The 139,935-nt window shown below is 49.3% G+C and overlaps 5 protein-coding genes across 18 annotated transcripts; 2 read left to right on the plus strand and 3 right to left on the minus strand.

The window, feature by feature from the left end:
* The first annotated feature begins 7,439 nt into the window (after positions 1 to 7,439).
* On the plus strand, positions 7,440 to 36,589 carry CFAP45 (cilia and flagella associated protein 45). 5 transcript variants are annotated; one of them, XM_060135425.1, is made up of 12 exons: positions 8,359 to 8,399; positions 14,423 to 14,548; positions 17,014 to 17,150; positions 19,213 to 19,357; positions 19,693 to 19,863; positions 21,596 to 21,774; positions 23,581 to 23,710; positions 27,417 to 27,563; positions 30,025 to 30,138; positions 30,732 to 30,925; positions 35,816 to 36,040; positions 36,388 to 36,589. In XM_060135425.1, the coding sequence occupies exons 1-12, from the start codon at positions 8,397 to 8,399 to the stop codon at positions 36,464 to 36,466; spliced, it is 1,650 nt and encodes a 549-aa protein (XP_059991408.1). In that variant the 5' UTR covers positions 8,359 to 8,396; the 3' UTR covers positions 36,467 to 36,589. The 5 variants fall into 5 exon arrangements, with proteins under 5 accessions (XP_059991447.1, XP_059991428.1, XP_059991418.1 ...); XM_060135464.1 differs by lacking the exons at positions 8,359 to 8,399; positions 17,014 to 17,150 and adding an exon at positions 7,440 to 7,542; XM_060135445.1 differs by lacking the exon at positions 14,423 to 14,548 and having other exon boundaries at positions 8,327 to 8,399.
* Positions 36,590 to 44,694: 8,105 nt separating this feature from the next.
* VSIG8 (V-set and immunoglobulin domain containing 8) lies at positions 44,695 to 74,424 on the plus strand. 5 transcript variants are annotated; one of them, XM_060135479.1, is made up of 9 exons: positions 44,695 to 44,861; positions 48,501 to 48,676; positions 49,233 to 49,434; positions 49,558 to 49,776; positions 50,523 to 50,648; positions 50,984 to 51,161; positions 56,361 to 56,460; positions 71,937 to 72,017; positions 74,284 to 74,424. In XM_060135479.1, exons 1-9 carry the CDS (start codon positions 44,813 to 44,815, stop codon positions 74,407 to 74,409), a joined length of 1,257 nt encoding a protein of 418 aa, XP_059991462.1. In that variant the 5' UTR covers positions 44,695 to 44,812; the 3' UTR covers positions 74,410 to 74,424. The 5 variants fall into 5 exon arrangements, with proteins under 5 accessions (XP_059991462.1, XP_059991478.1, XP_059991488.1 ...); XM_060135495.1 differs by lacking the exons at positions 71,937 to 72,017; positions 74,284 to 74,424 and adding an exon at positions 65,590 to 65,705; XM_060135505.1 differs by lacking the exons at positions 71,937 to 72,017; positions 74,284 to 74,424 and adding an exon at positions 56,809 to 56,988.
* On the minus strand, positions 65,838 to 78,790 carry SLAMF8 (SLAM family member 8). 5 transcript variants are annotated; one of them, XR_009537756.1, is made up of 8 exons: positions 78,668 to 78,790; positions 78,162 to 78,338; positions 75,022 to 75,348; positions 71,290 to 71,595; positions 71,104 to 71,208; positions 70,280 to 70,415; positions 68,329 to 69,362; positions 65,838 to 67,962 (listed from the first exon to the last, which is right to left on the minus strand). XR_009537756.1 is itself a non-coding variant. In XM_060135548.1 (7 exons), the coding sequence occupies exons 2-7, from the start codon at positions 78,199 to 78,201 to the stop codon at positions 69,332 to 69,334; spliced, it is 816 nt and encodes a 271-aa protein (XP_059991531.1). In that variant the 5' UTR covers positions 78,202 to 78,338; positions 78,668 to 78,790; the 3' UTR covers positions 65,838 to 69,331. The 5 variants fall into 5 exon arrangements, 4 of the variants coding, with proteins under 4 accessions (XP_059991531.1, XP_059991511.1, XP_059991525.1 ...); XM_060135548.1 differs by having other exon boundaries at positions 65,838 to 69,362; positions 75,022 to 75,219; XM_060135528.1 differs by having other exon boundaries at positions 65,838 to 69,362.
* Positions 78,791 to 86,378: 7,588 nt separating this feature from the next.
* Positions 86,379 to 101,928, minus strand: FCRL6 (Fc receptor like 6). The gene is made up of 10 exons (XM_060141856.1): positions 101,898 to 101,928; positions 96,825 to 96,845; positions 94,858 to 95,189; positions 94,082 to 94,311; positions 93,990 to 94,037; positions 93,756 to 93,949; positions 93,232 to 93,357; positions 89,422 to 89,487; positions 88,739 to 88,811; positions 86,379 to 86,728 (listed from the first exon to the last, which is right to left on the minus strand). Exons 1-10 carry the CDS (start codon positions 101,926 to 101,928, stop codon positions 86,701 to 86,703), a joined length of 1,149 nt encoding a protein of 382 aa, XP_059997839.1. The 3' UTR covers positions 86,379 to 86,700.
* An 18,399-nt stretch (positions 101,929 to 120,327) lies between these two features.
* Positions 120,328 to 121,877, minus strand: DUSP23 (dual specificity phosphatase 23). Of its 2 annotated transcripts, XM_060142263.1 has the most exons (3): positions 121,727 to 121,877; positions 121,372 to 121,640; positions 120,328 to 120,759 (listed from the first exon to the last, which is right to left on the minus strand). In XM_060142263.1, exons 2-3 carry the CDS (start codon positions 121,636 to 121,638, stop codon positions 120,574 to 120,576), a joined length of 453 nt encoding a protein of 150 aa, XP_059998246.1. In that variant the 5' UTR covers positions 121,639 to 121,640; positions 121,727 to 121,877; the 3' UTR covers positions 120,328 to 120,573. The 2 variants fall into 2 exon arrangements, with proteins under 2 accessions (XP_059998246.1, XP_059998247.1); XM_060142264.1 differs by lacking the exon at positions 121,727 to 121,877 and having other exon boundaries at positions 120,328 to 120,690; positions 121,372 to 121,720.
* Positions 121,878 to 139,935: the final 18,058 nt, after the last annotated feature.

Raw genomic sequence — 139,935 nt, forward strand, 5'->3', positions numbered from 1 at the left:
GGCCAGGTGGGGATGTTGAGGAAATGGGGATGTATGACCAGCAGGGGGCTGTCTCTGTCACGGCTTCCACTTCCACTCCCACCCTAACCATCTTCCTCCCCCAGCTCCGCTCCACCCCAACTCTTTCCCTCGTGCTCACTATCTTTCTCCTTGGCCCCAAATTTCTTCTTGTTCCTCAAACTCTCTTCTCCATCCCTGTCCCTTGCCCAGTCTCTCAGGTTGTAGCAGGAAGGCTCTACAGTTTTGAAGAATGGGAAAGAGAGAGAGAGTTTGGAAGAAAGCAGGAAGGCAGCAAATTCCTGGAGGAAAATAATTCATGCATTTAAGTATTTATTTATCTTTTAAGCCATACTGTGTTTTAGAGAGACTTGAGGCAATTTTGATAGTTCAAGTATTCCAGGAAGAAGGGGGCTGTGAAACGGTCTCTCAGGCATCCTTTGCAACTTAGAGGATTTACAGTCTGACTCCTGGTCGTTTATACGACACTGAGGACAAAAGACATTCTTCCCACCCGCCCCCAGTATCTCCCTGCTCTGTGGGAAGGAAAAGGGAAGAAGATCACCAGGCACTATGCAAACTGATTTTCCAGCCTGGTCTGCTCTTCCCAGAGCCTCTCTTTTGGGCTATTACCCACTGCGCAGATGAGGAAACAAGGCCCAGGTGGTTATGCAGTTCACCTAAGGTCTCTCAGCTATAAGTAATGGTGACAGGGGTCCAAGTCTGTTGGTCTGGCTCCAAAATCAGTCACTACTTTCCTTCTTCACTGCGCTGCCCCAGGAGCACAAGTCATGGGAGAGCACCTTCCAGGCTGCCTTAGATAGAATTGGGGGCACTGAACAGCTTAGGAAATGATGATTTACTGAGCCCTGACGGGCATCCTAGAGTTCCCATCATGGGCAGGTGTCACCACTAAGATGGGAGTAGAAGCTGCCCAAGGAGGTGGGTCCAGAGGAAGGAGCTGGGGCCTGTATCCTGGAGAACTGCCAGGATGTGTATATACGGCAAAGGAGTTCAGAGAAAACAGGAGAGCAGTAGACCACCACTAACCCACACCTCCATGCACTCAACACAAATTCTTCTATGGGAATGTGGAAGCCCCATCTTTTTGCCCTTTGTCCATGTGGGGCCCGGCTCCCTGCATGCCACATCCAGACTCCACAACTCTGATCCCTGTTCCTAAATGCATATCAGAGAGAGAGAGAGAGAGAGAGAGAGAGAGAGAGAGAGAGAGGGAGAGAAAGGGAATCAGTCTCCTTTCTCATGCTCTTAGGAGACATGCTCTAGTGAGAGGCCAGAGTTTTCATTTTAACCAAATGGCTCCTCTGGGTCCCGTCTCCCAGGCTCCTCCCATTTAAACGTGCTTGTTCATCACAGAGTCAAAATTCCTATCCCTCCTGCCTCAGCCAATGTGGGGAGCATCTCAGGAGAACGGCAGGGTGAGGCCTGCCTGACCCAGCGCCCCAAGGCCCGGTAGGGTGAGGAGAACCTGCGGGACCCAGCCCAGCCCCTGGGCTCTGCTCCCAGCTCCGAGGCACCCAGCAACTCTGCGGGATCTGGGCTCCTGGCTCCTGGCCAGCAATCCTGGGTTTACTCTGAGACTTCTCTGGGAGTGGCGATCTGGTAGGAAGCGTCAGGCAGCCAGAGGTGGAGTTAGGGTTAGGCGGATAATCTGGACCTGTCCTCTTCCTCAGGCGGCAGCAGCCAGCCTCTTAAACCTCCCTCCCCCGCCACCCGTTGTTCTCATCCCTCGGCTTGCTAGGCAATGAGAATGCTGAAAATGGGACAGAGCACAGGAGGAGAGTGAAATGAGAGCTTAAGGACTGGGCTAGAAGGAGGAAGCCCCCAAAGGTGCACAGCGAATAGAAGAGACAGGAAGAAGAGGAAGGGCAGAGGGGAGAAGGTGGAACAGGCTGGTGAGGGGAGGAGAGGGCTGAGCGTGGCTGAGGTCGGGAGGTGAGAGCGAGGGCAATCCGCCCACACCCACCGGACACGGCTGGGCAATTGAGCCAATCGCTGAGACGGGAAAGGTTGCCTCTTCACTTCTCAGAGGTGGAACTGGGTTTTGTGAGACCTGAAGCTTATACAATTTTGGAAGCTCCTTTTAAGAAAAACAAAACAAAATTAATGACAGGAGTAAACATTGAACTAGAATAATGTCACAACAAATTATACATTAAAAAAGAAAATCTGGTAGGGATTTCCCTAGCGGTCCAGTGGTTAAGACTCCGTGCTTCCACTGCAGGGGGCACGGGTTCCATCCCTGGTTGGGAAACTAAGATCCCACGTGCCGTGCGGTGTGGCAAAAAACTTTAAAAAATAAAAATCTGGCAAATACTATAAACATCATAACATCTGGAAGAGTGACATAAGATTCGTATGAATTCACTGCCTGAAACAAGTCTAAAATAGTTTTCGCCCTTACCTTTTTTTTGGGCAGCTTATTCTTTGTCTCTTCACACGATAAAGATTTTATAATATTACTTTATATGGAGAACAGAATAATAATTCAGTTTTTTTCCTCTGGCATGATTTTGATCAACACTTTTATTATTGATAGATTAGAATGTTTCATTTCACAGCTTCTTGTTGTATCAATTTTTTGATTGTTGTCAAATTTGGGAAAAATCTCTGAAATTTCTCTCTTACATGAGCTGTAGAATTTCAGGAGATTGTCCAGTAATTAATCTTTTTTTTTTTTTTTTAACTTAGACTGTGCCGGGTCTTAGTTGCGGCACACGGGAGCTTTGTTGTGCCGTGTGGACTCTTAGCTGCGGCTTGCACGTGGGATCTAGTTGCCTGACCAGGGATCGAAACTGGGCCCCTGCATTGGGAGTACAGAGTCTTACCCACTGGACCACCAGGGAAGTCCTTCAGTAATTAATCTTAAGTGTTCTTTGAGTTGATGACACTCATTTACCCGATTGTCATAAGTCCTCATTTTAGTGTACTAATGTGTTTTATGCAATCTCCATCAGTGTCAATCTTTTATATCAAATCAACAAGAAAGTTAATATTTCCCCAATATGTTCATACAATTTTCTTCCCCTTGTTAGTTGGATTATTAAACAATCCAAGTGCTTGTTTATTCTGTTCAGAATTTGTCTATTCCTCTTATTGAATTACCTTTTCTGGTAATCTGAAAATTTTTGTTTCAATTTGCTTCTCAATTTCAAAACGATTTCTACTGATTCATGGTTCATTTTTATTATTTGTGTTTCATAAACCCATTAATATCTTTTATTGAAATATAATTGACATATAACATTGTATTAGTTTCAGGTGTACAATACAATGATTCAATATTTGTATATATTGTGAAATGATCACCACAATAATTTATCACCACACATTTTTTTCTTATGATGAAAACTTTTAAGATCTACTCTCTTAGCAACTTTCAAATATACAATATTACTAACTACAGTTACCATGCTGTACATTATATCCCCAGGACTTTTAAATTTAATTTAATTAATTTATTTTTTTAATATTTTGGCCATGCTGCATGGCATATGGCATCTTAGTTCCCCATCGAGGGATTGAACCTGCACCCCCTGCAGTGGAAGCATGGAGTCTTAACCACCGGACTGCCCTGGAAGTCCCGGGACTTATTTATTTTATAACTAGAAGTTTGTACTTTTTGACCCCCTGCCCTGCCTCTGGCAATCACCAGTCTGTTCTCTGAACCTATGTGTCTTTTTTTAGATTTCACATATAAGTGATACCACACAGTATTTCTCTTTCTCTATTTGGCTTATTTTACTTAGCATAATGCCCTCAAGAGCCATCCATATTGTTGCAAATAGAAAGATTTCAGTCTTTTTCATGACTAAATAATATTCCACTGTATATATACGCCACATTTCCTTTATCCATTGATGGACATTTAGATTCCTTCCATGTCTTGGCTATTGCTGCAGTGAATATGGGGTGCATATATCTTTTTGAGTAGTGTTTTTGTTTCTTTTGAATAAATACCCAGAAGTGAAATTGCTGGATCATATGGTAGTTCTATTTTTAATTTTTTTGAGGAACCTTCATACTGTTTTCCACAAAGACTGCACCAGTTTACATTCCTACCAACAGTGCACAGGGATTCCCCTCTCTCCACATCCTCGCTAACACTTGCTATTTCCTGCCTTTTTGATAATAGCCATTCTAACAGTTATGAGGTGATAGCTCATTGTGGTTTTGATTTGCATTTTCCTGATGATTAGTGACATTGAGCATCTTTTCATGTACCTGTTGGCTGTATGTATGTCTTCTCTGGAAAAATCTCTATTCAGATCCTCTACCCATTTTTCAATTTTTTTTTGGCTGTTGAGTTGTATGAGTTCTTTACACACTTTGAATATTTACCCTTATCAGATATATGATTTGCAAATATTTTCTCCCATTTGGTAGGTTGCCTTTTCCTTTTGTTGATGGTTTCCTTTGCTGTGTGGAATAAACCCATTAATTTTTCAGTAAATTTTCCATCCTTTAATACATACTTGTAAAGTTGACAAAAGAAGAAAATGTACTCTTTCTTTCTTTCTGGCTGCGTTGGGTCTTTGTTGCTGCATGCAAGTTTTCTCTGGTTGTGGCGAGCGGGGTCTACTCTTCGTTGCAGAGCGCGGGCTTCTCATTGCGGTGTCTTCTCTTGTTGCAGAGCACGGGCTCTATGTGTGCGGGCTTCCGTAGTTGTGGCTTGTGGGCTCTAGGTGCTCAGGCTTCAGTAGTTGTGGCTCACGGGCTCAGTAGTTGTGGCGCACAGGCTTAGTTGCTCTGCAGCATGTGGGATCTTCCTGGACCAGGGCTCAAACCCGTGTCCCCTGCATTGGCAGGTGGATTCTTAACCACTGCGCCACCAGGGAAGTCTGTATTATTTAAATTTTTTTTTTTTTTTTTTTTCTGTATGCAGGCCTCTCACTGTTGTGGCCTCTCCCGTTGCGGAGCACAGGCTCCGGACGCACAGGCTCAGCGGCCATGATTCACAGGCCTAGCCGCTCCGCAGCATGTGGGATCTTCCCGGACCGGGGCACGAACCCGCGTCCCCTGCATCGGCAGGCGGACTCTCTACCATTGTGCCACCAGAGAAGCCCTGTATTATTTAATTTTTAAAGACACTTTCCAGAAAGCAGTTTAGAAAGGCATATGTAAGTTGTTTCAACTTTTTGAGAATATATTATAGATCATTAAAATATCACTGTTATGTAGCAAGGTGTGGGAGGCAGAACAGTGCACCACCTCCCCTCCTGCGAATGTCCACCTCTTAATTCCCAGAACTGTGAATATTTACCTACAGGCAAAAGGGACTCTGCAGATATGGTTAGATTAGGGACCCTGAGATGGGGGGATTACCTTGGATTATCCAGGTGGACCCAACCTAATCACAAGTCTAAAACTCAGGGAACCTTTCCCAGAACGAGATGCGACTAGGGTGGAGTGCTCAGAGAGATGCAGTGTTACTGGCTTTTTTTTTTTAATTTTTAAATTAATTTATTTATTTAGCTGCACCGGGTTTTAGTTGCGGCATGTGGGATCTTCGTTGCTGCGAGCGGGATCTTCGTTGCAGCATGGGAGATCTATATCCCTGATCAGGATGTAACTCAGGCCCCCTGCATTGGGAGAGTGGAGTCTTAACCACTGGACCACCAGGGAAATCCCACAATGTTACTGGCTTTAAAGATGGAGGAAGGGGGTCATAAACCAAGGAACATGAGTGGCCTCTAGAAACTCTAGATAAAGGATTCAGCCTAGAGCCTTAGCAAGGAATGCAACCCTGCCGACACCTGGTTTTTACCCAGTAAGACCCTTGTTGAACTCCAGAATTGTAAGATAATAACTTTATGTTGTTTTAAACCACTAAGTTTGTGGTAAGTTGCTGCAGCAGTGGTAGAAAACGAATACACAAGGCTTGAAGAGTTTTCAAATGGAAAGACCATCTCATTATACCTAGAAAAATCCAAGTAAGCATGTGTGTTTAAAATTATCTAGAAGTCGAAAAGAAAACCTATCACTGTTGGAAAAACAGAAGTAGTCAATGAGTTTAGGTCCTTTGAAGGCAGCTTTTTTTTCTCTGATGAGATGCATATTGTGTTTATAATTACATATGTTGCATCACTGGGTCTCTTCCAGGCCAGAGAGAACTTCAGTTTGACCAGGTCTTGATAAGAACAGAATACTCACTTACAGTTTTACATAACAGAGGCTTAGAATCTTTTCACAGAGGGACTTCTGGCTTTGTTCATTTCAAACCTTGTTTTTCCTCCACTTTGCAAATACTCTTGGCGTGAGCAGCGTAGCACATATTCCCATGGAGATTATGGCCAGTCCCTCCTGTCCTGACATCAGGTGAGGTGGCATAGTGGCTTGGTGGAAGGAGTGTTCCAGGCAGCCGTTCCTCCACCTGGACAGCTGGCAGTAACTTAACTATCTGTGTAAGTGGTGGAGAACCACACAAACCTGTTTCATTAAATGTATGTAAATGTAAAATGTATGCTTAATTCAGCTTACTTTTTTTTTGGCCGTGCCGCGCAGCATGCAGGATTTTAGTTCCCTGACCAGGAATCAAACCTGTGCCCTGTGTAATAGAAGCGCGGAGTCCTAACCACTGGACCACCAGGGAATTCCCTCAACTTACTTTCTCAAGGGGCTCAGGCAAATGGGAGACCTGAAGTTTAAGCACTGATAGCTTTGAGGTAAATTCGAACAAAAGCCTGGGAAGCAATTCCCTCACTCTGCATTTGGTCATCCCCCTCCTTTCTGCCTCAACCTCACACCTTTCCTTCAGAGAAGCAGCCTGAGTTGAGAAAAGAACACTAACTTTTGAGTTTGGACAGTTCTCTCTCTTGGTCTCAGTTTTTTCTTTGGTGATGGGGATAATAACTACCCCATAGAGATGTGGCTGTGAGAACTGGGTGGAAAACATAGGGGAAGCATCCAATCCACAGGGGACTGGTTACTTCATCTTCCCTCCTCTCTGGGTTGCTACGAAGAGGCTGGGGAAAGAACGGTGCCCGGAACAGAAAAGCCCTTCCCTCACTCTCAAGCCGGGAGGATCGTCCCAGCACCTGTATGGTAGCTACCCTGGCTTCTCCCTCCCTCCGATCCCACCTCCAACACTTTCTGCCCGCCCCACCCCCTAACTTGTCCTTCTGAGGATCCCAAAGGAGATAAGGCTGGAAAATCCAGGGAAGGAATGTGAAGCTTGCCGGAGTTAAGCCCTTTTAAAAACAACTGGAGGTGACCTGGTCTCCCTTCCCCCACTCCCCTGGAGCTTGTAAACAGCCCTCAACCACCCCAGCTCTGCAGCCCATCCTTCAGCCCTGAGTATGTCCGAGGAGGCAGTGACTGGCTTTACAACACAAAAGTCAGGTTGGAGTGAGCCCCAGAAAGGTGGGCTGTGGAGAGAGGTTTGGGCGTGGGAAAGTAGCTCAGAACCGAAGTCACCACTTCTTTTTGGTCTAAGAGTTCAGTTTATCAGCACTGGAGAAAAAAACAACAGGACTCGGTCTTGTGGGAAGGCTTTGTGAGGCCCGGAGCAGGCGCAGCTGTGGGGTAAGTCCAATTTTGTCCCTGCAGGTTGGGAGGTATAGGTGCCAAACCAAATTGGGAAAATCATAAAACTCCTAAAAGGCTTTCCAGAACAGTACATACAAACTGGGAAGCATTAAAAGGCAGGTTCCCTAAAGCCAGGTCCATAGATTTCGATTCAGATACTCTAGTAGGGTCTACATTTCATTTTTAATAAACTCTCCCAGGCGATTCAGAGCTGGAGGTCTGAGGCCCACAGTTTAAGGAAATGCTCCTGAAACTACATACACATCCTCACGGCTGGAAGTTCTTTCTTTGGTCTAACCAGACTCTCTGCTGCTGTGAAACTTGTTTCGTCTGATCCTGATTGCTTCTCTGCAGACTAAATTCTCATCAGCGTTTGGCTTGGCCCCTCACAAGCACTGGGGCAACGGTTACCATGGTAACCTAGATGGGGTGTAGGGGAAAAACCGTGACCCTGGGCCTGGCTCCTGGAGTGGCTGCCAGCAAGTCAGACCCCCTGGGCCAATGCTAGGACCTTGACGATTTGGGTCCTGACCCAAGAGTTCAGCCAAAGCTAAGTGAAGAGCGGGGCGCGCCAGGGCGGGACAGTCTTTCAGAGCCAAAGCTCCCGCTCGAGCGCCGGCGGGAACGGTCAGAGGGTGGGGTTCGTGTTTCTAAAGCCACAGCGCGCCGCGTCTACCAGCCGGAGCGGATCAGAGCGGAGGGGCGGGGCCGGGGCCGGGGCCGGGAGGGGGCGGGGCCCGGGCCGGAGAACGCGGGCTCTTGGTTACTACGGTAACGCGTCAACACCAAGCGTCGGTGGTGCAGTAGGTGGCGGAGGCGGTGGAGGAGCGGAGTTAGAGAGTGCGGCTGAGATGGTGAGGTCCCGGGTGTGGAGGAGAACCTCGGATGGGGGCCTCATGTGTCCTCAATTGGGTTGGGGTTCTAATCTGGGAAAGTGGGCATCTGGGAGACTGACAGAAGTTGGGTCTGGGGTCAGGAAGGCCCAGGAGCGGGGATGACACCCCTGGAAGAGGCAAGGGAAGTCCTGAGGGGGGTCCAAAAGAGAAATTAGGGGTGGGGTCGATAGCGATTGGAAATGTGATCTGGTGCTGAGCAGAGGAGGTGGGGAGAAGGGCTGTCCCAACCTTCTTCCCCCTCCCATCGGTCTGGGGCCTCCATGGGCTGGGGATTGTGGGATGTGATGTGGGAAAACCATTGGTGAGGAGGCCAGATAACAGGTTATGGTACGCGTTCTGCCTCTGACCAGCAGGGTGACAATGTGTAAGTCACCTAATGTCCTGAGCCTACAAGTCCTTGTCTTGTTACTGGGGCTCTGGGTCACTCATAGGTACTCAACAAACATTTGCAAATGAATGAATGAATGAATGAATGCAGAGGGTACCAGATTTGAAAGTCCCTGGAGAGGGATTGGGACTGTCTAGCAGGCCTGGGGTTCCCCAGGATGGAGAGAACAAGGGTCATGAGGGTTGAAAGGGCAGCAGGCCTGGGAGGAGGTATGAAGATGATGTCTGGGATCCCATGAGGAGGGTGTGGTCCCTGAGGAATAAGTGAGAGGGGCAGAGGATAGGTGTTGGAGCCTTGGGTTACTGGAAATAACCTTAGAATTTCTGGGTGAACACCTGGTGGCAAAGGAGTCTCTGATGTACCTGTGGACACACTTCATGTTCAGAGGTCACACTGCTTTTCTGGGACTCAGTGGTTCAAATTCAGGGTCCCCAAGTCAGGATTTCAAGAAGAGCCTTGTTAATTATAAAAGAAACAAATCTCCCACAAAGAGCATTTATGCATTTTACGATGCATGTTTATCTCCAGCTTTCCTGAGTGATTTACAGGCCCAGTGCTGTGTGTGTGTCTCTGAGGGCCTAGCGTCACACTTGGCATCTAAGGGCACACAGTAAATGTTAGTTCTCTTTTTCTCCTGTTTCAAAAATGTCATATTTCCAAGTCCAAATTCATCAGTGAGTTGCACCTGGGCTAGACTTGTGGGCTTTGGCTCATGCAAATCAGGGACTCCCCACCCAAGGGCCACTCAAGGAGGGGTTTTGGTCTGTTGACTGAGCCCTTCTGAAGTCCCTTGGACAGGACTGGGCATATGAGCACCTTTGAGAAGCAATGGGTCAAGTTAATGATCTCTGCCCTTCTGTGAGACCAAGAGTGTGTGTGTGTGTGTGTGTGTGTGTGTGTGTGTGTGTGTGTGTGTGTGTGTGTGTGTGTGTGTGTGTATGGTGCTACTTACTAGCTTTTGAGAGTGTTTGGAGGAGTGGGGAGAGGTGATAGTTGCGGGGAGGGTCACAATGAGGCAGACCTCCAGGATTCTTACAAAAACAATGAATAACATTCCCCAGAAGGAGGGACAGGGCCTCAGTACTGAGTAGCATGTCATCTTCAAATGGTACTCCACAGATGGCCAACCCAGTCTTATTTGAGGAAAGAGGTGACCTGAATGTATCACTCAGTGGAAGGTAAGGTACCTGGTTCATGGGCATCCCCACCTTCTTAGTAACCAAAGTCTACAGAAAGCAGGAAGAATCAGGCTAAGAGCTCAAAGCCTGAATTTGCCAGCCTGCGGTGAACCTATATGCAAAAGAGACACTAGGTCCCAGGTGGAGAGGACATCCAGGAAAGGACAAGCCTTTGTCTTTGTTCAGTTGACAGGTGTTACAGTTACGTCATGGAAATTCCACACTGCCCTGTTCCAGCCCTGTTCAAGATCTGTCTTGTTGGATTTGAGCTGAACATCCTGGATCTCGGGACATCTGGCACTGCAGCTTTTTTTTTTTTTTTTTTTTTGCTATACGCGGGCCTCTCACTGTTGCGGCCTCTCCCGTTGCGGAGCACAGGCTCCAGACGCGCAGGCCCAGCGGCCATGGCTCACGAGCCCAGCCACTCCGCGGCATGTGGGATCTTCTCGGACCGGGGCACGAACCCGTGTCCCCTGCATCGGCAGGCGGACTCTCAAACACTGCGCCACCAGGGAAGCCCGGCACTGCAGCTTTTTAAGGGCTGCACTCTCTGTGTTCAGAGTCAGGGCACCAGGTCCACTGCTTTGTTTTGTAGTCAAATAAAAATAGTTCCCCCCTCCCCCTGCCCCAGTCATAAAGAGAGTTACCTACTCAGTGCAGAACATTATTCAATACAAGAAACACCTTAAGATGCTAATACTCACATGAAATTACTGTTAAACATTCTTGTGAACTTTCTTTTAGTAACACATTCTGGATGAATACCCTTCACATGAACATTTTTACTGCTGTACTTCCATGTTTCTTATAATCTGCTTTCTTTAACACTTAATATGGGGACTTCCCTGGTGGTCCAGTGGTTAAGAATCGGTTTTGCAATGCAGGGGTTGCCGGTTCAATCCCTGGTTGGGGAACTAAGATCCCACATGCCGTGGGGCAACTAAGCTCGTGTGCCACAATAGTGAGCCCGCGTGCCACAAGGAAAGATCCCACATGTGGCAACTAAGACCCAACGCAACCAATAAATAAATATTAAATAAAAAAAAGAATTGAAAGCAGGGACTAGAACATATATATAAACTTAATGTGTTAGGGAGATCATCCTGTATCTATAACGGAGTGAAAATCATCTTCTGAATGACCAGTTAATCTTTCTGCATCAGTCTCTCCCAGAGCCCCCAGCAATGGCTGAATTCTTGTAAACCTGGGATGGAATGGTATTTGAAGAGACAGGGAGTCAGCTAGGTCACCAAAAGGAAAATATCAAGGCAGAGCTGGCATCTTTTTCTGTCCCAGTCCTCGTCTTTGCCGATCATCCTTGTCTCCTCAGCGGTCTTTCCTTACCTTCAAGAGCTGCCTTGGGAATTCCTTGGTGGTGCAGTGGTTGAGAATCCGCCTGCCAATGCAGGAGACACGGGTTTGAGCCCCGATCTGGGAAGATCCCACATGCCGTGGAGCAACTAAGCCCGTGTGCCGCAACTACTAAGCCTGTGCTCTAGAGCCGCGAGCCACAACTACTGAGCCCGTGTGCCACAACTACTGAAGCCCGCGTGCCTAGAGCCCGTGCTCTGCAGCAAGAGAAGCCATTGCAATGAGAAGCCCGCACACCGCAAGAAAGAGTAGCCCCTGCTCGCCACAACTAGAGAAAGCCTGCGTGCAGCAGTGAAGACCCAGTGCAGCCAAAAATAAATTTAAAAAAATAATAATAAAATAAAGCTGCCTTCCACCAGGGAAGACTAGCCGGCTTCTCTCTAGGTATGGCTCAGCTTCTTGGGGATATTTATTTGGTCATGCAAGAAATAAAACCAGCCCTTCACCTCCTGAAAGAACCTCTTGCCTATTGCCTCTAGCCCAGAGGGATCTAACTTTCCATTTCTGCTTGGTTCTTCATTTTTTTCTAGTACTTTTACACAGTGACCTCCTTAATCCTTCTTGTTGCTTTTGGCAAAACTGGTTATTCTAACCCTGGTGTAAGGCTTGTGGCTTCAAAGTCAGCATTTCCCCAATAAGGTTTTTCAGCCACCCAACCCCAGAGCTCCAGGCTTCCTTCTGCTCTGCCCAGTGGCCGCTTTACTGTGGTCATTATCTGTTTTCCTTCCTATGTTCTGACTTCGAGGCTCAGGCAGTCGAGTATCTCTTGTGCGACTTCCTTTTGATCTGGGTATCAAGAGCATAGGAGAGAAGCGATGCAGTCCCAGCCCTGGAGGAACCTATAGTCTGGTGGACACCCAAGGCCAAGGGAAAAGCTTGTAGGAGCCCTTGAAAAGAAGCAGGAAAAAAAATGCAAAACAACAATAATGCTTTCCATCTGTGCTCCGAAGCCCTTTCTCATACATTATTTTCCACAGTGCAGAGCACATCCGTGATATGGAAAATGTGGAGTGGTGGCATACTCGGGAAAGGCTTCCGTCTCAATCTGGCCTGCAGCCCCCAAGAGGTCGTCTTGTCTGGCTTCATTTATTCATTCTTCCTCAAATACATATCGAGCTCCTACTACATGCCAGGCACCTCTCCCCTTAGTTGTCTACAGAATTCACGCCATCTCTCATGTTCCATTGCCCTCCATCTTTTCTGCTTATTCCCAATGCTTTGCCTCAATCCCACCTATAGTGGTTTCTATTCATCTCCTCTTATTCTATTTTTGGTGGAAAGGGGAGCTGTTGCTCCCCAGTTACCATATAATAACCCTTCAGAGTCTGTTATTAGGCATCCTTGGGGCTGCCGTATTTACCTTTTAATAAAGCCGAGTTTCTCTGCTCTCCTATACGGGGGCTGACCAAGGCTGTAAAGGGAGGCGCCCTCTGTAAGCCTCCTGCTGGCTGTGCCAGGCTGGGAGGGAAAGGGTGCACACAGCAGTGCCCGTTGTGTGGAACAGAGCCAGCTGGAGAATAATCGCCCGATTTAGTGTGAAAACCTGATTCAGGTGGAACAGGTGCTGCCGGGGTGGGAGGGTGTCTGTGTGGTCATGGCAGATCAGAGAGAACTTTCAAAGCACACTGTCCAGTGTTTAGTGACCTGGAATGCGTCTCCCTGTCCACCGTGTCCTGTTGACAGCTGCTCATTCCCAGGCTTGGTAGACCTGACGTGCCCAGTCCATTCCCCCTAGGTGTCCCAGATCAGAGAACTGCGGGAGATGTGGGCTCCTCCAGAGCGAGATGTGAATCAGCTTTAGATGAAGCCTGGAGTTGTCCTGCGGTCCTCACAGAAACTGCCTCCTGGAGATAGACTTCTCCTCTTGGGTGTGAGCTGAAGCTGGACTGACTTTGGGGAAAGGAGGTTGTATCAGTCAGGTTCTTGGTTATAAGCAACAGAGCCAGAACTTGAATTTAAGGAGAAGGGAATGTATGGAGAGGATTTTGGAGCGCGCACAGACTTCACACCAACGCTGGGCAAGTAGGCTTGGAAAATGAGAACAAAGGAGGCACTGCGGCCGGAACCCAGGCCTAAATCACAATCCCGAAATGGTCTGGCAAAGACCCTCGATGCACTGTTGCACCTCCAGCACCGGCAGCTTTACTGTGGGCAGTTGCCACTGGTACCCTTATCAGCATTGCCCCAGACACGGGGTGTGGCTGCCTCTGTCAGAAGGGGTTTCCATGTTCTCCTTCTTGCATCACTAGTTCCCTATTTATTGTCAGGCTTGGGGCAAAGGGGTCCTTTGCCCAGGCTTGGAAGACAAACATCTGGTGTTTTCAGCTTCTACATTCACGGATGATCCTTGTCACTCTCACCTCATTAGATGGGGAACTCCCCCAATCTAGAAAGTACTGGACGCTTAAAAGCTGACTAATGCACATTAAAGGGGTCCTGGGAGTGAAAGAGCATCACGGTGGATGCTCTGAACCGGTCTGCCTAACTGTAGCTGGCAGCTGTTACAAAACTGAAGTGTATCAGGCACCAACCGCCCGCCAGCAGTGGGCGAAGTGCTTCTCCATCCTGCGTGCCCTCAGGTCCCCACCACAACCTTGTGAGATGGTGGGGACGTGAAGGAGGGCAAATAGTAGTGTCAGTTATGAAGGAGGTTTGGCACTCGGGCTGAGGAGTTTGGAGGTGAAGAGGACACTGCACATATCTGGGCAGGAAAGCCCACGTGGCCTCACAAGACTGTGCTTGTGGAAAACTAGAACCGAGCTGACACTGAGGTCATCCTCCTGCCGTCCTGTGTCCTTTCTCCTTCCTTCCCTGCCGCACGGCGTCTTGGCCGTCTTTAGCTGGGGAGCCTCAGGAGTCCTCACTGAGCTGGTGTGCCCGCCTCTGCTCCTGTGGGGTGTCCCCTACATTTCAGGGCTTACCCAGGGGCTTTCCCACATGCCCATCCAACATCCCCCCAGCACGGGCTGGCGAAGTGTCTACCTTGCCCGGGGTCCAGATGGCACTCAGTACTGATGACCCCAACTCTCTGCCTCTCCCTGCAGCCGTTAAGCACAGCCGGCATCCTGAGCTCCTCCTCTACCACTTCCAACAGGTTAAGGAATAGGCCTTGCTATCGGACCAAAGCCCTGAACTCCGAGGTGGATGAGAGCCTCTTCGGAGCTATCAAGGTAACCCTCACCCAGCCCCTCCAGGGAGCGGCCACTTGGAGGCAGTGACCCAAACTAGCATTGCTCAGGACAAAGCTAGCTCTGGGCAGGCCACCCCCTCCCAGGTAATTCTCAGACTGAAGACCGGGAGGGGTTCTGAGGCTCGAGTGCACGAGCTCGGAAGCCTAGTGGAGCCCAAGCAAACAGGGCACCTGGCTTCCTCCACCATGAAATCCTTAGGTCTTCACAGCATTTAAAAATCTGTTATAACGTTGAAGGGAGTCTCAGCTGCAGAGCACTCAATATTCGCTCTTTGCTCAGTGAGCGCCCTGTGATGGAAATGTTTGAGGGCCACTGGCCCAAGCTTGCAGATACAGACCAACATAATTACCCCTCCATCGGAGAACAGCATCAGAGTGAAAAAACACAGAATCAGCCTTCTTTCCCGGTTGCTCAGCTAAAACAGTTACTTTGGGCTTCCCTGGTGGCACAGCGGTTGGGGGTCCGCCTGCTGATGCAGGGGACAAGGGTTCGTGCCCCGGTCTGGGAGGATCCCACATGCCGTGGAGCAGCTGGGCCCGTGAGCCATGGCCGCTGAGCCTGCACGTCCGGAGCCTGTGCTCCACAACGGGAGAGGCCACAACAGTGAGAGGCCCGCGTACCGCAAAAAAAAAAAAAAAAAAGAAAATACAGTTATTTTGCTTTGGGAAACAGGCAGGTGTTTGTTTGCAAATGTCATCCCATCTAAGAGGCTGACGACTTGAGAAGGAGAGCCAGAGTGTAACTTGGAATAACCTTGGTACACGTGATGTTCAGACGGTAAGAAGGAAGAGAGGCAAGGAGAGAAAGAGGATGAGACATGGAGAGAAGGGTGGTGAGAGATTGAGAGAGGAGAGGGACGCTGCCTGTATGTTATCTAGTTGTTAGAGTAAATGCTAAGAGCTCTCAACACAAGGAAAACGGTTTTCTCTATTTCTTTAATTTTGCATGTATATGAGACGATGGGTGTTCCCTAAACTTATGGTGATAATCACTTCATGATGGATGTAAATCAGGTCAATATGCTGTACACTTATACAGGGCTGTATGTCAACTATGTCTCAAGAAAACTGGAAGAAAAATAGAAAAAGAGGCAGAGAAAAGCGAAAAAGAAGAAAGATACCAGTGGTGGTGTGAATACTAGTGTGAATAGCTCTGGCTGCAGGCACACTGGGGAGACGAGAGTTGACGTCTACCCCTGCCCCTCACTCCCCTCACTGCGGACAAGAAAGAACTTTCCAGAGTGTTCCAGATGGGCATCTTTATCCATTTAGAAGATGCCCACTCTGCAGCAGTTTCCTATTGACAAGGGAAAGAATCAAAGCAATGCAGTTTCACTCACAGACGTGTCGTTTATTTGTTTTGAGTCCATGGGGAGTCTTCTAGTTAAACTGAAGATAGATTTGGAAATGGCCGAGTTCTCCAAGCTTAGTCTTGCTGACTTGCAAGAGTGTGCAGGCAAAGAAATGCCTATTCCTGGCCTGTTCTTTGGCCTTTTTGCTGGGTGAGAGTCCAGGAAGTCTCCCAGCCCGGCAATTGGGGGCAGAAGTGGCCTGTGGCCTGACTGAGTTGTGCCACTTGGAAGCAGAGATGGGCACCAGATGGCAGCAGCACTCCAGGGACGGGTGTGCAAAGCGGGATTCTCCAGACAGGAAGGACCTCCACCGAAGCCATGCCCCTGCCTCTACTCAGGACCACAGATACTGCATTCATGACAAATGAAATTCTCTCCTGTGTTCAAAATTTCCTGAAAAGTGATTTCATTTTCTTACTATGTTACTCCTTCATGGTCAGAGCATTTTTTAAAAAACCTCATATATCTAATTTGTATTTGCCTTGCTGAAATCTGATTCACTGACTCCCTCATCCCATTAGATTTAAGGGCAGGTCTCCACCAGGGCCATTTAGCTATTTCTAAATTCCTCCATATGGCTTTTTTGGGGGATGATAGTAAATGAATCATTAGAAAGGATTAAAAATAACAAATATCATAGATTAGATGAGCCTGTAACAAATTGTATGCTTCAAACCCACAGTGTGGTCAGGAGAGCTAATTATTTTTTCTTTCGTAAACCACAGAGGGAGGAGAACCTAGAGACCCCAAATTTTCATTCCTGATGGTTTTAGGTTAGGAATGGACGTATGCTAGCAACCCTCCCCCCGCGCCCCCATCCCTCTGGGAGTATCTGTACAAGGTATAAAGAAGGCTTGCTCTCAGGAGAGTTGGTCGGTACAGAGCACATCTGGCCATGTTCAAGGGCAGAGTACCCTGCTGCTCTCAGTGCCCTGGCTACTCTTGGTGGTCCTGCAGTCTAGGCCCCAGCCGGCCTCCTCTGCCGCTGGATGGGGTAGAAGCCCCAGGAGAGGGGAAGGCTGCACTTGAAGTTAGGGCTGACCAGCAGGAAGTGTGGTGACCAGCTTTTAAGCTGTCCTTCCTGACACCACAGCCTCTGACCCAGAGCGACGGCCCCATCGTGCTGCTCCGAGATAAGCATGCCATTCGGAAAAATCTCACTGCCCTGGGCTTGGACCACAAGCCAGAGACCGTCCAGCTCATCACCCGGGACATGGTCCGGGAGCTCATGTGAGTACCTAGCGCACAGAGCCTTTCCGCTGAGGACCTCTGCGTAGAGATGGGGAAACCCACCTGGTCTCATTCTGTCATTGCGGACCCCACCACTTTCCTATTCATTTCCCCCCTTTCGTTTCTTGGTTCTCCTTTTTTCTCCATTTTGGTTTCTTTTGTTTCTCCCCACCTTGTATCTATTACTGCCATTGCCCTTGATTCCCAGCTTCTTTCTCTTCCCTTTCTTCTGGCTGCCTTGGGTCCTATGGGGCTGGTAGAGGGGAGGTGCTTAGGGGTCCTCTCTGAGCCCCCATTAGAGCACTTTCCCATTGGTAAAGGGAAATGTCCAGATGAGTCACTTCCTTTTGGCTGCATCAAGAATAGGAAGCAAAGGGAAACTGACCAGATGCCTAATTAGCCCCTTGGCTTCTTGCCAGGCTCTGAGGCCAGAAGAGGAAATTCCCAAGGGCTCTTGGGTTCCTTTGGGATTAGCTCAGCATGGCTTCCTGACTGGAGCAGCCCCCTTGCTTGGGCCCCTCCTGTAGGGTTTAGGCCCAGCTCAGCCATGTGAAATGAGCCAACACCGTCACTCAGTGGTTTAGCTCTTGTGCTAGTGCTTCATTCTCCAAACCATTCTTCCTACTCTGGCTCCACTCACTAAAAACTTGAATTCCCAGAAAATGCAGCCTGTGTCACAAGCTGGGGAGGCTCGCTGGGACACAGCTCCAGGAGCACTGTCTGGTCAGCTCTGGCATGAAATGCCAGATGTGGTAGCAACCCTACAGGTACTCCTGGGGCCCAAGAAATGTCTCCTTCTTGGACTGGTCCATTCCTAAAAAACACGTTGGAGGTGACTTGTCAGGGCTGCTGAGAGCAGCGTGAGATGCTGTCTGAGATTTAGATCATTTTTTGTTATTCCACATCCCAGATGTTTGGGGCCACGCCACCCAGTGAACCACAAGATCTTGGCTAAGCCTCAAGTCCACTCGCTCATTCGTCCACCTCCTGGACACCTCCCCTGCACCAGTTTTTTTTTTTTTTGCAGTACGTGGGCCTCCCACTCTTGTGGCCTCTCCCGTTGCGGAGCACAGGCTCCGGACACACAGGCTCAGCGGCCATGGCTCACGGGCCCAGCCGCTCCCGGCATGTGGGATCTTCCCGGACCGGGGCACGAACCCATGTCCCCTGCATCGGCAGGCGGACTCTCAACCACTGCGCCACCAGGGAAGCCCCCCCGCACCAGTTTTATTGGAGGAAGTTTAACTTCCTGCCTCCTAGCCATGTACCTGTTAAATCGCCTCACCCAGAAGCATCTTTATCCCCACCCCTCTGCTCCATCTTTAATGTGTGTCATTTGTTTGTAATCTTTATAATTATCTATTGGTTTGTTGAATGTGCTGGGCAGCTAGAAAGGTCTATAGACATGTCTCTGACTATTGTTGATCAGAGAGTTTAATTAATATTTAGGTTTCAAAGCTTCTCTCTGGGCTGGATGCACAGGGATGCTTTTGTTTCTCACTGGCATCCACTTCATCCTTGTCTGGCATCCCCTTGCTCTCTGTATGTCATCCTTGAGGAATCATCTATTTTAAAAGTTCAATTCAACAACTTTATTATGAGTCCTCAGTCTGTGCCCAGCACTGTGCCAGACGCTGGGCTGCCTGTGGGGTTAAGACAGAGTCCGTATCCTGGAGGAGCTTGTGAGCCAGCAAGGGAAACAGAAGTTGCCCACAACACTGGCAGGGAGAGCAGAGGGAAGGAGGTGGTCTATGTATGTATACATGGGGGAGGGTCATACACGGCGACGCAGAGAAGGTAGCATATGAACCGGACTTTTTAGCAAAAGTCCTTAAACTGTCCCTTCTTTAGCCCGTGACGCTACTCCACCCTTGCCTGGGACCGCTTTTCCCCAGTGGACCCGTTGCGCAGTTGGCTGTCTCTCCTGCCCTTGCCCGAGTCCCTGCAGGCGGGTGGGCAGTGATGAGGGGCAGGGAAGAGAGCCGAGCAGCCTGCAGTGTGGTGCTGAGAGCTTGCCCTTCCCTCCCCTCCCCTCCCTAATTTTGTTCAATCCTTGTGTCAGCATCCCCACCAAGGACCCCTCCGGGGAGTCCCTTATCATGAGCCCTGAGGAGTTTGAGCGGATCAAATGGGCATCCCACGTGCTGACTAGAGAAGAACTCAAGGCCAGGGAGCAGGCCTTCAAGGAGGAGAAGGAAGCCATTGTGGTAGCTACCCCCGTCCCCCATCTATGCAGAGGGGGGTTGAAGAGAAGGGCTGGGGAGAGGCCGGCTTCCCACAAGACTGGGAGCTCTAGTTATGGGACCCTGAAATGGGGCGTGAACGTGCTAAAGAGGACGTGTTGTAGAATTAAGAGTGGGTGTGGGGAGGAACCGCAGGGCGGCGGGAAAGGTGAGGAAGCCAGGCTGAGAAACCCCTGGGCTCCGACAGTGCGGTGGGGTGAGGCGAAACTCATCTGGGGTCAACCGTGGCAGCCGGGCTAGTGCCCAGGGCACACAGCACAGGCAGTAACCCCCCACTAATCCCGACGTGGCTCCCATAGGACGCAGTGACCACACGCAAGAAGATCATGAAACAGAAGGAAATGGTTTGGAGGACCAGCAAGAAGCTCAACAATCTGGAGGAGGTGGCCAAGGACAGGGCCCAGAACCTCCTTCAGAGAGCCAGGCAGCTGCGGATGGAGCAGGAGGAGGAGCTGAAGGACGTGAGCAAGGTGAGCTCTCCCTTCTCCCTCCCTCCTCCTATCTCTCTTTCTCTCTCTCTTTTTGTTTTTTTAATTTAATTTATTTTTGGCTGCATTGGGTCTTCATTGCTGTGTGCAGGCTTTTCTCTAGTTGTGGTGCGTGGGCTTCTCATTGCAGTGTCTCCTCTTGTTGCAGAGCACGGGCTCTAGCCGCCCAGGCTTCAGCAGTTGTGGCTCACGGGCTCTAGAGCGCAGGCTCAGTAGTTGTGGTGCATGGGCTTAGTTGCTCCACGGCATGTGGGATCTTCCCGGATCAGGGCTCGAACCCGTGTCCCCTGCATTGGCAGGTAGATTCTTAACCACCGCGCCCCACCAGGGAAGTTCTATCAAGCTTCCTTTTTTTTTTTTTTCCCCTTTGGCCGTGCCACACAGCTTGCGAGATCTTAGTTCCCTGACCAGGGATCAAATCCATGCCCCCTGCAGTGGAAGCACAGAGTCTTAACCACTGGACCGCCAGGGAAGTCCTCCCTCCTCTTATCTCTTATTCACACACCTGACAGCATGGGCTCCAGCTGGAGACAGGGTGCAGGGGTGAAAGGTCAGGGTCTGGCCTTGGCAGGGGAACGGGGTGGAGAGCTGCACTTGCCACGTGCCTGCTGTGTGACCTTCGGCAAGTCACTTGCCCTCCCTGAGCCTCACTTCAGTTGTAAAATGAGGGTGGTGAAACTACTTAGCAGAATTATTGGCAGGATTAAATATGTTAATATATGGGAGAGGCTTTGTGAACTGTGGGTCGATAAATGCATGTGAGGATGTTACTTGTATCTTTATCCGGCTAGTTCAATTCTGGCCACATATGGTGGTCCCAGGCAATTGGATTCTTTTTGTCGTGTTCAAAGTGCTTCCCTTAGCTGAGAGCATAAAGACCAGAGGCTCATTGGGAATTCTATTGTGTAACTCAATTGCGTGTGGTTCACTTCCTGGCCAAATGAAAAATGCTGACTCCCCAGCCCCTTCATCTACAGTTTCTGTCTCTCAGGTAAATCTTCTCTACTTCCTTTTATTTTCCAAAGCTTTTACTCCATAGTTCTTATTGATGGCTCATGGTTTTTCATTCCGTTATGTGTCATGTTGGGCTCTTCTAGTTTAAAAATCTAGTGGCTTGGCCTCTGCAAGAATGTTTGTTTCCCCGAAGTGCAGAGCAGCGGGTCTTCACTTGGGGTTCATGGGTCTCTAAGGGGGGACCATGAACTTCTAAAGTTTTATGGAAATTTTGTGTGTACAGATGCAAATGAATTTTATGGAGGAGAAAGCCCATAGCTTTCATTATATTCCCAAAGCGTGATCCATGACCCCCCAAACACTAAGATCCAATACCCTGAAAGACATTATTGTTTTTTTTGTTTGTTTGTTTGTTTGTTTTGCGGTACGCGGGCCTCTCACTGTCGTGGCCTTTCCCGTTGCGGAGCACAGGCTCCGGACGCTCAGGCTCAGCGGCCATGGCTCACGGGCCCAGCTGCTCCGCGGCATGTGGGATCCTCCCGGACCGGGGCACGAACCCGTGTCCCCCGCATCGGCAGGCAGACTCTCAACCACTGCGCCACCAGGGAAGCCCCGACACTATTGCTTTTCTGGGCTTGTGAGCACACTCAATAGGATTCTGCTCCCATTTCTCCCTGCTCCCACTTCCCTATCCCCGTGATGCATTCCCCCGCATCCTTACTCCCAGGCCTAGTACCACAGCTTTATTTCCCCTCCCCAGATCATCCTCAACGCTAAGTGCCACGCCATCCGGGATGCCCAGATTCTGGAGAAGCAGCTGATCCAAAAAGAGCTGGATGCAGAGGAGAAGCGGTTGGATCAGATGATGGAGGTGGAGCGGCAGAAATCCGTTCAGAGGCAGGAGGAGCTGCACAGAAAGAGGCGGGAAGAGAGCATCCGGTAAAGAGATGGCTTTGGCACCTTCCCCTCTTAGTCATTTCCATATGTCTTTAGGTCCATATAGCCTTGCAAAGGGGGAAGACATGAGAAATGGTCATTATCCTCCTCTGTTATTATCTCAAAACCTTTATGGAGTGATTCAGAGAACCACAGAACTTCTTAAAACTTATTTCCAAGATCACAACAGGTGCTTCATAATCTGGCCCCAATTCAGCCTCATTTTGCACCATTTCCTGCCATCCATTCTATGAGGCTTTCCTTCATTTCCCCCAACATGCCAGGTCTTGACAAAAGCTCATGACTTTTGTTGTTCCCTCTCCTTTGAATACCCTTCTCTTTCCTTTCCCCCCCGAAAAACGCGCTCTCTTCTTTTAGTATGTAGCTTTGCCGTCTCCTCCCCTGAGAAACCTCCCTCACTTCACCTGGCAGGCTTTAGGGCTCCCTTCTCTGGGTCCCGCCACACCCTCTTTATACTCTGGCGCACCCCTCCTTGCACTGTGGCCCCCTGACCCTCACCAGGCTGTATGCTCACTGAGGACAGGGTCCCTGTCTTATTCATTTCTGTAGCTTCTGGGCCTACCAGAGTGCTTGGACTGTAGTAGGTGCTTAATACATGTTAGAATGAATAAATTCAGTCCCCTTCATTCTGCAGGAAAGGACAAGTCCCAACGCAGGTAAATTATAGAATCATAGTATCCTGGATTTAGAACGCCAACTATATAATTGAAGAATTACCTCTATAAATAGTCCTTGTAAAAAAAATAGTCATTGCACCACACTGAGTGGCAGTTCTTTCTCCCCATCTGTATTCTGTTCTCATGTACCATTCATCTTTGTACTTCTAGTAGGTACCTGGCTCACTATAGCAGGCTCCCAATAAAAGTTTATTTCATGGCCAAGTGGCTCTTCATTTTTTGCATAAACAGTTCCAATGAAAGGAAAATCCCTGCCTTATCAGCAGCTCTAATGATTTGACCTGGTCCTTATGTTGAGTCTAAACCCGCTTCCACGTAACTCTTTTACTCATTGCTCTAGTGTATTTCATCTGGAGTCATTCAAGAGCTCTATCTTTATTTATTTATTTATTTATTTATTTATTTATTTATTTATTTATTTATTTATTTGCGGTACGCGGGCCTCTCACTGTTGTGGCCTCTCCCGTTGCGGAGCACAGGCTCCGGACGCGCAGGCTCAGCGGCCATGGCTCACGGGCCCAGCTGCTCTGCGGCATGTGGGATCTTCCCGGACTGGGGCAGAAAGAGGGCAGGAAGGCTGGGAGAGTGGGAGAAGACACACTCCTTCTACGGGAAGGAGTACGAGATTGACATTCAGATAGAGCTCTTGGAATTCCCTGGTGGCGCAGTGGTTAAGAATCCTCCTGCCAATGCAGGGGACACGGGTTCGAGCCCTGGTCCGGAAAGATCCCACATGCCGCAGAGCAACTAAGCCCGTGAGCCACAACTACTGAAGCCCGCGTGCCTAGAGCCCGTGTTCTGCAACAAGAGAAAAGTACAATCTATGAAAGAAAAAAATCAATAAAGTGGACTGCATGAAATTAAAAAAAAAAAAAAAAAAAAGCAGAACGGTGAGCCCCAGAGCCAGGAGTTCAGAAGGGAGAGGACCAACCTGCCAGGACCCTCTGGGGAAGGACTTTGGTCTGGGTTCGTGAAGCATAGCCATGTTTAGGGGGCACTTGTCACATTGTTCCTACGATGCCTCCCATCTTGGGGGTTATTTGGGTGGAGGTTAGAACAGAGAGACACAGACCCTTGGTTTCTAAGACACCGTGGCACTGTTTCTTCCCAGAGGAAGACGGCACATTGTGGAACAGATGGAAAAGAAGCAGGAGGAGCGATCGCTGCTTGCCGAGCAGCAGCAACAGGATAAGGAGCAGATACGGGCGTATATGGAGCAGCTCCAAGAGGAGGATCTAAGGGTAACAGGGCTGCACAGATAATGCCAAGTTCCACCGGCAACAGCAAAAAAGCCCTCCAACACTGGGGTTTGAGTGTGTGGGCTGACGTGCCGTCAGGCACACGCTCATTTCACATCATCGTCACCATCAACTTTTTATTGCCTTATGAAACATTTGTTTGGCTGTGGAGTCATGCTGGGGGAGGAGCAGTGATTTGGATACCGTCCCTGCCTTACTGGGACTTGGGGTCCAGGACTGACATATCCGTGTGAATGGACACATGAAGGAAAGATATGGCTACATGCTTTGCACAAATAAACATAGGGATGTTTTATTGTCTTCCCTCAATTACCTAGGGATATTATAGACTTTGTAGGTGAACAATAGCAGTGTCTTAGTTCTAGACTCGCTGCTGTTGCCTCATCCAAAGTACATTGCATCCCAGTGTCATTAATTGTGTTGAGGAGTCAAACCCTTTGTTCCTGTTAGCCTCAATAAAATTAGTAAGCATATCGTTGCAAAAGTAATGATGACACATCTGTTCAGACCAGGAAGATGTAAACAAATCTTCTTCTATTGGCTTCATCTGATCTGTTGCAGTATACAAAGGCCCCTGGCATAGTGAGGTACATGGCAAGCATTTGGGGCATTTATTCTTTTTTCCCCTCAATTTTTCACTTAAAAAAAATTTTATACACACAGACAAGTTGAAAGAACTGTACCACACCCATCAATGCTTCACCTAGATTTAGTGGTTGTTAATCTGCCTGAGTTGCTTGTCTCTTTTAGATGTATATACGTATTTTGATATTGTTAAACTGTTTGAAAGTAAGTTGCCAACGTCTTGACACTTTGCTGCTGAATGCTTCAGCCTGTATCTCTGAAGAAAGACATTTGCTTACAAGTCAACAACACCATTATCAACAAAATTAGAATCCAATGATTCTATAATATCATTTCATATTTACTCTACACTCAAATTTACTCAGTTGTTACAAAAATATATTTTCTTTCGTCCAAACCAGGATTCAATCAAGGTTCACACATTGCATTCACTAAGTCTTTTAAGTCTATTTTGATCTAGAAGAGTTCCCTCACTCATTCATTCATTCATTCATTTTCATAGCACTGATACCTTGAAGCATCCAGGACATTTGACTTGAAGAATGTCCCACATTCTGATTTGTCTGATTGTTTCCTCATGGTACCATTTAACTTGTGGAACACATATTCTTTTATTGTTCTCCTCCTTCCCCATGTTTATGGGTGATTGAATTGTCATCTCCCAGTGAATTTGATGGTGAGGAGCGACAGGGGGCCCTGAAGGATCTCATGGGGGACCTTATAATTATGAGGGCTTCTCAAGCACTTGCCGTATGAGGGTCTGTGTGAGGGCTGGGAGGCTGATAACCAGATGGTCAGGGAAGATGAGGGGCAGGCAGCCTTGTGAACTGCATGAGAAGGGGAGCAACAGGGCCATGAAGACAGACAAGACCTGGCCAAGCTCCTGGCTCAGGAGAGAGAGGGAAAGGGACAGGAAGGACAGGTCTGGGATAGATACGCAGGGAAGTGGAAAATCCAAATTGACTGTGGGGAATGGGCATTGGTGGGTTCATTGAGAAAGTTCCAGGTGTCACTGAGTCAACACAATTACTCCGGTGTTAGGTCATTGTCCTTTTCCCGTCCTTCTAGGCACTCCCTAAGTCTCCAGGAAGTATCATTGGGCAGAGGTAGAAACCTCTGCCTCCCCAGCCTAGAACTGCATCATCTCCCGGTGATGCAAGGGCAGCTTTCCCCACCTTGCTAGCAAGATGGAGAGAATGAAGGGAGTTTTCTGGGGTTGCTTCACGATGGCTTCAAAGATGAGAAACGGGGGAAGTCCTTTGGTTTCTTGGAAATGAAATGAACCCACAAAAACAACAAACCAAAAAGTAAATAAATAGGCAAAGAAGTAAGTAAATATATGATTATATGTATGTCATAGATCAGAAGTCAGCAGCTTTTCTAGCTTTGAGGGTCAGTGGGATTAAATACTGCCTGGGGTACCAATGGCACGTGTAAAACTGATGGGGAGAAGGTAGGAAGGAAAGGAAGAAAGGAAAAAGGGGAAAAAAGAGTGTGGGAGTTGGAGTGTCAGGAGGGGAACTGTGGCGTGAGCAAGGAGGCAGGTGCTTGGTGGGTGAGGGGATGCTGGCGGCCGTGACTCAGGCACCACGTGGACCTGGGGGGAGGCACACAGCACTGTGCTGGTCTGGTTCAGGAGGCTTCCTGGAGGAAAGAGCCCTGAACTGGGCAGTGAGCCAAGCTGGGGGAGGGTCAGCAGTGTTGCCTGGGATGCGTCAGGGCAGAAGCTGGGCTGAGGAGGAACTGGGAGGCCAGGTAGCGGTTAGTCTTTGAAGAAATGGAAGGAGCGGGAAGCAGTGTGGGAGGTGGGGTGAGTGGATGGGTAGGAGAGTTTGAAGCAAGGAGTCCAAGTTCGAGACGGTAGGGAGGCCACTGCCCAAGGTCCCAGTGCCCCTCCACATTGGGACCTGAGGGTGTGCTTAAAGTGGTCTGATCACTGGGTGCTTTCAAAGGCTCAGGCTCATTCCTTAGAAGGGATCTTGTCACTCAGGGCGACTGGGACTCTGATGTCCATCACTCATTGTTTTTCTCGCTGAGTTTTTTTCTCTATCTCACTTGCCACTCACCTTGGCCCCCTCTTCCCTGCCTCATTATTGAGTATTTGCTGTTTCCCTCTCAGTATTGGGAAAGAGAAGAAGTGTTACACATGGTCCCTGTCCTCTGGCTGGGACAGAAGGAACACACAGGAAGCGAATGGGATCCTCACGGCAACGTATGATTAAGTCCGAGGAGGTGTGGCACCATCTTAAGTGCAAAGGGAATTCAGAAATGCAGAGAGAATGAAAACTTGGGGCAATCAAGTAAGAGCTCCAGAGAAGATTGGAACTTTAGTTTGGACAGACCAGGTTCCAAAATTCTGGCTCTGGAGTTCATTAGCTGTACGGCCCTGGGCAAGTCACTTAAACTCTGAGCCTCAGTTTTTCCACCTGTACAAGAAAGATAACAAGGACTACCTTTCAGGGTTTTGGGGGTACATTTAGGTGCTAGAGGTAGGTTATATAAAGTGTCTTATGAATAAAAAGTACTCAATTAGTGCAATACTCTATTTTTTTTTTAACGTCTTTATTGGGGTATAATTGCTTTACAATGGTGTGTTAGTTTCTGCCCCATAACAAAGTGAATCAGTTATACATATACATATGTTCCCATATCTCTTCCCTCTTGCGTCTCCCTCCCTCCCAAATACTCTGTTTTATCTATTTTAATCATCACTATTGAACAGAGACCAAAAGTTTGGGTTTGAATAGGGGAAGGAAATTGAAGGCAGGAGGAAAGCATAATGAACAAAGGATAGGATTTTGCCTGACATGGGGGAGACACTGAGTAGAATTTTAAGAGCCTCCACTTCCTGAGAGTCCATAGAGATCCACAGTGTCAGGGGCTGCCGCAAAGTCAAGGTGAATGAAGACTGCAAAGGGCCATTTGGCTGGAAGAGGTCATTGATGACCCTTGAAAGAACAGCTTTAATCAAGGGCAGTAACTGGAGTTAGACTTCAGAGTGTGCATCTCTCTCCCTGCCTCCATCTGTGTCTCTCCGTCCCAAGAGGCCAGTATCTTTTGATCTTTCCCCTTCTACTCTGATGCTCTCTCCCTTCGGTGGCAGGACTTGGAACGAAGACACCAGCAAAAGCTGCAGATGCAGGCTGAGATCAAACGCATCAATGACGAAAACCAGAGGCAGAAAGCAGAGCTGCTGGCTCAGGAGAAGCTGGCAGACCAGATGGTGATGGAATTTACCAAGAAGAAGATGGTAGGGACCTGCTTACCGATGCCTGGGACTTCTGAGCAGGAATGGGGTGTCTGTCTCAGGGATATGCAGGCATGAGAACTAAGCTAACGCAACAGAAGATAGTTATGTCGTCATCCTAAAATTCATGTCCTTAGTTCAAGGGCCTGGCTTCTTTTTCTCTTCAACTTGGCCAGTCCCCTTGTTCATTACCAGAAAGTAGCCTGGAAAGGACACCCCAATTAGGGTATTATTGTCCTTGTTAACACCTTTGATTAGAAGTTGGGGTGAGGGTCAGGTGCAGGCAGGGAAGAAAATTAAAACTATTGGTGAAAGTAAAGTTTTCGTGGATTCCTCATGACCTGGATAATTATATCTTCAGTAATCAATCATGGGTCAGCTGCCCCGTAAACTTCTTGTGAAAATTCCTGTATTGGGCATCCATCCTATACTGGATGCTAGGCTCAGAAAATAGAGCCTTCAACCACCACCCCCTGTAGTACTTATAAGAACAAATGCACCACGGAACAGGGAGCAATACCCTCGAACAGTTATAGGGAGATGCAGCTCATGAATGTCTGGACTCATTCTGGGGCAAGAATGAGTAATGTCATGGTTGGGGTCTGTGAGGAATGGAGGGCAAAAGAAAGCTTTTAGGCACGGTTTGGATGGAGTGAGCATGGATTTCTATAAGAAGAGAAGGAAAGACTTGAGGTGGCAGGAAAGTTATTCAACTCCTCATGCGTGAGTCCTGCCTTCCCTACTAGCTTTGAGGTTCCATGATGATACCATACTTCTCTATGGTAGGGATTCTTAATTATGGCCAGGGGGAGGGTGTGGGTGCAATTGGAAAATGCATATTTGATATACCTCTATACTCCAAATGCAAACGAGAGAAAATGAAGCTCAGCAAAGCTCATTTATTGGCTGTGGCTTCCTTACTGGATGCCAGGGATATGCAGGCAACAGAGTGAGAACGCGAGACTGGGGACACGGGGATTCCAGCATAACAGCGATCACACAACTACCATTAATCAAGCACTTAGTCTGTACACAGGCTCTGTGCTAAGGGCTTTGTGTGTTGTCTTATCTAGTCGTTACAACCACCTTGTGAAGCTAGTCATTGACTGATTGAAAAGATCCTGAATGCTTCAATGTGTGTCCAGTATCAGACAGGCTGAATGTACCTAGAGTAATGCTATGTATAACGTATGGAACTCAGCAATTGTTTCCCTGAATGGGCGAAGGTGGCGATCATAAGCCAATCACGTGTAGGAATTGGTGAACAGTTTCACTGGCTGCAGCAGAGAGTCTCTGGTGGTTGTGATGGGAAACGAGGTAGCGAGATGATGGAGAGCTGAGAACGGTTGTTGGGAATGCCTTGGACCTTGAGCAGAGCTGCAAGTGTGGAACGATGAGGAATTGCCATTGATTTCTGAGCGGGAGAAGAATAGGTCTTGTCTTCGTACATGAAAATGTCATTGGCAGGAGAACCTGGGAGAGGCAGGAAACTGGCAAAGGGATCGGGCACTTGGGCATGCCCACAGCCCACCAGAAGAATCCAAGTGTATCACAAGCCCTTCCCTGACCTCACAGTGGTCTCTGTTCTTACAGCCGGGGCTGCTTTAGAGCTAAAGGCAGAGATTGGTGGTGGAAGCCTCCAGAGTTCCCTGCCCTGGTATCTAGGGCAACGTGGAGCAGAGAGACCAGCTTGACACATAGCCAGCTGTGCACAGCTCACAAGCTGACAACTCATTGGGTGCACAGAAGTCTAGAAAGGTGGAACAAGGCTAAGGAACATTCTTTGTGGGATGATCACATTTCCACCCAACCTAAGCCATTATTAGTCTTATGACTAACCAAGAATCATAGTTGGGAAGCTGTGTATGGAAAGCTTTTAGGGATATGTCTGCTTTTTCAGAGAAGTGGCAAAGGGAGCTAATTTTGATAGTTCATTCCTTAGGTATCTGCTAACCCCTGGGGGGCCGCACATCGCACGGTTGGCCATTTGCCCAAAAGGACTAATGAGATAACTTCCACCTCCTGTACTTTACAAGACAGGCAGGAAGCCACAGTTGTTATTTCTAGAAACTTGGCCCAGCAGCCTTGCAACTTGGAAATTGTGCAGTAGCAGAGAGAGCATGAAGGCTGGGCTCACCTGCATTTGAATCTGTTTGGTAGTTTACTAGCTGTGCCATCTTAGACAGGACCCTTGAATTCTATGAACATCAGTTTCTTTATAATATCAATCTAATGAGATGTTGTGAGGACCATCTGGGATATTACAGGAGAAGGCATTTTGTAAGCAACGAAGCATCTTACAAATGCTGATGAGTTTCATGTCAATGCATTGCTAGTCATTTTGCCCTACCTTAAAAGGAGTCAGGAAGGGGTAGAGGGGATATTGAATAGACAAGGGTCTCAGTTTCTCTCTGCAAGCCTGGGGCAATGGGAGCCATGCTGTGACGCCTTTTCTTCCTGGCAGGCTCGAGAAGCAGAGTTTGAGGCTGAGCAGGAGAGAATCCGGAGGGAGAAAGAGAAGGAGATCGCCCGCCTGAGGGCAATGCAGGAGAAGGCCCAGGATTACCAGGCAGAGCAGGTACCTATTCAGTCTCAGCTTCTCTCGGCCTCTGCCATCCCCTTAACTGTTCCTCTGACAGCCTGTAGAATGGTCTCAAGGGTGAGGGTATAGAAGAGAGGATGAAAGTTATCTCGACTTCAGTAGCTGGAGGACGGAGAGATGGGCCTGCTTCCAAGCCCACGGCAAGCAAGGATCGAGAAGTGTATTACGTGCTTAAGGTCCAAGAGAAAGACTTTGGCTGCCACATAAAGAACTTTCAACCTTAACTAACCACTGAAATGTGTCACCAGAGGAAACTGTGCCATCTCCATCATTAGCAGTCATTAAAGTTAGAAGCGATCGCAGGACAGCCGGGAGGTGTTTCAGGTATAGGGAGAGAACTGGAATGAGCTGGGGGTGGGGGAAGGACAAGATGACCCCTCAGGGTATCTTCTGACCTGAAAGTTCTATGACAGGATTCCCTTTATTCTTTCCTAGCATAACCCTGCTGCTAGAGAAATTCGGGGGGCTTCTCAAAGCAAGCTGGGGCAGAGTCCGAAGTAGGTGTCTTCGTAAAGGGACCTGAGGTTACTCTGCATCCTCACTGGTCTCCCCGCCCTCTCCTTTCCCAGGATGCCTTGCGGGCCAAACGCAACCAGGAGGTTGCCGACAGAGAGTGGCGCAGAAAGGAAAAGGAAAACGCACAGAAGAAGATGGAAACTGAGGCCAGACTGCGGAAAAGTCGGCAAGAACAGGTGGCTTTCAAGGAGCACGCTCTGGCCGTTCAGGTGCAACGGGACCGGGATGAGTTCGAGAGGATTCTTCGGTAAGAGGAGCTGGGAACCTCAGCTTCCCTTCCTGGTACTGTGGCAGGGATGGTCCGTACTGGGTGGAGAGGCAGTTTCTGGCATGTCCACGGACAGATGTGCATCCACCTTGACCAGGTTGGTGGGGTCATTCTAACTAGATGGATAATTGAAATATTTCAAAGACACTTGAGGCAAGAATTTTATTAAAGAATTGGAAAATAGCACCTACCTGGAAGTGATTAAGGAATTGGTTATTATAGGGATTATTTCCCCGGGAGCATTAAAAGTGTAAATAAAGGTATAAATCTGGTCTCTTCTGCCCTCCCCACCTCCATGTCCCTCGACAAGTTTGGGCTGAAACTGCAGCAGGGGAGGTTGAAGAGAGAGGGAGAGAAGAACTCACACACTCAGGGTTGCAAGTCATCAGAGCAGGGCTTTGAGGGAGGTCTTTTGACAGATATGTACTAAGCACGTAAAGTCAAGGCTCTGTGTTGGATGCTATGGGAGATATTAGAGATGAATAAAGCACCATTCTTGCCCATTCATCTAAGAAGGATGTTAGAGACTCGTATTTGGATGGGCTTCACCTGTATTTCTCCATCTTTCTGGCCTTGTCAGCTCTTTATCCTTTTATTTTTGTTCTCTATGTTGGCTTAGTTATAATTCCAACACAGAAGTGGAAGTTAAGTGTTCACATCTCTCACTGTCTGTCTCCCTTCTCCTACCCCAAAGCAGTGAGCAGTCTCAGTAGTTCTACTTTCTACCAGTTAGATCTTCCACCACCAGACCTGGCCCCTGGGACGTTCTACTGGCTCTAAGTGTTCTGGCCTAACTGGGAAAGACTCTCTTCTTGCTCTGGTCCAGACTCTATAACATCAAAAAAATTTTTAAAGGAAACAAACAAGGGAATTCCCTGGCTGTCCAGTGGTTAGGACTCGGCACTTTCACTGCCAGGCCCACTTTCGATCCCTGGTTGGGGAACTAAGATCCTGCATGCTGTGCAGTGTAGCCATTAAAAAATAATAAAATTTAAAAAATAATAATAAAATAGGAAATAAAACAAACAAAATTTTAATTAGGGTGGAAGGCTACAAAAATTACAGAAGTTATGCTCAGATAAGTAGAGATTGAGTGATGCAGCCTATCTTTCTTTTTTTTTTATACAGCAAGTTCTTATTAGTTATCCATTTTATACATATTAGTGTATATATGTCAATCCCAATCTCCCTATTCATCACACCACCACCCCACCCCTCTGCCACTTTCCCCCCTTGGTGTCTGTACGTTTGTTCTCTACGTCTGTGTCTCAATTTCTGCCCTGCAAATCAGTTCATCTGTACCATTTTTCTAGGTTCCACATATATAAATTAATATACAATACTTGTTTTTCTCTTTCGGACTTACTTCACTCTGTGTGACAGTCTCTAGATCTATCCATGTCTCTACAAATGACCCAAGTTCGTTCCTTTTTATGGCTGAGTAATATTCCATTGTATATATGTACCACATCTTCTTTATCCATTCATCTGTTGATGGACATTTAGGTTGCTTCCATGACCTGGCTATTGTAAATAGTGCTGCAATGAACATTGTGTCTTTTTGAATTATGGTTTTCTCTGGGAGTATGCCCAGTAGTGGGATTGCTAGGTCATATGGTAATTCTATTTTTAGTTATTTAAGGAACCTCCATACTGTTCTCCATAGTGGCTGTATCAATTTACATTCCCACCAACAGGGCAAGAGGGTTCCCTTTTCTCCACACCCTCTCCAGCATTTGTTGTTTGTAGATTTTCTGATGATGCCCATTCTAACTGGTGTGAGGTGATACCTCACTGTAGTTTTGATTTGCATTTCTCTAATAATTAGTGATGTTGAGCAGCTTTTCACGTGCCTCTTCGCCATCTGTATGTCTTCTTTGGAGAAATGTCTATTTAGGTCTTCTGCCCATTTTTGGATTGGGTTTTTTTTTTTTTTTTAATATTGAGCTGCATGAACTGTTTATATATTTTGGAGATTAATCCTTTGTCCGTTGATTTGTTTGCAGATATTTTCTCCCATTCTGAGGGTTGTCTTTTCGTCTTGTTTGTAGTTTCCATTGCTGTGCAAAAACTTTTAAGTTTCATTATGTCCCACTTGTTTATTTTTGTTTTTATTTCCATTACTCTAGGAGGTGGATCAAAAAAGATCTTGCTGTGATTTATGTCAAAAAGTGTTCTTCCTATGTTTTCCTCTAAGAGTTTTATAGTGTCCAGTCTTACATTTAGGTCTCTAATCCATTTTGAGTTTATTTTTGTGTGTGGTATTAGGGAGTGTTCTAATTTCATTCTTTTACATGTAGCTGTCCAGTTTTCCCAGCACCACTTACTGAAGAGACTGTCTTTTCTCCATTGTATATCCTTGCCTCCTTTGTCATAGATTAGTTGACCATAGGTGTGCAGGTTTATCTCTGGGCTTTCCATCCTGTTCCATTGATCTATATTTCTGTTTTTGTGTCAGTACCACATTGTCTTGATTACTGTAGCTTTGTAGTATAGTCTGAAGTCAGGGAGTCTGATTCCTCCAGCTGTGTTTTTTTCCCTCAAGACCACTTTGGCTATTCGGGGTCTTTTGTGTCTCTGTACAAATTTTAAGATTTTTTTGTTCTAGTTCTGTAAAAAATGCCATTGGTAATTTGATAGGGATTGCATCAAATCTGTAGATTGCTTTGGGTAGTAGAGTCATTTTCACAATATTGATTCTTCCAATTCAAGAACATGGTATATCTCTCCATCTGTCTGTAACATCTTTAATTTCTTTCATCAGTGTCTTATAGTTTTCTGCATACAGGTCTTTTGTTTCCTTAGGTAGGCTTATTCCTAGATATTTTATTCTTTTTGTTGCAATGGTAAATGGGAGTGTTTTCTTAATTTCTCTTTCAGATTTTTCATCATTAGTGTATAGGAATGCAAGAGATTTCTGTGCATTAATTTTGTATCCTGCAACTTTACCAAATTCATTCATTAGCTCTAGTAGTTTTCTAGTGGCGTCTTTAGGATTCTCTATGTATAGTATCATGTCGTCTGCAAACAGTGACAGTTTTACTTCTTCTTTTCCAATTTGAATTCCTTTTATTTCTTTTTCTTCTCTGATTGCCATGGCTAGGACTTCCAAAACTATGTTGAATAACAGTGGTGATAGTGGGCAACCTTGTCTTGTTCCTGACCTTAGAGGAAATGGTTTCAGTTTTTCACCATTGAGAACGATGTTGCCAGCCCTAGCTTTAAGTTCAATTTCACCTTTTTCTAGGTTAGCATCTGGACCTAGGGTCTCCAGGGCCATGTGACCACCACAGTGGGCATCTCCAAGTGCTAGGAGCATCTCTTCCATGGCCAGAATTCCAACTTTTCCTACTTCAAGAGCATGGCCTCCTCTATGGCCATATATGGACTTCCTGCTTCTGGACAGAGGGATGCCTTTAACTGTCAGCCTGTTGACTAAGCAGAAATAGCTGACCTTCCCTACCCAATGGTTCTTAGAAATGCCTGGAAGCTTTCAAAGAGTACTGGTGCCCAGGAGCCAACTCCAGAGATTCTCATTTAACTGGTCTGGGGTGAGGCCCAGGCCTCAGTAGTTTTGAAAGCCCCAAGATGATTGTAATGCAGCCAGCCTCCAGGATCCCTGCCCCAGCCCTGTGAAATTACCAGGCCCTTCCCCGTTTAGATTTCCAATTGCCTGCCACCCCAGGGGCTCTCTCATGACACATACAGTTTCCCCATTTCCACCCTGTTTCACATAATGTGAAACAATAAAAAACTGTTCTCTATATAGGAAAATAATGGCAAGGCAAGGAGGAGAATCTTTCTGCTTTCATAGATGTGTCCGAGCAGTGGGGATTTGGTGTATAAGTACCGAGGGGCAAGGAAGTCAGCAGTTTTCTTCTGATAAACCTGGAAGGTATAGAATTTTAGGAGGTGTCTACATGGTGTAAAAGAGCTGCTGAGCACCGAGAGGACATGCCATGCATGGTGGAGCTTGGAAGATAGCTAGAGGGAAATGAGTCTGTGAAGTGGTGCTTTTGGTTGGGGTATGAGTGACCCCAGCTGAGACGTCCTGGCCTAAGGTGATTTTAAATTTAGCTTTTGTTTTTGATTACATTGAGGAAGAAAGAAGGAGTTAGCTCAGGATGGCCTATGACTGCATTTCCTCTGAGATGTGAATACATTTCATTTGAGTTTTTTTTCTGGGAACATCTGGCCTACATTAGCCGTTTTCCTTCTGATGTCAGGGTTCGTGAAGTTTTCTTGTGGAAGAGGCTCCTGAGAGTAGTAAGAAAAATCAGAGATAACAGGCTAAGTTCCTTCTTCTTCCAGCAACTAAGAACCAGCATTGCAGAGTTTACAACTTCTTTGAACCTCCTAAACATCCTCTTTGTTGGTTTTGTTAATGTCATTATTATTGTTAGTGGAAAGGAAGGAAGAGAGAGAGAAAGAAAGCTATCTCAGAACAAGCTGGAGAGGAGTTAGGCATCGTTATAGGAGAGAAGAGTGGGAACAATAGCTTCCAGTGGGTGACATCCTGGCTGTAGGGCCAGCTACAAAATTTGCAGGGCTCAGTGAAAAACGAGAATGTGGAGCCCTTTGTTCAACAATTAAGAATTTCAGAACAGTGACAGCAGAGCCTTAGCTCCGGGCCCAAGCGTTGGGCCCTTCTAAACATGCCCGTGGCATAGAGTCACACGCCATGAACCCGGGCCTGGCTGGGATCAGCCTTTGGGGCTGATCTCTGAGCCACAGAAGAGAAGGGCCTGAGTGTGGAGGGCCTTGGTCTCTGCAGCGTGTCCTAGGAGGAGCCTACCCAGCAGCTGCCCCAAAGACTTCCCTGGGCTGGGACAGCTCAGCCTAGCCCATTCGACCGTGTCCCTCCTCTAGGGCTCAGAGAGAGCAGATTGAAAAGCAGCAGCTGGAGGAGGAGAAAAAGGCCAGGGGGCGCTTACAGTATGCCAATGAGCTCCAGCGCCAGGTGCGGGAGAACCAGCAGAAGCAGCTGCAGGACCGGATCGCCACCTTCGAGGAAGGCCGGCGCCTCAAAGAGGAGGCCCAGAAGTGGCGTGAGCGCATTGAAGGCATCAAGAAGAAAAAGATAGAGGAGCTGAGGTGTGCCGGCATCCCTTCCTGCCCAGCTCCTCTCCTCTTCCCCAGGGATTAAGGGAATGAAGGGATGGTGACAGGGGTGTGGAGAGGGCCTGACTCCAGGCCCACATGAGCTGTGGCCCTCTGAAGGGGGCTCCTGGAGAAAGTTCTGGGATGGGGTCTTCCTGGCTCTCTGGGAACTCCTTGGCAGGATGCTGGAGGCTTGACAGGGATGTGTTTGGGGGACCAGGGTTGGGGTACACGTCCCAAGGTTCTGTAAATGCCTGCTTCTGCTGCCTCCTCTTTGGTCTCCTTCTCTATCCCTACCCATTACACCCTTTCCACCCCTTACACCTGTGTTTCTCCTGCAGAGCCACCGGCCTTCCTGAGAAGTACTGCACTGAAGCTGAGCGCAAAGCTAACATCCAACCCGACACCTCTGTGGACTGAGGGTGCCTCTCGGCCCCTCGGGATGCCTTCAGCGGGCAGCTTCCTCCCAGGCTCTCGGTGTCCATAACTGCAGCTAATCTAGACACTTCTGAGTTACAGATTAAATCTATTCTACTTCTCTAAGGAACAGTCCAGCTTTCTTGCTGCGGGGATGTGGCTGCCACGGGCACTGAACGAGGAGCAAAATTGGTTACGGGAGCCCCAGGTTGTGGGCCGTATGATGCTCAGAGGCAGAGAATGGAAGGATTCTCTCACGGTCAGCCCTCCCGAGCCAGATGGTCCCTTTGTCCTGGTGTCTCCTGGCTTTTCTGTGACTCTCTGGGATGCTGTCATCATGTCCACTTTCAGCTCAGTCTTATCTCTGTCCCCATTCCACGCCCAGCTCAGAGGCACTTTAGGGCAAGGAGCTAGAGATGCTCTCTCAGGGTGGGGCTGGGGCAAGGGCTGGGTTGGGCGGTGCTGGGGAAGGAGGTGCCAGAGCTCTTACCAGTTGCGCGCCCGTGACCCAGATTATGAATGTGGAGAGGGTGATGTTTGAACCTGTGGCTCACGCTCCTGTCTCAACCCTCTCATGCCAGAGCCCTTTCAATGCCAGGCAGTGTCACAACACAGGCACCCACTCCATCCTCCATCGGGGCATGACCAGGGCCCAACGTCTCACGCTGCCAGCCTGGTCCCCTCGCCCAAACACAGCCCCCCGCCCCACTCAAGTGGCCGGCTCTCCTTAGTCCACCTCTCTCCAACAAGTGAGGCTCCCCAAAGCTTTATCCCCAAAGATAAAGATCTGTGTTCGCTGGCCTCGCTTTTCCCCCAGATATTCTTCATTCATTCATTTACTCATCCAGGTATCTCTGAGTGCCTACCATGTGCTGGGTACATTCTAGTGAAGTCAGTTCTCAGTGAATCCGCAGACCTGTTTCCATCTCCACAGAAGCTTGTCATCTGTGTCAGTCAGTCTGTTCTTGCTTCCCACTGCCCCCGTGCTGCTTCCCACAAAATTTCTTGTAGCTTTAGAAGGGTCTCCCCCTATTTGGAAGGACCTGGAGGATCTGGAGGAGGCTGTGTGCTAGCTTTCCGGGATGAAGCCATTTCCCCCATTTTTGTATGCCTTTGAGGGGAGAGGGCCTCCGTCCGGCTCCCATCACTATGGCAGCCTCCTTCCCCCTCGGTTTCATTTCTCAAATCCAGAGCCGAGTCTTGTCTCCTTCGGTGGGTCCTGCACTAAAAGGAGGCAGAAGATAGCTGCTGGGCGCGTCCCCAGTGTTTACAATGCCAGGTTACAAGGACCTCCGGCAAGAGTCCTCTTTTCACAGGGCCCAGGGAGAGTGGGCAAGCTGCTTCCTGTGCTTCCTCTGCCTCAGGACAACTGCAGCTTCCCCAGGCACCTTCCTCACCTTCCCCACCACAGAAGACTGCAGCCCCCTTTTCCCCCAAACCAGGTGGGAAGCCCCACCAGCTGCTAGGGGAAGAGGCTTTCTCACCTTCCCTGCTCCATACCCCTAAGCGCATACCTCCTACCTAAAGAAGTTAATCCCTTCCTCCCTAGGGGTCTTGGGAAGATGTGGTACCCAGCCTGGGATGGGAGAGAAGACATGGCAATGCCACTGAGGCAGCTGGCATACTTGCTTAGGTTCTCTCTAAGCATTCCTATTGCATGATTAAGAATACCTGCAGGGACCAAAGAGTGTGACTTGACTTGTTTCAGGGGATCCTCTTCCCAGGAAAGCCAGAAAGGACCTCAGGGTCCTGGAGCTTGCCCAGCTTGCTAATGATCTCTTCCATCTCGGGGCTGAGAGGAACAAGCTCCCTTGGAGTACGGGCCAAGAAGTGGACCTCCCCCCAGCTGCCCCCACCTGCCCTGCTCAGGAACAACCAGCCTCAGACTTGTTGCTAGAGGTTGGACTTTTGGGTGGGCAGTGTTTTCTCCTAGGGATGGCTTCAACTTTCCCTCCTAGGGCTCAAGGGTAGAAATAAACTCTGTGCACCCCTCCAAGCTGCTGAATCATCTTCGGGGTATCTAGGAAGCTGCGAGATTCCGAGCTGGAGAGCAGCGCTGGGGAAATCTGGAGATAAGTAAGAAGTGCTGTTTAGTGCATTGTGTCTGTTGATGTAAGGATATTAGAAGCTTGCCAAAAAAAAAAAAAAAAAAAGGGCCCAAGCTACTAACTTTGTCGTATGTGTACCTCATTGACTTCCCAGCTCCCTTCCCAGTTCCTTGGGTCTTCCGGTCCTTTCAGTGTCAGACTGGGCTGGTGCAGCCTGGTCTATGCAGTGGCTGGGTGGCACCTTGGAGCACTGAGTCAGGTCTGCAGGCAGCTGCCTCCTGGGAATGTATGTCCCAGCTCCTGGCTGGGCTCCATGCTCTCCCTGCCCATGTGTACGTGTTGCCTGAGTCACGCTGCACTGGGGCTTGGAGGCGGTCTCAGAACCTTTGCACCTGCTGCAGAAGCAGCACCAGTTGGGCATGACTCAGCAGCCCACCCTGGTGGCCCAGCCAGGCTGTCCCTGCCTCAGTGGGGGCCTGGGATATCCTCCAATACCCCTGAAAGCCTCAACATCCCTGTCAATGACTCGGGCCCCCCACTGGGCATTAACTGGTTTCAGTAAACTCTCTCTGATTAAGCTCGAATGAAAGGGGCTCAGGAGATTTCAAAGCCAATCAGGGCTTCTGGGGTGAGGAAGAGTGGTGGCTGTTGAGGTGACAGTGGAGGGGAGACGCTTTAGTCTCAGACAAGAAGTCTGGGTGTTGAGGCCATGGAGCGCCTCACTGTTTTCTCACTCATCCGACCCCACTGCTGCTTCTGGGGAGCTTGGGGCCTCGGAGAGGACTGCTGGGGAGGGGATGGGTCACTCCAGACCAGAGGTCTCTCCCCAATTCTAGGCTGCCGCCAAGGTGACCTGCCCCGCTGTCCCTCCCCCTCCCACACTCTGAGAGATATCCTGGCAAATCACACCAAGGTTACCCGGAAGAAGCTCATGTCCAACATCACAGAAGTCTAGAGTCCCAGAAAGGGCTAAGTTATTCTTGATTTGACTGGCTTTAAATAGCTTAGACTTTCCCTCTGCCTTAGCTCCCAAAGCTCCCAGCCTCCCAGCTCTGCATTTCTTCCTGCATTTTCCATGTCCTCTTGGGAGCGGGGTAGTCATCACCTCCCTGCCCTTTGATGACTTTGACGAAGTCAAAGCCACACCCAAACATACATGGTTCAGGATGATCAATCGTAGCCGCCTAGTCTATCCTGAGGGTCTGGCTCTGACCCCAGTGAGCACTCAGGAGGGCCCAGAGGTTCAGTTCTCAAGGATCTTCCCTCCTCAGTCCAAAAATACCCATCAGCTATCTATCCTGACTTCACTCTCTTCTCTGCTGTGTCTGGCAGGGCCCTGGTTTATTTTTCAAGGACTGAGATACTCTTCCGGTCACCTCTCTCCACTCTCAGTCCTGCCCGACACATCCTTAGTTATCCTTCAGATCGCCGTTTAAAGGGCATTTCCACCAGGCCAGGGGGTCTTGCCAAATATCACCATAGCTCAGCAGCCTGTGACGAGGGGTTGGTGCCCCTTCCCTCGTCTGTCTCCCCCTCCAGATTGGGTGCTCTAGAAGATAGAGTTTTGTTAACCGCTGCTTCCCCAGGGCCTAGCACAAGGCCCCGTTGGTTTGTTGAATGACTGAAGGATATGGTTGACCTCAGCCAGGTGCAATACCTTTTATCTTCAGGGTCTCTTAATTCTTCTTCAGGGATTCGCATACTCTTTAAAAGCAAATTCTTCTTTCCTCCACTGTTCCCTGGATAACAGTTCAGTTTATAACATTTAATCAGCCGCCCTCTGCTAAGGTGCTTTGCTGATAAAGTAGGTTAGGCCACTCCTTTTAGGGATGGGAACCATTTCAGGGCTGTTTGCTCCTATGAGTCTGGGTCAGCTCCAGGATATCATCGCCCGCTGGGAGAGAGCTGGGCATATCCAGGCTCCCTCCTAGGGTCCCCCTTCTTCTGAAGTGGACCAGCAGGAATCACTGAGGCTTGGGAAGCCTAAGTCAAGACCCAGGGAATCCCTGGGTCTCACGTGTCAGAAGCTCTGTCCACTAGCCTTGATCTGGGCCTCAGTCCTTAAACCCCAATCCCATTCCTGAAACTGAACCCCACACGTGGATCTTGTCTTTCTCTCTCCAGCTAACTGTAACCCTTCGTCGTCTCAACGCAATTGCTCCCATCACGCCACCTGTACCACCTCTAAGCTCCACCACTCTTGTCGTTCAAGCCAGGGCCTCACCTGGGGGTCCTCCAGCCCCAAACCTTCACTGAGAGCTGGTGGAAGGGCAGCAGCTGCTGGGGCTCCCTGACTTCTCTGTGACTGTGTGTGCCCTGTGCCTCTGTCTGTCCTCTCTAAGCATGGCATTGTCAATCCCATGGCCCTCCTACTCCTAGACCGTTTCCTCTGAGGTTTTCTCTACATGGCCACTCCAAGGGCTGCTTCTCACTCCATGGATGTTGCAGGGGTGAGCCTGGGTCTACAGGGGGACTTGGGAGAGGGGCTCGGGAGCCTGCTGACTCTGTGTGTGAGGGCTTAGAAAGGGTCAAGCTGCAGATCCGGGGCCCTGGAGGGGAAATGGGGAGCTTGAACCTGAGCCTGGGAGGCCTGGGGAGAGGGGTTGGGGGTAGGTCCAGGCAGGTGAGGGGAGAGCCTACAGGCGTTGTGCAGAGTTGCTGTGAAGGGCACTTTGGAGGAAGAGTAGACGGGCCACATCCTTGGCCTGTCCCTCCCCGCGATGTTCTGGGGTTGGGCTGTACCTCCTCTCAGAAGCAATCTCTGGGCTTCTCTGGGTCCTTATCTCACCTCTTCTCTTTGCTTCTGTACCTCTGTTCACTCCTTTCCAAGCTTCTGTTTTTGTATTTCTGCTTCTGCCTTAGAACAGAAGCTAATACAACCCAATCTTGGGGGGGTATGCAGAAAAGAGGGGCCATTCTGCCCCCCCAGGGAGCTATGGATTACTCAGGGAAAAGCAAGGGGCCCTTTTGGAAATTGGTGTGCTGGGACCCTGACTGTAGCCTGGGCCCTCTGCCTCCTGTCTCTCTCTCAGCCTCTCGTTGGGCCATTTGGATGGCACATGTGTTTCTCTGCTTTTCTAACCACTGCCTCTCCCAATCTCTTTCTCCCTGGGGGCACAGAGGCAATCCCAATAGTCTCTGAGATCTGTCCAGACCTTTATGGGACCTGAAAAGGAAGTGGATGGGGCAATGGGATGTTTGGGGCTGAGACTGGTGGGGAAGAAGAGAGGGAGGAGTTGGGGGCGGTGACCTCCCAGGAATGGGCCCTCTTCCTCTGCTGAGGATGAAGCCCACAGAGTAATGTGAGCTGTGGGCTGGTCCCAGGGGAGGGGCCATGGGCTGGACTTGTGCTATGAAAACTGAGCTGATGCCCCAGTGCCCTCCCTCCAACACTGCCCCCTCAAAACCCTTGCAAGGGTCAGGGCACAGGGCAGGAATGCTGAGTTTCTTTAACGGGCCCCAGATTGCAAGGAGGTGGCAATTAGATGTAGGTGGATCAAAGGAGAGCAACAACGTGCCCTGCCTTTTGAGGCTTTGAGGGGTCCCTGTATGGAGCCCTCAAAAATGGCTGTTCTTCCGAGAGCATCTAGGCCCTCAGTCTTCCCCAACTCCCGTCTCCTAGACTCCAAAACCAGGACTCCCCTCCTCCCTAGTAAAACTGCCTCTGATGGACCCCATCTTCCAATTCAATTTGGTGTCAGAGCCCCACTCACTGCTGTACGTTCCTGCATCCCCTCCCCAAATATCCTTCTGGGAGCTTGACCAGGTGGTGAGCTTAGGTCGTGGAGCAGAATTTCAGAGGTTCCATTTGTTGTGGGATTCAGTTGCTTCATACCTCTGAGATGGGCTCATGTGTATCTGGAACTCTTGCCAAAATCTTGGGACCCCAATCAACATGTGCCATTGGTATTCTCCCAGAGCAAAGGGATGAAAATTCTAACCAAACTTCGATTTAGTGAACGGAGGCTAAGGTCTTTCTAGATCATAAATAAAACCTAAGTTTTGATCCCCATGAATCCTCTGTCCATAAAACTTTAACCCAAGTTCTAACCCTAACCACAGCCTATTCTAACTCAAATCCCAAACTAAAGTCTAACACAGTTATAAATCCAATCCTAAATCAGTCTCCCCAGCCTTCAGTTTAGCTCTAAATGTATTCCCAGGAAAAACTCGCAATGAAGCTAAAACACTATTCCTTATCATAACAGGAATCCCAGCCATAAACCGTAGCCTCAGTTCTAGCGGTTGTTCTAGGCTTAATCTCAGTGTTAACTCTCATCCCAACCTCAAATCTGACCTCAACCTCACGCATCATTCCACCTAACTAATCCCAACCTTAATCCCAGCTCCAGGCTTCACTCCAACTCTAACATCAGCTAAAATCCAGAACCCAGTTAAACTCCAGCCTTATACTTCAGAGTAATGGAACCATGAACTCACTCCTCTCTTTTCAGACTCCCTCTTCCTGGTCCCACCTGTTCACCCCTCCACCCATCACTGACTTTCCCCATGGGTGGGTCTGGTAACACACAGGGTCACCATGCCCTTTTCTTGGTGTACTCTGGATTGAGAGTCAGGACGCCTGCATACCCCCCACTTAGGCCCCAGCAGCATCACCTGTGCTGAATCCTCATGTTTCTCCAGGCTTCTGTTTCCCCATCTGTGAAGTGGGGATAATGATCCCTGCTCTCCAGAGTGCGCAGGGCAACCCCATAATCCTCAAAATAAATTAGGAAATAAGGATCTTCATTGTGTACATTTTGTGGGTCCCAGAGCACCCTGTTATTGTTGGGAGTGCAGCTGGGGGGCTGGAATGCAGAGATGCACGGAGTCCTTGTGCTTCCTTATTGTTGTGTCTTATTTTTTCCCGGGGGTGGGCCCTGGCAGCATCCTGAGCCCCCCCACCCTTCTTGTGCATCTGTCAGCGACGAGGGCAGGCCCTTGATTCCTTTGAGAGGGCTGAGCTGTTGAACAAGGCAACTCATGACCAGACCCCTACCACTGTTTATGGGGCAGTCCTGGAATCCAGGGGAGGCCCAAGGCCTGTTCTGGGACCCCCTGGACCAATGAGCAAGGGCTGGCCCTCCATCTTCTCCCTCTGCCCAGCAGGACCTCCCCACCCCAGCTCCAACCTGCCCAGAACTGTGATGGCTTAGTCACCTGATGCCAGTCCAGGTTCTGAGGTTCTTGGTTTCCCTTCCTGTGCATAGAAGCCAGGGCACCAAGCGATTCCTAAAAGAGGGGCACGTAGAGGGGCTTGGCGCTCCTCAACAAAGATGCAAGGACACATCCTGGTGAGGGGTATACGGGCACTCGGGCACACCCCTTTCCTGGCCCTCCTGGCGCTATTCTTCCTGTCCACTCACCTCACTCACTCCACACACCCTGGTCCCTCTCCTCTCAGGCCTCACTGAACTGGTTTTAGATCTGTGTGGGAGATGGGGGTCTGGATCCCCTGTGACACCCCCAGATCCCAGAGATCCCCTGCACCTGGAGGTGACCTCACGTCAGGTATGGGTGGGGGGCACAGCTACAGAGGGGGCAGCCAGGCGAAGACCCTGTTCCCCTACACACCCCTTCCCTCCTTCTTTCAGATCAGGAGGCCTGACTCCCTTTGAAGTCTTGGGGCCCTTTCATCATCCGGGACCTCCGTTCCAGCCCCAGTGACCCCTTCCCTGGTGCCCTTTCCCACAGACTGGATGGGAGGGGGTCTGGAGGGTCAGGGATAGGAGGAGGGGACCGCAGTTTGAAATGCTGGAGCCTGCGCTGGGCGGGCATGTCAGACACCAGTGTCCTGGGGTCAGTGTGAGCCCTTCAAGGCCTGACCACCCTTCCATCCCCAGCTTGGCTTCTCCTTCCTCTTCTCCATTTCCCCTGGGGAAGGAGGCAGTAAATGTGTGGTGAGGGGAGCCCCGTGGACACTGTAAAATTGGGCAACTGTCGTCACCCCGAGGCTGGGGCCAGGAGGAAGTGGATGTTTAACAGGTGCCTAATTACATGTCCTGTTGGCTGTCTTGCACTACTGTCAGCATAGGGAAGAGTGTGGGGAAGGGCTGGGTAACTCCTGTGTAAGCCACTGTGTCACCCTGCTAATTAGGGCTCCTGGGACTCCTCCCCAAGGCGGGGACCAGGCCCCCCCCCCATAGTAATAACTGGCCGCTCCCCAGCCGGGCCCTCACTGCACCTTCCTGCCACTCCGGGTAGCATCTGGGCCCTCAGCTCTCCCTCGTCTACTGGTCCCTACAACACCGCTGGCCCCAGGGATCCCAGCCCAGGAGGACGAAACGCTGAGCCTAGAGACATGAGAGTCCATGGAGCATTCCACCTTCTGCTCGTGTGCCTGAGCCCAGGTATGGGGCTGGGGAGGGGCAGGGGGGGCCTGCATGATGCCGGATGGGCAGGAAAAGGGCAGCGAAGGGCTCACAGAGGAACCTGGAAGGTGGACTGAGATGTCTTCTCACCCTCGCCCTGCTGCTACCGGGGTTTGGCTGTTGTCAAGGGGGCCTCTCCTCAGGAGAGCCCTGCACCTGAAGGTTTGGGGCACGTGTTCTTGTATGGTTCTTCATGGTGTCTGTGAACGTGTGGGGCTCATACATGTATGCACATGTTGTGAACGGGAGCATAGTGCTCGCCCTGAGTTACTGGGGGAGCTGGGGGTGGGGTAGGAGGGGCAGGTGAGCAGCAAAGCTGGCTGGGGGTTGAGGAAGAGCCTGGGAAAGATTCCCTTTCCATGGGTCTCTGTGCTTCCAGCAGGAGGGCCTCTCCCCCAACCCTGCTTGCCTTGAGAGGGCAGAGCCTCAGGCTGGTGGAGTGTGAGTGGGCCAGGGAGAGCTGGGGCCTGAGACCTCTGCTCAGGGCCCCTGTGCTGTGAGAGTTCCAGGGTAGCACCCACCCCCTCTCGAATAAGCCTGGGAGGGTGTGGAGGGCAACTCCCAGAGCCCCCTCCCTGGGGCACGTCTGGAGGGCAGGGCTCAGGATTGGACATCATGGCTGCCTGCCTGGGATGGGGCAAGTCCCAGCAAGGGCCCATCTGGGTGGGCATTGCTGGAAATGGCTCTGAGACCCTCCTGGGGGTCTGGGTTCAGGCTAAAGGGGCCTGGGGGAGGAGCTCAGGAAGGGAGGAGCATTTTCAGCCTTGGTGTGAGAGTACGAGTATGTGTGAATGACTGCATTTCTAGCAGGATGCCTGCAACACCCTCTCTGTCTGGCAAGAGCTGGCCGGGCAGAGCTCACTCAGGAGCTGTGCTGTGGGGACCTGGGACATCTCTGTGTATAGTGTGTCTTAATGTTATAATGCACCAATCCCTTCTGTGGGAGCCACCTTTTCTCCCCTCCCTTTTCTTCCCCTCCCTTCTCTTCCCCTCCCTCATCTGCAGAGGGAGGGTTAGGAGCTCTGGAGGAAGCTGAAAAATTCACAAAGGACTTACAGACTTAGAGTAGACATGACTATTGAGGTGTCTCCCTCTTCCCTGGCGAGCCTGTTGTGATTTCCTTCCCTCCCTCCGAGTCTCTGCGCCCACCTCTCTCTCCCACTCTGGTCTTCTTCCCTCCCTCCAGCCTCTCTCTTCTCTCACATGCCCTGGAAGTACTTCCTCAGTGCCACAGCAAGAGGAATGAAGGTGAGACACCAGGGACGACTTCCTCAGGAGAGCGAGGGGTGCAGAAAGGCTGGAACCCTTGGCAGGAGGTTGAGAAAGCTTTTAGGGAGTCGGAAAGGCTAGGGTGAGGCTCCCTGGCCTGGGACAAGGGCAGACACTCTGCCTAGTGCAGGGTGGAGGCACCCTCTTCCAGCCTGTCCTTCCTTCTCAAGCCCCCTTCCCGGAATACTTACCTTCCTGTCCGGCTGGCTCCCAGGGCATGGAGACCATTATTCTCTTGTTGTGGGTTGCTTTCGGCAGTCCTTCCCCAGGGTGGGGCCTCTGCTCTCTGCTGAGCTCTGGCTCATTCGTGGTTTGCCTTGTGACAGCCCAGGACCTGGCAGATGGCATCAGGATCCTTATCTCAGGAGTGGGCTGGTGTTAGCTTGGCCTGGCGCTGGAGGAGGCATCACCAGGTCCCGTTAAAGCCCCCAGCAGCTAGCCTGCCTGCTCTGGGTTAACCTGGAGCCTAGCGGGGGTTAGGACATGGCTGACGGCCCAGCCAGGATTCCGAGGGGCAGGTTCAGTGATGCCTGAGTTGTTAGGGGTGTTGAAAGGGTGCCTGCTGGCTCTCTAGAACCAGACTAAGCTTCTGCAGGTATGTCTGGTCTTGCATGAATACACATGCGGGGCTCTAAGTGTGCACAGCGGGTGTGTCTTCTGGATTAATGCGCACTTGTGTTTGTGTGTCTGTATGGATTCGACAGTGTGTGTGTGTGAGAAGGTGGGACTGCATAGGTAGGTATCTGCATTTTGAAGGCTTATAAGAGTGTGTCTATGTGTTGATCTCTTTGGCTGTGACAGTGTGCAACTGTGTGTGTGAGATGCTCTCCAAGTGTGAAGGTGGTCCCAGGAGAGAGCCAGAGAAGGGCAGAGCACGATGAGTTGCTGAGACCAAGGGCTGGGGCTCCAAAGGACTTGCTGCCTCTCACAGGAGGAGAGTGAGCCAGGCTGGGGGAGGGGCCGGCAGAGGGAGGATTGCAGGAGGCTGGGAGGTGGCATGCTGCCGGCCCAGCCAGGGTTGGGGCCCTGGGCACACCTCCACCTTCATATTCCTCTCTGGGTCCAACCGGTTGGGGCTAGCACTTGCCTGGGGCTTCAGGTTAGGGAGGGAGAGATCACTCCTGAGCTTCCAGATCCTGGCTCTTCATCCCAGGCTGACTCAGTGCGACTGAGGCTGGCAGTAGCGGGAGGGGCCCCAACTGGAGCGAGCATGTGGAGGTGGCCACACGATCACACAAGGGGAAGGACGCAAAGCGCACAATGCCACACGCCTTCACGCGAGGCTCACCAGTCCTACAGATGCGTGTGGCCATGGTCCCAGCACCATCGTTCACTATCACACACAGACCCAGCTAGGCTCCCGGTCACAGTCACGCACAGGCACGCACTATCACTCAGAGCACTTACACAGCCAGGCACTCACTGTCACACGGGCATACAGCCAGAGACACACGCTGTCATACACAGACACACAGAGACATACGCATTCTCCTGCTCCTTGGGCTGGAAAGGGACTCCAGGGGCCACGGTGTCCATCCTCCTGCCTCTAAACATGATCACCTCACTTGGCCCAGACAGAGGTGGCTTTTAACCAACAAGCCTCTTCCATCAGAGCACTTAACAACTCTATGTGCTCCATGTGCCTGTACACACACACACACACACACACACACACACACACACGCACACACACATGCACACACACGCGCTGTCATGTAAATATATAAGCAGACACTCTACCTGGTCATGTGTGTGAATCTCCCTACAGTACACATAAGCAGCCACAAACACTCGTAAACATGCAATGTACATATGTGTATACACCCATACATGGATACACAATTGTGCAAACATACAAGCATTCTTTTTTTTTTTTTAAGATTTTTTTGATGTGGACTGTTTTTAAAGTCTTTATTGAATTTGTTACAATATCACTCTGTTTTATGTTTATGTCGCGGTTCCTTGGCCGCGAGACACGTGGGATCTCAGCTCCCCGACCAGGGATCAAACCCGAACCCAATGCATTGAAAGGCGAAGTCTTAACCACTGGACCACCAGGGAAGTCCCCCATACAAGCATTCTTAACAGCTATATATATATACAAACTGTATAGATGCAACCCTACACAATCGTACAATAGAGACATGCTTACACAAGTCTGCATAGACATGCGTCTATCAATTCACGCACACACCTATGCACACGCTCAGAGCAGCCCCTCCTCGTTGTGGAACCCTCACTGAGCCCTGGGTCGCCACTGACAGGAATGGTGGAGGGAGGGGGGCTGAAGCTGGCCACCCAAGCCCTGGTCCTGCTCCCCTTACCCCATCTGCCCTGCCTGTGTCCTAGCACTGCTGCCCGCTGTGCGGATCGGTGGGAATGCAAAAGAAGTCCTGAACCTGGCAGAAGGTGACAGCGTGAGACTGAACTGCCCCTACATCCTGGACCCTGAGGACTCTGGTTCTGATGAGCTGGGCATTGAGTGGATGCAGGTCAACCCAGAACCCTCACGTCGGGAGAAAGTGGTAGGTGCTGGGCACAGGATTCCCCTTACTCTACACTTCATGGTATCTACCTGTTGGGCAGCCAGCACCCTGAGGGGAAAAGCAGGGCAGATAAGAAAACCGAGGCCTTGAACTTCCCCCAAGACTTCTCAGAGAATGAGGGAACAGGGAGGAGCTCTGTAATCACCGATCAAGTCAGCCAGTGAGTCAGCTTCCTCCCACCCCACTCCAAAGGGAAGACGAGGCACTGTCCTGGCCCAGACAATATACTTCCAGCTCCGATGATAGTCTTTGATTTTGAGTACCAGTCAGCTGCTCTGTGTACCAGCAGCTTTATACACCTCATCCCATTTAATCCTCACAGGCCCCTGGAAGGTAGACGTTAGGCAGAGAGTGCTTGATCTCATCTGATCTCACACATTCTGTTAAAAGTCAGTGGATCAGGCATCATTGTTCCCATTTTTCAGCTGAGAAAGCGGAGTCTCAGAAAAGTTCAGTGCATTGCCCAAGACAGCCAAACCACAGGGCCTTCCTTGGCTCTCCCTGTCTCACCATCTCTGTTTTCTTCTCTTCACAGTTCCTTAGTTACGGGGACAAGAGGGCCAACCATGGCGACCTCCCCGATCTGCAGCAGAGGGTCCACTTTGCAGCCCCAGATCCCAGCCAGTACGATGCCTCTATCAACCTCTCGAACCTGCAGATATCCGACGCAGCTATCTATGAGTGCCGGGTGAAGAAGACCACCGTGGCCACCCGGACGGTCATCATCACTGTCGCAGGTATGACCAAACTCCTCTGAGCTCCTCTTCCCCAGACGTCAGAGCCAAGGGCGGCTTGGCCACCCTGAGCCTGGCTCTGCCTCTTGGCTGGACCCTGGCTCACAACTGCCCCCTCCCCTGCAGCACGGCCTGTGGAGCCCAAGTGCTGGATGGAGGGCCACATGTCATACGGCCACGACGTGGTGCTGAAGTGCTTCGTCAGTGGGGGCAGCCCGCCTTTCACCTACAAGTGGAACAGGATCAGGTGGAGCGCCCACCCCTACCGTGCCAGTTCCTACCAGTCCCAGGACACCTTCCAGTCTGAGTTCTCCTACGACGAGTCCTTCAGCTCCATAAGTCAAGGTGAGGGGACCCGGGGAGAGGGGAAGATTGGGACGCTGGGTCCCGCTGGGGCTTCCCTGGTTCATCAGTGGCGCCAAGTCAAACATAAAACCGCTGTGGGAGACCCCTCCTGTGAGCCTGTTCCAGAAGCTGCTATGGAGGGAAGAGGAGGCAAAAGGGGAGAGTCCGTTGAAAGCAGTATGGTTAATTTGGAAAGAGCATGGTCTGAGGTAGAGCTGGGCTTGAATCCTGGCTGGACCATAACTGGCTACAAGACCCAGGCAAGTGGCTTCACCTCTCTGTGCCTTAGTTTCATTCTACAGTATATGAAAAGGGAATGATAATGTCTATCTTCCAGGGGCAGGTACGGATTAAATGGATGAGGTGTATAAAGCTTCTAGCACAGGCAGAAGCTGCCTAGTACTCACAATCAAAGACTAGCAGAGCTGGAAGAGACCTTAGACTTCCTCTGGTGTAACCCTGTACTCGCTGTACAAATGAGGAGACCAGGGCTCAGGGAGGGGACATATTTCCCTAAGGTCACAGAGTGAATTCATGGTTTCTCTCCTGTTGCTGGGAAAGGGTCCCTTCCTTGCCTCTCTGTTTCAGCAGGGAGAAGGTGACTCACCTGGAGAGTGGGGTGGACCTGTGTGTGTGCGCACACCCTTCCCTCCTTCCATGCCCCACCCTGCAGTGGTCTAGGCTGGGGTGAAGCTCTCAGAGACCAGGCCCCTCGGCCTCACCATAGCTCTCTGATGCTCCTTCAGTTTCAGGCATGAGCCACGGTGAGCTGGTGTTGCTGCATCTCTCCCACAAGGATAATGGGCTGTACCAGTGCACAGTGGCCAACCATGCAGGCCACAGCGTATGTGTGGTGGAGGTGAAGGTCTCAGGTGGGTGCAGGGGCAGTGGCCCTGGAGGCCCCGTGGCTGGGAGGGTTGGACTGGAGAAACTTGTGCTGTATATTGGAGCCTCAACTGGCTCTGCCTTCCCACTGCCATCAGTGCATAGCTCTGCCAGGGGCAGCTGGGAAGCCCTAGGAGAAACATGCAGACATGAGGGGTTAACTTGCATCTCTCCATATATTCCTCCCTGTGTGTCCAGGGGCCCTGAGATCCCCTGGGTCCCCCATCCTCTTTCCCACAGACACCCTGCCCCTGCAACTCCTGGTTAGCCAGGCATCTGTCAGTCTGCAGAAAGCCTGACTAATCTTTATTTCTCTCCCCAGGAGTCGCGCACATAGGAATAATCATTGGCATAGTGCTGGGCTGTTTACTCTTGCTGGGTTGCCTGATGTTGGGCATCTGGGGGCTCGTCCGCTGCTGCTGCAGGGGGCCCCGCGGTGCCTTCTGCTGCCGTAGCCAGGTCCGCAGAAATGCCTGCTGCGACTTGCCTAATGATATCAGGTAAAATCTGATGCCTGTTGCTGTGCTGCAGGGGGCTGGCGCCCTGCCCCTTCTCACCCCTGCCTGCCACCGGCTGGCTGGGATCCCCACCCCAACCCTGCCTGCCATCGCCATGGAGTGCTGGGACCCCAGCATGTTGACCAGCCACTCGTCGTATGTTTTTTCTCTCTCCCCCTTCCCATGTCCAGTCTTCACTTCTGCTTCCCTGCCCTCCATCTCCCTCCTGTCTTTGCACCTGTCTGTCTGTCTTATCTAGACTGTAAGCTCCTGCAGGGCAGGGCCTGTATGTATTTTCTCACTTTTCCCCTGTATTGCACCGGTGAGAACTCTTGGACATGCTTACTTAAGAAGAGTTAATTAATATAAATAATAGCGCTAATAACTTATATTAGAAACAAACTAGAAATAAAAATAGAACAAGACTAGCAGTGCTAATGATTGCAATGCCCTGGGTATGGAGGAAAAGAGGGAGAAGATTAAGAGGCAGGTGAGGAGAAGGGGGGTGGGCAAGGTCAAGGTTAGTTAAGGAAAGGACAGGGAAAGCAGCTCCTTCTGGATCTCCAAGGTGACCTCTCTATCCGAGCCGGTGGTCCTGCGAAAAGCTCAGAAGGGGAGTGGAGGGCGCCTGGATGGGGCTGCCTGCCTACCGTGGGCTGTCCGGACACGTGTGGACAAGCCCTGTCTGGAGGGTGGGGATGGTGCCCCCGGGAGTCCTGCGGGGTCGCTGGCCCAGGAAGAGGCAGAGAAAAGAGTAGGTCGAGGCTGAGGTTGAGAGGCGAGGGGAGGCGGAGGGAGGCGCGGGAGAGGAGAGGTTGCCAAGAGCCCCCGGCTCTGCCCAGGCCGTGCCCACGCCGCGCGGCGGAGGAGCCCGCTCACCCGCGCGCCTGCTGTTTTCCACAGAGAGGACGACGTGGCGCCCGGGTGCAAGGCCAAAAGGCGCGGCAGCAGCGTTACCCACATCTTGGGGTACCCGATGCAGAAGATCAGGCACTCTCTGAGCCTCAAATACGCGCCTCCTCACTGCGAAGGCCCCGAGGACTTGGCCCTGGCGTCCAGCGCCGCCGCCGCCGCTCTAGACTGCAAAGCGGACCAGTCCCGGGTCTACGTCAAGGTCCAGAGTGCAGAGCCAGCCGCCTGCGCCGCCGAGGGGCCGCTGCCGTGCAAGGATGGCCTCCTGGTGTGAGCGCGCGGCGCCCGGCTCCTGCCCGGCCAGGAGGAGGGTGCGGGCTCTTTGCCTGCACCTGGGGACGCGCTCGGGCCGGCGCCGACCTCGTCTGCCTAGGGCCGCCTGGCGGCAGGGGGCCTGGAAGAGTTTCCCTCGGGAGCTGAGTTGGGCGGCTGCGCCTCCTCCCCTAAAGGGGGAGGGGGAGGGAATAGAGACCATCTCGGCCCTCTCCGCATCCCCGCGGCCCTGAGGCTCGGGCAGAGGGAGGGAGGAGGAAGTGTCCGAGAGCGCTGGAGGCCGGAGACCAGGTGTCCCCAGCCAAGGAAGAGAGACCCGGGGGCCGGGTGGGTGGGGGTCTGGACTGAACTGTGCGTGTGAGGCCTGAGCTCCGAGACGGCAGTGTTAGCACAATAAAGAAAATGTAAGACTCGAGACTGAGGTGACTGTGGTTCCACGGCGGGTTGGGCATGGGGTCAGGGTGGTGGGCCCTGCTCAGGGATGTGGGGGGGGCGTTGCTCCCTCTGTCGTCCCGCATCATTTCTGCACCATTTCCCCCCTCCCCCTCCTTAGATCGGGAACAGTTAGAGCTGGAAGGGGCTGTCTAATCCTATTCCTTCCCTATGCAGATGGGGAAACTGAGACTCCTCAGGCTTGATTTTAAATCCAGAATCCCACTTTTCTCTTTTATTCCAGAAATCAAAAGAAAGGAAACAAGGTACTGGCAGGGATGACCTCTCTGAATATTCCCTGACCATTCTCAGCATCGTCCTTCCTTCTCTCCTTACCTACGAAATCTTGACTTCCTTATCTCTCCCAGATGTATGCCATCCTTCTCAAAAACCGGGAAGGGTTTCAGAGTCATACTCTGGGGGTAGAAAGACCAAATTCATCTAACCTAGTCCCTTTTTTAATGGAAGGGGGATTGACATTTATTGGGTACCCTCTGAATTCCAGGTACTTTCCCATATTTTGTCTAATTTAATCCTTACTTTAATCCTGTGAGGTGCAGTATCCATTATATAGATGGAGAAACTGAAGCTCAGAGGATCTAGTTATCTTAACCAAGGCCACAAATGTAATAACAGGTTTTGATCCAGGCATGTCTGACTCTGGGACATCAGGCTTTTTCTTTGACATTTGGATTCCTTCTACTGCATGCCTGACAAAAGATATTTTCTTGACAAAAGACCTCTTCTTGAATACCTGCAGTGGCATCTCACTACCTCCCAAAGCAGTCCATTTGGGTCAGAGATATATCCATATTTCTCCTTTTCAACCCAATTTTGGACCCCACATAGTTTTTATCCCTTGGTCCAAGTTCTACTCTTAGGGAGTCCTAAGCATCACATTTCCAATTCAGCTGCCTCTAGTGGACCAAGTGGCTGTACTCCATACAGGATGACTGCAACAGGCAAAAAAATGGACCGACGCCTAGTCTAGGGGTTGAGGGTCTTCTGAAGAGCATAGTACTTGAAGGTCACTCTGTTCTACCTGCCTCTGCCCTGTTGCCATCTGCCTGTTGAGAGCCTAGGCATTTCCTTTTCTTTTTGCCTCTTCTTCTCTTGAGGAGAAGCCGGGCTTCCTAATTCTTTCTGCTTCTACCCTGTGGCCAGGTGAAGTGTGGGGTATGGATGGACCTCAGAGTTTGTTGACAGAGGAAGCCCCCAAACCCTGCTTGGTTGTACATAACTAGGAAACCCTTCTGGTTGGCTTGGTTATTTGCAAAAGCGTGATGGCATCTCTGGTTCTGCCTTGATAGAGCTTGGGAAGAGAAAGTGGAGATGATGATGGGACAGAGGGAGCCAGGAACAAACGTCTTGGAGTGAGGGCGGGGAGGTGGGGATTATTGAGGATGGGTGGGGATACAGCGGGTAAGGGGATTAAGCAGTGAGGGGAACAGAACTGCAGGAACCATCCATCCCCTCATTTATTTGGAAACATTTATGAGCACCTATAGGATGATTTGTTCGTAAATAGTTAGAGCTTTTGGGCTTCCCTGGTGGCGCAGTGGTTGAGAGTCCACCTGCTGATGCAGGGGACCTGGGTTCGTGCCCCGATCTGGGAAGATCCCACATACCGCGGAGCGGCTGGGCCCGTGAGCCATGGCCGCTGGGCCTGTGCATCCGGAGCCTGTGCTCCGCAACGGGAGAAGCCACAATAGTGAGAGGCCCGCGTACCGCAAAAAAAAAAAAAAAAAAAAAATAGTTAGAGCTTCAAGCAGGGCGCTGGGCCTGGCACACTTTTGCCCTAAGGCAGGGGATTGAATAGGGTGACTTGGGGAGGGCTCTCCCAGTCTGAGGAGCCTCCAGCTCAGCTTTCTGCAAGGAGGTGAGGGACAGAGTCAGTCAGCTGTACAGGTTGTGTTGAATGACATCATCTTCCCCATTCTAGCAACCAGGGAGCTGGGCTCAGACTTAGCCTTCCTTTGAAAGGTGAGAACAGCGAGGCTCTGGCAAGAAAAGCTCATTAAAGAGCCGTAAGAGATTTTAGAGAGACTCTGCAAACAACTTTTGGCAGGGTGACTCAACAGAGAAGCCAGGGGAGTTCCCGAATCCCTAACTAAATTATCACTGCACTTATCACCTCTGGGTGAGGAGGGAGGGAAGTTTCTGCTTCTAAGGTTTTGCTTCAGGGACACCTTGACCTTTTTTCATTTCTCCTGCGTGAAATCTTGTCAGTGTTAGAGGAGAACAATTTCTGGTGGTAAATGTTTACCAGTGGCTTTGGGAGTGAGGTTGAGGGTATAGGGGGCTGGGAAGCCCTGATGTGTATCATGTGCTATTTCCCTGAATAAAATTCTCCTATCATGGCTGCTTTCAGGCTACCAGCGTGATGTCCCGGTGTGGAATCGTGAGAAATGTGCAGTAACACACCATCCCTGCCGAAGTAAATAACCTCAAGACCTGAGACAATCATGAACTATAGAAACTAATTAGGAAGGGATGAATTTTGAGTACTTATCTCCTGTGTCTCAGAAGAATTCACTTAACTGTAAATTGATATAGTTTAAATTTTAATAATGGCAGCATTTAATGATTGGCTTGCAAAACTTAGGCAGACCACGTACGTCCCCAAGCAGGCAGAAGGCTGTATACACAAATGTTGCTTCAAGAGAGGGAATCTTGGGGCTTCCCTGGTGGCGCAGTGGTTAAGAATCTGCCTACCAATGCAGGGGACACGGGTTCGAGCCCTGGTCAGGGAAGATCCCACCTGCCGCGGAGCAACCAAGCCCGTGCGCCACAATTACTGAGCCTGCGCTCTAGAGCCCACAAGCCACAACTACTGAGCCCACAAGCCACAACTACTGAGCCCACAAGCCACAACTACTGAGCCCACATGCCACAACTACTGAAGCCTGCACACCTAGAGCCCGTGCTCTGCAACGAGAGAAGCCACTGCAATGAGAAGCCCGCACACTGCAACGAAGAGTAGCCCCAGCTCGCTGCAACTAGAGAAAACCTGCGCGCAGCAGCAAAGACCCAACACGGCCAAAAGTAAATAAATAAATAGAGAGGGAATCTTAAGTTCAGTCTTGATTTTTCTCATTTTTCCAGAGAGACACAGACAGCACCAAGTCAGTTGTCTTCATCCCACTTCCTAGTTCTGCCTTTTTGTGTCCCAGCCTTGCGGAAACTGAATCCTAGTTCCTCTGGTCGATGAAAACTTATTCAGATAATTTATATGTCCTTGGTAACCATCAGAAACCTAACTTGGCATCCACAGAATTTCCGTGAATGGGTCTCCCAGGGCATCCAACCCTGGAAAATCTACTCAAGGGACATTCTGAGTCCTTCTTGACTCAGTTCCTTCTCTAGTCCTCTTGCTTAGGTTTTAGGAAGTAATTCTCTAGTCATCTTCTCTTAAACCTGAAATTCTCAAGAGCATGACTGTATGGAATCCCGGTGATTTTTCTTCTGTGCTCCTAGTAGAATAACTATCCTTGCTGCCCTGTTACCTTTCAGTTACTCTAGGCCCAGTCACAATGTGTGACTCTGGAGAGGGATTAATTTTTTTTTTTTTCCATGCTTCACTAGAAACAAAGGAGTTTTGAGAATTCATTACCCAGAGTCACAACTTAAGCAGCAACCTGTCTGGAGGTTTATCCCTGTAGCCTCTGCTCCAAGGGAGCCTCAGGTGAGTCTCTGGAGTTTACGCTCTTTGTCTATCCAGCCCACCTGGAGGAATCATTTCATTTATTCCCGGTGTACGGGAACAAAATTGTCTCCATTCAGTTCCTTGCAGTTAGATGAGGAAAAACATGGCAAAGGGAAAGAACGTTGAGAGATGTGGAACTGTACAGGCAGGGAGATGGTGGAAAAGCATGGGCATGGTCTTTGTGCCTGCCAGTGAGAGGAGGACAACATAGTCTTCTGCCACCCTTCTGTGGCCATTGCCCTCAGCAGTCTTCCCAGGTGTATTTTATTTTATTTATTTTTTTTAATTTATATTTTTATTAATTTATTTTTTCTGGTTATATTTTAGAAGGACAGCAGGATGGGACACTGTTAAGGAGGAGACTGAAGCCCTTGACAAAGGCAGGTCATTGAGCAGAGGAGGATGGAGTGAAGCTTTCGAGCTCATTTTTATAGTGGCTGAGTTTGAGGTGATGGTGGGCCCATGCTGGGTGTCTTGGGGAGAAAAGAAGGAAAAGAGGGAGGAAGAAAACTTGTACTAAATATTTGTGATTTAGTCATGCCCACATATGCAAAAGAAAAGTCCTCAGTTTTGGATTCAGACAAACGTAGATTCCTTGTTATTATTAAGCTCCCAAAGCCTTAATTTCTTCATCTTTAAAATGGAATAGTAATAGGGCTGTTTTGTGTGACGTGCTTATTACAGAGCCTGGTACATAGTAGGGGCTCTGCGAATGGTTGATCCCAAGTCCCTAGTCTTCAATGTAATTTCATCTCCCAGAGGAGGGCAGGCCTGGAGGCAGAGATCTAACCACACAGGGGTGGGGGGTGGAGGCTGAGGCAGTGGGAGGTCCAAGGCAGGGAGGGAGTGAGGAGAATGAAGCCTTAGGATTGAATTTGGGGATGGCTCACCACCTGGGGGATGAGTCAAGCAGCCCAGGAAGCAGCAACTAGAAAAGTAGGAGAACCAGGCCTTGCTTCTGAATCCTGGGAGGCACGTGCATGTATTAATATTGATGACAGTCCTCTTTAGTAATGGTGATACTAATAATAACAGGAAGCACCTGAAACACAAGCTCGGCAGGGTCCGGAGCCAGGCATGAGGATGAGCTGCGAGAATTCTCAAGGCCCCTCCTTGGACCAGGGTGTGCCCACTGGGCCCAGTGCCCACTGCAGCACCCCATGGAGCACTGACCTGACAGCCCCTCCAGCAGGGTCTCCACACAGCTCTCCCAAAGCTGAGGAGAGACCCTCCCAGCTGAGGGCACAGAGATTTTCTTCAACGTTTTTGGGGGAATCAGTTCCACCTTGGAACTGAGCTCCTTCAGTGACGACAGGCCCCACTTGCTGCCTATCAGGCCCTACAGATGCCCTTGGTCAGGGCACCTCCCGTTCTTCTGCCTGGATGCCACCTTCAGCCTGTGGCCCCTCCCCTTCCTGCCCTGACTCGCCTGAACTTGCTCATCTCCTTGGCTCTGCAGATGCTGGGATTCAATTCAGCTCCCAACCCCGACTCCAGACCCAGCCCCCAGCGGGACTCAGCCCCTTGCTCAAGGCTGTTTTCCTTGCCTGTAACTCTCTCTCCCCCTCTCACATCCTCTTTCTCACCCAGCATCCGTTCTTCAGAAAGGTGGCCTGGCCGTATCCTGTTTTATGATTAGTCTCTACCCTGCTCCCAGATAAGGGGAAGTGGTGTTTACTTTGTGATCTTTGCCCTGTCCTGGGAATGTCCTGTCGTCCTCTTATATCCATCAGACTAGGCTTCCACTGAGGGCAGGGCTGTGTCACCTCTTTTCTCAACATCTACTCCCTTCGAGAGTTCAGAATCTCTTCATGAGCTGACCTTCCCTAAACTTAGTGTGATGGATAAAGATTGGACTAAATACTCCTCTCCTAACTTAGGGTGACAATAGCCAATGCCCGTAATGACTTCAGTGGCACATGGCGGACAAAGCCACACATATCCCCCCAGATCCTTCTCAAATGTACATGTGAAAACTGCCCTCCCTGAAAGGGCCTGGCAGCCAATGAGCAGAGTCATGCAGGACCTGGGAAAGCTCCCACTGAAGCTCCAGGCCTCCCTGGACTGGGGCAAGTGGACACTCCAGGCATGGCTCTACTGAGCAGCTCAAGGTGCCCCTGTTCCTTTGACTAACAGGCTCCTTAGGAAGCTCTTTCCTGTACAGCATGAAGGCTTTCCATTTGGTATATTAAGGACTTGTGGAAATACCATCTTCTGATCACTGCCATTAAAAAACTGAGCAACAGGTTCTTGGGCAGGAGTCTAATCTGCTATGATAACATTGTTCCTTGGGGAAATCGGATTCCTTCCTTTCAATACCCATCAGCCGTTCCAGGAATGGAACACTCAGTCGGAAAAAGTGAGGAATGAGGATGGGAATCATCTCCTACCTGCCCCCCCACCTTTCTATCTATCCATCCAGCTAAAATCGATATGCCCAAGGACCTCTGTTTAGTCCTGAATGGCTGAGGTTTTCCCTTCAATTACATGGCTTGTCCCTATACTTGTGCTCCTGAGTATATATAGTTATACCACACCCTAGGTTGTCTCTAGTTGTTGAATACATTGTACCCTCAAAGCTGCCTGTCCATTGATCTTTATATCAAATCTAAATGTAAGGCCAGTATAAGCTTGAGCTCATTGTTTGAAATTTAAATGTTAATAAAAAAAATTGGGCTTCCCTGGTGGTGCATTGGTTGAGAGTCCGCCTGCCAATGCAGGGGACGTGGGTTCGTGTCCCGGTCCGGGAAGATACCACGTGCCGTGGAGCGGCTGGGCCCGTGAGCCATGGCCGCTGAGCCTGTGCATCCGGAGCCTGTGCTCCACAATGGGAGAGGCCACGGCAGTGAGAGGCCTGCATACTGCAAAAAAAAAAAAAAAAAAGAATAGTGTACCCCCAAATACATAAATAAGTAAATAAAATGGATATGCCTACAAAACCCGAATTTATGCACCCAGGCCAGGCCTCTCTCCCACATTGCACACTCCCATAACTGCTTCGATGTGTAACAGACACCTCAAACTCAGCATGCCCCAAACCCTGCCCCTGGTCTTCCCCAAAGCTACTGCCCCCACTGCCTTGCCCACTGCAGTTGATGGCCACTCTGTCCTTCTTTAATACCTTTCTTTCTCTCATCACTCTCCCCACAACATCCAATCTGTCAGGAAGTCCTGTTGGCTATACCTTGCTTAGATCCAGAATCTGAACATCCGCTCCTCCACCACTGTCACCTAACGGCTCCCAGCCACCATCATCTCTTGCATGGATTACAGCAGCAGTGTCTCAACGGATCTCCCTGTTTCCTCCCTTGTTCACCTACACTTTGTCTCAACAGAGAAGCCGGGGTGATATAGAATATCCCAACCAGAGACTTTTGGCTTCCTCACTGAGGGGATGTCTGAAACATGGTCACATGTCTTCCACCTCTATGTCCCCAACTTCTGCATCAACCATTTAGTTCACAAGTATGTTTGGCGATGCACTTCCTGCGTGTCTGTGGTAGGACTGCAGGATTAAACCTGATCCTTCCAGGAGCTCCCAGCCTCCCTAGGGAGCCCATTAATCCATTTGGAAGAATTAAAGAATGATTCGCATGATTGTTGATTCAGCTTCATGCAAGGCTAGGAGAGGTGATGCTATGAGATTCCTTGAGGGAAGTCTTCTGGGAGGAGGAGTGCCTAGGGCTGGGCTTTGAAAATTTGATTGGAGAACAAGGTGGATTAAGAGTATATTTTAGGCTGAGAGGTAGGGGAAGAGCCTGCAAAAAGGGGCAAAGTGCATGAGCTTGTTAGGTTCAGGGACAGACAAAATCTGGGCCTGTCTGGAATGGAGGGTGTGAGATGGGGCTGCTAATTGCTGAGTCACCTCCATCTTAAGGCCTCCCAGGGTGGGGTTGGGGGAGAGGGGAGGTGAGGTGTGTGTGTCAGCTGGTATGCTCCACACTAAGTGGTAGGGGTGAGCGTGAAGGGAGGTGTGTCCTTCTCCACGGTCCAGTCTGAGGGCCCTTATTTCTTTCACTGAAAGTGACCATGAAGCCTCATCTGTCCGGAACTCCAACTTCCTCTCCATCTTCCCGGGACTTACCTGACCCTCCTCTTCTCTTTAGCGTAAGGGACTCAGATGACTCAGTCCTCCAGAAATGAGGCTGTGCTCTGATGGCTGCATTTAAGCTATGTTGGTCCCCGAGGCAGAGGGAACTTGGTGATGGGATGTTTGGGTGTCCCTCAAACCGGGTGCTTGGACTGTCTTACAGGAGGCTGTGTGTCAGTGGAGAGGATGTTCACTGCAGTCAGTGATGGCTAGATGACCACAGCTTCAAGGGATGGGACACAGCAGACCACTAGTACACTCCTCTGCTGGCCTGAGAACACCGCCACCCCAAGGCCCTGATTCATGCTGCCTCGCTGCCTCTGACTCTCAGCCCTGCCCTCCCCTCCCCTAAGTACCCATTGGCACTTTGGAAGAATAAGAAACCTTCCCAGTCCAGAGCACTGAGTAGCCAGATAGTCTCTGCTTTAGTGCTCCTCCAGCTCTGTGGCTGAGAGCCCCCTGCTGGCAGGCACTGGTTTCCATTCCCAGGAAGCTGCACCCTCCTTACCGTCCAGCAAGGCATAGCCGACGACTCTCCTTTCCCCAGCCAGCCTGACCCTGAGGCGGCTCCTCTGGAAGTCCCCCCACGAAAGGATGCCTCAGAGAGAGGCCCAGGGTCTCTGACCTGGCTGGTGAGACCTATCTCTATGGGACAATCATGGTGTCTGACGATGACTCCTTTCGAGTGACTGATGTGCCGCTCTTCTCTGTCTGACCATGACACGGCCTCTGCTTGGAAAGGCTCTCCTGAGACAGCATCGGGGCTCCACCTGGACAACTAGGTGGGACTCTGAATGCTGAGGGTGTGGGTTGCATTCAGAGGGTGTTGGGGTCAAGGACGGCCCCTCATGGCCAGAGAGGCAGCTCTAGTGTGCCCCACCATTATTAACCTCGGGTCCTGAATGTTTAGGGGTTCTCTGGGGTGACTAGGCAGGATTCAGGCCAGGTGGCTGAGAAACCGACCAGGACAGGATCTGCTGGGGCAGTTGGCGCTGAGGGTGCTGTGGGAGGACCCCTCTGCCCGAGCTGTCTTGCAGCCCTTTCAACCTCAGGTTCATGTTGGGGGGTCTAGAATGTAATTCTGGAGCTGAATGTAAAAACTTAACTGGGTACAGGCATGAAACAGCTGTCCTGGGTGGGAGTGGACTGGGGCAGAGGGATCGATGGCTTCTCTTCCTTAAATCGATTTACATTTAAATTATTAGTTTGGGTCGTATGAAATCGCCTATATTTGAGCATTTTTTAACCTATAATAATGACCATTTTCATATGATGCCACCCAATACATTGTTCAGCCTCCAAATGTCTCGTTCCTTTTAAAGTCCCGTTCCCTGATAATTAAGGGCCAATTAACTTTTAACTTCCCCCTAAAATTTGCCCTTCTTTCTGTATTTCCAGTTTGGGTAAGCGGCACCTCCACCTGCTTAGTTACTCAGGTCAGACGCCCCAGTGTCATTCCTGACCCCGCCCAGACCCCCCTTCCCATAACTAAAAGTCCTGTCTAGTCTAGCTCCTAGGTATTTCTCGAATCATCCACTTCTTCACCCCGCCCCCGCCCTCGCGCACCTCAGTTCAAAGCTATCACCGTGTCTTGCCAGGATCCCTGCACTAACTTCATCTTCCTGCTTTCACACTCTCCCCGCATCAATCCATTCTCCACACAGCCCCCAGAGCGAGCTTTCAAAAGTGCAAGTCTGATCATATCATTTCCCTTCTTAAAACTCTTCAGTGGCCTCCGTTTACATTTAGAATTAAAATTTAAATCTTACCATGTCCTACCAGACCCTGCATGATCTGACCTCTGCTGTTTTCTCCTCCCAGGGCCCGCCTTGCTCATTAAACTCTGACCATGGGGATCTTCCTTCAGACGTTCGTATATGCCAAGGTCTTTCCGGAAGGTCTTCCCAGCATGCTCATCCTCAGCGTAGCATGCCTCCCTACTTTGCTTTACTAACTACTGTCCCTGCTAGTCTCAGCGGGAACATCCCTCCTCAGAGGAGACATTGGGGTTGCCCTGCACCAGCTATATTCTGCTCCCTCATTATTCTTGCTCACAATTTTCAGTCCTTTTCCTCTCTAGAGCTTAGCATAATTTTAATTACATCGTTGTGTGTATTTGTTTCATGCTGCTCTCTCCAACTAGATGGCAAGCTTCCTGGGTGCAGAGCTCCATCTGCCCTACTCACAGCTGTATTCCCTGTGTCTCTGGCCACGGTAGCTGCCTGCAAGAGACACGCTGAATGATGAACGCTGGAGATGCACGGCTCAGTCCTGCAGGGAATCAGGGGCTGTTGTACCCGTTTGATTCCAGAACAGTTTGATTCTGGTCTGCAGTGTGAGCTGGGGGCTTGCTCTTCATCATGGGGCGGCAGGGGGAGGGTCTCAGGTTCAGGAGGTGGATGGGAATCATGACAGAAAAAAGTCCAGGGGGAGGGGTCCCCATATTCAGGCCTGCCCTTAACTTTTGTAATGATAAATCAGGCTAACAAACTGTTACATAAAACATGTCCTGTCCTCCTACTTTGACACATATACCTTCAAAATGGCCTGGAAGTCTAGATTTAGATTCAGAAATTTTGGACTATTGGAGTTTCTTTTTTTTAATATAAATTTTATTTATTTATTTATTTATTGGCTGCGTTGGGTCTTCGTTGCTGTGTGCGGGCTTTCTTTAGTTGGGGTGAGCAGGGGCTACTCTTTGTTGCAGTGTGCGGGCTTCTCATTGTCGTGGCTTCTCTTGCTGTGGAGCACGGGTTCTAGGTGCATAGGCTTCAGTAGTTGTGGCACATGGGCTCAGTAGTTGTGGCTTGCGGGCTCTAGAGCTCAGGCTCAGTAGCTGTGGCACACGGGCTTAGTTGCTTCGCGGCATGTGGGATCTTCCGGGGCCAGGCCTCGAATCTGAGTCCCTTGTATTGGCAGGCAGATTCTTAACCACTGTGCCACCAGGGAATCCCACTATTCGAGTTTCATACCAGAACTTGGTAGCGTAGGAGTAACTGGCCCTTTGCCCCAGAGCTAAGGCCAGCTCAATCTTTTGTTGAGAGTTTTAATCTTCATTGAGTAACATGGGAACAGAAAACAGAGCAGATTTATCCCACAGTGGCCCCTAAGGAAGGGGCCTGAGGCTTGCATTCCCCAGGGCCACCAGGCTTTGTTCTTCCCAAGGCCTGGTTGGTCAGGGTTTTCTTTGGTTCTCTAAGTGCTATAGACTGAATATTTATGTTCCCCAAAATTCATATGCTGAAACCTAATTCCCAGTGTGATGATATTTGGAGGTGAGATCTTTGGGAGGTGATTAGGTCCTGAGGATGGAGTCCTCAGGAATAGAATTAGTGCCCCTAAAAACAGACCCCAGAGAGCTCCCTTGCCCCTTCTGCCATGTGAGGACACAGCAAGAAGACAGCTGTCTATGAACCAGGAAGTCTGGCTCTCACCAGACACCGAATCTGCTGTTGCCTTGATCTTGCACTTCCCAGCCTCCAGAAACATGAGAAATCAATTTCTGGTGTTTGTAAGCCACCTAGAATATCATATTCTTTTATAGCAGCTTAAGTTGACTACGACACTGAGCTACCCACGAATTTCTAATAAATTCTTTCTCCCACTTTAGTTAGAACCAGAGTTGGTTTCTGTTGCTTGCATCCAAAAATAGTTTCCCATTGTTCTTAAATATATATATATATATATATATATATATATATATTTGGTACGCAGGCCTCTCACTGTTGTGGCCTCTCCTGTTGCGGAGCACAGGCTCCGGACATGCAGGCTCAGCGGCCATGGCTCACGGGCCCAGCTGCTCCACAGCATGTGGGATCTTCCCAGACCGGGGCACGAACCCGTGTCCCCTGCATCGGCAGGCGGACTCTCAACCACTGCGCCACCAGGGAAGCCCCATAATCCATTCTTAACGTTGGAAGGATCTTACGGATTGTCTAGGGCAGGAATAGCATCTTGGCTTCCCGCTCAGTCAATTGGTCAGAGTTACTTGAGTGTTGTGAACTCAGTGGGAAAATTGTGTCATAATTAGTTCTCCACGTTCGACATGGTCATGGAAGGTGGAAGTCTGGATATATGTACCACATATTTGTCATTCCTGATCTAACGCAACTTCCCACCTAGTCTGAAAATTCTCTGATCTATAGCATTGCTCTGAGATGGTTTCTGATTAAGCACATTCATTGGAACAGCTCACTTCATATTTGGATTTCTCCTTTTGTTATGAAGTTCTTCCCTGGGAGTATGGGGCAGAGTAAGGGGCTGGGTTGATCTAGATAACCTAAAGCTAATTCTGATTGACTGCCACTGACTAGGTATGTGATTCTAGGGAGTAACAGTCTCTTCGGGCCTCAGTCTTCCACCTGAGAAATGAAAAACTTGAACTGAGTAACCACAAAGTTTCCTTCCAGCTTGAAGATCCTATTATTCATGTGAGTCAGTATTTGCCTCACAAAGACATGTTCCATTGGCCTCACTTACACAGTAGGGCTTACGTGAGAGCCCTTCCAATATTGGAGAACTAATGGCCTTCTGAGCTTTTTGTTATCAGCTAAACGTGCCCAGTTTCTTTAATCATTTCTCATATGATGAGGTTTCCAGACTTTTCACCATCTGGTCATTCTTTTCTGGACGCTTGAGTTTTCCAATGTCTCCCTGGAGGTGTGGCTCCCAGAATTGGACCTGGGCTAGTTGTGCAGTGGGGGTATCCCCACTCTTTAATTTTTTTTGATGTGGACCACTTTTAAAGTCTTTATTGAATTTGTTACAATATTGCTTCTGTTTTATGTTTTGGTTTTTTGCCGCAAGGCATGTGAGATCTTAGCTCCCCGACCAGGCATTGAACCCACACCCCCTGCACTGGAAGGCGAAATCTTAACCACTGGACCACCAGGGAAGTCCCCTATCCCCACTCTTTACCCATGTGATCAGCCTGGCCCTCCTGGCTGATGGGACCGGTGCTGACCAGTGCACAGCCCACTAAAACTCTCCTGAATCTAGGGATATATTGTATATTTTAGAGGCCCTCCTTCAACCTGCATGCGGAACGGATGCAGGGAGCATGGAGTCAAGTCTGGAAGGAGATGGTTCTTCCTCTGAAGACCAGTACATAACCAAGTGCTGATGAACTGAATAGGTGCTACTTCTTAATAAACATGAAAGAAGATTTGCCAGAGATATCATTAATGTTTGCAGCAGTTATTTTTTTATTTATCAATTTTAAAATTGATAAATACTATCAATTTTAAAATTGAAGTATAGTTGATTTACAATGTTATATTAGTTTCAAGTGTACAAAATAGTAATTCAATATTTCATAGATTATACTCCATTTAAAGTTATTCTAAAATAACGGCTATAATTCCCTGTGCCATACAATATATCATTATAGCTTATTTATTTTATGCACTGTAGTTTGTACTTCTTAATCCCCTACCCCTATCTTGCCCCACCCTCCTTTCCTCTCCCCAATGTTTTTTTGTTTTTTGAAACGAGACATTGGGTGCTCATAGCTCCACTGGTGAGAAAATGTGTCTCTAACCCTTCTCTCTTGCGATACCCTCCCCGCTCCATTCCTTCTGACATCGTGGCACATGACTCCTTTGCTCGAGCAGCTCTTGTATTTACAGAGGACAGGTACAAAGGCTCTTGCTCAAAGGAGATATAATGAAAACAAGGAAAAGCAAACACAGATTTGGAGTGGATTCTGGTCTGACCATGAGCCCACTGGAGTTAATGGTGCCAAGGTCATTATGGGAGGAATCTGACACTCAAACAGAAGGGGTCGCTCCTGGCTTCCCTAACCCCAGGAACGGGGTGTTCTGCAGATCACAAGGTCCCAAGTGCTGTGGCCCCAGACCATCACTATGGTCCTCCCCTTTCCTTCCCCACCCCCTTTGTTTTGGCCCAGTTGTCCTGGTCTCCGCTCTCTTCTTCATAAACCCCAACTATGCTCTCCCTCAGGGCCTTTGCATCCTCTGCTCTCTGGAACGCTCTTTGCCCAGCCACTGCATGGCTCACTCCACTGCCCGAGGCTTCTGTTCGCATGTCACCTCATCAGGAGGAGGTGTCCTCTGATCCCCTTATCGAAGACAGACCCCTTCTCCCCAACACACCATTCTCTTGCCATTTACTCCACCTTAGCTTTCTTAATAGAACTTATCCACATGTGACGTGTGCTTACTTGCTTACTTATATTATCTAGAATATAAATTCCATGAAGGAAGGACATTGCTTTACTCACTACTGAGTCCCCAGTGCCCTGAAGTGTACCCAGTGCATGCCGCACACTCGATCAGTATTTGTTCCTGGGTGACTTTTAAAGCATCAATCCCAATGCTTTTCAACACGAACACTGTGGTGGGTTAATTATTCCACTAGTGGACAAATGAGTCATTGGGGATGGGAACGTCAGTTGATTTGAGCAGCGTGAATACGTTCAAAAGGCCCTGGCATACCACACAACAAAACCACCGTCTACATGACGTCACCAAGGGTTACCGCGTGAAGGAGAACTGTGGGTCCCATCCCATCCAGAACTGCTCTGATCTGAGGCGGGGCCCTGGAGATGAAGGGAAGAGAGAAGGGGAGTGGTGTGTGTGTGTGTGTTTCCCTCATTCAACCACCATGGCTCATTTGCTAGACCCTGGGCTTTCTCTTTCACATCAGTTTTAAAGACTAAGGCCAGTTTTGCCTGGTTCATTGACCAGGCCTGGGGAATGCCTCTGATGACAGGTGGCGGCAGCATTAGCTACTGTGGCCATGTGCACTGTTCAGGTGGACTTGGAAGAAGGTGATGGGAGAGAAGTGGATGCAGGGGAGGCATAAGGACTAGGTGAAGTCAGGTGGCCAGCAGGGGACCTCTGAGCAGAGCCAGCAGGCAGGGAAATTCCAGGACTAGTCGTGTGCAGGAGTGGCCATATGAATCTGGAGGCCAGCTGAGCTGACCATTTGTCTAAGGTGAAGTGACTGCCCAGGAACTGGGGAGAAGAGGGAAGCCCCTTGCACAGGGCTGACATCCTGGGTGGAGGGATTGAAGCCGTCCTAGGAAAATACTTCAAAACCTACCCCTGTTTCTTCAATGCCTCCTTCCTCTATCATCAAGACTTGAGTGAGGTCCCAGAAAAAAATCCGGTTACACTTGGGAGGGAGTAATGCTGGACCATATCATCTACTAATTCTTAAGTGTAAGTTTAGCTCATCAATTATTTTTTCCAGTGGCAATATTCCAGAGCTTTTTAAGACAAAATCGCTCAGTGACAGATTGTGTTTTGCAGAGATGGCCACAATAATAATACCTTCCATCTCACATGCGCTCCTTTCAAAGTGACCTTGAACATCTTCCCATTGAGTGGTGGGTCCCTTGAACTTGGGTGGATCTTCTGCACTTGCATCTGAAAATGAGTGTGGCAGATATTAGGATGCCTCAGCTCCTTTCCCTCCATAATTTCCCTTCTGTTTAGCTTTTCCTGGCTCCTCCCTCTCTCAGTCTCAGGCAGAGACTCTCATCCTGAGCTGAGCTGATCTTCTTGAAGTTGTGCAAGAACTTCCTGTTGGCTGAGGAATTTAATCTCTCTTTTTCTGGTCACTGTGCTAGACAGTGAGGAGAGAATCTCAAACCCAACTCCAGCTCCTGTGGGAGGTATGATGGTCAGTGCTGAGGGTGAAGATGTCAATTAAAAAGATGTTACCAGCAAAATGGCACCCATCCCAACCATGAGATATCAACCATCCCTTGATTGTCTAGAGCTGTAAATTACCTTTGAGGACCATGAACTTGCAAGTCCTTCAAGCCGGAAAGAGAAACCCTTGACCCCCATGTCTCTTCTTCATCAGGTTCTAGACCTTTTCTTATAATTCCTTGGTTGTGGGAAACATCAGGGTCTCAAATGACAGGGGCTGGGGTTAGGACTGAAGGTGGGTGATTGTCTAACGTCTTTTGGAGGCCAGGACCCAGGCTGGAAGTAATCCTTTGATGCTGGTTGGTTAATAGTTGTGTTAGTCTGCTAGGGCTGCCATAAAAAGATACCACAGGATGGGTGGCTTAAACGACAGAAATTTATTTTCTCAGTCTTGGAGACTGGAGGTCCAAGACCAAGATGTTAGCAGGTTTGGTTTCTCCCAAGGCCTCTCTCCTTGGCTTGCAGAGGGCTTCCTTCTCTCTGTGTCCTTCCATGGCTTTTTCTCTCTGTGTGTGCATTCCTGGTGTCTCTCCCTCTTCTTATAAGGACACCAGTCATATCGGATTAGGGCCATCTCAATGACCTCATTTAACCTTAATTATCTCTTTGAAGACCCTATCTCCAAACACAGTCATATCCTGAGATATTGGGGGTTAGGATTTCAACATGTGAATTTAAAGGGGACAAATTCAATCCATAACAATACTTCATGAACAGTGGTGGAGGAGTGAGTGCCCTGGACAATCAATCTATGGATCCTGGAGAACTTCCAGTGTCCTTGAGGGGATGTCCTGCTGGGCCCATATTTCCCAGAGCACAGCCAGGACATGCAACCAGGGGAGAGGGAAGGGGGAAGGTGTGGAAGGTTGTGCCAGTGTTTCCTCTCCTCCCAGTTGATGGCTGCCCAGGCTGCTCCTGAGCGGTGGTGCAGGAATCTCACAGGAGGTACGAGGTCCATGGTGGTTTCCAGGTACCAGCTACATCCCAGAGCATCATGTGGCTAGGCAGTGGGTTTCCTCGTGATCCAGGCATTGCTCACGGTAGACCCTAAACGAGGGGGTTCTCTGTCTCTGGAGCCACTTCACCAGCACCGACATCCTTCTTCTTTGTCCCTGGCAAGGAGATCAGAACGAAGGTTACCCCTCCAAAGTTTGTACCGAAGGCCTCTGAATCCTGATGGTCCTAGTTCAAGATCACCTCAGGCAAGGAATAGCTCTCCTGGTTTTCCAAGACCCTGGAAAAGGAGATGCTTCAAGGACAGGAAGTTCTTCCTAATGTCTAGACTTTCTCTGCAATTATGGCACGCATTTAGCTGTAGAAGGTATAGAAACTTAGAGCTGGGATGGACCCAGTGAAATGACTAGGCAGAAGCCACATGTCAGAGCCAAGGCTCAGCCTCCAGATGCCCTGGGTAGAGCCTTTCCACTATCCCCGGTAGTTGGATTCTCTCTACCCTTCTCAGTGTCCAAAGCTGCTCTTTTCTGAGCCTTGAAAACATTAGGCGAAGTGAAAGAAGTCAGTCACAAAGGATCACACAGTGCATGACTCCATTTACAGGATAGACTGTCCAGAAGAGACAGTCTAGGGACAGAAAGGAGATTAGTGGTTGCCTGGGTCTGGAAGGGAAAGGGGCACTAGGGAGTGATGGCTAAGGGGCTTGGGAATTTCCTTTAGGGGTAAAGAGGATGTTCTCAAATTGAGTGTGGTGAGGGATGAACAACTCTGTGACTGTAATAAAAGCCATTGAGTTTTACACTTGAAATGCATGAATTACACGGTATGTGCAGTATAGTCCAATAAAGCTGTTAAAACAAAAAGCTGCTTGCTTCCTGGCTTCCACCTTCTTACCACAAATCCTGGGGGCTGTCTGAGGCAAAGGGCCAGGTCAGACCCTCTCAGGAGCAGACAGGGCCCTAGGTGGAGTGTGATCCCTGCTGCTCCCTCTTCCCTCCCTTGCCTGTGGAAAGAACATACAGGAGCCAGCCAGCCAGCCCAGCTGCATGCTCAGTGGCTGGGCCAAGACTCTTGCCTTTTAGGACACATCCACTGAAGTCTTATGCCTCCTTCTCCTTGCTGACCCACTTTCTCCATCCTGGGACCAGCCAGACAGCCTAGGATGGACATGTCCACGAAGCCCAGGTCAGCTGGGGTAGTTCTTTCAGGAGCTGGACGGAGAGCACAGAACCCAGCTTAACCTCTGAGTGTCCCCTTCCCTCTTCTCCTGGGGGAAGGAGGCCCTATCAGTCCCTGGCCAGAGAGGTGCTTCTCTCAGGAAGCCTTTCCTAGGATGATTGGCAAGAGGGAGTTGGGATTCATCTAGATTTTCACTCAACACACCTTTATTGATACCAGCTATGTTCCAGGAACCCTTGCTAGATGTCAGGGGGTGGTGACTCAGCCTTTATCTTTCAAGACCTGAGAACTCCGTGGGAGAGTGAGGGCAGTAAGTGCTGTGACTGAGATGAGCACTGGAGAGTCAAGGCAGGACACAAACCCAGCCTGGGTGTGGGAGAGAAGGTCGGGAAGGCTTCCTGCAGGGGGCACACCTTGAAGATGGTGGAGGTGACAGCCAAATGAAGAAGGCGAGTTGGGTGGAAGTTATGGAAAATGTGTTCCAGACAGAAAGAGTAGAATGTGCAAATGCCTGCAGAGGCATGCAAGAGAGTAGCTCATTTGAAAACTGCTAAAGGAACTTCAGGTAGTTCAGTCTGACTGGAGACCAGAATATTAGATGGAGAGGGCCAAGAGATGACACAGGAGAGGGAAGCCTAAATAGGAGGCCGTCCAAACTTGGCCCTCCTTCCCAGAAGACCTACCTCCTCCAGCCACCCCTAGCCCCTGCAGGACTCCTACCTGAGCAGGGGCCCCAGTGCCAGGCAGAGAGACCAGCCAGGATCACAAGCAGCAAGACAGGCACCACCACCAGTAGCACATCTTTGTAGGAGGCCATCCCTGGAGCTGGACATGGAGGGGGCAGTGTCACAGGTGGACTGGAGGCTTCACAATCCCTCAACCACTGATCCCCAGCCCTCGGCATACCTGCCTGGTGATGGCAGCTCTCCCAGGGGGTGACTGTGGCCAAGTCCCAGCTGACAGGGTTTGAGACAATGCAGGAATAGGCCACACCTTTGTCACCTGGTCCCAGTGACACACTCAGCACCTGTCCGTCCATGAAGAGGCCGCCTGGCTTGATATCAAGGTCAATGGTTCCCTCCCGTCGCCAGCTATAGGTTATGTCGCTGATGTTGGGAGCCCAACAGGACAGGAACACTTGGCAGGTCTTGGGGGGCTGAGCATCCCCTGATACAGCAGTGAACACTTGCACCATGGGCCTGGGCACTGCACCTGAGCAAGGACAGCAGAACCAGTGTGGGTTTTAGGGATGCTGAGCGGGGCCCATAGCTCCAGCTCTGGGATCCATGCAGGGCTAGGTGCCACCTCTGACTAGGCCACTCTGGCTCTAAAGCCTCATCAGTCTCCCATTGCCCACAGGACAGAAGCTGAATTTCTAAGTCTGGTATTCAAAATCCTTCATTAAATGGTTGATGTCAACCTCTCCAGCTGTACCTCCTGCTGACCCTCTCCACCCATCTTAATTAATTTCCTGTTCTCCCAAATGTGTCATGCTTCATATCTTTCATGTGGCTCAGCTGTACACATATGCTTTTCTCGTCTCACCCTCCTAGAAAACTCCTACTCATCCTCCAAGGCCCAGCTTGGACACACTCCTTACTGCTCTGATTATGAAGCCTTCTCTGATATTCCAGGTACGGCTCTGAGCCCTCTGAGAACTCTCTGTATCCCTTGTCATCAAATTTCCCCGATACATGATACATCAGTCAGAGAGACAATAAACGTTTGTTAAGGTAGGCACAAAAACAACAAACACATTCCTGGACTTTTGGAGATTTTGGAGTTTGGTGAAGAAGACGTGCTAACAAGTGATTATGAATAACTAAGAAAATTATCACAAGGATGCAAAATTCTGTGAAGGAGCGGGCCAGGGGGTAGGGGCTCTACCTTTTTGTCTCCATAACCCTTGCTCTCAAGGTGCTCAGCTACCTGGGCCATTGGACAAATTGGTGTCCTGGCATCCCAGGCCATGGCTGCCCTTTCCTACATCGGTTGATGAGTAGATCATGAGTGTCACGGCAAAGGGGGCCGGCGGGAGAGCATTCTGGCAACAGTGGGAGGGCTCAGTCTCTGAGAGCATTCCAAAGTTAAGCTGAGTAAAACCTCATGAATGCCAGCTCGATCTGGTGGGATTTGTGATATGAAAAAAGAAAAGATTTGCTGGGCGCCCTAATAGTATAAACAAAGATTACAGGGGAGGGAGATATTTACACTACTTCAGAGGACAAGCTGCTTCCAAACACGATCAGGCACAGTAGAAACACCCATTGACATTTCTAGTAACTGATCTGCTAATTCAAATCATTCTTATCTATTGTCAAAGCAGAGCTCCTAAGGACGGCTGCCTGGCAGCTTTGTGCAATTAGTTCTAATCACGCTACGTATTTGGAAGCAATAAAACAGCAATTTCCTTAAAATCTGTAATTCAGATGCTGAGAACAAGGCATTTTAGAGCTTAGTGGTGTGGGTGCTGCCTGTATTATCCCATTCAACGTCCTCATTTCACATATGTGGCAGCTGAGACCCAGAATGGGGGAGAGCCTCCCTGGCTGCCTGGATGGCTGTGAAGGCTGTTCACTGTGCAAGGGCGCTGGGCTCAGGGGGTAACAGGTGAGGGCGGGGTGCTGAATTCCAGCCAGCACTCTGCTTGCCAACATGGTGCAACATGGATCAGGGTCGTGTGCATCGAATAGGACACACATTTAATTGTACACTGGCAGCCCGTGTGGCTCACCTAAGTGATGAGCCAGTGATCTTCCTCTAGGTGTGGGAGGGTCTCTCTCTTTCCAGTTTGCTACTGCCTTTCTCTCCCTCAGTGTTTCGCTCTGCCCAGCTATCACCTCTACTCTCCATTCTTAAATTTGGACCTTTCCTCCCCTTATTCTATCTCAATTTCTGAGGTTTTACTGAAATAGGGGTCACTGACATATCTTTTCCAAGCCACTAGATACATGAATAGGAGCTCAAAGGCCATTTTATCTTTACCAGCAGAAATACGGTGGCCGTGGTAGAAGTGTAGGTGGTGATGGTGGTGCAAGTGATGGTGGGGGTGGTGGAGGTGGAGGTGGTGATGGTGGTGCAGGTGATGGTGGAGGTGGTGGAGGTGGAGGTGGTGATCGTGGTGCAGGTGATGGTGGGGGTGGTGGAGGTGGAGGTGGCGATGGTGGTGCAGGTGATGGTGGGGGTGGTGGAGGTGGAGGTGGCGATGGTGGTGCAGGTGATGGTGGGGGTGGTGGAGGTGGAGGTGGCGATGGTGGTGCAGGTGATGGTGGGGGTGGTGGAGGTGGAGGTGGAGATGGTGGTGCAGGTGATGGTGGGGGTGGTGGAGGTGGAGGTGGAGATGGTGGTGCAGGTGATGGTGGGGGTGGTGGAGGTGGAGGTGGTGATGGTGGTGCAGGTGATGGTGGGGGTGGTGGAGGTGGAGGTGGTGATGGTGGTGCAGGTGATGGTGGGGGTGGTGGAGGTGGAGGTGGTGATGGTGGTGCAGGTGATGGTGGGGGTGGTGGAGGTGGAGGTGGTGATGGTGGTGCAGGTGATGGAGGGCATGGTGGTGGTGGTTGTGGAGGTGCTGGTTGTGACAGAGGTGGAGGTGAAGTTGCTGGAAAGAAAGACCCATCCAGCCTCCAGTGAATTCAGTCACCGCAGCTGAGGTGCTGAGAGCAGCTCTATGAATGACCCTAACACACCTACGCAGAACAGAGGATCACCTCAGCTGAGCCCTGCCAAGTCAGACTTGTGAGAAACAAAAATATTTGTTGTTTTTAACCAGTAAGTTTGGGGATGGTTTATTTTGCAATAACAAATAACAGAGAATACCCATGAATGATGTAAATTTAAAATCTCTCAATACATCTAAAAGAGCTCTTTTAAGAAATATGACATAAAAATTCTATACTTTAGGGGGCTTCCCTGGTGGCGCAGTGGTTGGGAGTCCGCCTGCTGATGCGGGGGATGCAGGTTCATGCCCCGGTCCGGGAGGATCCCACGTGCCGCGGAGCGGCTGGGCCCGTGGGCCATGGCCGCTGAGCCTGTGCGTCCGGAGCCTGTGTTCCGCAACGGGAGAGGCCACAACAGTGAGAGGCCCGCGTACCGCAAAAAAAAAAAAAAAAAAAATCTATACTTTAGTTAAAATGAATTTTTAAATTAAAAACATTGTGTATCCTTATTTTTCTTTTTGGTGGTGCATAAAATAATGGCACGTCTTATAACCTGTTATCTTAGAATTGATGATGCCTAGGCCAGCCTCTATCCCAGATGCTTTCTCAAATGCCACTGATTTTACGTTTATTGGGATTTTCATGGTAATATTACTATACTGGTTTTACAAGTGAGAAAGGTCAATGTCAGGGAGTAAGTATTGTGTCCAAGGCCACTGAGATAAGAAAAGACCAAGCTAGAGTTCAGACCAGGACAATAGGGCGGAAAAGCCTGGCTGCCCCAGCCAGAAGCTCACCTGCGAGAACCCGAGGAGTTTTCTTACCTGTGCCTGTGGGGAAGCAGCTGTTCCCTGAATCAGCCATGAGGTCAGAGGCCAGAGGTTTCTAGACCCCAGTTCTCCCCAGTTTCCAGGACCCAGGATGCCTTTCCGGAGCTTTGTGGGAGGAGGTGGGGCAGAGAGCCTGAGTCAGGTGCACTCACCATACACCTTGAGCTGCAGGGTCTGGGTCCAGGCTCGACCTTCCTTGTCCACCAGCAGCACGGAGAAGTTGCCGCTGTCTCCAGACTCCAGTGGCCGCAGCTCCAAGCTGAGGTTGCTGTGCAGCTGGGCTCGGCCCAGGAAGCGGGAGTGGTACAGCGTCTCCAGAGACCCCCGGAAGAACGTGGCCAGGAGCTCCTCTGAAGGCCAGAGGGATCTCCAGATGGCCTCTCGGATTCGGAAGCCGGGAGGGCGCTCTGCCACCAGCAGCGCCGAGCCCCCCACCTGGCCCTGAACTTGGGCACCGGTTACAATGAAGGGAAGTAGTGCTGAAAGGACAGAACCCCATCACTCTGCCTGCCCCAAACGTCCTCATCTCTCTCCTGCGTGCAGCTGAGCTGCTGCGGAGCAAGTGAGGGCTCTTCTCTCCACACTCCCTCCACCCAAGCTGAGAGCGCACTGCGCCAGGGACTGGGAATAAAACAGTGAGGAAGGGAATCCAGTCCCTGTGCTCATGGAGCTCAGACTCTTAAGACAGCAATTTACCATGGTGGCAAAAATGGGTGCCCCGGGAGAACACAGGTAGGCTGATAGGGTGACCTTGCCAGGCCTTGAGGGACTCAGAGAAGAAAAGGTTAAGCTGAGACCGGAAAGAGAAATGGGAATCAGCCAGGTCACGCAGAGGGCGGCCTGGAGTGGGGATGGGGAAGTGTTAGAGACGAAGTGGGCAGCACACACAAAGGCCCGGACGGTAAGAGAGCTCGGTGCACTGTGGGGAACTGAAAGTAGTTCTCTGCAGAGGGAGTAAGAAATAGCACTGCAGAGTCTGTGGGAGCCCGATCCTGCAGGGCCCTAAAAGCAACTTTGGAGTTTGGCCTTTATCCTTAGAGCGATGGGGGGGCCTTGGATAGTCTTTAAGTAAGAGAGTGACGTGATTAGATCCATGGTTGGAAAGACAACTCCAGCAGCGGTGTGCAGGCTGCACGGGAGGTGGGGCAAGACCTAGGCTGCGTCTATTAATCCCAAGAAGAGTGGGGTTGTACTGGTACTGGACGTACAATGGAAACTTGTACTGAGGAAGTGAGCAGATGAGACAGGCAGAAGTGGGAGGAATGGAGAGATTATTGTGTGTAGTCAGTGGGGTCTGGTAACAGATTAGATCTGGGGAGTGAGGGAGTCAGGAGTCAAGGATGGCTCCCAGGTTCTTGGGACCCACTGGATGCCATTCTCTGGGATCCAGAACAGGAGGAGAAACAGAACGGGGGTGAGATGTCCAGAGGCTGTTTTGCTGGGAACATATTCAGTGTGACTTGTGTGGGTGACACTTCTGCTTGAAGTGCCCCTCTGACTCCTCTGCTGACTGATTTCTGCTCCTCCTTGAAGCATTACTGCCTCCCCTGGCCTCTGCCATCTGTCACTGCAGGTTACAAACTCTGTGCTCCCACAGCGGGCCGGGATCACCACTACTAACGCTCCTATCCCTCTATTGTGACCACTTGTTTATGAGTCCCATGAGACTGTGAGTTCCTCTTCTCATGTCTGTACTTCCTGTGCCCAACACCGTTTAGGAGTGGGATGTAGGAGAAGCTCGGAAGATATACTGAATGCATGACGAAATTGCCTGAGGACTTCCCTCGTACCCAGCACAGTGGTGGGCACGAGGGTTCAGAGCAGAATAAAAGCAGATGGAGAACGCACCCAAGTGCTGGGAGTTTAGTTAGGGAGCCGTGTTCTGGATGATCACTCAGTCAGACGCTGGTAACTCCAGTCTCCTGTCCGTCTCACTGCCCTGCCAGCCCCAGTCATCTCAGTCCTAACTGGGGATGGCTTCAGGGTTAAGGCACAGTGGAGACATCGCATAAAGAGAGCATAGCACTGGATGTCAATCAAGACTCCTGCTCTATCCTGCCCTGGCTCTGCCACTAACAAGCTGTGCAATCTTCAGCATACCTCTTCCCTCTAAAGGCTTCCGTTGTCCCATTCGTAAAGCAGGGGGTGCCTTCAACCAGTGGTACTCATCTCTTTCACCACTCAGAAAAATTCTTTTTGCTTCCCATGTCCACGGGTTTGAAAGATTTGTGAACCAAACAGATTCCCTCTTTTTGGCAGGATTTCCTTCACATGTTTAGAAATGTTGAAATCTGCGGACTTTTGGAGCCAGGAACTCAGGTGGGGACATCAGACAAAATCATCTTGAAGTCCCTGTGAGCTTCTGACACAAACAAAAGTGTCTGAGTACTTGCCACACCCCATGGCTCCCATCCCCTGGCCTAGCAGCGCTGGCCCTTGTCATACTGACCACTTGTTAACCAAGGGAGGGAAGTCAGGCATCGGACAGGATGGGGGGGGGGTGGTGTCGCCCAGTGTTGAAGAGACCTGATTTGTCTCTTCTGACATCACACCGCTATCGACCACCCCAAGTCCACAGGCAATATATTAACTTGCTTTTGTCTCTCATCCCTCCTGAATGTCCACTTCCACAGACCTGCAGGGAGGAGTCTCAGCTCTCCCACAGGCTGTTGGAAAGACATCCTCAGATTGTAAGGGCCCTGCCCTCCCCTGCTCTCCCCAGACCACGTTTAGAATTTGCATGCGTTAACACTGCCAGACCCTCACATTCTCACGACCATCTCTTTCAAAACCAATGGGGGGCTTCCCTGGTGGCGCAGTGGTTGGGAGTCCGCCTGCCAGTGCAGGGGGCGCGGGTTCGTGCCCCAGTCCGGGAGGATTCCACGTGCCGCGGAGCAACTGCGCCCGTGGGCCATGGCCGCTGAGCCTGCGCGTCCGGAGCCTGTGCTCCGCAACGGGAGAGGCCACAACAGTGAGAGGCCCGCATACCGCAAAAACAAACAAACAAAAAAACAACAATGGTACCACCAGCCTCAGTTTTAACCTCCCTGGGCCACAAAACAGCTTGTGTCTCAGGGACATGGAGGTTCCTTGTGCTGCCATCCTTCTACCCAGGATCCTGCATCTCTTTGCCTCTGCCTAGCGTTTAAGGTCGCCCAAGAACTTGCTTCAGTCTTCCCTGCCCCTCCACAGCTCCTGGGTTCTCACTCGGGTTGGGGAGAGGATCCTGCCCGGATGTCTGGGGAAGGGACTTCAGCTCTCTGAGGCCAGGCCACCCGCCTGCCCCACTTACCTTCCCAGAGAAGCAGACTCCACAGGGACCACATGGCCATACTCCGGAGAGGCAGGCAAAGTCGCTCGACAGCCAAATCCAGAACATCCCAGGTCAAGTGGATGCATGGAAGGAGCTGTGGTCCTTCTGGAAAGTCCCATGGTTAGAAGGAGGAATGTTGACTCAGAACAGGCCACCCTGAAAGTGAAAATATCCAGAGGAAAGTGGAAGTTGGCCTCGGGTCCAGCTGGGCTCTTTCAGGAGCTGATTCTTGTAAGTCAGCCTCTTTCAAATGCCTATGGTTGGCAAATGCAGACGGCAAGTCCCCCCCGCACAAGCCCACATCCTCCTCGCTGACTCCCGCCAGGCATCCCCGCATCCCACTCTGCCCGGCTGCCCCCTGCCTTTCCTGTTGTCACCACAGAGAACCCTCTTAATTGCGATTCCCATCATCACCTCTCTGCTTAAAATTCTTCCGCAGCCTCCCACCGCCCTCAGGATAAAGACTAAACTCTTGGCTAGCGTACAAGGTTCTCCTAAGTCCAACCCCAGCCTGCTTCTCCAGCCTGCCGTCCCACGTCCATTCCGCTCTCCAGCCACGCCAAGCCAGGACTGCCTCTTCTCAGAACTGCCAACTCCACACTTCCGTTCGTTGTACTTGTTCCATTCATCCTTCTGGATGTGGCCTGGCTATGCAGGCTATGCAGATGGCTGGACTCCCGTTCCAGGCTCCCTGACCACAGGCAGCCTGAGGAACCTTCCTTTCTGGGTGCCCAGGGCCTGCCTGTTCCTGTCATAACTCTTAGCGCACTGTTTCGCAGCAGTTTCTCATCTCCACAGACTGTTTGTTGCCGAGGTCTCATGTTCATTTCTGTGCACCCCTCGGTGCTGGGCGTGTCATGGACGCTTAATGGACATTTGTTAAACCGGGGTGTGAGTTCTAGAGATTGCTGCCTATTTTGCTTCCTGGAAGCCCTACAACTCTCCTCTGAGAGGATCTGATTATCACCCTGTTAGAGATGGGGGAGGTTGAAAACCAGAGTGAGGTTAGCACCTTTCGGAGGTCACAGAGAAGCAGAGCTATGAGCGGAGCGTCAGCCTTCCAAGTGTGGTCCCTTTTGCCAGTCGCTCCATCCTAACTCCGTGTCTCTTCTCACTTGCGGCGGTAACTTGGTTTCTTTAGTCAGGGAACGCTTTGAGAGAAGATAAGGAAAATCTCCGAGCTTCCTGAGTGTGGCTTGTGGTATCTAGTCCTGCAGAGCTTCTGACCTGTCAGTCAAACTGAACGCTCTGCTCTGGACCCAGCTGGGAATGAGGCAGACGTGGTGGCACGTGGGCAGGAGGATTCCAGAACAGGGTTCCTGCCCTCCAGTTACTCACCACCAAATTGTAGGAACAAGATATGCCCGGGAAGGGAAGGCCCACAACAGACAGACACGGCTCTGTGCAAAAGAGCAGCACAGGGCTTCCCTGGTGGTGCAGTGGTTGAGAGTCTGCCTGCCGATGCAGGGGACACGGGTTCGTGCCCTGGTCTGGGAAGATCCCACATGCTGTGGAGCGGCTGGGCCCGTGAGCCACAACTACTGAGCCTGCGCGTCCAGAGCCTGTGCTCCGCAGCAAGAGAGGCCGCGACAGTGAGAGGCCCGCGCACCGTGATGAAGAGTGGCCCCCACTTGCCACAACTAGAGAAAGCCCTCGCACAGAAACAAAGACCCAACACAGCCAAAAATAAATAAATAAATTTATAAAAAAAAAAAAAAGCAGCACAGACAGTCCACGCTGCAAGAGGGCATGGGAAGAGGTCTCTGTGGATGTGGGCAGGGGACACTTCCTTAAAAGGTGGAATTTGAGCTGCATCTTGAAGATAGACGTGATTTGGATAGGCTTAGAAAACAGGGAGGGCCAGAGGTTGGGGGTGGGCTCTGAGCATGAGGGGAAAGCTTGGCAGTGGGGAGGTCCCGTGTGGGCTCCAGAGACAGTGAAGGAGCAGAGGGAGGGATCCTTTAGGGCTGTCTTGGGTAAAATGGAAAGGGAGGCTGGGGGTCACATTATGGGGTCCTTGAGTCCTGGGTTAAGTTTAGGCTTTTACTCTGGAGGCCAGCCACTCTCACCCGTGCTGAAAACTTGGATTCTCAGGGATTCTGGTTCAGTAGGGCTGGGCTGGGGCTCAGGAACCTGTAGTTTTAACAAACACTGCACTCCAGGTGATTCTGAGCTAGTGAACGGAGGGAGGGCTCTGAGAAGCACTGCTTGGAGGGTGGGGGCTGCTGTCCATTTGGGGCTAACTTGCTAGTGGGAGGACAGCGTGCAGGGCTGATTGGGGGAGAAAAAAGAGGCAGGGAGGTCTGGGTAGCAACTATTGTGATTGTCCTGACTGGAGTAGAAAAGAACTCTCTAGAGAGAAAGGGGCAGAGCTGGAGTTGTGACAGAACTCGTACACCACCCGCCTATGGGACACAGAGGCCAAGGGAGAGGACTGATCTGTGACTCCACTGTCAATTCCATCATCCATGTGTCAGCTATTTATTGAGCATCTACTTACATGTCAGGTGCTGGGGACACAAAGATGAAAGGCACAGCCTCTGCCCTCAAGGAGTCTGCAGTTTAGATGAGAAGACAGACGTGTAACCCAGTAATTACAATCAGTGTGGTCAGAGCAATGCCAGATGCGTGAATGGGATGCTATGGGAGCCCGAGGGTGGATGGGTGGGAGCCAGCTGGGGGGCTAGGAGGCCAGGTGGGCCTCATGGAGTGAGTAGTGTTTGAGGTTAGCCTTAGGATATAAACAGATGAGGGTGAGGGTAGGACTTAAGAACACAAGCTCTGGGGTCAAGCTTCTTGGGTTCAGGTCTTGGCTGTGAAACCTTGAGCAAAGTGGCTGCTCTGTGTTCGGCATCTTCATTCACGAAACGGGGATTAATAACAGTATCTACCTTTTCGTGGTGCCGTAAGGGTGAAACCACTTAAAATAGGGTCTGGTGCATAGTCAGGTCAAATAAAGAATGTGGCCCACCATCCAGTTCTACAAGTTACTGGCTACTGCAGTTGCTGACCTACAACACACCTTGAAAGGAATTCAGGGTGACAGTCAAGATGAGCCATTCTGTGCTCTGGGAAAACAGGCAGAACAGATCCTCAGATATTTTATGAAGCCAATTTCTTGCATCTTCCCATACTTATAAAAGCACTAAAATCATTAACTAAGATAGCTGTGCCTCGTGACAAGCAGTAACCTTCTACCAAAATGTGTGCTTAATTGCACGTACTCTTTCTCCAAAATCACGTATATGCAGACCTCCCCCTCTACCTCTTCAGAGCAGTTCCTCAGAGCTATGTGAGAGGCTGTCTCCCGGGCTCTAGTCCTCCGTAAGTCCCCAAATAAAAAGGAAACTCACGTTGTGCATTTTAATTTCAGTTGACAATCAGCTCTCAAAAAAATTAACCATTGTTACTAAGTGGCCAGGGAGAGGGAAGAAGGGAAAGCCGGGCAAATGCAGGTAAAGGAGTGTTGAGGTGCTAGCCACCCTGCTTCAACTCTCTTTTCCCAGTTCCTGAGGGCGGGGCTCAGGCCCCCTTCATTTCCGCACCCTGTATATCGCCAAGGACAGGATTTCCATGAGGTGGTACCCTTCAAGCATGTGTTGAAGTGGATTGAATGATTCTGAAATGTCAAGGCCAGGTCTGGGGTGGCCGTGGAATGCAGGAGTCTGGCTGGTGTGTGAATGCTGGGAATACGGATGCTGAATTCCTTTGGAGGAGACAGTGGGCAGTCACACTCCCTCTCAGCAGAAACGGTGGTCCATAGTGGTCCATCCAAGCAGCAAATGATTTGCAATCTTCTATGCACCACCCCAGCCCTTTTCCTTTAGGGGAATTTCATGGAGGCTGAGAAAGTGGGAAGGGGGAGGTTGGGTGAGGACCTGAAAATATCCCACCCACCTCCCCCAAAAGAAAAACTTCCAGCAGCCCTGTGACAGCTGGAGAAGAATGGACTGATGGAGGCATTGGAAGGGTTAAGTCTGCGGTGGCAGGTTCCCCCCCTTCCAGTGCTAATTACTGGTTCAGACCACATTAATAACCCAGCCACAGGGGGAGTGCATGGAGTAAATTAGCTAGTAAGTTCAAAGGGGCCACTCCCCACCTTCTTTAATTAAGAGAGAAGCTGGCAGCCGGGGCTGCGCTCAGCCTCCCTGGGGCCTTTCTGGGAAGCTGGGAGCCTCTGCCGCAGCCCAGGCAGGTGCAGTGGTAGCGCCATCTGCCAGGCAGAGTGGCCTGCACCTGCCATTAGCCCACCTGCGCTGTGGGCTGGGGTGGGGGTAGTGGGGAGCAGGTGTAAAATGTGGCCAAACCAGCATCTGAGCTCAACCCTTAGCCCTGAGAGCAGCGTGGTGCAGAGATTCAGGGCTGGGTGGAATTTGATGGGGTGTGAAGGGTGGTCCAAGTGATGCCCTGTCCCTGTCCACTCACACTCGTCCTTGTTCCTTGGACTGGCCTGAGGGCAGAATGGGGCCTTGCTTCTCCTGGGATGGGGGGAAGTGGAGAAGGGAAAAGAAAAGGTGAGATGTTTGGAGAGAGAAGGGAGCTGGCAGAGAAGGAGGCAGAGGAACGGCGCCGGGCAGGAAGGAGGGGCCTTCAGCGGGCTTTTGGAAGGCAGGGGTGAGGGAAGAGGGCGGAGTGTTGCTGGAGGGTGGGTGGGCCTCTGGGTGCCACTTCCAGGGGGCTGTGCAGGATGGGGCTGAGGGAGCAGGTAGGCCCCCACCTGAGCCCTGTCTTTGTGTCTACCTTCACCGGCGCGGTTCCCATAGAGTGGACCAGCTGCCTGCACCATCTGCCAGCCGACACCATGCCAGCCCCAAAGGCTGCCCTGGGCAGGGGAGCCCATGTGCGCCCCTCCCTTGGCAGCCAGCTTGGGCAGTGGCGCTGCCCTGTGGATGAAGACTGGGTTTGAGGCAGTGCATGCATGTGTGAAATGGAAGTACTTTACCTGCCCCAGAGGGCACTCTCATGTATGCACAGCCCCGAAGATAACTCCCTCTTCAGTATTTGTGCCCGGGGCACTTCTCTTGCCTCACCCTCATCTTGGCCCTGCTGGGAGTAGTTAGAGGGAATGGAACCTTCGATGGACCAGGGGCATGGTGCTCACAGTTGCAAGGGGGGAAACTGAGGAGAGGGGAAAAAGAAGGAGCCTATGAGATAGCTCGTGGGAGACTGGGTGGGAGGCATCTGAGGCTTTGGTAGGGTCTGCTTTTGAGGCAAAGACATACCTTCCCAGAGAGTCAAAGGAAGGCTGCACAAAAAAGAAACAAAGCCACAACTGTGTTGTGTTGAGGTAGAGAGCCGGAGGCTGGAAACTCATTTCTTCATTCACTCACTTACCCAGCATTTGTTGGATCCCCATCTTGTGCACACTAATGTACCGAGCAAACGTTTATTGAGCACCTAGCCTGTGTAAGCCCCGTGAGATCAGGAACACATGCAGATGATGCCAGTGATCACGTCCTGACCATGAAAGGAACAGTCACTATTCATCTGTACGTCACATGGGAGAGAATTCCGGAAACGAGTACAACATAGGCTCTTCACTCACAGAGAGTGGTGAGTGCTGAGTGAGCCACCTTAGTGACGCTCCAGGTCTGCTGGGTGCAGCTCCTTCCGGTTGTGTAGACGGAGATATGATATGGGAAAGCCTGGGTCTTTCCCGTGCTGTGCACCTTGTCTGTACTCACCGTCATCACAGGTGATACAAAGATGAAGGACACAGAGCTGTTTAGTGGATGCTTATTTAAATAAAAAGGTAGGAGGTCTATTTCCTAGCCAAATTAAAAATAACAACCTGGAACTGAAAGAAATTCCAGTATGTGCACCCTGCCTGGTTCAGGAAAAGGCCATGGTCCATTTTTATTGTTTGTATCTAAATGGTGTAGCCACATACAAGGCAAAGATGGGGTGTCTAATGATATCTTACAAAGAAGCTGTCCGATGAACGGATCAGACCACAGTGCGGGCTGGTGCTCAGGTCCCTGACTACCCAAGAGAGCCACCAGAGGGCAGCCTTGAGGCTGCTGGCTGTCCTCTTACTCTCTACCTTAAGGGGGCAGCTCCAGGCTGCGTCTCCATCCTCATCCCAGCTAAGAAGTTCTTTCTTTTCTTCTTACTCTGTAAGTGATACGACCCCACAGAGCACAGGTCCCTAGATGAGGCACAGCCAACTCGCCTCTGCTGGATATGTGTCTGCATTTAGCTCTGACTTGGAGAGAAAAATAAGGTTTCATAGCTAGGGGCCTTGATCAAGTGTGGAGGCAGCTTGTGTGCATTCCTGTGGGGAGCAGCACAGTGGCAGGCTGGGCAATGTGGCATCCTTTTTCTGTGTCTGCAGGGTCTGGCCCTGGAGAACTGTGAGGGTCCCATCCTCCCTTGGCTGTGGCCCTTCCTCTCCTGCCCGCCAGCATCCTCTAGGAACAGAAGTAGCTGCCTGCTCTGAGGACTGGAGATGGGATTTGGGGCTGGGTGTGCTGATATCAGGCAAACCAGAGAGAGTCTGGGCTGAAGAGTGTGGGTTTCCTCTGAAAACTCTGTTTTCTCTATGTTCTTTTGGGGATTCTCTTTTCCTTTAATTTTCCTAGTAATTGTTCATTTTGGAAAATCCCAGCTCATTCTTTTATAAATTAAGGGTCTGAGGAGAGAGCAAAGTGTCTGAGAGACCAGGCCAGTGGTGTGTGATTGAGAGTGTGTGTGTATGTGTGTGTGTGTGTGTGTGTGTGTGTGTGTGTGTGTGTAAGATAGGACTTCTCACCTTCCTGTGTTGAAGGATCTGTTTTTCTTTTTTATTTCCAATCCATTGTGGAGCTATACTTCGTAAATTATAATAAAAACACATTACCAAAAATAAAAATTAAAAGAGAGATACCAAATATGAGCCCTAATTTTTATGATTATATTAAACAAACATAAAATTACTCTGTCAGATTGCTATAAAAGTTCCTAAATTTTTGCTTGCGATTGTTCTATTATCTTGCCTGGACTGGTAAATCCAATTCACAGACAGCCCCCAGTCCATGGACCAGGCGTTGAGTGTCTCGGGTGTAGGGCAGGGAGGAGGGAGGTATGAAAGCTCAGGAAGCAGGTGGCCTGTGGGGACGACTGGAGATGTTTTCACTTTTTAGAAGGGGGCGACTCATTTACAGAGGGCGTGGCGGGGGCTTAGGGTTGGGGGTGCTTCCTGATTGACCAGTGAAGACCCTGTGCTTCTAGATGGTGTGTGCCTCTCAGTCATCCTGGCAGAACCAAGGAGGCAAAGGGGAGGGGACCCTGGTGTATTCTGACTGTGGATTTTGACTAGTGATGACAGAGACAGGAGGATGAGGAAGACGAAGTGTTGGGTTGGGAGGAGGGAAGGGAGAAAACGGAGTAGAAGACAAGTGAGAAAAAAGGCTAGCATGGGTTGCCTTATCCACTGTCTTTACCCAGAGCAGAACCACAGGCAATTAAGCTCCCGAAGGCAAGTGGACTGATTAACTTCCATGACGTTTGTATTTTGGAGGTAGACCAGGTTTTTAGAACTTTCATGTAATAGATAGCTAGTGGGAAGCAGCCGCATAGCAGAGGGAGATCAGCTCATGGTTTGTGACCACCTAGAGGGGTGGGATAGGGAGTGGGGGAGGGAGATGCAAGAGGGAGGGATATGGGGATATATGTATACATATAGCTGATTCACTTTGTTATACAGCAGAAACTAACAACATTGTAAAGCAATTATACTCCAATAAAGATGATTAAAAAAAAACTTTCATGTACTTGCAAATTGCCTGGAGATCTTATTGAAATGCAGATTCTGATTCAGCAGATCTGGGCATCTGCATTTCTAATAAGCTCAAGGGGAAATGCAAGATGTTTGCAGCTCTGAGGGGCCAAGAGTGCTCTGAACAAGCAGACTTCTTGCTAGGGGAGGAGGGTACCAGAGTTGCTAACTCGGACCTCACTCCCCATGATTCCAGTGCAGAGGCCTGCAAGCTGGGGCCAGGGCCTCACAGGAGCAAACACATAAATCCTTCACTGAGCACTCTGGCTGTGGACTGGACTGGGACTCCCCTCCCTTCCCACCCCCTGCCCCGGCAACTCTACCCCTTCCTTGCCCTCTCATCTCCCTCATCACCAGTCAGGTCCACAGGGAGTCCATTCTCCTTGAATAAACCAGACCAAATTATCAGGCAGCCCAAATGATTGCTACTGATGACAATATGAAACAAACTGATACACCTTTATTAACAAATAGATTCTACAACCATGTATCTTTTTAAACATGTAAGGGGTAACAGAGTTTTCTGATGTGCTCCACAAACGGGGGTTCTGACTGCTGGGCTGGGGAACTGGAGGACCACAGAAGAGGCTGGGGTCCCCTGGTCTCCTGGGGAGCGCTGGGGGCTGAGGATGGCTGTGTGTCTTGGGGGAAGGAGATGCCATCACTAGCAGAGGACCCCCTCTCAGTCACCAACGGGATCTTGCTGGGTCCTGCTTCTTCTCTTCAGCCCCTTGGCTGGAACCTCACTGAGCTGAGGGCGTCTCACCTCAGCGTAGATGACAGAAATGTCCTGTGGGAGAGTCAGGTCAGGGTGAGGAAGCAGACGTCACACAGAGAATGAGCAAAGAGCAGGGGTCCCATCTCACCGTTTCCCGCCGGGCTGACTGGGCAGGCCTGGCTGTGGGGAAGAGCAGCAGTAAGTTTAGGGCACTGGGTTCACGGGGTGTCCCCTTCCCGCCTCCTCGTGGCACCTTCCTCCAGAGAGCATGGGCCGGCCAGGGTGGGGGGGCTGCTCCCTCTTTTATCTCTCAGGGCTTCTCACCCTCAAGCTGAAAGCAGGTGGGCCTGGGAATCAGGAGACCCCAGCTGTGTGACCGGAGGCCAGTCACTTGACCTCTGAGTCTCAGCTGCTTCAATCAGGAAAGGGTGGTGGTGTTGACAGTGACTGCCTTGCAGGATTACGGTGTGAAGCAAGAGATAAGAAGATGCCCAAGATACTTCTAGAATAACTCCTCCATTAGACAGCCACTCTGCACCAGGCACCCATTTAGCTGTGAAAATTATATAGCTGATCTATCTAGTATACTGCTAACAGAACTATAATTCTGTATATCCAATCTCACATCAGTCTTGCGAAGTAGGGGGTACTGATGCCTTCTCACAGTGGGAAGAGAAAACTGAGGCTCAGCGAGGTGAATAACTCTCCACAGTCACTTCCATAAGAAGTGGAACCGTAGGCAAATATTGAATCTTTGTGAACGTGAAGCATTCTCCCACTGATAAAAGATCCAGTATCCCCTCTTCTATGCATCTTGGAACATAACGGCTCTCCTTACTCTGGGTTTCAGATCCCTGCACCCACCCAATAGGGAAAGCCTGCTCAGAGCTTGATCTGCAAGCAGACTGTCCCAGACCCCACCCCTGCCCCGAATCACGCCTTCACCCTTGTTGCCTGCTAGGATTAAAAGGATCACATTTTCTTATTTTCCTTGTTTTGCTAATGAAAACCATGGAGTCTGAGGTTGGCTTCATTTTTCCTTTCTTATGTTTAAGTCCTCATTGTGACTCTTCTCAGGAAGGAACTGGACCCACGTGTGCTTTCCCATCTGCTTGGCAATGCTCTGGCCAGCAACCGGTCAGGTCCTGGGAGAAGTGCCCTGAGTCCAAGAGACTTCCTGGCTGTCCACTTTCCCTAGTGCCCTTTATGGGTGGGAGCAGAGTCCCTAGACTGACTCAGATCCATTTGACAGACCAGGAATTGAAATCTCAGCACAGGTGAGACATAAAACAAGCTCCCTATTTTTGAACACCTTTGCATACCAGACAATCTTTATGGATTCTAGAACCCAGGTTCTATTCCTAGCCATTCATAATAATCTTACAAAGTAGGCACTATCTACACTTTACAGATTAGGCTCGGAGAGCTTAAATAACTTGCCCACAGGCACACAGTGAGTACAGAGAATCAAGTTTTGAACTCAATTCTGACTGACTCCACATTCCACAGAACTCAATTCTGACTGACTCCCACATTCCTCTCATGATTCCACGTTGCCTGTTTGTCTGTTAGAGCGTGGACTAGCCTTCCCCGTGCCTGCCATCTTGACTCTGGTATCTGTGGCCGGGGTTCATGGTCTTTGTGGCTTCCTCTTAGAGCTGAGGCTGTCCTGTTTAGACTTACACTCAGGGTCAAAGACAAACTGAATCATTCTTTTTCTGTTTTTCCTTTGTTGCTCCACAATGCTCAGAAAAGGGCAAAAAAAAAAAAAGATTCCTCCCTAGTTGGGATGGTAACAGTGGAGGTGTGGTGGAGATGATGTAGATGATGGTGATTATGGTGGACATAGCGCTGTTTGTGGTGATGGTGGTAGTGAAGGAGGAGATGATGGTGGTGGTGGTGAAGGTGGCCGTGGTCATGGTGATGTTGGTGGTCAGGGTGATGTTGGTGGTCAGGGGGATGATGGTGGTCAGGGTGATGACAGTTGTCATGGTGATGATGGTGGTAGTGATACCTCACCCTAGGCCCCAAACTTCCCCTTTACATTAGCAAAGATGTCAAGTTTGACCCGAGATCACTCACCTTTCACTCTCCTTTGGGATCGTACGTACCACAGAGCAGATAACCCCTTCATCGTTCTCATTCTGGCAATGAACTGAAAGAAGGAACGCAGCTGTAGCTTGAATAGGACCCACCTGCTCTCCCACCTCAAGACCTAGAAACACTTATGGAGGGAAGCTAATTAGGGGCTGTTATGGTGATAGATAACTGGCAGTGGGAAGCAGTTATTAATGTGGGATATCCATCTTGGTAGGAGGTGCCTGACCCCTGCAGCAGATTCTAGCAGCTTCCCCAGCCCTGACATTATTTAAACTAGAGGTTGGCAATCTTTTTCTGTAAAAAAGGTAGTGAATATTTTAGGTTTTGCAAATACCTGGCTCTGTAGTGTGATAGCAGCCACACATGACACATACACAATGCTCTTTACAAAAATACTTGGTGGACCAGACTTGACCCATGGTCAAATTTGCTAACCCTTGGTCTAAACCTCCCTCTTGGGGGCTGGGATCCCTTCCTGCTTCCCTCTCCCACCACCAGCTCCATGCACTGGCCCCTTAAGCTCTCCCCAGAAGCCATCTGTTTCCTTCCCCAGATGACTCTGATTCCTGAGACTCGGGCTCATGAGGCCTTCTTTATCATGACTCCCCTTAAGAGGCCTTTCTCTGCCTTTATGGACAGACACTGGTGCTACTGCAAGTCCTTACCATTGACATACAGTAGGTGTTCCTCTCCACCTGTGGCTGGGGGCAGATTCCGGGGTGGAAGGGGCCCTAGGAGATGCAAAGGCACAATTCACTGAACGCCCTCAGAGAGCAGAGTGGACAGTGGGGACAGAGAGGCTGAGAGAAAGAATGTCAGTTACCTTTAAAAAATTGTATAAAATTACCTTTAAAAATTGTATAAAAAATTAAACTAAAAAAAAAAAAGAATGCCAGGAGAGGTTGCTGGAGGTCTGAGGCTGGTTTGTTAATGAGGGTTAATTCACAGGTCTGGACACGGTTAACTTTTTTTTTTTTTTTTTTTGTGGTACGCGGGCCTCTCACTGTTGTGGCCTCTCCCGTTGCGGAGCACAGGCACCGGACGCGCAGGCTCAGCGACCATGGCTCACGGGCCCAGCCGCTCCGCGGCATGTGGGATCTTCCTGGACCGGGGCACGAACCCGCGTCCCCTGCATCGGCAGGCGGACTCTCAACCACTGCGCCACCAGGGAAGCCCTGGACACAGTTAACTTTTATGGGATGTTTCCTTTGAAAAATACCCCAGAGGGGAGGATGGCTCCATGGGAATCACAAACTGGGAGGAAGCAGGGTCAGAAAGGATGGGTCCCATCCTTGCATCGAAAGGGCTCAGACCCACCAGTTAGGCTGCTTTTCAGAAGGAGGAAAAGCTAATAACTTTGACAACATACCATGTGACAGAAACAGGGCCAGGGAATTCAAATACAGCGTCTACTTAATAGCAAACCTCCTTACCCGGGGACAAGCACAGAGCTGGACGTCACAAAAGCCCCCCCACCTAAATCTTTGGTGTCCGATGTTCTTCACAACCACCTTGCAAAGGTTGATACTGTGATTTCCATGTTTTAGATGAGGCGACTGAGGTCGGGAGTTCTGACTTCTTCGAGGTCACGCAGAAAGTGGTGGAGACAGAACCTTAATCCAGTGTGTACGCTTCTTCTCCACGAGCGTGCTGCCTCTGTGAAAGCAGGCATTCCCAGAACTTTAAAAATTAGCTCTTGGGATAGGAATTGGGTCACAGGTGGATGTTGGGTCACCTGGCTCATGCCTGGTGTCCAAGAAATATTCATTAGCTCTAACAGCAAGAAAGCATCAGAGCTGTCAGGTAGCACCTTTGGACGTGGCTTCTCCTGTGAAACCAAGAGGGCGTTTGTGGAGACTCAGAGAGGCCGCTGATGCTCGTTTGTCAAGGCTGTGTTTCTGAGTCTCCATTTGCGAAGAGCTCTGTGACTTTGATGGAGCTGTGTTTTATGGGAGGTGTGACAGTGGGAAATGAGATGAACACTTTTAAGCAAACAACCAGCACTTGCACACTTAGGTAACTGCTACTTCGAAGTAGACCTCCTGTATGACCACATCCTTGTCCTAGTAATTCCATAATTGGTCAAAATGTCTTGAACCTTGCCTTCAGAGATACAGTCTGTGGAATACCTTCAGTGGTGGCACATTTGTGTTTGCTGAGGAATGGATATGCTGTCTGGAAATGGTTAAGGGTCTTCTAAAGCTGGGCATGAAGAAAAAAGCTGTTGGACTGTGTTTCTTGTGTGGCTATGGAATTGGGCCTGAAGGTGGTTTTCTGAGTGACATTCTAAGGAAGGGTGTGTGCCCCTGAGCTTCTGAGATGATAGGCCCACCACCAGGAAATTTATTTTCATGAGAGACAGGTTTCTTAACAAAATGGAGCCCAGGTGCTCCCAGACTGGCAGTAGGGGCGGGGTAGGGGAGTGGGAATGGGTGGGGAGGCAAAATCGCCACATGAAGAGGGACGCTCCTTTGTTCCCTGTGAAAGGCATCTTCCTCTTGAAGATCTTTCACCAGTGACTGTTCCTCCACCATCTTGTTTGGGCCTGGGAGGGAGATGGCTGTACTGTGTTGCTTTGCCTTTAACTTTCTGACCCAGAGGTGAGTGGGCAGAAACACCCATGCTATTGAGACCAGGCTGGCTTTATGACAGGTGCAGAGATGATAGAATTCACAGATCTTCAGTTCATGGTCCCCTACCCCAGCTGCTTCCTCATCTAACTCTGGGCCTGGCTCCATCTTTCTCCCACCGTACAGGTATACCTTAAAGCAACTCTGGCCTGCCTTCATGAAATCTAGACTCAAGACTAAAGGAAAGGAGAGATGAGAAGTTAGATGGACAAAGGCTGCTAAATTAAAAAGGGGAGAGGAAGTCGGAGCCTGGCTCAAGCCCTAACTGGGGTGCCTGGTGAGGTAGTGGGTCTAGGGCTGGGGAGAGATGCTTTCAGGTATCCTGGCTGATGGTCAGGGAAGACTACTTGGATTGCAGGACTGGGTGGTCTTCCTCAAAGAACAGTCTGGCTTAGCTCTCAGAACTCATCACAAATTCCTTAACTGAGGGAGCTGACAACTTGAAAAAACAAATCTAGCTGGAGGTCTATGAGAACAATTACTTTTGCCCTTGGCAAGTGGAAAATAAAAATATTGCCCCCAGGGAGGAAGAAGCAGGTGGATTTGAAGCCCTAGGAATAAACCGGCACCAGACAGCTTTGGCGCTGGGAGCCATTCCCTTCAACATAGTCCCAGGCAAACAAGGGGTAGAATAAACTTGTAGCCACCAAAGGTGATTGCTTTGAAAGCCAACATTCGTGCTTAATTATCATGACCGTGACAGGAAGAAGAGGAGAGTCAGGGATTTCAAAACCAATAGGTGACCTAGAAATGCCATTTATCTGATTATTTTCACTTATTTCTCTGTATAGAATTCTCTCCCTATAGAATTTCTCTCATCTGAATTTTAGCTAAACTTTTGGCCTTTCGCTGCTGTGGCCTCTCCCGTTGTGGAGCACAGGCTCCGGACGCGCAGGCTCAGCGGCCATGGCTCACGGGCCCAGCTGCTCTGTGGCATGCGGGGTCTTCCCGGACCGGGGCACGAACCCGTGTCCCCTGCATCGGCAGGCGGACTCTCAACCACTGCGCCACCAGGGAAGCCCTTAGCTAAACTTTTTATGACTCTGATCAGAGGAATTACAGAATGGATAACAGGAGCAAAGGCAGTTTGGGAACCTGCCGGGGTGATGCGCTCAGAACAGAATGAGAATGTACTGAGCACCCACTCAGTGCCAGGCTAATACATCAGGTATGAGACAGATGTCACCTCACTAACTCAGACCTTACAACATCCCAAGAGGGAGACATTTAGTGAAACTTGAAAGGAGCTGGCCCAAGGTTACTGAATTAGCAAATAGCAGTGCTGGGACCGGGCTATTCCCCAGTGCTCTCCACCACACTTCCTTCCTGATGAGTTGACAGCCATGGACTCTCACCCAGGGCACACCACGGCACAGAAGTGTGTACACATGAGCATGCACGTGCACTGGAGTTCTCACGTCTTCTTTCTCCTCCGCTAAGCAGACCGGAGCTCTGCTGACTTTAACAAGAGAACTGGAGGCCTTGGATTTGTTCAGTATATTCACAGCCACAGACTGTCTTCCAAATGTGAAGGACGTTGATCTACACCTCGTTTGGCTTGTAAGAAATCCTGTTTGTGCCTTTATTCATGCCCTAGTGGGCAGGAGTGTGTCTGTGCGCTCTCTGGGTGATTGGGTGTGTGAGACACGGTGTCTGTGTGTGTGAGCTCTGGAAGCTGTAAGTGTCCCTCCTGGAGCCCCTTTGTATGACGTGTGAAGAAAAGTCCCTCCTCCTCCCAATACCCAGAAGTAAGCAGTTGGTCCTGTCAGCCTCTGGCTTTCCAATGGCTGGGCTGTACCTGGCATAGGGATTGGGCAATCAAGAAAGCCAGAAAGAGTTACTGACCGGTTTTTCTCTGGGGTCTGAAATACCCTAGAAATGCAGCAGCAACGACCATCATGCCAAGCAGGCTTGCAGGCAACCAGGAAACCAGCCAGTTGTTGCTAGTGGAGACAGATAAGACCCGAGGACCTGGGGGGTGAGTAGGGGTGACCATGAGCATTGAGGATGAAATTAACAAATGCACCCCAGACTGACACAGGAGAGGCAGAGTGGTTGGCATTAGTGGGAACCCCCTGGCCTGAAGGAGCCTTGCCAGTGGGAATGAGGGGCGGATCAAAGGATGTCCACATGGATGGGCAATTCCACGGAAGACCATGTGGCCCTCCCTCCACGGTGCCCCTCACTCTCTGTGGACTTCATTCTTTCCCTGCCGGGTTCAGTGGACAGGTGCTCCAAGCGGGGTCCATGCTCAGTCAGTCATGCAGTGCCTGCTCTGTACCCAGCATGGCGGGAGGAACACAGAGGAGTGAGATCTGACCCTGGCCAGCTTGCTGGGGCTCACAGCCCAGTTGGGGGACAAGACTTACCATCCACGGAGAGTGTCTTAGGCTTGCTTGTCTCTTTGGAGACGCTGTTCTCAGCCTCGCAGGTGTAGTCCCCAGCATCCTGCTCTGACATCACCGGGAAGAGGAAGGAGACGGCTCCACCATGGGGAGCCACGTGGTTCCGCAGGGTGTCCCCATTGAGGTAGAATGAGGATCGGAGGGGAGGAGCTCCACAACTCGGCTGGTGGGTCTCAAGGTGAGCAGAGGACGGGACACAGGAACCGGGGCAGCACACAGTTGGAAGGGTCAGCGGGACCCCCCGGGCTCCTCCCTTAGGAACCCCTCCTCACATTCCCAGGGGGCCCCACTGCCCAGGCCCCTGGGGAGGGTCTCCCCGTCCTCCCCTCACCCTGACCTCCAGCTGGGGACTCTGTTTCTGGACCCAGCCACCCTCAAGGGCCGCCTCGCACCAGTAAAGCCCAGAGTCTCCCCCCTCGGCTGCTGGGATGCAGAGTTCTGGGTGGAGGCCCCTGTCCTGCAGGGTGTGGCCCTCCTTGTGCAAGGAGAAGAGGAGCTGCCAGGCTGACCTCTGGCTCCCCTCACGGGGGAGTGGGCTCCGGGCTCCCCCCACGGAGCTCACGAGAGGGGTGGGCTCTCAGCACAGGAGGCAGGAAGAGCTCTGGGAAGAGGCAGCCCGCAGCTCAGGAGGGGAGCCCTGGACAGCGAGGCCCCTGGAGTCTGAGGTGAGGTCTGAGCTTCGGCACATCCCGGGCCCTGCCCTGTGCCTGTGGGAAGTGCTGTCACTGTCTCCCAGCACCTGGCCTCTCATCCCACACACCAGCTCTGAACCGACTCCCACAGCCCTGAGCCCCTCTGGGGTCCCAGAAGGCCAGAGACAGAAGGGCCGTAAAGGTCACCTAGTGCCCAGAGGAGAAGGGTCTGGCTCAGGGTCTCAAGGAGGGGAACATCAGAGCTGGTTCTTACCTTTCCCCACAGGGCATCTTCCCCCCCTTCCCTGGCTCCAGACATGCCCCATGGGGGGGGCAGGGCATGTGGACAGCATCCTGGACACCTCAGGGCCCTGCAGATTGGCCCAGCATCAGGGGAAGCCAGAGAGAGAGGCGTTGCCCAGAGCGCTGCTGACCTGTAAGACCAGACCCCTGAGCAGCACCCTTCCCGCTCCCCCCAGTCCCCCAAGTTGTGACTCACCTTGGACTTGAACTGTGACAGTCCTTGAGGTTCGTCTGCCCACATATTGCATGTATGTCACCTGTCCAGTGCAGCTGTACCGGCCACTGCTGTTCACTGTTGCTGTTCCCGTGGACAGGGTCTGGCTGTCCTTAGAGAGATGGAGGAATTTTCCGTCCCTGTAGAATTTCACCTGGGACAGTGCTGCGTTCCTCCTTCCCCAGCAGCGCAGAGTCAGGATATCCCCTTCAAACACGGGGTCTGGCTGCACTTGGAGGCTGAGCCAGGCTGTGAGACACAGGAGCAGGGTCACCCTGGAGCTGCAGGTCCCCCTGTCCCCCAGCCTAATGCCTCCCGCAGCCTAGTGCCTCCCGCAGCCTAATGCCTCCCGCAGCCCTCCCTGGGGTGGAGGCTCCTGGTTAGCTCCTTCACAGCCGTCACTGTCTCCCAGGCCTTCACGCCAGCCCACGGCAGGGCTTCTGCTTTCCTGCACCCCTCCTTCCTCTCTCCTTCCTCTGCCCTTCTCCTCTATTCCCCCCTCCCCTCCCCTCCTCTCCCTGTGCCTTCTCTCTGACCTCTTTCCCTCCTACCCTCCTTGTCTCCTTTTTTTTTTTTTTTTTGGCTGTGACCAGAGATCTAACCCGTGTCCCCTGCGGTGGAAGCGCGGAGCCTTAACCGCTGGACCTCCAGGGAAGTCCCCCTCCTTGTCTCCTTTTATACTGCATTTTCCTCCGCCACCTTGACAAGCCTGAGTCAAGTTGGATTCCTTCCATCTATTGTTCTGCTTCATTCCTCCTTATTAGATTCTCACTCCCCTAGATGGGTTTCTTTTCCTCTGGCGACTCCAGTGCAGCTCTTTCTTCAGCGTCCACCTCTGATGGGAGCTGCACCCCTGTCCACCAGAGAGGAGCTGGAGGGGTGGGTGTTGGACGTGCCACGGCCTGGGCTCGCTCCCTCCTGCTTCCCTCATCAGGTTTCCCCAGGCCCAGCCTCCATCGGCACTCCCAGCAGTGAGGTTCATTTCCACCACAGTCGTGGTGCAGGATCTGTCATTTCTGTTCTCATTTCTAAAATGCATTTTATGTCCTGATATGGACAAGAAAAGAGCTCCTGGGGACCCAGCATCACCTGCAGGGCAATCCCAGGCTGGCCTGGCCCCAGGACATATTCCTTTGATCCCAGACAGCCTCAGAAGCCTGGGAGTAGTGATGAGTAATCAGACAGGGAGCCCTGAGGAGAGTCCCAGAACATCCTGCCTTTGTCTGGCTCCACCTGGATCCCTAGACCCCATTCCCCTCCCCCTAGACTAGGGAACGATGCTCACAGCACAGCTGAATAATGGGTCTTGCTTCCCTGGCTGCTCTTTCTAGCAGCACTAACTACTGGTTTAGATTCCCCTCCCTGGCGTACACAGAACATGTCCTTGGAGGTCAAGAGGTTTCTAGGCCAGAGTTTCCACCTACTTGACAGAGGCTCCATGGAGTTCAGTGGGACAGGATGGGCGGGAGGGCAAAGGTAGCCAAGAGAGAAAGAAGGAAGGTCCACAGAGAAAGATGCCTGCTTCTTTGAACATTAGAGGGATGGAAGGGAGTCCAGAGCCTTGATGAATGGAGGTTACAGGAGCTCCAGAGCCACACTGAGAGGAGGAGATTGGAGCCATTGCTACTTGTAAGGGAGCCGGATAGTGGCCTAGAGCCACTCTTCTGGGACTTGAGTCACCCTATAACTATCGTCAGCCTGAGAGAGTAGAGTGCTGGGTTTTTCCTCTTCCTGGGCATTAGTGAAGCCTCCTGAGGAAGAAGCCTAGGCAGGTGCTGCTCTGAAGATGTTTCTGGGGGACCCAATGGCCCTGACTTTTCCCCGTCCGTTAAGTTTTGGCCCAGAGACACACTTGGAAATGAAAGAGACATAGACAAGACTCACCAGTTTTCCCTACACAGGGAACTGCAAGAGAACAAAGTGATAGAATTCGATTAAGTAGCAGAAAAAGCTTTCTGACAAGGAGGACTGTCACCTCATAAATGGGTGCTAACATCCGTTCAACCAGTCAACCACCCAGCCCGCTAAGCACCTATCTAAGCTGCCCAACCGCTCAGTCACCCAGCCACCCAACTATCTAACCACTTAACCACCCAGTCACCCAGACATCCAGCCACCCAGCCACTCAGCCACTCAACTTTTACGGTGGACCTGCTGCCCAGAATCCTTTACCCTATCTCAGTTCAAATGCCACCTCCTTAAACAGGTCTTGCTGGGGGCCCCCAGTCAAAAGAATTCTCTTCCATCACTATCACAATACCCTATTGTATTATCATCAGAGCACTTATCACCGTTTGAAATTATCTTATCATAAAATTGCCTACTTGTTATCACCTGTCTCCCTCTGTCTAGAATGTAAGTCCCATGAGAGCACGTACTCTGCCTGTCTTGTTCACTGCCCTGTTACCTATGCCTAGTGCCTGTGCCTGGATCATGGTCTGTGTTTAATAAGCATATACTGAATAAATGCATGAATGCTTTCCTTTGTGCCCACTCATGAGGGGCAGGGAACAAAAATAGAAAACATAGGACTAGATTCTTACACTAATGTGCCGAGGGTCCAATTTACACCTACAGAAGAACTCAGACAGCAAAGGCAGGACCTAATTCCTGTGGTCCATCTGTCCACAGAGCTCTGGGGAATAGAGTATGGGAGTGATCAGAGGAAAGAGGTGAGATTGCCCTGGAGGAGTAATCATTAAAAGGTCGTGGGACGTGGACGGCCAGCTCGGACGGATAAGAGAAGCATCAGCGGGCCAGCGCATCACACACCGCGTTGCTCCTTGTATGCATTGCACTAATCCTTCTAGAGGAACCAATGTTTGAGGAGAACAGGTGGCCAGGAAGGAGAGGCCAAACCACAAAATGATGACAGATGAAGTGAGGCAGGTGTGATCAGTCCAAGGGATGGAGGACCCTAAATTGAGGGGCACAGTTGCATATAAAGCAGTGGAGTGTATTCTGGGCTTTGGGGCAAGGGGTGAAAGGATGAATGGTGTGGGGCTGACTGCAGTCAGTCCAGCCTGTCCCCAGGCATTTACCCGTGCCCTTCATTGTTGGGTGCCGTGCAGAGCCCTAAGAAATGCAAGAATGGCCTTGGAGGGGGTGGGTGAAGACCCCCTCAGCAGATGTTTGGCATGTTCATTCACAGGCTGTCATCCTTGCTGTCCACGTGACCTGGGACACATTCTCTACCTACTCAGGTTAGCTCACCTGCAGGTTCTCGGTGTGTGCAGAATCTCTTTCTTACCATCCCTCCATCCCTCCATGTCTAAACACATCTTCTATGAGCTTGGTGTAGTGGAGAGCATGCAGGCTTTGGAACCAGACAACCTGGACTAGACTCATGAATCCGTCTCTTTCTATGTGACCTTGGACAAGTTGTTTAAAGTTCAAGAGCCTCCAGTTCCTGGTTCTGTCTGCATAACAGAAAAGATAATAGTCATTTTTCCCTTACAGAGTAGTTACATAGATTGTATCAACCCTCTGCCTGGGAAGGTGGTTACTACATTGACTGAAAGCAGAAAGAAGGCCTGACCTCAGAGTGACTAAGTAAGACCTTACTGGGTAGTGATGCCTCCCCTTCCTTTCTCTTCTCCCCTGGAAAACGATTTTGAAGCTACAAAGCGAGGAACAGACAGGGTTGAGGGAACTGACACCTATAACAAGAGAGAAGGCATCCAGGGAGCATAGATACTTCAAATGAGGTCGTGTCCCCAGATTCTGATGACTTGCTGTCCAGGGCACTGCAAGACCTTGCGGCTGTGACTGCAGGACCACAGTGTATAATCAAGACAGCCGCCAACTGGGGACAGAGTGGGCGACACCTCCCTACAGCAGTTCCTATAAAGAAGACCCGAGGGCCTCAGTGAGCTGCAGGCTGAAGATGAGGTGACAGTGTGATGAGATGGCTGAGAGCTATCGTCATGCTAAGTCGCACAACAGAGTCCCGAATGATGCAGGGAGCAGCCCCACTGAGCTCGGCACTCAGGCCACTATGGGAGGGATGAGAAAGCCCAGCTCCTGGCCCACTGACAAAGCCCTCAAGATCAAGCAGACTAGGACAATGACCAGAGTCTAGAAAGCATTTCCTATTAGAGGGATTGGGAGACATTTATCCGAGAAAGACGGGAGAGAGTACACAGGGATACACAGTGGCCTTCAAATAATTGATGGGCTAAGCTTAAAAGAAGGGAGAGACTTGTTACTTCATAGGGCAGAAGTGGAACCAATTCACGGAAGTTAGATCAGAGAGGCAGGTTTCAGTTCAACATGAGGAACTATGTCACAGTCGAGTTCTACCATGTTGGAACATGTTGCTTTGCCAAGCTGTGGCTGCCATGCAGCTGGGAGGGTCGTGTGTCACAGATGCTGTGTTTGCACATGGGGGGGGGGTTCCAGTATTGAGAGTGAAACTGGCTAATGCCCAGCTCAGAGGAAGATCAAGGTTCATCTCCTAAACTTTAAATACATCTTTAGCGTACAGCCATGTACCAGCATGTTCAATGTCAGGGCTTCTAGCCTCTTGAATCCCTGATAGCCAATACTAATAATAGGCACCATTTATTGTGTGACCATGTCCTGCCAGGCACTTTACATGAATTTTATTTTCTAGTTTTACCTGATTAGAATCCAACTATACCCAGACTAGAGGCAGTGAGGTAGAATGGAGAAAGCACGGGGTTTGACATCATATGAACTTGGGTTTGCATTGTTACCAGGGTAATTTTGCTCTTGTTAGCAGCGTAATTCTAGGCAAGTTTCTTAAACATTTTTGAACCTCAGTTTCCTCAACTGTTTAATAGAGATAAAAAAAAAAAACCCTGCCCTATAACGTCCTGAAGGTTAGATGAGATAATGTATGTACTACAAAGCAGGTATTCAGTGTTTTGTTTTCTCTGTCTCTCTGTCCACATCTGAGAGGAAATAGCAGCTCTATCTTTACGGTAACTCCGTTCCTACACATTTAGCCATGGGGTCTGAATCTTAGGCTGGCTTTCTGGGGTCCTGAGCCTCAGGTGTGACTCAGTCCTGCCTGGGTTCCCCATACTCTGTCCACTAGTCAGCCAGTCACTGACTCTGCCTCCCTCTTCCTTTGCTCTCTCCCATCCAGATCCTGGGGTACACGCTGGGAAACTCTTAGACTTTATCTAGTCAAGTCCAAGGGCTGTTCCTTTCACAAGGAAGTGATTTGCCCTTGGCAACCTCTCCTCTGGGGTGTATCCGGGCACGAGGCCATCCTGTCGCTGCACTAACGTGAGCACTGACCTTCTCACTTGTCCAAACGGCCATTCATAGAACACACAGGGCAACACGGTGATGTCGGGGAAGGAAGAGCCCTGAGTGAAACAGGTGTTTTCTTCCCAGGGGATAAACGCCCACAAACTCTGTCTAGGAAGCAAGTGCATTTAGGAATGGTTTTGCTTTTCTGGTTCAATGAAAACAAACAAACTTCTGGGACCAAGTTTAAAACAAAAAGTGAGTCAACTCAGAAACCGTAAAGCACTATGTGCCCAGACTTGTTCCTTTTAAGTGTAGCAGGGGGAGAGTAGATGAGCCTGAGCCGAGCCTGGGCCGAGCCTGAGCCGAGCCTGGGCCGAGCCTGAGCCGAGCCTGGGCCGAGCCTGAGCCGAGCCTGAGCCGAGCCTGAGCCGAGCCTGAGCTGAGCCTGGGCCGAGCCTGAGCCGAGCCTGAGCCGAGCCTGAGGTGAGCCTGGGGGAGCCTGAGCCGAGCGTGAGATGAGCCTGAGCCGAGCCTGAGCCGAGCCTGGAGGAACCTGAGCCGAGCCTGGGCCGAGCGTGAGATGAGCCTGAGCCGAGCCTGAGCCGAGCCTGAGCCGAGCCTGAGCCGAGCCTAGGGGAGCCTGAGCCGAGCCTGAGCCGAGCCTGAGCCGAGCCTGAGCCGAGCCTGGGCCGAGCCTGGGCCGAGCCTGGGGGAGCCGAGGAACTCACCCCACAACAATCCTCTGCCTGGAGACCAGTCCCTGCAGTCACTGGCAGGGGCGACTGGCTCGGGGGTGCTCAGAGCAAGGAGAGTGGTATAGATTCAGAAGAATGGAATTGAACCTTCGTATCGGTCCCCATGGACCAGTCAGACCCAAATCAGAACACCCCCGCCACCCTCCACAATAGAGAGAGGGTGTAGGCAGAAGAAGAATGGTCAGTTTGAAGGGGGCTTTGTACACTTAGAGCATAAACCTCTTGACCAGGTGTGAAACCCAGTCATTGGTGACTGGTTCTAAGAAAAAGCTGAGGCTTCGGGGCTTCCCTGGTGGCGCAGTGGTTGAGAGTCCGCCTGCCGATGCAGGGGACACGGGTTCGTGCCCCGGTCCGGGAATATCTCACATGCCTCGGAGTGCCATGGCCGTTGAGCCTGCGCGTCCGGAGCCTGTGCTCCGCAACACGAGAGGCCACAACAGTGAGAGGCTCGTGTACCGCAAAAAAAAAAAAAAAAAAAAAAAAGCTGAGGCTTCATAAAAACGTATCTCCTTATAAAACCCCATGTTTTGCTCCTGTTGCTGACAGAAATGCACGGAATTGCTTTTTTCCCATTTCCCCGATCTCTTCTCTTACATTCTGGCAGCCTCCTTCCCTTCTATAATATCGTTTTCCTTTCAAAATAGCACTGATGGATATTTTAACCCGGTTTCACAGGGTAAAAGTGTCATTGGGTCTCAGCATGTGATTTTCTGCCTCCCTAAATTAGCTCTGATACATCGAAGGGTTGCCCTTCCAGGAGCCAGGAAAATGGGATAGGAAACACCAGGACTCCCCTACGTCTCCATGCCCATCACTCTCATCCCCATCACTCTCAGGCACGCCCATGTGCACGCACTTGTCTCAAGCTCCAGCCATAAACCCACTTGAACTAGGAAAGGTGAAATAAGGAACTTCGCGTCTTAGGAACGACTCACAGTCTTTGGTGCCCAGAAGAGGATGCTGGCGCTTGGTGACTTACCGAAGAGCAGCGCAACTGTCCAGAGCAGCATGGGGCCTGGCCTGGCGTGGAGGAGGGAACCCGGGGCAGACTGAAGGCAGGGGTGAGACTGGGAGGGACAGCATCTAGGCCACAGGCACAGGGGTGGGTGGGTGACCCCCTCTGACATGGGTGGTGTTAGTGCTTGACGATATAAATACGGGAAGTGGGAAGAAACTTTAAAAGCTCAAATTGGTATTTCTTCTTTGGTAGAAGGAGTGTTACAACCAATGAATTTTCTTGACCGTAAAGCATAAAGGAGTCAGGTAAGCGACAAGCAAGCACTTTTGGATGCTCTCTCTGTGGTTTGAAAAAGCTTATGCTAGGAACTAGGGTGGGACAGGGCTGTGGAAAGACCCAGACACTGCCAGGATTTGCTTGGCCTCAGCATCACTTAGTCTGGAAGGTAGCACAGCTCTAGAAACACTAAGATCATCCACTCCCCACCCCGAGTGACCTCTAGTTCTCCAAGGTACCCTCTTCTTCAAGGAGAAATGTGTCTGGACACTGCAATGAGGCAGAGAAGTGGAATCGTGAAAAGAGTTCACAGGACTGTGAGCTCAGGAGAGAATCAGGGATTGATGAGGTTGGGGTAGAATGGGGCTGGAGGTTCTGAATCTGAGGCTTTAAGACTGTCAGGTTATTATTTTGAGAAGAACCATTCATTAAAAGACACCATTAGGAGAGTGAACATGCAAGCCACAGGGTGGCAAGGTATTTTCAATACATATGGCTGACAAAGGACTCGTACCCAGAATATAAGAATTTCTACAAGTCAGTTAGAAAAAGATAGACCACCCACTAGAAAAATGGGCAATATTTTGGATAGGTACTTTACAAAAGCAGATATCCAAGCGCCCAATAAACACAGGATAAGGAACTTGACTTCATAAATCACTGTGGAAACGCAAACTTAAACTGCAGTGAGATACCACCACAACCCCCATAAGAATGGCCAAAACTATAGACAACCAAGTGCTGGTGAGGATGTGAAGCAACTAGAACTTGCGTACACTTCCACAGGGAACATAAATTGGTACAACCACTTTGGAGAACTGTGTGGCAGAATCTACTAAAACTGAACATATAGATGCCTGATGACTGAGCGCTTTCACTCCTACGTATATGCACGCGTGTGGGCACCAAAAGACAGGTGCAAGAATGTTCATAGCAGCATCAGATTAAAAACTGGAAACTACTGGTCTCTCAACAGAGAAGGAGGCCATCTCCCCAACCCGCACATCCTCTGAGGACTGAACATGTGAATTTAAGGTGAAGCTTGGAGAGGTGGGTAACATACCAGGAAGCACTTTCTGACAGTAAGGTTGTTCCTGGAAGTCTTTGGGTGAGAAGTTTCATATACCGTAGTCTGGAATTTGCTGTGCTTACTGCTGAAAGCAGGAACAGACGGGGTGAATTTTCTAAGTTTTCTTGCCCGAGATTCTCTGATTCAGTGGAAATGGGAAACAAATCTGGCACTGCCAGGCAATTCTTTTGAGACTCCGTTGATTGGGAGTGAGGTAAAAGGAGTGAGGAAGTAAAGTAGGAATCGAATATCTTGTTGGCTCAGCTCAATGTTAACACTTATACATTTTCCTCTCTTGTTCTCTTTCCAACAGATCTCCTGACTCTAGTTGTCTTTAACTTTGTTCAGCTGCAGGTCTAGAGGGTAACGTGGGCTACAGCTAAGGTAGGAGATGGGGCAACCACAAACAGTCTAGCTTGCAAGCACTCGAGGTGCTTTGCAGGCAGAACCCTTGAAGCCTCGGCCCCTGGCTGCTTCCGCTTTCACTGGGTTCCGGCAGCTTGAGTGCATGAAGCCTCCCCTACTTCTCGCTGTACCCCTGCAGAGTAAGATTTGGTTGTACCTTCAGAGGTGTTGTGAAGTTGGTTCTCTGAGCTGAAATGGCTGCACATCATTTCTTGGGGACGAAGGTCACCCAAGGGAAGTAGGGCTGCTCCCAGGTTAGAATTCTTCCCAGACCCAGGCTCACCTTGAATCAAGGCGGGGATGGGCTGGCGGGATTAAAACCCATAATACTAATACTTTAAGGGAAATAAGGGGCTAAAAGGGGGTGGGGAGGGTAACAGAGGGGGGGGGTTCTCAGCCAGAAGGGGCTTGAAGCCCAGGGCCCCTCATTCCTCAGGGTGAGCTGGCAGGAGAGCAGTGGTAAGGGACAATGGCTTCTGGGGAATGGGAAGATTCAGCCCCACCCCTAGGAGGTAAGAAGGAAGGGCAGGGTAGATAGCAGGGGTTAGGGGCAGCTCTGGGTGTGGAGACAGCATGGTGGGCCCCAGAACCACCCACCTGAGCTTAAATCCTTGCTCTGGGTACTAATAGGCTGAGAGCTTGGTGAAGTTTTTAACCTCTCTGTACCGCAGAATCCTTAGTTCTAAAGTGGACAAACAATTACTCCTGCGTCATAGGGGTGTTAGGAAGTTTAAAGGAGATAAAACCTTGAGAAACACTTAGACAATGCTGTCTAGAACTTTCTGCAATGGTGGTGATGTTCTCTGGGCTGTCCAGTTCAGTAGTTACTAGCCACACGTAGCTACCTGTGGTTGCCTAGTGAGACTGAAATTTTGTTTTTAATTTTACTTAATTTCAATTTAAATAGCTAGTAAATCAACTATACTCCAATATAAAATAAAAATTAAATTAAAAAGTAAAAATAAATTTAAATAGCTACATGTGGCTAGTGGATGCCTTGAATATCGCAAGCGTAGCATAATGACTGGCAAGTGGGAAGTGCTTGATGATTAGCTACTGTTGTAAGGAAAAGAGTGCGGAAGCCTTGAGCTACCAGAGCCTTCCTCTCAACCTTAGTTTGTACTGGAAAGGCCCAAAGAGGTGAAGTAAATTGTGTAAAGTACTCGGCCATGAAGCCTGCTGGGATTGGAGCCACATCCCTAGCTGGGACTGGAGGCCTAGGGAAAGACTTGACATTATTTCTCTGAATTAGGTTCGAAAGAGAGAACTAAGGAGATTTATCAAAAGCCTAGAATTTAGGACAGGAGCTGTAAAGACCAGGAGTCCAGTGAAGATGGAGCCAGACTGGGAATGAAGCTCTGGGCCTGGCTGTACTATGAGGCATCTGATCAACCTCTTCTCCTCTCCCTCCTAGAGACCTGGAGAGAACTTGGAAGGGCCAATGGGAAAGTTTGTGTCAGGTCTTCAGCAATCCCCTGTGGTTACATGGACAATTGCCTAGTGAGATCATCTTTATTAATAGCGAAAGGTCATTCTCTGTCCACCTACCCACTTATCCATCAAGCTTTATTTTTTATTTTTTAGCTCTTGCTCAATGCCCAGTCCATCTGTGCCCCTGGGAGCTTAGGAGGAGACAGGCATACACTCAGTATGGTCTTTGTGGGTTTTTTTTTTTTTGCGGTACACGGGCCTCTCACTGTTGTGGCCTCTCCCGTTGTGGAGCACAGGCTCAGTATGCGCAGGCTCAGCGGCCATGGCTCACGGGCCCAGCCACTCTGCAGTATGTGGGATCTTCCCGGACCGGGGCACGAACCCGTGTCCCCTGCATTGGCAGGCGGACTCTCAACCACTGCGCCACCAGGGAAGCCCATCTTTGTGCCTTTTAAACCATTTTTTTCATGCCTCCATTATCCTATTTCATCACACTATATTGTATTTGTTTTATTGTCTTTCTCTAATTCCAGTTTGTGATCTCCCCAAAGCCAAGAGCCAAGTCTAATTTATCGTTGTGTCTCCAGGCCTAGCATAGTAAGAGCTTCAAGATACAGCAAAGTATAATTGTTAGGAGTTCTGGAGTCAAAGAGTTGGGTTCTAATTCTGGCTCTGCTGCCTACTAAGTGGAGGATGGGGGGTGGGAGAGGTCGCTTAATCACAGATTTTAAATCTCTAACAAGGTAATAATGACCTTGATTTCTAGTATTGTGGAGAGGATTACACTTCTGCGCACACAATATCTTGTACACTCATCCTTCCACCTGAAATTGGGGTCTACACTTATATCTTCTCAGGAGCCTTGTACCACCAATGCTACGTGAACTTTTCTCTCCCGTGAGTACGGTCACACCATCTCAGCTGGATCTTTCTGAAAGATGCTCTGAAAGATGCTCAAGTCTCTTTTGTCTTCAAACCAAACCAAACCAAACCATGCCAGCAGCCCTTCTCTTGACTCCACACTCACCATAAGCCCCATTTACAGTCACTCTACTTCAAAGAGTAGAATATGGCGGCGCTTCCCAGTTGGTGTTCTAAGACTCACTGGTGTATCTCAAATGGTTACAGGTGTTATATTGATCTTCTCAGCCCTCAGGGCAGCTGGGTGGGGCCACACTTCCAGCGGGGAGCAGCCTTGCTCAATTATCCAAAGTTCCATTTAAATATAATTTTCTAGGGCTTTCCTGGTGGTGCAGTGGTTAAGAATCTGCCTGCCAACGCAGGGGACATGGGTTCAAGCTCTGGTCCGGGAAGGTCCCACATGCTGCGGAGCAATTAAGCCCGTGCGCCACAACTACTGAGCCTGTGCTCTAGAGCCTGCGACTGAAGCCCCCGTGCCTAGAGCCCGTGCTCCACAACAAGAGAAGCCACCGCAATGAGAAGCTCACGCACCACAATGAAGAGTAGCCCCCGCTCGCTGCAACTAGAGAAAGCCCTCGCGCAGCAACGAAGACCCAACACGGCCAAAAATAAATAAATAAAATAAATTTTAAAAAAGTATAATTTTTTATATGTCCACAAAGTGAAAGGGTTTGGGAAGCACCGACGTGCATTCTGCCATCCCCAGTCTCCATTTGCTCCCCTTAACCCACTCCAATTTGGCTTCTGCCTCCTTCATGTCTCCAGCATATCCAGTGGGTTTGATTTCATGCTCACATTGTTACTGCTGATTACTCCCTCCTTCCCTAAACACTGGGACACCAGGAAACCTCTCCTGTTTTTCCTTCCTACTCTCAGCAGGCTCTGCTCCCTCCCCCAGGGTCTTTGAAGAAGTCCTTCTGACCCCAGTCCCGAGCCCTGTTCTCTGTTCGCTTTACAGTCTCTCACTCAATAGTCTCATCTGTGCCCATGGTTTAAATGATCACTTCTAACGCAGGCTCCCATATTTGTCATTCTAATGCAGGTCATAACCTTGCATTTAAGATATGAAACTGCTGGGGGAGGGATACATTGGGAGATTGGGATGGACATATAAACACTACTATATATAAAATAGATAACCAATAAGGACCTACTGTATAGCACAGGGAAATGTACTCAATACTCTGTAATGGCCTATGTGGGAAAAGAAGCTAAAAAGAGGGGATATATGTATAAGTATAATTGATTCACTTTGCTGTATGCCTGAAACTAACACAACATTGTAGATCAACTATACTCCAATAAAATTTTTTTTAAAAAGATATGAAACTGCTTACCAGAGAGCTCTGTGTGGAGGTCTCAGAGGCTTCATAAGCTCAACTGTCGAGACTGAACCCAGCCCCTGCCTTCGAACCTGGTCCTCTTCTGGTGTTTCCTGTGTTAGCTGGCAGCGCCACTCACCACCCCTCTGTGCAAGTCAAAAACCTGGGTGTCACGACTCTGATTTGCCCCAAACTTTCCCATACCATGACCCTTTTGGATAACTGGTATCGTGCATGTGTGCATGCTTTGTATTTCTGTTGTTTATCATTTCCCCACTGCCAGTCTGCCTGAATCCCAGTCGTGTCTTAGATTTCAGTTTACATAACCATTCCTATGGACGCTTTTTCCTGACCACCCCCCATCCCCCAGCCCAGGCTGGCTGAGGGGCACATACATCTGTCTCAGCATTTAGCACGCCCATCCGGCATTGTAATCGCCTCTTGTGTGCACTCCCTCCACAGGACTGCAAGCTCTCAGAGGGCATGGGGCAAGTTTGTCTTGTTCTTTGCTGTGCATTCAGTGCCTGGTTCAACAGACATGTGTGGGATGGAGACTGAGATACAGCAGAGGCTCCCCTCTTACTGGTCCTGCTTATGCCCAGTAATAGCCCAGCTGGAGGGCTGCTGAATTGTCACCTGATCTGCCCTTCTTCAGGTCCTCTCACCCCCGCTTCCATTCTCTTATTCATAAATAAGTGGGTCTTAGGGTGGGATTGCCCTACCTAAGGTGCTTGGCTGTCTCTGAGTTAGCCTAGTATCCAAATAATTCAGTACCTCTATTCCTTCCTTCCTGGCAATGGGAGATCATCAATTTCTTTGGTGGGGGGGCTTCCATTTAATCTGTGTTTCTTTGAATCACTGCTGCATCCCATCTGTATTTCCTTCCTTTTGATTGTATACACACCCATTACATTCCTCCTTGCATATATTTTCCTAAGTAACATGTTAAAGTTTTTTTCAGCTGTGGTTGAGATAGGACAGCCTAGAAGCCTGTGGTCACCAAAAGCAGTCTTAGAATTAAGCAATGGCTCCATAGAAGTGGCTGAAAATGGAAGGAGGCACCTTCTTCCCTGGAGATTGAGGAAGAAAAGCATATATAATTAAAGCAATAAATTGGGTTTTTGAGGTTGTCTGTTTACCACTGTCAAATATAATCTATTTCATGGATTTAACCAGAATGCATAAGATAGGTCAGATTTCATTTTCTTCAGTTTGCTTATTTTCTCCTCCAGTTCCCTGCGTAGACACAGAGCCCAGATGGAAATGGGAAGACGGTTGACTTGTGTACTTAGAGAAGGTGGTGGTAAAGGATTCAGTGCACTGGACCCTGGGAATTGGATGCCCGTGAGCAAATAAAACTAAAAAGAGGCAATGAGGTATCTGGGAAAGAGCATGGTTTTGGAGTCGGACAGATCTGAGTTAGGATCCTGGCTCAGTTGCATTCACTGTGCAGCTTGGATTTCACTCTCGTTCCTGTCTTCCCTGCATTCACTCCGTGCGGTCCTCCCACCACCAATTTCTCTCTCCACTGGGTTCTTTTCAACTGCATATGGACATGCGCAAATATCATCTCAAAACAAACAAACCTTGCCCTCTGTCTTCTTCATCTCCTTCAGCTTCCACCCAGGCTTCTCCTCCCTTTACTGCCAAGCTTCTCAAAAGAGTCGCCCACACTCCCCGTCTCCTCTTCTGCAATCCCTACCCACTCCTCAGTCTCCGATGATCTGGCTTCGGCCCCCACTGTACCACTGACCTACTTCTGTCACAGTCACAATGACTCCTGTGTGGCCAGCCCCAAAGACCGTTCCTTGCCCTCTGGTCATCTGGCTACTCAGCAGCATTTCCAACAGTCGAGCTGCTTCCCTCTTGAAGCAACTTTTCTTTCTTGGCATCCATCTCATCCCCCTCTCCTGGATCATCCTCCCACCTCTCTGGCCTCTCCTTAGTCTGTTTGCTGGGTCCTTCTCTTCAACCTGACACTGAACATAGGGGTCCTCAGAGTTCAGTCCTGGGGTCCCCTCCCTTCCCCTTCGCATCACTTCTCTTCACTGGTTACACTGTCTCCCTAGTCCCACGGCTTTAAATAGTGGAGAGCAACACGAAATCCTGACCTGACCCGACCTCTCTGGTAGACTTCGACCCGGAATATACAACCGTTGGCTGTCCTCTTCCACTGAGGTAATTCACAAATATCTCAGACTTAACTTACCCAAATAAAATCCTTCATCCTTCTCCTTGGTGGGAACAAACTACCCTTCCACTGTCCCTCCCCTCCTCCCCATGTTTTCTCATCTCAATAAGCATCACCACTAGCTACTCAGATAGAAACTTCAGAGTCATTCCTCACAGCTAATCTATTACCCAGTTCTATTGGTTCCTTTCCAAAATATATCTCGAATCCACCTGATTCTCCCCATCAGGGAGAGAATCTTTACTGCCACCATTATAGTGGATCTTCTGATAGCATTTGCCTCCATTACTGTGGAAGCCTCTTAATTCTTTTCCCCACCTCTGATCTGCTCTTGCCCTCCCATGCATTTGACACAGAGATATGACCTACACAGAAGATAAACAGACCCAGCGTAAACACTCCTTGGCTTAAAACTTCCAATGTCTCTCTCCATTGCGCTGAGAATAAAACATAGCCCTTTTTATAATGCCCAGCAGGGGGAGCCCTACCTCTCTTTCCGGCTTCCTTTGAAACCACCCACTTCTCTCACCTTGCTGTGGATGATCCTTCAGTTCTGCAAACGACCACAGCTCCTCCCTCCATGCAGCCTTCCTCTGCTGTTTCCTTTGCCTCAGAGGCTCTGACCCCACCCCACCTCTGCCTTCACTCTCTGTGGTGTGTGTGTGTGTGTGTGTGTGTGTGTGTGTAATATTAAACATTCAGAAAAGTAAAATTTTATTGTATGTAAATTATACCTCAGTACACCTGATTATCAAGAGAAAGAAAGAAAGAAAGAAAGAAACGAATGCATAACAGATAACATAAGAAACACCTGGGTACCCACCACTCAGCTCTATTTAATTCTAAAATGTCATATTTGCTTCAGATATTGTCTTTCTTAAAGGAATAAAGTAGTACACAATGAAGACACCCCACCTCTGGATTCCTTCCCAATTCTATTTTCCTCCCTTCTTTCCCAGAAGTAACTCCTGAATTTGGTATTTGTCATTCCCATGTTGTTTTTATACTTTCCTTACATGTGTGTGTATCCATCAACAATACGTAGCATTGTTTGCATAGTTACATTTTATGCCAGTAGTTTTATTGTGGGAAGATTCTGTAACTCACCCAGTTCCTCAGCATGCTTTGTGAGATGGATGGATCCACACTCACACAGGTGGCTCTGGCTGTCATGTCCACGGTGGCATAGTATTTCACTGGACACGTACATCTAACTTGATTTATTCTCCTCAAGATCGATAACGGTGCCGTTTTCAATTTTTGACCATCATAAACACTGCTGCAAAGAACATCTGTACACGTCTCCTTGGACACATATTTGAGAGTTTCTCTAAGGTGAAACCTTAAAATCGGAATTTCTGAATAATAGCGTACTTGCCTCTCCAACTGTACTGGATAGTGCCAGATTGCTCTTCAAAGCGGTTGAAGAGTTTCCACTCCCACCGCAGCGGGGGCATTTCCGGAGCTCCTTATTCTCACCTACAGAGGTGCCGAGCTCGGACGGGCCTCCAGGGGGCGCCGCGCAGCTCGCTGTGATTCTGGGCGGCCGTGCCGAGAGCTGCTGGACGCCGTTCTTCTTTTCGCTAGTTCGTGGTCCCTTGGCTCCGCAGGTAGTCATTGTTGAGGATGAGATCCCAGAGGTGCATTTAGGGCAGGCTCCAGCCCCTGGGTCGCTGGGAGATGTGGCCTTAATCCTCCTGTCCTCCAAATCTTTTCCAAAATTTGAAAGCAGTACAAAACAAAAACTTCTCCATCTTGAATTAAAACCAAAAAAGGACCTAGGTTGCTAAAAGAAACATCTGTATGCTTAACATGCAAAATATAGAATGCTAACATTTTAACCTATATATTTGCTTCAGATGTTTTCTTTTTAAGAAACAAAACATTCCAGTTACACTTGAAATTCTCCTATTCTTTCACCTCCCTGCCTTCCAGGTGGCAGTTAAGATCCTGAGTTTGGTTGATATCCAAACCATTTATTTGTATAACGTATGTATCCATAAACAATGTATAGTATTGTTTTGTTTTCATTTACACAAATGCTATTCTGTACCTAATACTCCTGCAGGTTTCTTTCCTATGCACACAACATTGTTTCCAAGATAAATCTACCTTGATGCCTGTCTATCTGGTTCAGTGTTTATCTGTTCTCCTAACAATATATTTTTAGGTTGTTTTCAGCTTTTGGCTATTTGAGCAATGCTGCATACACACTTCACAAGAGATTTTTGTTTTCTTCATGCTTATTTTTGAGTCCCTAGAAGTATGCCTGGCACAAAGAAGTTGCTCAGTAAACTTGTGTTGAGTTAATGAACAAATGAACAGCCTCATACACTTTTCTAGGTTGCTCACGTGCAGACTTTGCCCAGAATATACATATAAAAGTGAAGTGGCTGAATTTTCAGGTGAGCTCGGCATATTACTCTCTAAGGCTATTGTTCCATTTTATACATTCCTCAGCAAATTTGAGAGTTTTCATTTCCCCTTAGCTTCGCCAACCTTGGTGTCTTGAGATTTGGTGTATATGTGCATCCCACCTGATGTATATCAAATCATATCTCCTTGTGCTAATTTGCATTGCCCTAATTCCTTTCTGACTATCCCCCCACCTTCCGCCATCAATTGACTTCCTTTGTGGCTTCCAGGTTATCAGATTAGCAGAAATAGGTTGGGGTGGGTTGAGGGTCACTCTTAAGCTCTCAAGGGGGCAGCCTGACTCCTGAATGGGTCTGGACCTCTCCACGTATTTCCAGCCTCCTTCCTGTCCTGGAAGGTTTTGAATACACGTGCCAGATCCAGGACCTCGGGACTGAAGAGCAACGTTGGAGACCCAGGGCACCCTCCCCACCCAGTCCCACCTTGAGCTCTGAAGCCTCCTGTGAGGGGTGGGAGAGGGCTCTCTGGGCGCCCACGTGGATCTGTTATTCTCCAGGTCTGCAGCTGGAGAGTGCCAGCCAGGAGAGCCTGGGACCCAGGGTGCTCTGGCATTTGTAGCAGCCTTGACGCCTCTGAGGACCCTGCATGTTCCCGTGGTGGGAGCTGTCTTTGGCGTCCCTGGCACTACCCCTCCTGCGCACACACCACGCCCTCCACTTACAGGAGAATATGCCTTTGGGTCTGTTTGGCTCCTCTGTATTTGACCAATTGACCACTATTTGGAGAAAAGAAGACAAGTTCAGAGGTAAGGGGAAAGATGTAATGGGAGAGAGGGCTGGGGAGCAGGGGTGCAACTGAGGAGGAAAGTTTGAACTCACAGGGTACCCCTTGGCCTTGGGACAATAGGGAAAAATACTGGGCCGCTGGGCTGAATGTAGCACCGGGAGTCACCACCCCTGTAGGCCTTTGAATTGGATCAACAGCCCAAGATGTAACATGTGACACCAGGGGATCAGCCAGAACAGTGGGTGTGCAGGAGCCGCTGCCAGCTGCCGTTGGAAAGGCCCATATTTCTAGCATGTAGGGATGACACGCACTTGAGATCCTTTCCCATTTGAAAAGCATTAAAAAATCATAACTTGCAGGCCCAGAGAATGAGCACTCTGACTTAACAACCCTTTTACTTTCTTTTGCAAAGCATTAAAGTCATTAACTTCCAGCAAGCAGGGACAGGTTCTTACTTAACCCTTCTCTTCTGAGAAGTCTTAAAAATCAGCCACGGTAAGACCTTGTCTCTCACTGGCAATGTTAAACCATAAAGCACTGTACTGCTGCTAAGTAATGGGGCCAATCTGTCACTGTGTAACTTAAGAAAAATGGAATCTAGTGACATGTCTTCTGCTCAGAAACCAGTGGTGACTCCACACTTTGAACCAGATACGATCCCATTGGTGTGAGGTTCTGCTGCCCTTTCACTGCCTTAATCTGACCATGTGCTTTCTGCTACCACTGGATGAGGTTTTGCCCTCATCCATGCCAGCTGACTCCCTACATATTTCCCTCTCCCTCACTGCCACCCATTCATCTTGCCCGTCTCTCTCTCTAAGCCTCCCTATGTGGACCTGACGTATAACATTCGTATTTTTAATAACATCCAAATTTGTATATCCCTTTAGGCTATCTGACCACACCCTCCACATCTCACTGAAGGTTCGACTTTGTGAATTCTACCAGATGCACTCCTCTTATCTCTTTAATCGCTCCATCATTAAGTATTTATACATTGCACCTTTTCTAATTGTATGTGTCCATCTTTGCATGTATACTTAGGGGTGTACACGTGTAATGTATTCCCCAGTATATTATAAATAAATAAACTCCAAAGTTTATTCTTTTCTTCCCATTTCTTCATCTATGTGCAGATACCCAGGCAGGTGACGGCATGTCAATTAGTCAGTTGCCACATGCTTATTGAGCACCCAGGTGCCAAGCATTGTACTGGACGCTATGGGTATGGGCACAGTCCTTAGACCCTAGTAGGAAAGAGAAACATTAAACAACTGCGTGAATTATTATAAGTGAGCAGAGGGCAGCAAAGTAGAAGGACAGATGCTTTGGTAATATGTATGAGTGTATGTGGAGATGGTTGGACGCCATTCCCCAGGAAATGATGTTAAACTGAGACCAATAGTAGGGGTAGAAGTTGGGAGCTAGGCAGAGCTGGGGAACAAACCATTTCAGGCAAAGGGAATAGGATGGGTCCAGACTGTCATGCAGAGAGAGCACAAAGCATCTGGTAACATGCAGGAAAGGGTTAATTCAGCTGGCGTGGGTTGCCCCAAACTCATACATTCCAAAGGTCTTCAGGACTGCCCCTGGACCAGCTCCTGCAAGATGATCTCTGAGCTCTTGGAATATCCTGCCTGATAAGAATGCCTTTGTATATCTGAGCCCTTGGGCCAGGTCAGATAGTCTATGCTAACAAAGGGACATAGTGAATCCTTGTTTTTATATGCTGAGGCTGTTTGGGGCCTTCCATATCAATTTGACCTCTGTTGGGGCTGGAGACTGAGGAGATAAGGTCAGTTATACAGGTGTTGACTACATGATACATGATGACCCTCAACAAACACCCTGGACACCACAGCCCAGGTGAACTACCCTGGTTGGCAATATTTCTTATGTGTTGTCACACATTGCCACTGGGAGAATTAAGTACTGTCCATGCAACTCCACTCAGAGTGCGTAACTGGAAGCTCCCACCTGGTTTCTCCTGGACTCTGCCCCATGTGCCTTTCTCCTTTGCGGACTGTAATTTGTATCCTTTCACTGCATTAAACCATAATGGAGAGGATACCAGCTTTTCTGTGAGTCCCTCTAGCAAATCATCACAACCAAGGGTGGTCCTGGGGACTCCCAACACAGGTAGAGCAGAGAGAACAAAGGCTGTGGGGGGAGGGGAACAACTGAGGTGATGAAAGGGATGGAGAAAGAGACTGGATTCCTCAGAGCGTATAGGTCATGATCGAGAATGACGTGGTTCTGCCTGTGGGCTTGATTCCAACGTGGTTACTTTATTTCATTCTATTCCATGGCCCTAGGCTGCATCCAGCCCTGGCTAGATCTCACAAAAGGTACCTACAGAAAACGTGCCAATCAGTGAATTTGCTTGGTGTGGGGTTGGGGTGAGCCCAAGGGCACATAAAAGCTACTGGAGGAGATGAGCAGTGTCACCTGTCCGGATGGCTGCACCCATTATCTCCTGTATGACCCACCTTGGGTTTGGAGCAGTTACCACTCAATATATATTGGTGAAGAAGAAACAGTGGTGTGTTTATTATAACAGCTTGGGGGGGGAAAAAAAAAACAGAACTGTTTTCCATACTGAATCCCACATAATGAAAACTCAGAGGTGACATCACCCATCTGTTTCATGATCACATATCCATGGTGACAGAATAAGTCAAGGGAAAAATAGGGTGAGAGAGTGGTTGAAGCGAGTTAAGCCATTTGTTGGCACAAAGGACTCAGTTATCAAGGTTGCAAATAAGTCGTCAGCTTCAGGCATGGACGGGCACCAAAGTGTTTCTCAAATTTCTGCTTGCTTGGACAAGCATGCTGCCTTCTGAAGAGTGTGCCTTGAATCCTTAATAGCCGGAGAAAACTTTTAAAGTAATGGAAGAAGTACTTATGTAACTCATTTCTAAATCCACAGGGGCCTATATTTTTGATGGTGCAGGAGGCTTGCGGCAGAAGCCTGTTAGGGATGATGGCTGTACCTGCGGCCCAACACTCCCAAGTCAGAGCGGTGCTCCCGAGGCCTGGGGCAGCAGCAGGGGGTGGGGTAGCCGTGTGATCTCAGAGCCACACTGATGGCCCCGTAAGCCAAGTGCCTCGATTCTGGAGAACACAAGATGCTGTTATGCAATTTCTAATTACAACGAACTCTCTTCTTTCTGTTCCCAAGAGGGAAGGCAGTTTATACTCAAACACAAACCTAAGTTTGAACCCTGTTCTAGCTATGTAACTTTGGGTGTTATTTAAACTCTCTGGGCCTCAGTTTACTCATCTGTGCGCTGGTCATTATAAGAAGACCTTGTTCATAGGGTTGAAGACTCGATGAGGTCATGCCTATAAAGCGCTTGGCACAGTGCCTGGCATGCATTAAGGGCTCAAACAACAACAACACAACCAGAAAGGACGTTAAGGTGTTTAGTAAGTCCTCAGACATAAAGAGACATTTTCGAGGGCTCAATGCCAGTCACATGTGCCTCAAGATTGTCAGGCTGGGTGAGGACATCCACGTGCTCTGAATTAGATACTAGTGGATGTGACAGACGTGCCCTAAGGAATCAGCTTTACTACGTTGGCCTTCAATGCTTGGGCGGCATTTTAAACAGCAGCCCGTAACTCAGGTGCTGCCGGCTTCAGGGTCAGATGCAGCGCTGTTCTTTGGCTTCCTAAGATGATGAAGAGAATGGATGGCGGAGGCTGTGCTGATAAAATGGCCCTCGAGGTAAAGCTCTGATCGTGAAGACAGACCCCCGTGTAACTGGAACTAGGGGGAGGTCTTGGCAGGTGCGACATCTGGTGGAAGGAGAATGAGTCTGGAGTCACCACTTGGGTTTGATCCCAGCTCCTTTACTACAAGCGTGTGAAGCTCCTACACTGCAAGTGTGAGGTGTTGGGCAAGTTACTGGTCTCTAAACCTCAGTCCCTTCATCTGCACAAAGGGGAAAACACTTGACTTGCAGAGTGACTCTAAGGATAAACTGATACAGTGCAATGTATGTAAAACACCTGCTATATGGTAGGTACTTCATAAATGATGATATAAGCAAGCAAAGTACAGTCACAGCAAAGCATGAAATGCATTAGTGGTAACTGATATTGTTTTGTGACAAAGCGATCCTGTGAGACCAAATTAGTTTCTTAGAAAGAACGGCAAGATACAGACAGCAGGTTTGATGTGAAGCTTGGCAGCTGAGGGCAGTTCATTCTGGGAAATGGCTTATGGTTTGGATCAAATCCCTGCCCCGGGTGACATGTTCATCACTGCCCTGGGAAGACCTGATCTGGGGGATCATGGGGGACAGATGGAGAGGGTCTGCATGAGGACCAGACCTCTTAGCCAGTGACGAGCCGCCCTATAAGGGTGATGACAAAGCACAGCTCCCAGAGAGGTGCGAGGAGCCGCAGGGAGCGCGCAGGATGTAGCCCTATCTCTGCGGCGGGAAGCTGTGTGCTGGGACACGTGGCCCGGGAGGCAGTCATGGAGCTTGTAGCCCAGAGAGCAAGCGGACCCCAGTCCAGGCGTGCTGCTGCTGAAGTGGAGGTGGGGAGCCAGGCCAGGGAGGAATGGTCTCAAAGAAGGGCTCCTCCTATCCTGACTCCAGTTGCTTCTGCATCAGAACAGTTTTCTGGGAGAGGGACCCAAGAGGTGACGAGGGCAGAACCCAAGTGATAAGGGGGATGTTTTAAACACAGAAAAGCCTCTATTCAGCAGGGAACTCAGGTCACATGTCAGAGAATAAACATGAATGAAACTTTAAAAACACGGGGGTGGAAGCTGACATTACAGCTATGCCCACCAGCAACTCACTGAGAATAAAGCCCTCCTGCGTGTAGAAAGTTAATGGTGTCTATCACCCTCTTGGAAACCCAGCCTGGGGAGAGGAGAGGGACTGGGGACAGGTACCAGACACTGCTTGAAAAGGTAACGGTGTGTGACGGGGTTCGATTGGCCCTTTCTCCCCTATGAGGATGTGTGCGTCCACAGGAGAAATCCCCACGTATGCTCCCACCTCTACTCCCATAGGAAATGAAAGCCTATGGTCGCATGTGGCGCTTGTTGGTCTGATGAAGCGGTTTTCAACTGGGGCCAATTTTTTCCTCCCAGGGGACGTCTGGCAATGTCCGGGGACACTTTTGGTTGTCACATTTTTTGGCGGGGTATGCTACTGGCATCTAATGGGTAGATGTCAGGGATCCTGCTAACTACCTTACAGAGCACAGAATGGCCCCCACAGCAGAGCTACCCAGACCCTTGTGTCAGTAGTGCTGGCGTTGAGCAAGCCTGGTCTGATGCGATGCGGAGGTTCTTTGTCAATGGAAGCGGCTTGTTCCTCTCACCTGTCATCTCAGTGTGGGGTAGAATGGGGAAGGGTCACAGCTAGTCTGCAATCCCTCTTTGGTGGCCATATACAGAAGAGGGTGTGGTGCGAAGGCAAAAAATTGGGGGTGGGGTGGGAATGAGTCCAAAGAGAGACTCAGGCTAACCTCTCAAGGTAGATGGAAGGCCAAGCGCAGAGTTTTTCATTTCAAGTCAACTCTTACTTATTTAAAAACCAATTTCCTGGGCTTCCCTGGTGGCACAGTGGTTGAGAGTCCGCCTACCGATGCAGGGGACGCGGGGTTGTGCCCCGGTCCGGGAGGGTCCCACATGCCGTGGAGCGGCTGGGCCCGTGAGCCATGGCCGCTGAGCCTGCGCGTCCAGAGCCTGTGCTCCGCAACGGGAGAGGCCACAACAGTGAGAGGCCCGCGTACCGCAAAAAAAATACCAAACAAACCAATTTCCTTAAGCACATAATTGTATGTTTATTTCCCTGAGGAACTCTTGAGGCAGAGGGGACCTGCTGAAATTATGGGGATGGAGGCTGCACACAGGGTTTTAATGGAGTTAGAAAAATTTTTCCTCTCCTTTGAAAGAGGGTTGGGAGAAAGGGCAGGTTCCTCTCCTGCAGGGCAGAGGATGTGGGGGGATGGAGTTAAGATAGGAATGGAGGGTCAGACAACGTGAGGAACGGTTGTGTGACCCCAGCGGGTTGGGATCAGAGACAGAACTCCGGGGTGCAGCTTCAAGCCTGCCTCTTCTCTCCCCGCATCCTGGTAACTGGAGGGAAGGGATCCAGGAAGTGGGCTGTTCATACCCTTCCTGCCCTACCACCTTCGCGTGTACACACAAACACGCACACACACACACACACACACACACACAATCAAAATACTCCTTTGGAAGATGCTCTGGTTTGCATCAGGAAACAGAATGGGTCATGCTGTTGTGGGAGGAGTGGGTGGGTGGGCAGGGCAGAGGGGACTTTGATGAGCAGAGGGTAAGGGCTTCAGTGCTTCCCCTCTTCTGCTACTTCTCACTGCTCTGTTTTAGCCTGAATGCTTGGAACTGTAGGTTCTTCTCTTTGAGAGATGCCCTCACCTGGGTAAACTGGGTGGGGACCAAGGGAACAGAATGAAGGAACTGATTATCCAGATTCGACACACAGAGGAAAGGAGGCGGGGGCGGCGAGGGCGCTTTACAGTCTTTCTCTCGCTGCTAGATTGGCAAGACTCTGGCTCATACTCCTTTTGTCTAAGAGGGTCGGAGGGGGGTTGAGTTGGGTGGGCGGCAGAGGAAGGAAGATGCAGTGAGGAGTGGGTGGCCTGGAGCTGGTGGTGGCCTGGGCTACAAAGGCTGGGGTCTGCAGGGGGACCCTTGCCTCCTCCCTCCATGTCTCCGTTGGATGTGGAATGCATGTCTGCCATGGTACCTATTCTATGTGGTTGGACTCTGTCGGGCTCCCCGCCTCCAGAAGGCTGTGAATCATGTCCCCTTCAGCTGGAGGGCCTCTGCGTCTAACAAAGCCTGGTATACCGGCACTCAGTACACATTTCATGATGAATTCCTACCTTATCCATCCTGGCCTGCCATTACAGAAGAGCGGACAGGAATTCAGGCAGGAGTTATAGCAAAAAGAGTCCACCTGGCTAGTCTATCCCATTCATCCTCTCTCTCGAAGCTGCAGGTGTGGTGGTGGTGCTGGTAGCATGGCATCCAATGGGGAAGTGAAGGTAACATCTGAGAAACATGGCCAAGGTTCGAAGCCCTGAATGTCTTCATTTAATCATCAAATATCCTCTGCATACCTGCCCAGAGAGGCTGGGTTCTGGCATTCCTCAGCCTCATGCTGTGGGGCAGCATAATGGGCTGGAGGTCACAGGTGAGCGGAGCAGCCTGAGGCTGGGGAAAGGCACCCAGCCCCTGGGAGATGGAGACAGTGATTATCTGTGAGCACAGCATCCAGGCCTTCTCTGCCGTAAGAGGGCTAAAGGGATGACACATGTGGGGCATGCGGGCCTGGACTGAGGGGCTGTGTCCACAGGGGCCCTCCTGGCCTGCGAGCATCAGAGACCTTGGGCTGCCAGGGATTTGTTTCCTTTTCATTGAGCAGCTCCCCAGAAGACACATCAAATATTATCAGAGATCAGATACATAAGAGTTTCAGCATCTTTAAAAGGCTGAAAATGTGTGCTGTAGTCCTAGCCCATACTTCCACTTTCCGGAAGTGTAACCTTGCGCCTTTCTGAGCCTTGGCCGCCTCATCCAAAGAAGGGATGGCCCTTCTGCCTTCCCTTTATTATGGGGCTACTGTGAGGCGCAAAAAAAGTCACAAAGTGTGGGAGCACTTTGTAAACTTAAAGTGCTATGCAACGTGAGCTGGTTGTTTATTTATTCAAGGCAGTGGCAGAGGGACACCCCACATTGGTGCTGCTCCAGCCATCCTCCTACCAGGACCTGCCTGCAGGGAAGGGCTACTTCTGTCTTTTGACCGCTGGAGGGCTTAGCACTTTGAGTTCACTTCCGCATCTCTGGCCCCATCTAATACACAGGTCAGGGCCGTGGGGGGCCTGGCGGAAGAGTGCTGAGGTCCCTTATTTCCTTCGCTGGTAGAACTGGAAGACCGCCTTCTCTTGCTCATACGTCTCGATGGAGCCGGGTCGAAGGCGCCGGATCTCAGCGATGGCGTCCCCTGCAGCCAGGCCCCGCTCCTTCACCAGGTAACAAGCCAGCATGGTACCCGTGCGGCCAAAGCCCAGGGCACAGTGCACTCCCACCGCCTGCGAAGGGGGAGCTGGGTGGGGAGGAGCTCAACGCCCTCCCAACACTCTCCTGACCCTCACTTGTAAAATACAACCAGGTTTTAAAGATGTAGGACAATGAAAAATATAAATATCTGGTTAAGAATTTATTTTATATTGCTTATATGTTGAAATGATATTTTGGAGTTACTGGGTTAAATTATATTATCAAGATGAATTTCTCCTGCTTCTTGTTTACCTTTTTAAAATGTGGCTCCATTACATTTGGACAGAACCTTGCTCTGGAGACTGCTCAGTACCCCCTGACTTCAACCCCCATCTCTCCCAAGTACGTTCACCCTTTCTCCTTCTCAACTCAACATCAGCTGGTTCTTCGTTGCCTTTCCTCGAGCCCAATTCACACTGCTGGGCCCTCTTCATACTCCTCCCCCTGGCCCCCGCCCCCCCCCCGCCTCCGCCCCGCTTTGGCTTTCTGTTCTGGTTGAGATGGTCTCCTGGCCCCACCCTCTTCCTCCAGTCTTTCTCCCGGAACCCAGCTAAGTTATTCCTGGCCCCGCCCTCCCCAGCGCCGCGTGTCCCCGCTGACCCCTCCCAAGTCCCACCCCCCCGGGGCTAACCCCGCCCACTGACCTCTCCCCTGGCGTTGGCCTCATCGACAATCTTCACGAAGCGGTCGATCTGCTCTGGGCCCGGCGAGCAGAAGTCTGGGATGCGCAGTCGGTGCAGGGTGAGGCCGGGGCAGCTGTCGCTGTGCGGGGGCCCGCGCTCCGTCAGTGACACCAGGTGCCGCACACCCTGGTCCAGCAGGAACTGGTAGTGGGTGGGGAGCCGGGGCAGGGCCAACCCCGCCAGCCGGCCGGGGAGCACCCACGAGAAGTTGGGGGGCTGCACGCCCATGGCTGACGGAGGGCACAGAACAGCGGGTCAGCGGGGGCGAGGCCGGCCCGTCCCGCTCCGCCCCCGGGCCGGGTAACCTTCCACCTACCTAGCACTGGCGCCTCCTGGAGCCACGTGGTCTTCGGGACACATCCTGGGTGTCGTCCTGCTCCGCCTCAGGGGATTGGCCGAGCCGCCTGGGGGCGGGGCTAGAACACCCAACTCCCGGCTCCTAGTGACCGTCGGAGCGTTCTGGTCCGGCCCCAAGCAGAACACTCGTTGATTGGTTGGATAGTCAATAATGGGCGGGATTACTGCAGCCGTGTGCACGGGGATTAGTGGACCACGCAAACAGCCAAGACAGAACACCTAGAAGGAATTAAAAATTCTTTTCTGTGGCTGAAGCAACCCCGGGTCGAGCTCTGCTGCTCCCTGGCGTTCGGTGGGAGTTATTGCATCACTGGCCAACTGCCCCTGCTGCCCAAGGGCCTGGCCTTGTCTTAACTTTCTTCACAATGGATGCCCAAGGGTTTAAGAGATGGCAAATCTACATACGGCTTGGGGGAGGAATCTTCTCTACAATAACTCTTAAGTCATTATCAGTGACTTTTTGAACTCGTCCAGTAAGTGGGAATCGCCACTGTACAGGGTACTATTCTTGTTTTTCCACTGCTGAAATTATTAAAAGAAACCCCAGTGTTTCTGCCATCTGGTGCCCTGAAGTCGTACCCGGGAGAGTAATAATGTAATAATAATAACAACAACAAAAGCACCACCACCAACAACAATATAAGAATTAACAAATTGAGCATTTACTATGTGCCAGGTATTTTTCAAACTGATTTAATTGCCACAATAATCTTACGAGGTGGGTAATCTATTTAACTATCTTATAGATGAGAAAACTGAAGCTCTGGAGAGGTTCAGGAACTTGACCAAGAGATGACTGATGGTGGGGGGTTTGAAACCAAGCAGCCCAGCTCCAGAATCTTTAACAAAACGGTATTGTATTCTAAAGTTAAATAGAAGGTTACTGCCTTTTTACCTAGCCATCCTCATGTCCCTCAGCTGGGTTAAACAGTTGCAGGATTTGTTAATTTTTCTTCATATTTCCTGATTCTCAGGTTCTGTGAGTCACCCTTCCCTGGGGAGGCTAGAGTTTCTCTGTGTCATTCATAGCGGGTGGGGAACTAGATCTGAATACAGTGTCTTAACTGTGATCTGACTGGTTCGTATCCTCATTTGAACAATGTGCTTCTAGTGATCAGACTAATTATAATTATGAAAATAGTTAACCCTTATTGAATTTGCTTATGTACCAGGCCCTGTGCCAGGTGCTTTCTGGAAGAGCCACATTGGGAAGGTATTTTTATATCTCTTTTGCACATGCGTAATCTGAGGCTTAAAGAAGTTGGTTAACTTAGCCAAGCACACATAGCTAGTAAGTAGCTGGGCTGGTTGAGCCAAGGTCTCTCTCATTCCAAGCCCAGGGTACCTAGTCATGAAGATGTACTTCCCTCCTTCTGTTCCCATCTACCCCTGACACACACATTTGGTTCCAGCAAAATGAAAAGGAATTTTTCTTCCTCCAAAGATCAAAGCCTGCTCTGACCCTGTGGAAAATGCACTTACCGTTTACCCAGGCAACTCTGAAGCATCGCCTCTGCCTACTCTCCCCAGGTTCCAGGAGCTGCCAAATCTACCCTTTCCCTTTCTTCTGTACAATCACAGCCCTGATTAAGCCCTTCCTGTCTGCACTCCCATTTCCCACACAACTCCCTATGACTCTTTCTAGCCCATCCCAATTTATTCCTGTTGTGCCCTTCAGCCACCAGTCACCCCTTCTCCCCTCCCAGCAACTCCTCTCGATCCCTTGCTCAGGATTTCTGGCTGCACTGCCTCTGGAGACAAGACTCCAGCACTTGCTCCTTTCAGGTTGAACTTTTCTCAGTCCCTTTTCCTTGCTGTCCTTTCTTTGCTCCCTCACTCATAAGGGGAAAACTTCCCACATCTCTCTCCACTACCCTATGCCCCTTCCTTGCCTCCTTGAGATCCAGTTCAAAGCCCATCTTCTTCAGAAAGAAGACATTTCGCCGGGGGAGACAGAGATTCCCGTGTGGGTCTCTGCAGGGGTTGAAGTGCATCCATCAACCCACCTGGGCTTCCTTTGTAGGAATTCCTCCCTCTTTACTGCTCTGCCTCTGGCTTCCAACAGGTCCCAGGTGAAGGGGTCCCTGCCTTGGTCTGTGTCCCATTGTCAAGAATATTATTTAATTTTCTGTCTTGGGCCCAGGGGGCCTCACGTTGAAAGAAAAACTCCTTTCTGATGGTTTCCTGGCTAGGATCCCGGCAACTAAACAATGTCAGCTCCCCGCACGTAGCCCTCAACCTCATGCAACACTGAGCTTCTTTTCCTTTCTCTTCTGTGTTACCTGACCTTCAGTAAGATTTAATCTCCGTACTCCCATCTCATTTTATATAAATATGTACTCCTAGTATAGCAGTTAGTTTATTGGATTGGGGTTATCTGTGTCAGAGCCAAGAAGGCATCATTCCATCTTCAGATTTCACACATCTAATACAGAGCCTGATACCCAGTGCTCAAAATTGTTAAATGAATGAAAAAATAAGTAGAATGCATAGGCCAGACTGTGAAGGTGCATTTCTGGGAGTGTAGGAGAGTCTCCAGGACTATGTGACAATGTGTGTTTATGTGTCTTTTTTTTTTTTTTTCCACCAGCAAGGTGAGTTTACTCAGGAATAGTAGAGAATTGCAGTTCGGGACAAGCAAACTATGGCAAACCATAAACAGGTTCTGGGAACAGAGGAGAGGGGCTTGCTTCTATATAGGAAAGGAAGAATTGAGGAGTGCTGTGACGGTTCTTCATTGGCTGCAGCCGGTGGCCTCTTGTTGTTGATGGGCCAGAAGGAAATCTTTCTTCCTTCTGGGGTGTTTGAGTGTCTTTTTTTTTTTTTTTTGCGGTACGCGGGCCTCTCACTGTTGTGGCCTCTCCCGCTGTGGAGCACAGGCTCCGGACGTGCAGGCTCAGCGGCCATGGCTCACGGGCCCAGCCGCTCCGCGGCATGTGGGATCTTCCCGGACCAGGGCACGAACCCGTGTCCCCTGCATCGGCAGGCGGCCTCTCAACCACTGCGCCACCAGGGAAGCCCTGTGTGTCTTTTTAATTGCATGAGTTTGAGGACTATTTGAGTGTGGTGTAGCACCTTCTTGAGATGTACTTTTTACATGTGTGTGCTTTTAAGGAGAGAATGACTGTGTCAGTATGATTCTGGCTAAGTCTAATTACTGTTTTGTAAAAAGGGAAAAATAAGCCTTGCTCTTTGCAGAGCCCTGCTCCTGTTGTGTGCGTGTGTTTGATCTTGTGTGTATGTAAGTGTGTTGAGGGAGATATTTTCCTGGAGAACAATCTGTTGACACTGACAGTGGGCTGAGTGATAAGCTTAATTTCCCTGACTTCAAGGAATTTACAACATGCTGGGGGCGGATTTAGACTCAAAAGTAATTGTTCTCATAATATATAGTAAAGTACTAAATTACTCATCAAAGACAATCAGATCATATATATTGAAAAGTTAATTGTGCAGTAAAAATAATAAGCACAAGAGAAGTCAGTGGGGGAAAGATAAGCTTGGGTTGGAACCACCGGAAAAGTCTTATGAGGACAGTGGTCTTCGTTCCCTTTTGTTCTCGGCCCATATTATGAAATACTGGAAATAACATTATTTGGAAGCTCAACAGAACAGTTTTAGAGCATCCTAGCTCCCCCTTCCCCAGCTGATAAGACTGTTTTGACCTAATTCTCTTTGATGTTGAGGCCCCCAGTTCCTTGAGGGCTTGATGCTAGTGGCAGTTGGAGGTGAAACCAGAGACAGAGATTCCTTTCTCCAAGTAGGTCCCTGTGTCCCACCAAGGCAGAGGATTGCTTGGGTTTGGGTTCCTGTGGCCCTTGGACTGTAGTCAGAGCTCTCAGTGTCTTAAATGTTAGGATCTTTTGTCTAAACACATCTCACACCTGGGACCCAATGATCTGGAAATTGGGTTACAGAAGGGATGGTGTGGTAGCCAACCTCAAAGACCACCTCATGTCTTTTCCACATTGATAGGCCTGGCTTGTGTAACAAGTAGAATATTGTGGACATGATGGTGTGTGACTTCTTAGGTTAACTCACAAAAGACAGTGTGGTTTTGACTTGCCCTTTTGTGGGAGAAGCCAGCTGCCATATTAGGAGGACACTCAAGGAGTCTAATGAGAGATCCGTGGGGGGAGGCTTCATACCAGCATCACGTACGAGAACTTGCTATTTTGGAAGTGGATCCTCTGGCCCCATCAAGACCTTAGATGACCTGCCCAACATCTTGACAATAACCTCACAGGTTCCCTGAGCCAGAATCACCCAGCTAGTCCTCCCTTGAATTTCTTACCCACAGAAACTATGAGATAATAAATATTGATTGTTTTAAGCCATCAAATTTAGGGGGAATTTCTCATGCAGCAAATAGGAAACCAATACAGATGGGAATATTCAGATAAAAGGAAAGAAGAGAAATAACTTCTAATAAACTTAAGAAGCGAAATAAAATCAAGTTTATTTTTCAAAGAAAAAGTTATACCATAAGCAGTTGTAGTCTAAGTGTGCGTGTGTGTTTTTGGGGGATAGGGTGTTGAGATAGGTCAGTGCAAATTTTCCACATCTGGAGAACCATGCTGTGTAGAGGAACCAAGCAGAATAGTTTGGGTGTGGGTTTTGGGTGTTAGTGGTGTGGGAGGTATGGGGTTTTATGTGGTATTTGTGTAGTTAGGGACGATGTACAAATGATTTAATAACTGGCCATGGCACAGGAGGCAAGCAACCAGAATGGACCCTCTACCAATCAGCACCATTGCCTACAAACAAATGGTGATGCTATCCTGCTGTCTGCTGGATGCACATTGGTGTCAAGTGTAGAGGCTTTGACATGATCTGGGGTGTGGTCAGGTTACCTTGGACATTTTAATATAGGTCTTTCCACAAGATGGCACTGACAGCCCGATAGCTTTTCCTTGTTTCACTCGCTCGCTCTCTCTTTTTATTTTTTTGTATTTGTGATTTGTATACTGTTACAGAACATACCATGACTGATTGCTCACAATTTACTAGTTGATTTCTTGTACTTCTGACAATTCTATCACCTTCTTGGCACTTAATATTACTTTTTTTCTTTAGACCATTCCAGGGGCACATTGAGACTTCCCGTTGGGATGTTAGGGGGTGGTGCCTTATACTGGAAGCTATGATTGGGGGAGCTGGAGCTGGAGATGGACTTGGGGGCTTTGGTTTCAGTTAGGTAAGAGACACCTTTGCGATGAGAACAGTTTTGGTGAACTATCTCGCTTCTAACATTCATGCTGCTACAAACTTTGCTTTGCCTTGGATCCGAAAGGAAAAAAATTACTGAAAATCTTGGCATTGCAATTTTCACTGCATAATTGTAAAAATTGGAAAGGGCCTCAGAGATCTTCGGGTTTAACCTCTCCATTTCTGGGTGAGGAAACTCACCTCATTGAGTTACTCAGTTGGTCCAGACTAAGACTCAATCCACACTATCAGATATCTCTGGGTCACTGCACTGTGTGACCTGGACCAAGTTACTTTAGATTGCTAAGTCTCTGTTTCAGATGTCTATAATGATATAGATTATTAAGGATTATGGATAGGGTTAAATAAGCTAGGAATATGTAAAGTGAGTAGCAAAGTGCTGGCACGTAATTGGTGCTCACAAATGGAAGCTACTTCTGCTATCACCATCATCATAGGATGATTTAGAGCCAGATGGGAACAAATGAAGAAATTACACTTATGTTGATATATCTCTAATGTGAAGTATTATCATAGGATGCTGTGGTTAGTGGAATTTTTTTTTTTTTTAGGAGTTCTCCCTTTGAATTTTCTTTTTCACATCTTTATTGGAGTATAATTGCTTCACAGTGTTGTGTTAGTTTCTGCTGTACAACAAAGTGAGCCAGCTATATGTATACATATATCCCCATATCCCCTCCCTCTTGAGCCTCCCTCCCACCCTCCCCATCCCACCCCTGTAGGTCGTCACAAAGTAACAAGCTGATCTCCCTGTGCTATGCAGCCGCTTCCCACTAGCCATCCATTTTACATTTGGTAGTGTGTATATGTCAGTTCTACTCTCTCACTTCATCCCAGCTTCCCCTTCCCCTCCTGTGTCCTCAAGTCCATTCTCTACATCTGCGTCTTTATTCCTGCCCTGCCACTAGGTTCATCAGTACCGTTTTCTTAGATTCCACATATGTGCATTAGTATACGGTATTTGTTTTTCTCTTTCTGACTTACTTCACTCTTAGTGGAATTCTAAGATGGGCCCAAATGACCTATACCCTTTGATGAGGGGCTATATACCCTTTGATGAGGGGCTATCACTCCCATGATTATGTCATGTTTCACGGCAAAAGGGGGCCACTCAGTAAGGTGGCCCTGGGAGCGGAGAGTGATTCCCAGTTGACAGCTACTAAGAAAGTAGAAGCTTCAGTCCTACAACTGCAAAGAAGTGAATTCTGCCAAATGAATGAGCTTGGAGGAGGACCTGGGGCCTCCGATGAGAGTTGCAGCCTAGGTGGCATCTTCATTTCAGCCTGATGAAACCCTGAGCAGAGGATCCGGCTAACCTGTAACTGGACTTCTGACCTACAGAACTGTGAGATAATAAATGGGTATTTTTGTAGCCACTAAGTTTGTGGCAATTGGTTACACAGTAATATACAGTAATAAAAAACTAATACAGATGCCTTATTTACTTGCTTTATTTTCTTATTTTTAATATGCTGGTTGCAATACTAGAGCTTTGAGCTTTCTAAAAGGCGGTCTTATTTCCTGTCTCTTTTCCCCTTTAAGTCTTCCAGTCTTCAAAACTCTAGACCACACAGGTCCCGTTTTCCAGGGCAGATGCAACAAATACAGTGAATCAGTGGAGCACAGGAATTGTCACTATCTCATTCCCTCTAGGCACCTCCCCAACCTCCTGGCTTATCCTCCAACCACCTTTAGACCAGTGCTTCTCAAAGTGTGGTCCACAGTTGAGCAGCATCGCATCACCTGGGAGCGTGTGAGAAATGCAGAATCTCAGACCCCATCCCAGACCTTTGGGATCCCAGGTGGTTCACATGCACACCTATGCCTGAGAAGTCCTGCTGTAAAAACTTTTCCTGCAGCTCTGTTTTCCCTTTGCTGGACAGTCATTGGTAGCACCTAAAACACAGCCTGGTCACAGGAGGTGGTGCCTGATATCTCCAGGTGTCTTTGGCTGAGCAGGGCTGTAGGCAGAGGAGCACAGGGAGAAGCCTCAAAGAGACCTAACTGGCCTGGGTAAATGCCTGAGGTCAATTACAAACACCCGACTGTCCCTGGTTGGAACAATCTACTGCTTTACCTGCTGGTCAGGAAGCTATCCAAGAAAAATATGCTTACATGTACGTTGTGAATTTCCTGTTTTTGTTCCAAGGAAGGGCTTGGCTCCCAGATTTCCTTTCTGGAGGAACTCTTGAAACATCACTTTCCACTCTCTCCACCTTTAAGTACGTTCCAACCATAACTGAAATTACCTGATTTATCATCCTTCAATTGAAGTGTGCCAGCCTCCCTCCAGTTTTGGGAACAGGAGAAGGAACCATTGGACCGCCTCCCGTCAATCCCCTCAACCCCCCAACAGAAATTCCTCCCACCCAGATCCCATCCTTCTGCAGTCTCCTTAGGACCCATCACCTCCGTGGCTCTGCGGACTGGCCCCCATTATTCCTGCCTTTACACATTTCCCCTCTATGCAGCTACGATGCCTTTCGTAGAACAGAGACCTTACTTTCCCAGCTCTTCCTTATTGCCTTCAAGAAAAAAAAAAACCCAACATTTGTAGACTGGCATAAAGAGCCCTCCAGGATGAGGCCTCTTGCTTCTCTCTTCAGCCTCATCTTACCTCATTCCTCTGCAACAATGTGTGTCTCCATCACACAAAGCAAAGAGCAGAGCCCTCTCTCATGCCCTTGCACGTGCTATTCCCGTTACCTGTCCTGTTCTTACGTTTACCCTGCAGCAACTCCTCACCTCCCGCAAGATTCAGTTTGGAACACAGCACTCTCTCTAGGAAGCCTTTCCTGTGCCCTTACAATTTATGTTTCGTATCGTGCTTTGTAGCATCTCTATGAAAACATTTATTACATCATATGTTGAAAATATTTGAAAGCAGTTATTGATTTGTTATACAAATATCATATTTTTATTTTAAAATCGTTAACATATATACACACAAAAAGAAAAAAATGATTACCTATTACCTATTTATATTAGTGTTCAAAGAAGACACTCTGTGTTTTTCAAGTATGAAGGGAAGTGATATAAGAAATTAGAGGCTTACACACCTGTTAGATGGGCTGTTGTAGCAAGGGTCCCAGGGGATTTTAGCCTATGATATCTAAGTGACAGACTCTCAAAGACCTTGCCTGGAAGCCACTCCACTGTAAAGCTCAAGAACTTCTGGAAAATTCCCACCAATTATCTCAGTCTGCAGCACTAATGTGGGGAATCCCAAGGCTGTTTTGAACCTCTCATCTGCTTATGCATTTGTTATCTCTGGAAAAGAATAACTTCTCTGTTTTGGAAATATTGTTCCCAACATCTCCTCTGTGGTACAGAGGTCTTAATAATGAGGGGCATTGATGCTAAGTTTACAACAGACAATTCACCTAAAGATAACTACATTTTGGTGCACCACCTTTCATACATATTTGTGTGTGTGTATGTGTGTGTGTGTAAGTGAATAATATACATATAAAACTCTCTCTTTACTATGCGCTCTCTATCTTTATATCTATATACATTTCTCCCCTCTGGCTCCTTGAAGCTCCTTGTTTCTCTACTTTTTAGAGCAAGGATTCCCAGCACTGGTTTGATGACACCCTGGAGTGTCTTCATTTATCTCAGGGGGTGCCTTGAAATTCACAAAACAAGATTAATTTAAATTAATTTTCATTTAAAAAAGTAAACAGACATTATATAGTAATTACAGGTACAAGTGTGTGTGTTGAAATGAAACTAATAAATGCTTGCCTTAGAGAGACATCAAGAAGATGGGGGTGGGGTTGGAAGGGACCAGAAAGGTGGTTTAGTTAGACTGTTTCTAAAACATCCCCTCTAATTACTTGCAGGTTGGTATTTCCCCCAAATTAATCGTGTTTCTCAAATTGGAAGTCAGGGCTAAGGGGGCCGAAAGCTCCTCGTATGCAGGTCTATATTCTGCGCCTACCATGGAACGTGGCATGTGGTAGATCCTCAGGAAACAGATTTTGATTGACTGTGTGTCCTCAGGACATAGTGTTGGAGGCTGAGGAGGGTACACATCTCATGAGAGTTCCAGCTCTGTGGGATTGGAGGCCGTGAGGTATCTTCAGAGATTGTGGTATGGGTACCAATCCCATTCAAGTTCCAGGAGAATGTAGAGGCCCAGACAGTCAAGGATAAAAGAACCTAGGCTGAGATTCACTGGCCTTATGTGACTGGCCAGAGGCTTCTATAATTGCCTTTCTGTTAACAGCTTGTGCGAATCATCAGAAAGATAGATCAACTAACATCATACATGTATAAATGTCAGTGACTTGGTGCTGAAGGTACAGTCCCAAGGTCCTAGATACAGGAAGGAATTTTGAGCTCTGCATGAGACCAGATTCTCTGAAGCAATAAAGTTGATGGTGGGTTCAAATCCCTACTCAGCCATTTAAAGCTATATAACCCCGAATAAATTGCTTTACACCTCAGTGCCCTCCTCTATAAAGAGATAGTCATAACACCTACCTCATAGGGTTGTGAGGATTAAATGAGTTAATCCATGTAAAGTGCTTTGAACAGCGCTTGGCACAGTGAGAGATCAATAAACGCTGGCTCTTGTCATCATCATCACGGTAGGCTCTATGTGCTTATCAGGACTAATTGGTAGTAGGTGTTTCAACTGGCGACTAAAAAGGATATCCATTCCTCTCTGCCCTCAGCTTGGAATGCTTTAGTGACCCCATCTGGTCCCAAAGAATAGGCTCAAGAATTCCTCCCGCCGTGCCCTAGATTGGGGTAGGAACATCATTTGCAGTGCTAGGACTGGAAACTTAGGCAGAGGGTTAAATAGTGTAACAAGCCAGCAAGCAAACAAATGAAACAGAACAGAAAACCACCACATGCAAATAAAAGTCTCAGTGCATCCTCACACCGTTGTGGCCTCTCCCGCTGCGGAGCACAGGCTCCGGACGTGCAGACCCAGCGGCCGTGGCCCACGGGCCCAGCTGCTCCGCGGCACGCGGGATCCTCCCGGGCCGGGGCACAAATCCGCGTCCCCTGCATCGGCAGGCGGACTCTCAACCACTGTGCCACCAGGGAAGCCCCTCTTGTCATACTTTGATGGGATATTCTGCTTCATGGGGGAAAAATAGAGCAAACATATCTGGATTCTTAGAATCACAAATGGTAACAAGGGAAGAATGTGTCTTTTAGCACAGAGTTTTATGGCCTATCAATCCTTGAAGGCAAGGAATCATTAATCAAGAGATAGTTTCAAAATGTGTTCGTCATTACCCAGTAATATTTTTTTATTATTTTTTTTTTGCGGTACGCAGGCCTCTCACTGTTGTGGCCTCTCCCGTTGCGGAGCACAGGCTCCGGACGCACAGGCTCAGCGGCCATGGCTCACGGGCCCAGCCGCTCCGCGGCATGTGGGATCTTCCCGGACTGGGGCACAAACCCGTGTTCCCTGCATCGGCAGGTGGACTCTCAACCACTGCACCACCAGGGAAGCCCAACCCACTACTATTGATGAAAAACCCCAACCTCTTCTGGAGAAAATGATTGATGGGAAGAGAACTTTTGAGGCCATTAAAACACGTTCCTGATTGTCTTTATTTTAGTAAAAAACTCAATATACCTGTATCCCCCCAGGGATGAGAAAGACAGATGAGAAAGACAAATCAAGTTTCATGTCTGATCTAAGCAAAATTCAAATACTGGGTTTGAAATGCCAATACTTCTATTCAATTCCTTTTCTCTTGTGCAAACACTGAGGAATATACACTATGTGATTATTCTGATGTTCACACAGTTGTTTGGGATCAGAAAATTTTCAAATACATATATAATTTATTTCTGGGATTGCTTATGACCATAATAGAGACAAGATTAATGAGTGAACGTTATTTATTTGAAATTCATGACACTCTAAAGACTATCTTTGGGCAGAAATATATTTGATTCACAAGAATGTGGAAAGATGGTGGGAAGAAATTTCTTTTAGTGGTTAGCTTTGTTTTATAGTATTTTGATCTCCAAGGATATAGCAGTCTTAGCCTTTTTGGTCCTTTTGTTTCCAAAACTCTGTGCCTCTTCAATTCAGTTAAACTAATATATACCAGATATGCCTAGGTAAACAAAATATATTGGGCTATACACTTGAATGAAGATATAGAGAAAAACCCAAAACTTACATTTTAGTGCTGTAGAAGATTGTTATAACCATGACCCCAATGAATCATACCTACCAGTATCCACACCCTTCTACATTCTTCTATCGCATTGACATTGGGCTCAGCCACGTGACTTGCTTTGGCCAATGGACATAAACAAATGTGATGGAGGCAGAGATGTGATAAGCAATTGCACACTGAGGCTTGTCCTCCTAGAACCCTGAGACCACCATGCAATGAAGAAGCCCAGAATTAAATACTATGTGGTAGGAGAGGCCAGTTAAGTCCAGTAACCAAGGGCAACCCTCCCAGCTGAATGCAGTTGCATCAGTGACCCAAGACATGACCAGCAGGAGAATGATCCAGCTAACATGGAATAGTGATAATCATGAGGTCAGTAAGTTTTGGAAGAGTTTGCTACAGAGATGGAAAACTGATATAAAAATTGATACGCAGAAGTGGCACGTTGCTGTATTAAAAACCGAAACTATGTAGCATTGGCTTTGGGACTGAGGGTCTGGCAGAGGTTAGAAGGACAGCAAGTAGAGTGCTGGTGGAGACTAGAAGACCTGAGAGGAAACTGTTCCTGGAGGCTGATAAAGGGCACCGCATAGTATACAATAGTGGCACAACTGGCAACACTGTCACCTTCAGTAATTGGAAGACAGAAAATGTACTTAATCAAGTTGTGGATGTGGCTTAAGATTTCCACTTAGAATGCTGAGGGGGTCAATTAACTTTTTAAAAGTTATATATAATAGAATATGAGGAGAGAGAAACTAAAGAAACTAAAGAAATTCTTACAAATGCTCCATTTGTAAGAAGAATTTAAAGTACATATGGAGGGTCCAGGATATGCTGAGCTGGGAAATGAAACCATTTCACATTTCCAGTCTCTTCAACCTGCAAAAAATTCTCAAAGTTAGAAATGACCTCAGGATACAGATCAAATCAGGAGTGTGGCTATAAGACTCTGTGAAGACCACAGTCAGATTTTAAATGGTGTCTACCAGACTCTCTTAGCTAGATAAAAGGGCTTCTAGGAATCTTAAGGGCATTTTTCCCGTAGCACCTTGACATGCTGACCAAAGTAGAGGCCCATCTTAAAAATAATTGTTAGTGTAGCTTTTGTCTAATGAAATGAACTATAACCTGGTGTGTGGGAAGTCCACAAAGTTTATAAGGGAACTGGGCCAGTTTAGACCAAAGCATGCAGGAAGCAAGCTGAGAAAGTTACTCAGCTGCAAACAAAGGCTATTTCTTATTGAAAAAGAAGACCGTTTCAGAAGGCAGAGCTAACCACTTCCAGTGAATAGAACTAGACTCTAGCAAAGAACCATTTCCCATACTCAGAGTAGGAGGCTCTGCAACATTTGTCTGGCTGGATTTCAGAATTGCTATGGACCAGTGGCTGCTATGTGGCTCCCTGTTCCTCCCCCTTATAAATGGGAGTGCCTATTGGGTATTCCATTCTCACAGTTGTATGCTGGGTATGTGTAGAGCAGATAAGTTGTTTTTTCTGTCCATGGGTCCCTGAATGGTGAGAAACCACACCTGAGAAGCTGCATGAGGAATTGCCCTTGAGGAGCCTCAACCACATCTGGACCTGAGCCAGATCAGGAGATCCTGGACTTGTAGTTTGATGCCATGATTGGATGGGCTCTTGATAGTTTCAAAGAAGAGGAATGTGAATCACTAGGGCCAGGGAGAAGACTGTGGTACCTCGTTATATTAATAACCCTCAATATATTATGTCCTATGGTATCCATGCCCCTGGGTATACAATGACTCTATGCTTGGCCATAAGACTTGCTTTGGTCAATGGGACATCAGCACATGTGATGCAAGTAGAGGCTTGAAAAGTGCTTTTGCACTGGGCCTTGTCCTGTTGGAAGCTGCCCTGAGATCACCATGCTGTGAAGAAGTCTGATGAAAGACCACATGGAGAGAGTGGCCCTGTTGCCTCAAATTGTCCCAATTTAACCCTGTACCCAACCAATCCATCAGCTAAATGTGGCTTCATCAGTGGGTCCAGGCAAGACCAATAAAGAATGGTCCCAATATTCACAGAATCATGTGATATAATAAATTATTGTTTTAAGCCACTAATTTTGGGATGTGTTTTTTTTTTTTTTTTTGCGGTACACGGGCCTCTCACTCTTGTGACCTCTCCTGTTGCGGAGCACAGGCTCTGGACGCGCAGGCTCAGTGGCCATGGCTCACGGGCCCAGCCGCTCCGCGGCATGTGGGATCTTGCCGGACTGGGGCACGAACCCATGTCCCCTGCATCGGCAGGCAGACTCTCAACCACTGCGCCACCAGGGAAGCCCCAAGGGATGGTTTATTATCCAGCAATAGATGGCCAGTACAGGTGTCTGTTACTAAGCGTCCAGTTATATCTAGTAAATTGTAGAAAAGGAGGGTGACATTGTGTTACATGGATTTCTGAAAGTCGTTGATGCTCTCTCGATAGCTTTGTGTACAAGTTGAAGAACTGATGATGGAATGAAGATAATGTGTTATAGGTATGTAACACATTATGTTCTCACCTGTATGTAAAGATGCTGAATAATGGATGAAGTCCTTGATGAACATGTGGTAGAATAGAGAAATGAGAATGGGTTCTGAAACAGGGAGAGTTGGTGCAATTGTGGTTCTAAAACTGAACTTCGGGCAAGTTACCTAACTTCTCAGTCTTTGTTTCTGTACCTGTGAAATAGGATTATATTGTCTATTTTATGCTATTACTATCAGGATTAACTGAGATAATATTCATAAAAATATGCTATGCAATGCCTGGCACATGGTAGGTGTTCATTATATGTTGATTCCTTTCTACTTGAGTTCACTTTGTTCACCATGCAGCATTTCACTGAGGAATTCACTGGGACCTTGGCCTTGGGATCATGGAACAGCAACTCCAGGGTTAGGAAAACTGGGAAAATTGGGTCTATGATTGCAGGGTTAGGGATCTGTAAGCCAACTCCAGTGATAGGACAGAATTTCTGAATTGATCTGTCTTCAGGGTTCTTTCATATGTGCTTTCATTGATTTTTGTAACACATTGCACACTGGCTCAGTCTTTGGAATACTCTTCCTCTCTCACTTGTCAAAATAATCTGTTCTTACTCCCATTTCCTAGGGTCCTGCTGAAGTACCTCTTTGTCTTACAAATTGCTCTTAAAATATGAATTCCATCCAGAAGTAGAGTCAGTAACCTGTCTCTGACATAACCCAAGGCATACAAAGGAAGATATGCTTTTTGTGAGAAAATGATGATCTTTCTTTTGGGTCAAGGATGTTGTCAACCCAGGGAAAGGCAATGTTTCATCACTCAGATGGTATGGTCTCAAAAACTGAAGAAGAGAACCCAATTGGGTGCTACATTTAGGTCATTTCTAAAACAAGGTACCAGAGGAACTCCTGGGCAATTGGAAGGGCACCACAACTACTAGTGAGTTGCCTACTTCAGTCTAGTACCCATTTGAACTCTGCTGGCCTCCAGGATAGTTTGTGATAGCAAGAAATGATCACTATGGTACACTGGGAAAAAAATAGTTAGTTAACCTCAAAACATAAAATGGTGGAAGAAGAAAAAAGGTAGAAGCTCTTTCAGGACAGGAAATGAGAATAGTCCTTAGGTGACTATTCCCTACAGTCCCTTTGAGAAGGGAGTTCATCCATTACAAAGGTCCTCAAAATATTCATGGTACACGGGAGACTGGGGGTGGGTGGGTGGATACATTATCAACAACCTATTTCTTCCCATTTTTAATTTTTTTTTTCCTGATCCACTTGCTGATTTTCAGGCTGATCTTGGGTTATAAGTCTTTGGTTTCCTTTTGTTGGTTTTGTTTTTGAATTTCCGTTTGTTGAGCAACTTTAATGCATCAGACGCTGTGCTAGGTATTTATTATGTATTTTTCTATATGATCGTCCCAACTACCCTACAATGGAGATACTGTTTTCCCTACTTTATAAATGATTTGACTTGGAAAGGTTTGAACGCAGTTCTGCCTGATTGTGAGGATTTTGTTCATTCACTGCACCATGGTGGTGCTGGGTAGGGCAGCTGCAAGGCCTTTAACTCAAGAATGATTGCACTAATCTTTGGGAGAGCAAGTCTCGTCACCAATTAGATTCTGGTTATACTTCCTCATGTAGTACTTTAATTACAAAGTATTTTCTGAAGACTTTTCACTACCAGAACTGCTCAAATTCTGCTTTGATTGGGAGCTAATTTGTTTACTCTCATTAATTTTATCTGGTTGAAGTCTTCCTTCCCCTGCTTTTTTTAAAAAAGACAGTATTTCTCTATCAAATCATAGAGCAATTATTTTGGTGGGCTTTTCGTATAAATGTTGTGCTCGTTTTGTCTTTCATAAATTACAGTTCTGGATTTTTTCTAATATTTTCTATGAAGAACAGGTTGGGCTTAGGTAAAATATTCCATTATTAACCATGCTATCATGTGTTGGAAAAATCTGTCAAGAATAGATTTAAGATGGCTTATAGGGCTTCCCTGGTGGTGCAGTGCTTGAGAGTCCACCTGCCGATGTAGGGAACACGGGTTCGTGCCCCGGTCCGGGAGGATCCCACATGCCGCAGAGCGGCTGGGCCCGTGAGCCATGGCCGCTGAGCCTGCACGTCCGGAGCCTGTGCTCCACAATGGGAGAGGCCACAACAGTGAGAGGCCCGCGTACCGCTAAATAAAAAAAAAAAAAAGAAAAAAAAAGAAAAGATGGCTTATAAATGTAATTGATCTTGTTTTGGTCTTTGTCCATAAAAACTAGTAATGGACTGGTGTATCAGTCAGGGCTTGTAAGGAAAGAGATGTCCATACAAACCGAATAACAAAAGAGAAGTTAAGAAAGGACCTATATACAAAGGTATGGGCAAGGTTGAGGAAAACCTACAAAGGTTGGTATAGTACCCTGGAAACATTGCAACTCACAAGCCTGAATGATCAAAGGAAGTGAGGGCTTACTGGAATTCGAAGAGTACAGCTATATGGAGAGGGGTGCCTGACATTAGATATAGCCTTTGTTTCGGGAATGAAACCAACCCATGGTGGCCAGGCAGGGAAGAAACTAGGGGGACAGATAAGGCTAACCTTTCTATCTTCTCATCCTCTCATCTCCTGCCAGTGCCTCCCATTGGCTGAACTCCTCTAGAAGTGAGAGGGAAAGGGAGCTTGTTGATGCAGCCCATACAGTTCAGCCTTCTGGCAGCACAGAGCAGTGGGGAGAAGTGTGGAGAAGGGATGGAAAAGTTGAAACAGAAGACATTCAACACAGCTGGGGTGCAAGATCTGATAACTAATGTTCATATTCAACCTGAACTTTCGACCACAGCAAATAGTCATGAGAACAGTCTCCTAACAGATCAGATAATAATTTCAGTCTTTAGAAAATGAGACTGTGTTCTGCTTCTGCTTCCTCCAACCTTTCTTTTTAATTTGTTTCTTAATGATTTGAAACAATTTGTGCATGTCCTAGCTGCATATACCCCTATTATGAAAAGTATAAAAATAACTATTCTCTATGCTGGTGATATAATTTTATTGTCACTAACCAGAAATGGCCTCTCTATCTTACTGGAAAACAGAGTGGCTTGAATTCAACTTTTCTAAATCCCAAATCATCACTTTTGGCAGAGAGTATATTCAATCTAAATGCCTTATATCTAATGTTTGTATATTGCCAGCCAACTTTCTCAGCTACTTAAGGGTCATTTTGCAACCATTTTTCTCCGGTGGTTTCACTAGAAAATTATGCTACTTAAAAGTAGATATTTCTTGGCTGCATTACTGATATTTGTTTCTGGGGCCCAGGAGATTGGCGAAATCTATTTTGAAAATGTTTTCAGATACAAGGTGTAGCGTCCATGCCTGTTCAGTAAATTCTGGTTGAATGAAAGAGTGAGGTAATTAACTTTGTAACTTTGATTTTTATCTTTCTTTCCCTCAACAGTTTTTAGGAAACAGTTTTTAGAAACCATCTTGAGGAAAATTTTAGTCTTGCTGGTAGATCCTTCACTGAAAATCCCCACATGGAGGTGGGGGTAGCCAGCTATTTGGGTCTTGGTTAGGAGTCTTTATTCACTTTAAAGGAAGTGAAATATCTCCTGCCCTGTTGATTGTTAAGGTGTATGGGACTCTCCTTCATTAGCATGACAGATTTCATGCAGCTCATACTCTTGTCAAATGTTAAAATTTGGACATTTCTGTTGCCCAGTGCCTACCAAGAGCTTAATTAGATGGGTGAGCAGTTCTGATCCACAGCTAAAGAATATACAGTTCTTTCATTATTCTAGATCAACACTGTCCAATAGAACTTTCTGCAATGATGGAAATGTTCTATCATTGTGCTGTACAATGTAATAGTCACTAGCCATGTGTGGCTATTAAAATTTAAACTACGGCTGTCAAGACTGAAGAATGGCATTTAAAATTTTTAATTTAATTTCAATTAATTTCAATTTAAAATCAACTATACTTTGGGAATTCCCTGGCAGTCCACTGGTTAGGACTCTGCGTGCTTTCACTGCTGAGGGTGTGGGTTCAATCCCTGGTTGGGGAACTAAGTTCCTGCAAACCGCGCGGTGTGGTCAAAATAAATAAATAAATAAAAGAAAATCAACTATACTTCGATTTAAAAAAGTACCCTAAGGGGAGCAACATAAAATTAAAACTGACAAAAAAAATAAAAGAATTTACAATGTGCCAGGCTCTGCTCTATCTCAATTAATCCTTATAATAATCCTCTTAAAGAAGTACTACAATCAGCATTTACAAATAATT

This window comes from Lagenorhynchus albirostris, chromosome 2 (genome assembly GCF_949774975.1).
Source record: "Lagenorhynchus albirostris chromosome 2, mLagAlb1.1, whole genome shotgun sequence".
Taxonomy (NCBI): Eukaryota; Metazoa; Chordata; class Mammalia; order Artiodactyla; family Delphinidae; genus Lagenorhynchus; species Lagenorhynchus albirostris.

Coding starts and splice junctions, on each gene's coding strand:
- CFAP45 (XM_060135425.1), top strand. Junction 21,775..23,580: donor AGGCGGGAAGAGAGCATCCG/GTAAAGAGATGG, acceptor GTTTCTTCCCAG/AGGAAGACGGCACATTGTGG. Junction 30,926..35,815: donor GAGTTCGAGAGGATTCTTCG/GTAAGAGGAGCT, acceptor TCCCTCCTCTAG/GGCTCAGAGAGAGCAGATTG.
- VSIG8 (XM_060135479.1), top strand. CDS start 44,813: ATGAGAGTCCATGGAGCATTCCACCTTCTGCTCGTGTGCCTGAGCCCA. Junction 49,435..49,557: donor GGTCATCATCACTGTCGCAG/GTATGACCAAAC, acceptor CCTCCCCTGCAG/CACGGCCTGTGGAGCCCAAG. Junction 51,162..56,360: donor GACTTGCCTAATGATATCAG/GTAAAATCTGAT, acceptor ATGCTTCACTAG/AAACAAAGGAGTTTTGAGAA.
- SLAMF8 (XM_060135528.1), bottom strand. CDS start 78,201: ATGGCCATGTGGTCCCTGTGGAGTCTGCTTCTCTGGGAAG. Junction 75,349..78,161: donor GAGTCTGCTTCTCTGGGAAG/GTAAGTGGGGCA, acceptor CTGTCCTTTCAG/CACTACTTCCCTTCATTGTA. Junction 70,416..71,103: donor GCACTGGGGCCCCTGCTCAG/GTAGGAGTCCTG, acceptor CTCTCCGTCCAG/CTCCTGAAAGAACTACCCCA.
- FCRL6 (XM_060141856.1), bottom strand. CDS start 101,928: ATGCTGCTCTGGACAGTTGCGCTGCTCTTCG. Junction 93,358..93,755: donor TAAGACACTCTCCGTGGATG/GTAAGTCTTGTC, acceptor CTCACCCCCCAG/GTCCTCGGGTCTTATCTGTC. Junction 86,729..88,738: donor ATCCCAAAGGAGAGTGAAAG/GTGAGTGATCTC, acceptor ACTCTCCCACAG/GACATTTCTGTCATCTACGC.
- DUSP23 (XM_060142263.1), bottom strand. CDS start 121,638: ATGGGCGTGCAGCCCCCCAACTTCTCGTGGGTGCTCCCCGGCCGGCTG. Junction 120,760..121,371: donor AGGCCAACGCCAGGGGAGAG/GTCAGTGGGCGG, acceptor CCCCCTTCGCAG/GCGGTGGGAGTGCACTGTGC.